The 101,586-nt window shown below is 28.8% G+C and overlaps 7 protein-coding genes and 1 long non-coding RNA gene across 11 annotated transcripts; 3 read left to right on the plus strand and 5 right to left on the minus strand.

Moving 5' to 3' along the window:
• The first annotated feature begins 20,552 nt into the window (after window positions 1–20,552).
• On the plus strand, window positions 20,553–38,876 carry LOC122514372 (serine protease filzig). The gene is made up of 9 exons (XM_043631163.1): window positions 20,553–22,226; window positions 28,963–29,050; window positions 33,327–34,875; window positions 34,951–35,962; window positions 36,547–37,051; window positions 37,476–37,662; window positions 37,750–38,015; window positions 38,108–38,262; window positions 38,611–38,876. The coding sequence occupies exons 2-9, from the start codon at window positions 28,963–28,965 to the stop codon at window positions 38,770–38,772; spliced, it is 3,924 nt and encodes a 1,307-aa protein (XP_043487098.1). The 5' UTR covers window positions 20,553–22,226; the 3' UTR covers window positions 38,773–38,876.
• LOC122514373 lies at window positions 38,031–41,857 on the minus strand. Its single transcript, XR_006303042.1, has 5 exons — window positions 41,326–41,857; window positions 41,139–41,251; window positions 38,912–38,981; window positions 38,711–38,825; window positions 38,031–38,265 (listed from the first exon to the last, which is right to left on the minus strand). It is a non-coding gene; the product is annotated as an uncharacterized LOC122514373 (long non-coding RNA).
• Window positions 41,858–42,021: 164 nt separating this feature from the next.
• LOC122514370 (prohormone-3) lies at window positions 42,022–46,359 on the plus strand. The gene is made up of 6 exons (XM_043631160.1): window positions 42,022–42,163; window positions 43,073–43,304; window positions 44,824–44,959; window positions 45,588–45,737; window positions 45,836–45,924; window positions 46,149–46,359. The coding sequence occupies exons 2-6, from the start codon at window positions 43,137–43,139 to the stop codon at window positions 46,290–46,292; spliced, it is 687 nt and encodes a 228-aa protein (XP_043487095.1). The 5' UTR covers window positions 42,022–42,163; window positions 43,073–43,136; the 3' UTR covers window positions 46,293–46,359.
• Window positions 46,360–49,907: 3,548 nt separating this feature from the next.
• Window positions 49,908–50,989, minus strand: LOC122514371 (signal recognition particle 14 kDa protein). Of its 2 annotated transcripts, XM_043631162.1 has the most exons (5): window positions 50,855–50,989; window positions 50,726–50,772; window positions 50,589–50,661; window positions 50,243–50,355; window positions 49,908–50,159 (listed from the first exon to the last, which is right to left on the minus strand). In XM_043631162.1, exons 2-5 carry the CDS (start codon window positions 50,747–50,749, stop codon window positions 50,043–50,045), a joined length of 327 nt encoding a protein of 108 aa, XP_043487097.1. In that variant the 5' UTR covers window positions 50,750–50,772; window positions 50,855–50,989; the 3' UTR covers window positions 49,908–50,042. The 2 variants fall into 2 exon arrangements, with proteins under 2 accessions (XP_043487097.1, XP_043487096.1); XM_043631161.1 differs by lacking the exon at window positions 50,855–50,989 and having other exon boundaries at window positions 50,726–50,848.
• Window positions 50,990–51,028: 39 nt separating this feature from the next.
• LOC122514369 (dnaJ homolog subfamily C member 10-like) lies at window positions 51,029–55,493 on the plus strand. Its single transcript, XM_043631158.1, has 13 exons — window positions 51,029–51,072; window positions 51,317–51,495; window positions 51,701–51,854; window positions 51,945–52,161; window positions 52,236–52,447; window positions 52,521–52,745; window positions 52,809–53,021; window positions 53,096–53,222; window positions 53,297–53,515; window positions 53,596–53,871; window positions 53,960–54,236; window positions 54,337–54,535; window positions 54,659–55,493. Coding segments are annotated over exons 2-13 (2,352 nt in total). The 5' UTR covers window positions 51,029–51,072; window positions 51,317–51,493; the 3' UTR covers window positions 54,890–55,493.
• A 2,395-nt stretch (window positions 55,494–57,888) lies between these two features.
• On the minus strand, window positions 57,889–63,260 carry LOC122514171 (EH domain-containing protein 3). Of its 3 annotated transcripts, XM_043630835.1 has the most exons (9): window positions 60,990–61,507; window positions 60,831–60,907; window positions 60,057–60,568; window positions 59,657–59,970; window positions 59,475–59,583; window positions 59,072–59,390; window positions 58,506–58,676; window positions 58,129–58,366; window positions 57,889–58,024 (listed from the first exon to the last, which is right to left on the minus strand). In XM_043630835.1, exons 3-8 carry the CDS (start codon window positions 60,540–60,542, stop codon window positions 58,161–58,163), a joined length of 1,605 nt encoding a protein of 534 aa, XP_043486770.1. In that variant the 5' UTR covers window positions 60,543–60,568; window positions 60,831–60,907; window positions 60,990–61,507; the 3' UTR covers window positions 57,889–58,024; window positions 58,129–58,160. The 3 variants fall into 3 exon arrangements, with proteins under 3 accessions (XP_043486770.1, XP_043486772.1, XP_043486769.1); XM_043630837.1 differs by lacking the exons at window positions 60,831–60,907; window positions 60,990–61,507 and adding an exon at window positions 63,103–63,260; XM_043630834.1 differs by having other exon boundaries at window positions 60,831–61,506.
• Window positions 63,261–63,617: 357 nt separating this feature from the next.
• Window positions 63,618–68,018, minus strand: LOC122514111 (prostatic acid phosphatase-like). The gene is made up of 8 exons (XM_043630768.1): window positions 67,556–68,018; window positions 67,145–67,354; window positions 66,195–66,363; window positions 65,685–65,780; window positions 65,148–65,387; window positions 64,543–64,849; window positions 64,162–64,370; window positions 63,618–63,994 (listed from the first exon to the last, which is right to left on the minus strand). The coding sequence occupies exons 2-8, from the start codon at window positions 67,249–67,251 to the stop codon at window positions 63,851–63,853; spliced, it is 1,272 nt and encodes a 423-aa protein (XP_043486703.1). The 5' UTR covers window positions 67,252–67,354; window positions 67,556–68,018; the 3' UTR covers window positions 63,618–63,850.
• Window positions 68,019–68,270: 252 nt separating this feature from the next.
• Window positions 68,271–83,711, minus strand: LOC122514197 (diuretic hormone class 2). The gene is made up of 4 exons (XM_043630857.1): window positions 83,592–83,711; window positions 70,409–70,530; window positions 69,371–69,475; window positions 68,271–69,288 (listed from the first exon to the last, which is right to left on the minus strand). Exons 2-4 carry the CDS (start codon window positions 70,498–70,500, stop codon window positions 69,162–69,164), a joined length of 324 nt encoding a protein of 107 aa, XP_043486792.1. The 5' UTR covers window positions 70,501–70,530; window positions 83,592–83,711; the 3' UTR covers window positions 68,271–69,161.
• Window positions 83,712–101,586: the final 17,875 nt, after the last annotated feature.

Consider the following 101,586-nt stretch of genomic DNA (forward strand, 5'->3'; position numbering starts at 1 on the left):
GAAATGATGACGTAAAACAAGATATATATATCATTGCGTAGAAAAATGCATACCAATGTACATGGAATTTTTTTCTACGCAAATATTCTTTATCCTCGACATTATCGTAATCTTTCGATTATATCATTTGGAAGTCATTTGCTAGAAGAATCTATTAGTATATAGGAAGATTATTTACGTTAGAAAATATTTTTTAATTACCTGAGATTAACGGGACGACGTAGCATCCGTCCGATCTCCAGCACCGACGCCGCGAAAAGAAAGAGGAATGATCAGCAAAGAGCCCTGATTGGCTGATAATTATTGCAAAAGAAAAAGATGACCAATCAGAAATTCCCAATTACCATATAGAAATTTCACGCACACAAGCTTGCCATGTCACATATACGTAACTTGGCTTTCTTCATGACCACGCTAGTCAAGCTAGATATGATAATTTATTTATTAAATAAATAAAAGATTTATTCTATTTTTCTATTTAATGTACACGTATCTTGTTAATATTTAAAAAATAACGAAAAGAATAAAGACAATATGCACTATAAACCTTATCACACTGCACAGAGAAACACACATAATCTATTTATTAAATAAATCAAAAATCCATTTTATCATTAATTATATATAATTATCCAATTTATAATTATTATTATATATATCCAATTAATAATTATTGTTATCTAATTTATTTTTCTATTAGGTGTATACGTTCCTTGCTAATATTAAAAAAATAACGAGTAAAATAAAGACAATATATACTAAAAACTTAATCACATTGCAACGTTCTGATTTAAACATTCCTTCAATTTTTATGTAATCGTTTAAACTAATATACATTTGTTTTAACGTCCCTGTACAATGATGACTTTGGATAATAAAATTTTTATCCAAAAAAATATCACATTAAAATTATTTTATATTCAAAGTATGTTAATAAGTATGTAATGTTTAAACCAGTACATATGTGTTTAAACAATCTGAAATATAAAGAGATTGCATTAGAATATTAAAATAATTGTTAAATAATCGATAGGAATCTATATGTCTATTGTTGTCTAAAAGATCGGAATATATGATCTATGTACCGTCCTCTTCGAAATCCACCGTTGAAATGAGACGTTGTCCTCTATGAAAGTACTTTTATTGAAAGTTGTTTATATGACTTTGCGAACGTTACGCATGTGTATAAAAGGAATAATCCATCTAATCGATAAATTTAAGATTATATCGTTCTCATCTTAGTATTCTTTTAATTTTTATGTAATTATTTTAATGCTCCTGCGCAGTGAGGACTTCGAGGGTAAAATTTAGCTGCAATATAAGAAAAGTGCATTAGTGCATTGAAATAATTGGTAATGTATACGTAATGTACATGTATATGTAAACGAAAAAAGAAAGTACATTTCTCTCAACAAATATACAACCAATATATTAAAACAATTAATAAACAATATACTAATGAAAAATGTGAATTATTGAAGTTTACCATTATGATAGAAGAAAGCTGAGGTGTTTGCTCGTTTCAGTATCATAAAAAAATTGCCTGGATTCATTTTAAAATCTTGTAAACTCTTCTTTTATGTATGTACTTGATACACAAAACAATAAGAAAGCCTAATAGATGCTGTGCTTTTCCAAATCCTAAAATTCTTGCAAATCTGAAAATCATAAGATTGTATTAGTAAAGTATCAAGCAAACTGAAAGAGTCTCTATATGTATTTGTATGATATTTGTATAAGATGTCACTCACTCTCTTTTTCTCCTTCTTATACTTTTTATAACAATCTTCTTTATGTTATAAAAGAAAAGACATAAACTTATCACAACTGACATCAATATAAAAAAGTAAACACAATTAGACTGACAATGAGTATGTGTATTCATGCTGTATTCTACCAATGTTTGGAAACCTAAAAAAAAGTATAAAATAACTTAGCATTGGTATAATATAAAGAAAATTAAATATATAAGTGTTTATTATACGTGTAACACTTTCCTTGTTAATATTTAAAAAATAATGCATAGAATAAAGATAATATACACTAAAAACTTTGTCACATTGCACAGAAAAACACAATTATATAGAAAAGAAACCACGTTGTTGATATTTATAAGACAATTGACATCACATTGCACAGAGAAACATAATCGTATAGATAAGAAACCACGTTATAGAAATCTTGAAAACAAATGACATAAAGCAATATAGCCATCCTTAAAGAATTAAAATAAATTGAAACAAAACAATTGAAATCTCTCATGCCAACTATGAAAGTATAAATTCCCATATTCTGTATTCATATGGAAACATTCATGTTATTTTAATTCTTTAAGGATGGTTACAGTGCTTTATTTCAATTGTTTTAAGAAATATCAACAACATGGTTTCTTTTCTATATAATTGTGTTTTTCTGTACAATGTAACAAAGTTTTTAGTGTATATTGTCTTTATTCTACACGTTATTCTTTAAATATTAACAAGGAACGTGATAAACATATAAACAACACTCATAAATTTAATTTTCTTTATATTATACCAATGCTATACTACTTTATACTTTATTTTAGGTTTCCAAACATTGGTAGAATACAGCATGAATACACATACTCATTGTCAGTCTAATTTTGTTTATTTTTCTATCTAAATAATAATTGTGTTTACTTTTTATATTGATATCAGCTGTGGTAAGTTTATCTTTTTTCTTTTATAACATAAAGAATAGTAATATAAAAAGTATGAGAAGGGGAAAGAAAGAGAGAGAGAGAGTGACATCTTATACAAATATCATACATATACATATATAGACTCGTTCAGTTTGCTTGATACTTTTCTAATAAAATCTTATGATTTTCAGATTTGCAAGTATTTGAAGATTTGGAAAAGCACAGCATCTATTAGGCTTTTTTATTGTTTTGTGTATCAAGTACATACATAAAAGAAAAGTTTACAATATTAGTTAGTATTCATTCAATATTTACAATTATATAACTCTAATTTATATATTGTAATAATTACATCTTTATATTGTAGTTTTTTTTTAGGAAATTAAAAGAACGCTGATTTGGAAAAACACAGCATCAATAAGGCTTTCTTATCGTTTTGTGTATCAAGTACATACATAAAAGAAGAGTTTACAAGATTTTAAAATGAATCCAGGCAATTTTTCTATGGTACTTAAACGAGCAAACACCTCAGCTTTCTTCTATCATAATGGTAAACTTCAATAATTCACATTTTCCATTAGTATATTGTTTATTAATTGTTTGAATATATTGGTTGTATAATTGTTTAGAGAAATGTACTTTCTTTTTTTCATTTATTTATACGTTGTTAAATGTGACAAAAAGAAATTTAATTCTTACATGTTACTCTCTCTATTTGTTAGTATTCATTCAATATTTAAAATTGTGTAACTGTAATTTATATATAATAATGACATCTTTATTCTGTAGTTTTATTTAAGAAATTGTATAAAAGTACATAGACACTAGCATCGAATGCACTAATGCACTTTTCTTATGTTACAGCTAAATTTTATCCTCGAAGTCATCATTGAACAGGAGCATTAAAATAATTAAATAAAAATGAAAAAAGGTCTGAAATCAGAACGTTACAATCTTGATTTCTACTTCAGGTATACGTATCTTGTTAGTATAATAAAGTTTTTAGTCTTTATTATCTTGATTCTACACGTTGTTTTTTAAATGTTAACAAGGAACGTGTAAACCTAATAGAAAAAAATAAATTGGATAATAATAATTATTAATTTGATACATATAATAGTAATTATAAATTGGATAATTATAATTAATAATATAATGGATTTTTGATTTATTTAATAAATAAATTATGTGTTCTTTTCTGTGCGGTGTGATAAGGCTTATAGTGCATATTGTCTTTATTCTTTTCGTTATTTTTTAAATATTAACAAGATGCATGTACATTAAATAGTAAAATAAAATTAATTTTTTATTTAATAAATAAATTATCAAATCTAGCTTGACTAGCGTGGTCATGAAGAAAGGCGAACTACAGCAAGTACGGGGCAAGCTTGTATGCGTGAAATACATTTTTATATGGTAATTGGGAATTTCTGATTGGTCACCTAACTTTTGAAATAATATTATCAGCCAATCAGGGCTCTTTTCTGATTAGTCTTCTTTCTTTTCATGGCGTCGGTGCTGGAGATCGCACGGATACTATGTCGTCCCGTTAATCTCAGGTAATTAAAAAGTATTTTCTAACGTAAATAATTCTCCTATGTACTAAAAGATTCTTCTAGCAAATGACTTCCAAATTATATAATCGAAAGATTACGATAATGTCGAGGATAAAAAGTATTTGCGTAGAAAAAAATTCCGTGTACATTGGTATGCATTTTTCTAGGCAATTATATATATATATATCTTGTTTTACGGCATCATTTTTATAGATATCGATTTATAATGATCAATTTGTATTGTCTGGGTTAATAAAGTATATATTTCGACAATTTTTATGTTCCTATATCCTATTTTTAACTATTCGATATTTTTCTATAATAGATGGAAAAAATGAAAAATCATCAAGCAGCCGTGACGTCATCAGATTACGCTATGTCTTTTTGAGGGTGACTTCCCCGTATACAACTACGTGCATGGACTGTACGTCACAGCGGCGGTCACTGTGACGTAGGCATCGCCATATTTGAAATCTGTCAGCTGTATATGTTCCAGCGTATTGCATCATCCCTTTTAATTCAGGTAATTGAAAAGTATTTTACACCTTTCTATTATATATCAAAAGATAGCTACACATAAGATTTTCTAGTTTTTTCTCACGATATCTGTACATACTACCATCTCTAATAATGCTCTAATTACTTATTTTTTCTAATTATATCTTCAAAGATCGTATTTCGTGTTGAATTCGATTTTTATTACGTACACACACATAGAGGCATATATACATAAGTATAGGTTGCTTGTATACATATAGTCATATGTTTGATTTTATTTATATTATACTAATGTAATATTTTTATTTTACTTTTTTAAGGTTACCGAGCATTGGGAGAATCCAGTACTAATACGCATACCTAACCTTATTGTTGTGTACACTTTTTTATCTTCAAATTCATCGAGGTAAGCGTTATTCTTTTTTTAAGTTTATCTGAGTCTCTCTTTTTATTTCAGATTTTTTAAACACGTATGTACTGGTTTAAACATTGCATACGTATTAACGTACTTTAAATAGAAAATAATTTCAATCTTCTTTATCAAAGATAAGAAGAGCATATTAGATTCGATTTGATTTTAGACAGTTTTCCATACATATTTTTTCTCTACACATTTATTAGAATATGTATTACATTATTATATTACAATGTATTTACATATATACATTTTTATGTATTAATACATTCACAGTATATTCAATACATTCTCATATTAATGTATTTTATTTGTAGTTTATTTTATATATAACATATTTAACGTATTATATATAACGTATTTACTTTTTATGTTTACGTTTATGTGTACTAATGATCAAATACGTTTGAATGTACGCAGAGATAAAGAAAAACATGCGAAAGTGAAGGTCAAAGTCAAACGAGGTAACGAGCATCAGCTATGTATACACATTGTCTCTCGTCGAATAAGCATAGAAAAACATTTCGGTATTACCTTATAAAGTAAATAGGAGGGGAGAGGTGACTCGAACTACGTCATCCCTCATTCAGTTTCCGGACGCCCTCGAGACAACTCTCAACAAGTTTCGCTCCACGTAAGAATTTAATTACTGGATAATTAAATAATATTTCATTATCAAATTTTGTAATCTAATCAAATCTCATTTGATTTACAGGTATATGCAATCATTATCGATGACGTGAATTTATTGAAATTAGGTAAAAAGATTTGTAATTAGAATTATATGATTTTATTTTTTATTTTTCTATGATTTCACAACAATTTTTACCATAATCTGTCATTCTTTTTATGATTTCAGAAAGGCGTATGCAATCATCCCATTGTTTCCATCGTTTCAGAAAGACGTTCACCATCGTTCGTTCCATGGAAATTATACTAATCAATGGTGGTACATACAATTCTGCATACATACGTGCAAGTATATTTCTTTATTTGTTTTTTTTTTAATTTTAGAATGGATCTCCGACGCAGCAACCTCCCCGTGGTGAGATCCGGTAATCGATATTGCTTACGGTGTCCATAAAATTGATATGGTGCAACGTAAGCACTGTCGAGCCAATGGCTGACGTTCGATGCATTAGAAAATTTTAACTTCCCGTTTTGTTAATTAATTCTAATGCAATAATGAAATGATTTATCGAATTAATTATTTAATTACGCGTTGTAATTTTTGTTTAAATTTTATTCTTTTAAATTCATTTTATTTCTTATGGTATATTAAATTCATATAAATAATTCAAGACACGTTCAATCAATTCTAATTAATTTTTTAAATGATTATTTATAAATATTGTATCTTGTTTAGTCTTACATTAATGCTATATCTATTCTTTTCTATAGGTATTAACGCAATTAGCATACTTCTGTAAAAATAACCCTCTCGCGATTAAATTTATTCTTTGAAAGATAGAATGCAACGCGATATTTTCTCGTTTGTATTTTATCTTATATTTTTTTAAGTAGCTTACAAGTTTGTGGTTGCATCTTTTGAATAATATTTTTTATTAATAATTAAAGCATACAAAAAATAGTAGCACGATTCTAGAATTTTTGGAATACGTAGTTTAAATAATTGAATTATAAAATGATTAATATATTTTTTATTAGTAACATAATAAATAAACAGAAGTACGCTACGACTTGCTTTAACTAAACTTTGATTTTCAGAGCTTCAGTTGCGATTGCGGGCAATGCAATCTTAGAATCAGTGTTCGTTTTAAAAAATGTTGCATTTTTTGTATGCAATCGCATAGATTGCTTTAAAAGTAATTCAATCGTAATATTTAAAATCAATGCAAAAATTTGTTAAAATATTCTTGTTAAAAAAACAATTTGTTCGGTACGCGATTAGAATCATTAACACACTTTCGGCCAATTCGGTAGAAGAGGATTTGCGTTTCGATTAAAATATTGTCATGGTCGAAAGTGTGAATTAACATCTTTATTTCTTCTGGATCATCTTTATCAACGAACCTGGGGCTTCGTCTGAATAAATCAATGGTTAGTATTATTTTCTAATCTTAATTATTACTTCTCATACATTCATTTTTTAAATCATGATTGTTTTTATTCATGTTTTTCATTCATGAAAAATCTTTGGAATGATATGAAACATAATTAATTTTATTTTTTATTTTTAATTACAGATTACTCATCAATTCAACGATTCAACGATTGAACGATACATCCAATTTAAATCAACTTCACATCTTTATTTCTTCTGGATCATCTTATCAACGAACTTGGGGCTTCGTCTGGATAAATCAACGGTTAGTATTATTTTCTAATCTTAATTTTTACTTCTCATACATTCATTTTTTAAATCATGATTGTTTTTATTCATGTTTTTCATTCATAAAAAATCTTTTGAATGATATGAAACATAATTAATTTTATTTTGTATTTTTAATTATAGTTTACTCATCAATTCATCGATTCAACAATTCAACGATTCAACGATTCAACGATTCATCAATTCATCGATTCAACAATTCATCGATTTAACAATTCATCCAATTTAAATCAACTTCACGACATCGTTCAACCAACAGCGAGGGGGACGAGTGTTTTGGAGCCATCGCAGAACTTCTACTGCCAATTGTTCAGTTTCATTTTTTATTTTATTTTTATGATAACAATTGGTAACGAGTGAGTGAACAAATTTAAAGTTCCTCCAGTGACCCAATCATGCCGAGGATGAAAGTTCCAATATCGGCACGGGTTCCTGGTTGTATTCGTAGATGTATCTTGTCCAAAACGAGCATAAGCGACCGTGAGTAGAACCTTTGGTTTTGCTCACGAGTGATTCCCAATATATATGTGATTTTTATATATGTGATTTATTTAGATTAGGCCAGGGTCTTCTTGTTTCATCGGTTTCAATTCACTTAATTAACACTGCAATTAATTATTGTACTTATTTTTTTCTCTTTACGTATTTAATCGTGTTAGTAATGGTGAAATCGAGCATTAATTTACTCGATTTCGTGCCAATAAAAAGCATGTAAAAATTGTTTTATATGCATTGCTTCGTAATTAGTTTCTTAATAATGATTAGATTTTCAAATCGTGATTAGTTTTTCAAATCGTGATTTATTTCAATATATCGATACTTCGATATTTTATTATCAATAAATGAGCAAGAAGACAAACGAAATTCGCGAACGGATAGATTCTGGCAATTAAGTGGTGGTTTAAAACCCAGTTCTTTAATTAGAACAGCCATTTAGTGAAAGAGTCGTCCGAGGTTTTTAAGAAATATCCATCTTTTGTCACCGTTAGAATCACTCTACACTGCACTACCTCGAAACAGTATTATATATATAATATAAAACGTTTCTTATGGGGTATTTTTTTTTTTTCATTCACTTGCTTAAGTCATTATTCACCAAATGACTTGTAGAGTCCTTAATCCGTTTAGATGAATTTTTATAAAAATGTTTTTTCATATATATGTATGTTAATTATGTATTTTTAGATCAGGATTTTCAGCCTAATATACTAATTCCCCTTTTCTCCCCCCTATGCACTCTTCGTTCTCATCGATGCGTGTTGCCCAGGTGTTACACGTATGGGTGAGAAAAAGTTTGCATGGGTTATTAGTTAATAAGTTTTCCTTTTTGGCGGCTGTCATTGTGTTAGTGATTGCACGATGTACTTTACACCGGTGTGTGCGTATTAGGTAGTGTGTACTGTACATCGTTTCGTGAAAGTTTTTTATTAATGCATTATTCAATATTCAAATAAATACTTGTACAGTCACGTGTGATATGTACTTGTATTTTTATACTTATATTAAATTGTTCTCATTTTTTTTCCCGAATCGTTTTGAATAGTAGAGTTTTCACATTTATTTGTGGAAATTTAACAATACTTGTATTATATTAGTATGCAGATATATACTAGTATGTACCAGTATTTTTGCATTAGTTATTATTGCAATAATCATTAGCCTTGGCAGACGATTACAGCATTCGGTACGTACTCCCATTAGCATATAAGTTTAGAACGTGGTTGAACTAGGGTGTCGGAGGTGCCCCGGGGCATGCTCTCTAGTTTAGGCTTTTTGCACCCTGGTGGAGTGTGAGTACAGATCCAGCGTGGAATGATTGTGTTGGTGTGTCTGTTTGCACTTTTAAATATAGGTTGATAGGCAGGCAGGTAGCATACTTTCTGAGTGTATGTGAATACTTTAATTTTAAGTAGGTAAGGACCGGGTACGGCACTGGGTTTGCTTCTATACAGGGTGAACATTCCCGCCTCCGGGGTTTCGGCTAAGTGTCAGCAAATTTTTACACTTTCCATTATACCTTTTCTCTCCATTTTTTTGCTGATACTATGCATTTTAAGTTAAGATAATTGTATCAAACAGTTCAAAAATACTTTGCAACCAATGAGAACATTAGATAGATCACCTAATATCTTTTGAACTTAGCAAAGGATTTTGAATTAGTTTTGATACTTAGTTTTTTAAGTATATTAACACTTGCACCTCGCGATCTTTAGTAATATAATTCTTAATGTTAGAAATAACATACACTCTTATTCGAATAAAATGAGATTATTACAATTGTTGTAATTTTTTCTTTTTATCGAAACATTGTCACCTTTAATGTGCAACGTGTTAATCCTAGTTTTTAATAGGTTCATTTATATCTGCTGGAGCATTCGATTAAATGTGCTTGTGTAGTTGCGTACGATCATTGAATTCTTTCGAGTTCATTGATCGTCCACAAGCTAGTATAATTACCTTACGGAATTAATTCAATATTTTTTCAATCTATTACACATTTATTTTTTTTTTATTTTATTTTACAAATAAATAAGTAAATAAAACTTGTGTTAAAAAATCGAGACGCACTCAGGTAGGAACGCAGTTGAGTTTGCGTGTTGGGATTCGTCAGTGGCGTTTGGGATGATGCATTTATGAACTTTGTCATATTTCAGTGGTTATATTATTTAGAATAAATCGATACTGTACGTTGCAAGCTCTTATCTCTCGTTAGATTAAGTAAGAATAAAAACAAAAATAAAAAAAAAAAAAAATAAAAAAAAAATACCAGCGTAAAAACCTGCGGAAATAACAATTACTAATAACTGTGTTGGTTCCTTCCCAATTTTCTTTCAGCTTAGATCAAATGCGTCTCGTACAATAAAATGCGTTTTATTAAACACGAGGATTTGAGTCTTGTCGCGTATGGTGAGAACAGGTCGGGATTAGGTCGGTTTAGCTCAGGGACGATTTCATTCTTTTGATATAATCCACTGAAATGTGCCAATTTTTGTGATGTATCGTTTCAAACGGTAGGGCGTTTTTTGATACGTAATCTTTTCTTGCGTCGCACGTAGGGAATGCTCCATTGCAGTGGTCAGGGCACGAAGCAAAGAAGAGGCAAAATGCCGAAGAGGCCCCCACAAATTGTGGTATCAAGTGGGCAACTATTCGACTACGAGTTATTTTTCAAAGGATATCTTTGATAACCCTTTGATCAATGAGTCGTGGTCATATCAAAATCCCTTTTTCTACCCTTTTATCACGTTGTCACTTATGCTCGTAGTAGTATTAGTTATAAGTTGTTCCTGAATGGAGATGATGGACCATTCCATCTCCCAACGCTATTCCACACTCGCGTTCGTGAAAAATTAAAATCTTTTAAATATTAAAATCTAGATTTTGCTATTTTTTTTTTAATTAATAGAGTCATTGCATTTTTCTTATTTAATTAAAAGTCGAGTCATTGCAGTTTTCTTTTCAGATTATATTAAAAGTCGAGTCATTGCAATTTTCTTATTAAATTAAATTAAAAGTCGAGTCATTGCAATTTTCTTATTAAATTAGATTAAAAGTCGAGTCATTAAAATTTTTTTATTACATTAGATTAAAACTAGAGTCTCATTGCATTTTTCTTATTAAAATAAATTAATAGTCGAGTCATTGCATTTTTTAAGTATATAAATTAGTCTTATCTTAGATATTTTTCATAAAATTAGAGTCACGTTCGTTTAAATTGTGTGGACGTCCATGGATTGCTGCAGCATGCACAAATAGTGCATTTGGATACAACGATGGAAGAAGAGGACATTCTGCATTCATGAATGCAGATAAGGACACAAAATAAAGGTTTCACCATTCAGAATGATTCAAATTGAATTAATAAACACATTAATCAAAGTATAATAATTAAATATTTTAAATATTTCAATATTTCAATTCATTTCTCAATTTAATATATTTCAATTTCTTTCCAAAATATAATAATTTATTGAATATATAATGTAATGTATTTTTTATTGCATCCCAATGGTTACCAGACTCTTATTTTCACTTTGCTTTACATAGTCTTTTATCCTATTTATACATTTCTTTTTTATTGAATATATGATCGTTGATTTTTTTTTTTTTTTTAATAGTAACAAATTAATAAAAAGAAAATTTGAATCATTCTTATTGAATGCACTGAAGAGTGCATATGAAAATCGCAGTAAGTACATGCCTGCACTAAAAAGTGCATATGAAAATCGCAGTAAGTACATGCCTGCACTGAAAAGTGCATATGAAAATCGCAGTAAGTACAAACATACCTGCTTAATGCAGATGGAAATTCCTGCTAAATGCAGATGAACATACAGTAAGAATATACATTTCTCATTCAGAATGATCAAAAATGAATGAATGAATGCACTGATAAAAGTATCTAATAAATAAATATTTTTAATATTTCAATCTTCGTATTATTTTTTTTTAAACACAGAAATTTATCTAACAATAATTAGTAAATTTCATTTCACACATACACACTCTATACATACAATAAATGATTTATATTTAAATAGTGCAAATTAATGAGAAGGTATTTTGAATCATTCTGATTAGAAACGTATATATCTTGCTAAATAAATGAAATAAAACAAATGGCAGTCAGCACTCATAAGTGGATATTAATATGTCCGGAATATACATTTTCATTCCAAAATTATTTATAAATAAATATCAAATGAAAGAGTTAATAAGTACATAAGAGAGAGTGGGAGAAACTATTTTTACTATACACAAATATTTGAAGAAAGATTTTACAAGAGATGTATGGAGGAGAAATAATGAGTAGTATGAAAACACAATTTTAATATATTTTTTTATTTATTATATATAAAAGTAGAGTAATTATTTTTTGGAATAAAAATGTATAGTTTTGGTACATAAATGAAACAATTTAAAAGGCTTGCCTGCACTTTAAAAGTGCATACGAAAATCGCAGTAAATACAAACACACCTGCTAAATGCAGATAAATTAATTGCTAAATGCAATCGAACATATCAAAAATCGCAGTAAGTACAAACATACCTGCTAAATGCAGATAAATATAATTGCTAAATGCAATCGAACATACCTGCTAAATGCAGATGAATATAATTATGCTGGCTGCCAGCACTCATAAGTGCATATTAATATGTCCGGAAATACATTTTCATTCCAAAATTATTTATAAATAAATATCAAGAGAAAGAGTTAATAAGTTCATAAGAGAGAGTGGGAGAAACTATTTTTCTATAAACAAATATTTAAAGAAAGATTTTACAAGAGATATATGGAGGAGAAATAATAAGTAATATGAAAACAATTTTTTTAATATATATGTTTTTATTTATATATAAAAGTAGAATAATTTTTTTGGAATAAAAATGTATAGTTTTGGTACATAAATGAAACAATTTAAAAGGCTTGCCTGCACTGAAAGTGCATACGAAAATCGCAGTAAGTACAAACATATCTGCTATATGCAGATGAACATAACTGCTAAATGCAGTCGAACATACCTGCCAAATGCAGATGAATATAACTGCTAAATGCAGTCGAACATACCTGCTAAATGCAGATGAAAATATGGTAAGAATATACATTTCTCATTCAGAATGATCAAAAATGAATGAATAAGTGCACTGATGAAAGTATTTAATAAATAAATATTTTTAATATTTCAATCTTCATATTATTTTTTTTTAACCAAAGAAATTTATCTAATAATAATTAGAAAATTTCATTTTGTATATAATCTATATATAATAATTAAATAGTGCAAATTAAAATGAAAAGCTATTTTGAATCATTCTGATTAGAAACGTATAAGTCTTGCTAAGCGAATGAAAATACACGAAAGTACAGCCAGCACATGCGAGTGCATATAAATATGTTAAGGGTGTGCATTTTGATTCTAAAATTATTAACAAATAAATATCAACTTTGCATAAGAAATATTTAAAGAAAGTATTTTTAATAAATATGTATAAATAAAAGTTTTTTTAAGAGAAATGAAACCAGAAGAGAAAGGATATAAAAATCATTTAATTATTTTTACACAGATTTATAATAGAAGAAATTATTTGATTGGAATAAAAATGCATAAGTCTTGATATATAAATAAATCTAATTAAAAGGCTGTCCCACACTCTCGAGAGTGTGGATTATATGAATAAGTTAAGAACAGGGAGCCCAGGCTTGTATACGGGATTGTAAATGCACCTGGGTGATTATCAAGCTTGTAGATTTTAACTTGGAATAATCTTTTTTTTTTCTTTTTTTTTTGCTATTTTATTTTTCTATTTTTTTACAATCATTAAGAACGTATGCTTACCTGTCACATTTGGGGCAGAGCTGCGATGTAAGATTGCAGCACTTATTAATATTAAAAATTACTCACATTATTCCGGTTAACAATCTATGAGATTTGATTAGATTAGAATCTGTTAAAGCAAGCACTAGCAATTAATTAATTATCAATATTGTTTCAATGTTCAATTAATATTTTGTATATTGAATTTCAATTTTTTTTTCTTTTAAGATTTATTATTACATTGATGTACTTTAATTCATATTTATTTAAAATATGTGCTTCGAAAATTGTGAAATTGTATTACTATTTTTTGTTTTTTTTATAGTTTACTAAAAATAAAAAAGTGTCTTGTATATATTTAACTGGTGTAATATGTACATCAGACACTCGATGTAATTGCATACTTCGCGTTAATATAAATGTTGTTAAATACAAAATTTATGTAATCTATCGATCAAATGTAGATTTGATCTCGTTATGGTTATAGTTATGGCGATATGCATAATTGCGTATGCATTTTGTAATACGACGCAAGGTACAATATTTTTAATTTTGTTTTCCTTTGAAAGCGAAATTAATTAATTTTCAAATATTGTGAAATATTCACAATTGATTAAGTTTTTGAAGTTATTTATAATGTGTCTTGAATAATTTCCTACGTGTATTTGTAATTGTATTAATCAATTAATAATTTTGTATGAAATTGAAACATTTTTTTATTCATATATTTGAATATTAAAAAAAGCATGCATCAAAGACATACATTTTTTCATATTCACTTTTGTTTAAATATAGAACACATTTTCTAATGCATCGAGAATTCGGTATTTTGTAATGTCCACTTTTTGGTCTTTTAAATTCTTTTTTTTTAAATTTCATTATTTAATAAATAATCCAAGAATAATCTATTGAAAAGTTTTGATCGTGGATTATACATTGAATTTTATTTTCCCACACATGCCCTTTTAATCTAGTTTTTTGTTTCAGAATGTACTGTTTTTCTCAAGCTGTAAGGTTTAATTTGCGAAATATCACTTTATCAATTGATATTTATAACAATTTCTATGCTATATAACTATTCCTTATGGGTTAATCGGGTAACTTTAGAAAGATAGAAAAGATTGTACTTTTCCCACGTAGATCTCAGACATTTCTCATTATGTTCGAAATAATCTTTTTCTTTCTTTCTTTTTTGTTTTTACGATTATCACGTGGAAAAATCTTTGAAAATGTCACAACCGTGACAGACCATGGATGGATGTTACTGGACCGGGTCAAGTGGCTTTGGAGAAAGCCAGCTACCTCCGCCTTTTCCTTATGGAGTCACGAAACTGTTCACAGTAGCTGTTGTAAACTATTGCTGGTCTTCGTCGTCGTCTTTAATGTTATAGCCAATTGAAATTGTTGATGCGAAAATAAGAGGAAACGTCGTTCCGTCGAAAATCATCATATTATGTTTGAACGATTCTGAAAAATTTCATTTTTAAATATAAGATAGCTTCTATTGAAAAATGCATTTATAATGTCAAGGTTGGAAATATTTTTCGTCATCGTTTTACATATAAACTCGCGTTAGCTTTCAGGCGGTGACGAAATCGATTAAAGGAATTTTTACGGATGACTGCGAGGGTTACGGTCTGAACTTGAAAATTCTACGATGACGCGAATACACGTTTCTTGAATGAATGGTCAAAGGGATGAACGAGTTTATTTTTCTTTTTTTTTTTCTATAATTCTAAATTTATCAATTATTTTCAAGTTTTATTAGAAAATTTGTTCGGTTCGATTTTTAATGCGAAATTTATTTGTATCAATGATATATAATATTACAAAATAATTTTAACATATAATATATTGATTACATATTATTATTACTATTATTATTATTATTATTATTATTATTTCAAACGTCTATCATATTAATAGAAACAGAAAAGAATGGAATAATCTTATGGGACTTTATTCGAATGATTTGTACAACGGTAAAGAAAAATGACGGGCGTGACTCGAAGGGGGGGCTACAGATAATTTTGACCCAGTTTGCAATTGATGTCCTGGGTCATGACCATCGATTGTTGTCTTCTTGATTGTTTCTTTTTATAGGATCACGACCCAAATGCATCCAATGTTTCCCTAGGATTAAACTCTTTAGCGATCATCCAACAATTTATGGCATAGTCATGTGACACCTATCCCTATTAGGTATTCCTCTCCGAAGACTTCCGTACGTGTTTCTCGTCTGGGTCACCGACATTCGAATCTAAAGATCTGTTTTACGTTTTTAATGCATTCGAGTTTGCAATAGAAAACAAACGTGTTCTCTTACGATTAAAAATACAAAATATTTATCATAGAAATTTAGATATATTTTTGAATGTGTCTCGATAAAAAAAAAACAAAAAAAGAAACATAATAATAACAATATGAATAATTCTGTCAAAAAATTGTCGTTTAATTTATCGGAAAAAAATGTAATTTGTTCGCGTAACTTGTTTGATTTGAAATTAATTAGATTTGGATTAGTTTGAAAGTTTTAATTTGAGATAACGTGAATTGAAATTAAATAGATAAAGATAAATTGTTGTTTGATCAAAGGAGAAGTAAATGTAAACAAATTCGATTAAGATCAGGTATGACATCATTAGGTACAAACGAATTTAGAAAGTTTCATCGTCGTGGTTCGTATTCTTGTCACGATATAAGGATCGCGGAATCTATAAAAGAAAGCAATATATCCACTTGCCGAAGCGGCGAACGTAGAAAAATTCGTTAGAGGCGGCACAGGTTCTGTCCCACTTATAAAGAGTCACGATCAAGGTCAGCGGCACTTGTACTTGCCAGGTACCATGAGGTATCGTCTTCTTCTCTTCTTCGTGTGTTCATGTTCGAAGGAAAGATGAAATTTTCTTAATGATTTGTGGGAGTGAAAGTTAAAATTATAATAAGAAGAATAATAATAATAATAATAAAAATTTTAATAAAAATATTCATAATAATAATCATTATAAAATATGATTGATTCGTTTTATTATTATCGTTATCATCGTTACAGCTTCTCGATTAATTTGCATTATTTATTGCAAAATGTCGTTAAATAATTTTAATAGTAATTTGATTTTATTTCGCATATTAGTTTGATATCGATTGAAATATTGTAGTTGCGCGAGTTTACTGAACAAATTATTGTATACCTATGTAATATTTAACACGTATATGCATAATATTATATAAATTTATAATTTATTAGAGTATATATGCAGGGGAAAAAGAAAAAATATAATCTCTAAAATATAATATTTCAATAATGAATTATATTATTATATATATTTCACAGATTAGCTTCGTATCGATTAAAGTGCCAGCGAGAGTCTCCCTAACAAATTAATTATACCTATGTTATATCTCGTTGAATCTTCGTATAACTATAAATCATTCTATCGAGAAACTGGGAATTTGTTGACCGACGACACGAAGATTCTCCGTCCGAGTTTTATTAGTCTTCTCTTGTGAACGTTCATGCGATTCTATGCGATTGAAACTTCTCGCTAGTAGGTCAAGTTCTTTGATCGTTAAATTTTGAGAAGATCGTTTCGAGATTGATATTTTCAATCACTTTCACTGGATCATATTTATCATTTATTTTTTGGAACACTTTATAATCTTAAATTTTGAAAATATCTAATATCTAATTTCCTACATTTTCTACATTTTCTCAAAATTTATCCTTCCAAGTGCATCTACTTTATTAAATTTATATCGTATTTATAAGAGAGAGAGAGAGAAAGACTACGAGAACGATTACGACTAGAAATAATATTATTCTCACTTTATATTTGGTCGTAATTTTAACAACATACGAAAAGTTCTTTTATAAAAGAAAAGTAATAAACTCCTAGTTCAGATCTAACATTTTTATTCTTATTTTGCAATTATCTTTCTACTTATCTTTTATAACGAACGACACATTCCATAGATGCATACGTACACACACACATATATACACATACACATAAAGATAACGTATGACCTATATAATATCATTATTGCAACGGAAATGGAAACGTAAAATAAAATCAAAGTTATGAGATGATAATCATAAATCGGCTTCATTTAACCCTAATTTTGCGTTATAAGAAAAACTCTGGACGAAAATGATTATCCAATGGAATTCTCTCTTCTTGGGCAAAAGTCATAAGGTGAACGTAAAGTACCGTAAAAGAAGACAGCATCTTTGGTGCTGACCTACTTCAAGAACAGCATAGCACAGCCTCCGGGCTTTCGTACCTTTGGGACGATCAGGTGACAAGGGTAAACAGGTAACTAAAAGATAAACGGTCAAGATAACAGATGCATTGGAGATAGGGGTATGTTAAAACCTGATCGCATCAGAGATTGTTAAATCAACGGTTTGTACTGGATAACCAATGGCGTAGAAATAAAAGCTGATAATACAGAGTGAACAATAAAAATGCCATCATCGATGAAACGAAACCAGAGAAAGTATCGGTAACGCGTATATCCTCGCGTATATCCGTGATCTTGAACAAAACACGAAGCGTGATCGATTGATTTGACATAAGTTTTTAGAGCGAAGCGTTTATCGTTATAAAGAAAGTTCTATTTTTTGTTACGATTAAATTACAATTTTCTACGATCGTAAGTTGTTTTCCTTTATCCTTTTTGTTTTTTTTTTTTTTTTTATGTTATTTATGGAAAGCACATCTGTGCGTGTTAAATCAAATAATAAATATGTTATTAATATTTTATTTTTTATTTTTAAATAATTTTCTATAGAATATTTAATTACTTTGCGTTTGAAATGAAGAAAAAAATGAATGAGTTGTTATTATAGATAATTCAGGATATACGTAAAATATTAAAAACTTACTTTTCGAATAATTTGAAAGGATTAACTATGAGAAAAACAGAAACAGTATAGAGGACCGTTATCATTATTGCATCGTGAATCTACATTTAAATAATATACGCGAAGATTTCTCTCCTTCTTTTCTGATCATACTTGCTCTCCGGAAATCGTGATTTTCTCAATCGAATGGAGAGAATTATAGAGTACTTTCAGAATTATGTTTATTCGATAGAAAGATAAACTGTGCCGACAAATTATCAACTATCCGATCGAAGAAAAAATAAAACAAACAAACAAACAAACAAACAAGTAAATAAAATCATAAAGCTAAATAAATAAAAAAGAAAAGAAATATATCTTTCTTCGATTTGAAATGAAATACGAGAGAACGTCCTTGCACTATGCAAGGAAAGAAATTTAAAGAAAGAAAAAAGAGGAAATAATCAACATAAATAAAACGGAAACTGCAAAACACGCATAGATCGTTTATTTCCAGGGCGTGGATAAAGCACCTATCGATTTTTTAAAGTTTCATTTTGACCTTTTCTATGACTAAAGGGAATAGCTTCTATAAAAATTCCATAAATATATTTAGACACATTTATATACATATCTAAAAATATACATAATCATTTACTAGTGCGCAGCAAAGTTTTACGTAACATTTTTACTGTATAAAAAACAAATATCATATTCAAAAAAAGTAGATTTCAATTTAAATCGAGTCTTACGTGTTACACATATACGAACCGTAGATCCTAAAAATAGTAGTATGTTTTAAAAATAAAGCGCATTGTATTGAAAAAATTTAACTTATTTTTGTACGATAAATCATCCCGTATATGTGTATCAGGAAGCAGGAGGTACCGTAACACGAACATACGAGCTTAATGTCAAAGGTCCTCTTTATCCTCTTTCTATCTTTCTTTATTTTTCTTTCATTCTTTTCATCTCTCTGTTTCAAATTATCATTGAAAATCGTTGGAGGTAAATTGCTTGACTTTGCGTTGAAAAGTTAATACAGCTTTGTGCCATATGAAACCACTAACACGAGCATATACACACACATATACACACACATGCACGCACATATGCAAACACATATCTATACAATAATATCTATGATGAAATATTAATCTAATGATGCAGCTAATGCACAAAACGTAAAGCCCGTTATCACGAATGCAATTATGCATTCGCAGTTTCTACGAATTAACGTACGATGGATGATTTTATATAATACATGTCATGATGAAGTTAAATCTAGTTCAAAAGAAATCGACACAATGTTCGCTGATGTGACTCCGAAATGAAGAGAAATTTGGTTGCCCGAAATCCAATTAAAATTTCCAACAATGTCTCGGCATTGTTGGAACTCTCACAATATTTTATCATTCGACTCGATTCGTTCCAAATTCCTATTAGGATTTTTTATTCGATAAATTAATTGTATGAAACCATCTATTTCTCTTCTCTCTCTCTCTCTCTCTCTTTTGTTCTTTGACAAAAAAAATATAATTTATGTTAAACTTTCGTTGAAATCACGTAAATTTCAGTTGAAATAGAAAGGTATAACCGCACGTGAATTAGAAAGTATAATATAATAAACGCAACATCTTTATATTATACTTTCTTCAAATTTTGAATCCCCGCTCTGCTATATCAGTTTTCAAACAATTTTCTACCCCCTTACGCATATACGATTAGATCCTACCAAAATTACTTGCTTATTTATTTGTACTAAGTTTTACAAGAACAATATTTCATTATGTAACATTATTTTACTTTATCGCATAGAATGTAGAGAAAAATAATAGAAAGAATGAGTCTTACATGAAATACGATAAAAAAAAAAACATTATGCACGTTAAACTGTAAAAATAAAAAAAACAAAAGAAACTTTTGATAGGATCTAACGCATTAAAATATTTTTTAACGACAATATGTAATCGTTCATTGCGAAGCGAATGGAAACAAAATGAAAAGAACAAAATTTCAAAGGTTGCCACTTGTGTGCGGTTGATACACCGTTCGAATTATAATAGAATTGACGAAGAAGGAATTTCGAGATGGTGTCGAGAGTAGCCGAAAGCGATAAAAGATCGAGAAAGAGAGAAAGAGAGACCGGTGTGTCAGTGTGTTTAACATAAGGACGTTAGTTTAACATAAGCAGCATAGTGAAACGTTTCCTGAATGGCTGGAGACAAGCGGAAGGTGGAGGTTGCGTGGACGTTGCGATGAGTAGGACAGTGTGTCGGTGTCGTGCACGCTGAGCCCCGTTCTTCTCCACGTGACCTGGCCACTGGCCCACTTTGATTTCTCCTGCTCTCTTTCTTTCTCTTTCTCTTTCTCTTTCTCTCTCCTACTCTCTCCCACTTCTCTTTTCTTCTCCTTCCTACCCCCAGTTTACCTGTTTTCTTTCTTCCTCTCCTTTACCTACCTTTCTCCAAGAAAAAGCAATGGTCTTCTCCTTCCTCATATATTTTCTTGAGCGAACCCTACGCCCCCCTACACCCCCCATCTGTCGTTCCCTCTTCTCTTCGTTCACAAACTTAATCCCACCAGTCTCCTCTCCTCTTTTCTCCTCTCTTTACCTTTCCTTTCCTTTCCTTTCCTCTGGGCCTTTTACCACCACCATTACCACCACCATTACCACCACAATCCATCACCATTCCTCCTTGCGACTATCCACCACCATCCTCAGTCGCGTTTTCCAAGGCGCCGCTCGTGACATTGCCACGCGATTCCAGCACATGCCGTGGCACGGGGTACAACGAACAAGTTACCATCCAGTTCACTGCCCGGATGGTCAACAGTGCGCGATAAGCTAATCGGTGCTCTTGTGAACGATCACCCAAAAACCGATTTTAAAGATTGTTTCATTCTTTTGTAAATCTTTCTTTTCTCTCTTTCTATCTCTCCCTTCTTTTTTTCTTTCTTCCCTTTTTCTTTCTTTCTCCTTCTTTCTCTGTCTTCTACTCTGTCAGTTTTTTTGTTTATCATCGCACAGTGTCATAAGTTCATCGATATTTTTTTTCTTTCTCTTTCTGGTTTCCTTACCATCCATTTCCATTTCGGAGAAAGAAAGGAATTGTCGTCGATGACAAATCGAATCGATTTTTGTTCGGATCGGTGCTGGTATCTCGATCGTATTTATAAACGTCATTATTTATTATTATTCGCGTGTAAATCTTCGAGAAACTAATGTAAACGTGACCCATTGTCGAGTAAAGTCAAGGAAAAATAGTTAAAGAAAGAAAGAAAAAGAGAGGATACGGTAGATATAAGAAAAGAAAAAGAAAATTGAGTGAAGAAGTGCCAAAGGTAACCGAGGTGGAGGAGGATAGAGTCCAAGAAGAGTGTCCTTGACAAACTAGGAAAGGAAAATACCAAGAAAGAGGAGCCGTCTGAGATCTTTATCAAGAAGAAGAAACTATTCACGGTTCCTTCGTTCATCTGACCAACCACGATAGGGATTTCTTTACCAGTGACAAGACAGACGTTATGAAACGTTTTTAAAAAGCAGACAGTTGCAAACGTTTATTGCACTGCACGGTAAGTCTAACACGACATATTTTTTCTTAATATTTATTTACCTTAACAATAATATTTAACAAATATTTTACACTATCCTGGAATATTATAATTTAAATAATCATCCGAATGAAATGTAATTCATAATTATTGTTAAATTATAATCGATATTTATGCGAGAAATAGGATTGTTCTTATTGCAATAGATAACGATAAACATTTGTTCGGCATTCAGGATGACGCGTGCCAATCGTTAGATCGATTCGATTGCACGAATGCTCGCTTTTGATGCTCTTTTCAGTTCGCGAGCACCGTAATTACAACGGAGTGAACGTTCCATTAATATATCTTTCCGCTATTACTTCTAATGATCATTCCTAACGTTCCAAAGACGTAATAATACGTTATTGCATTCCAATCTCTAACGTGACTTATTTTTCTAATTCTATTTCTCGCTAAGATTTACAATGATTTATTATTTTATCAAATTTGTTGTCATTCGAAATAATGAACACTTGTAGCGACAGTTATTTTGTTTAAAAATTTGTATTAAAAAAAGAGAAACGAATGTTCGTAGACAATAACATTTATTTTACGTAAACTTAAATAATAATTCGTGTTTCAAATGTGCATGTTAAAAAATAGGTCCAGTACTTAACATTGATGCGTGTGCATTTTTGATTCGATCATTGCTGTAATACTTTAGATCATTAGTTTCTGTGATAATTCAATTGTTCTTCCTCTTCTTTCTTTTTTTCTTTTTTTTTAATTTTTATTCGAATCGAAGATGAGGAAAAAAATGATGGAAGAATCGTCTGGTCGTTTAACGAAACCAGGACGCGATCGGGAATCGATGCGATCATTGGCAGGGGCCAGGCTGATCGTGAAGCCAGGTGAAAGCTACCTTTCCGACTTTGGCCCGTAATAAAACGAGGTGTTCCGATCTAGACATGGAAAAGATCATTCGGCATGCTTCATTACTATCCGTATTATTACTTTTTCTTTTGTGTTCTTCATTTTCTTAATTTTTTGTATTTAAACTTTCTTCATAATCATCGATTATATCTATCCGAACAATTGATTTTCGAGAAAATTGTCTCGATATTCGTTCCTGTCATCTAAGATGATTTTTTAACAACTCTAAAATTTATAATTTAAATTTAAAATAATTGAAATGTTCTTAACTCGTCCGCGTTAAAAATTAACTGTTAACGTAAGAAACCAAATGGGTTTAGTCTCGCAAATTTGTTCTTTTTCTTTTTTATCATCAACAATGGCTATAGAATTATTCAGGTGACTTGTTTGAAATGTCTCATTCGGTAAATGAGAATAAGAAATAAAAAGGATAAATTAACACGGTGGAACGAAATTTCTCACCTATTTTTTCGAGCTCGTGAGAAACGTTAGTTTCTTGAAAGGATCTGTGTACTTAGGTACACCTTTGAGTTTACATAACTCCATTTTAAAACGGCATTACCGTGGACTCTCAGTCTTTGACATCGTTCCGATGTTTCCGTGTAAAATGTTCTTGTCTTTGTGTAAATGTCTTGGAAATATGTTAACTAAAAGATTTTTTAAAACATCCGGATCATGAATATGGTATTAAATTTTTGCAATCTTTTACAATTGTTGATGAAAATTTAATCGATTTTACACTTTGAACTCTTAGTCGATCGTGAATTATACCATAGACAATTATACATAGACATTTGTTTAATCATTTGTTATTTCGTTTTCACGTTAATTAATATTTAATAGTAATGCGATTGATCTAAAATTCCTGTTGTTAAATATGGCATTGATAGTGCAAATGAAATTTTGTAAATAATTAATATTACATGAACCAGTTAAATATTTTTAGAATAATCGGAAAAAAAAAATAATAGCTGATATTCGATATTAATTAAATTAGCAAGAACCTTGTACGCTTGTCTGTCACCTGTGACCTCTTTGACAAGAAAAACATCTTCATTGTATTTTTCTCTTTATTCATATTCTTCTTTTTTATTTTCTTTTTCATTTTCTTTTTCATTTTTTGTATCTTTCCTTTGACCTCGATAAGAAGAAAAAACTTAACATAACTATGGAATAAAAATAACATTTTGTTAAATGTTACAAGAATAATACATAATTCATATGAATAAAACGTTTTAAAAGATAATGTTTATTCCGTGTTAATGAAATTAGTGAAAAATCGTGTATACTTTTCACCTGTGACCTTAGACGACTATAAAATTATTTTTATTATTTTTTTCTTTTTCTATTTTCTTCTTCGTCTTTCTCCTTTGGCCTCGATAAGAAGAGAAAAGGTTTGTTTAGCCTGTATGATCATTCACGTACTATCACTTTCATGACAAGAGAGAAGGTATGCAATCCTTCTCTCTTTCTCTCTCTCTCTCTCTCTTTCTTTCTCGTGCACGTTTCGTTCGGTGCATTCAAGTCGAACAAACTTACGCGAATGCCGATCGGTCTTGCACGAACGATCGAGCTTGTAATGTGTCGTTAAATTTCTCAGTGAAAGCAAAAGAAGAACAAAGTGTCCCTTTCGTGTGAGTGCCGACTCGATATTTTACCATGATTTTATTCTATTATTTTATATTATTTCGAACGAATAATATTTTAGTAATATTTTCAAAATTTCAATTGCAAATTAAATATTAACAAATCATTACGATTATTGAATATTTGTCAATGTGAACATTTTACCAAAGGGTAGATTGACTCGATTAATTATTTTGCTCGTTTTAATACAATTAATTTTTAATATAAAAATTGTAATAAATTGGTTGACAAAAAAATCGATTGGATGAATTTTTATATAATGTAACTGACAACACACACTGACATAAACAATTCGAATTACGCGTAAGACTTTTTTTTTTTTTACAATCATATCCGCTGACGATGAGATTCCTTCATTTCAATGTTTCAACTAAAACAGAATTTGCAAATTGAACGGAAGGAGGATGATTGTGACTCCTTTACGAAGGAAACGAGGTCGACCGATGTACGAAGAACATCGGCTAATGGAACAGCGAGTTTCTCTATGGGCGATCATTCCTTTGCGAAAAAGAATGGAAAAATGAGGGTAGGATGGTTGAAAGAAACGTTAACGACAAGAAGATCGTGTGCTCGGGTACTCCTGGAATGACACGCGTTTTTTTCTTTTTCTCTTTTTTTTTTTTTTTTTTATTATTTTTCTTTTATTCCATAGTATCATCATACCTTTCATTGTAGATTACTTCGTATTTGTGAGAGAAAACTATAGTAGAATTTTTCACATAACCTTTCTTTTCTTTCCTTTCCTCGTTTACGTGATCTTTCATTTTGTAATTTTCGTAGATTCCTTCGTGATACTCTTTCGAAGAAAATATTTCCCGACCCCCCCTCCTCCCCCATCAATTTAGAGATTATTTCTTTCTATTTATTCTTTTTATTAATTTTCCATCTTTCCAATTACGTTCCTACATTTAATTCCATATTATCGTTAAAATTGATGTTTATAAGTTTCATTATTTTATATTTTTTTTTCTTTCCTCTTTCTATTTCCTTATCGATAAGATTTTGGAGTAGAAGTCATCCAGGCTCGATGTTTGACTCGAAAAAAAGACCTCGAGGCTAAACTAATCGGGTCACCCAGATCCAATAATCAAGTGATGCCACCGAACTGAGCTTTCTCCAAGTATTGGAGTGCACTCGCTCGAGTGCAGCTCCATGAGATGCACGCATAGATAAAAATAAAGATAAAAATAAAAAAAAGAATGGAAAAAAGGGAAAGATAAGAAAAGAAAAGAAAAGAAAAGAAAAAGAGAACTAACCTGCGGACAGCGTAAACACACGTGAACGTGTAACGTTTACACGCACCTGTGCACGTTCTCCTCTTACGTTCCTTATTGACGAACGGCCAATGAACGCGGAAGAATTTTCGAATCACCGACACTGTGTCTGTCTCTCTCTCTCTCTCTATCTCTCTCTCATCGATTCCTTTTCTTGACTATGCTGAAAGCGTCCTGACGAAAGGAACAAAATTTATGCTTATTTGCATGCTTCATTGACTTTTCCAAAAAATTCATTCAGTCGATTTAATAAAATTAGACAAATGTTCAATGAATATATTACTTTTTGTTTATAACTGTATCAGATTAGATAAATTCTTAGATATTTCTTGTTTTTATTATGCAACGATTAGCATTGATTTAGTATCTATATTTTGTCATCTTCTTTTGCACTTGGACAATTTAAACTTGGTGCATCTTTCAAATCGTTGTTGTCGGAAAAGAATCGATTTATAAATCAACGCGAATTTTTTTAGTCAATATTATCTTACGTATATATCTTCTCATTAATATCATTATTTTTAATCAAATGACAAATAATTTTTGAATGTAAATATTCATAGAATAGGTAAAAATAAATGAAGGATTTTTTATTAGAATTGATTAGTATGGTGCAATGATCGAATTAACAATTAACAATTTTGTTTCGCTTAGTTGTAATCGATACCAGGAACGTGAAACTAGAGAATGTTGAGTGAAACGGAACACTTTGAAGGAAAGTGACTTCCGTGTACTCACGCGTGAACACTTACGGTGCCTTTGTACACGCTTACAAGGGAGAGAATGAAAGGAAACGAGTGTTTAAAACGTTTAAGATTCTTTTAATTCGATTTAAATACCCGTGTACAACATCTTGTGTCTTCGTACAATAGATTTAATTAGTTTAAATGTATTATTTTATTATTTAGAAATGAGTTGAATTATATTTTAAAGGAGAATTATAAAAATATGAATTATTTTAATTAACTGAAATTTCTTTAATTAAAAATATTTCATACACATTGTAACTCATAATCGTTTGACTATACGTTCCAACGTTTAAAAAATGATTACTTTTGGATCAACTAAATGCAGAAAAAAGTTAATGACGGGTCGATTCACACGCGCGTAAACGTATCGACTTAACGGTTTATATGAAAAATCAGAGCGGCACGTTGAATGTAATTAAATAATAAGAAAAAATTAATTTTTTTCATTAACGTCAGACGGTCACCCAGAAAAGAAATAACGCGTGTTACTTGAGTCCTATTCTCATATGTTCGACATTTCATATTTTATAACAGTAAATGATTCATTGTATGTAAGTATTTGTTTGTGTGCTAGTTCGGATACTTCAATTAAAAGATTTACAAATTTTCAAATATCGAAGATTGATATTAATTAAATTAATTTAAATTAGACAATTAATAGAAAAAAAAAATAGAATTAAATTAAAATAAAATGAATATATCACAATTAAAATACTTGTATGTGTATTTATGTTAGTTCGTGCTATCAAAATAAAGAAGTAAAGCTAGAAAAATATTGAAGAATTATATTAATAAAATTAATCTTCATAAAGGGATATAAAAGATAAAAAGGGAGAGAGAGAAAGAGAGAGAGAGAGAAATGGAAAAAGATAGTGTGAAAGGAATTAGGTCAGCGGTGGTAAAGTCAGGTGGTCAATTAGCATGCCACTCGAATATTTCCATGAATTAGTCAAATTATTCTTGCTAGATTACTAAATTCAATCCTTCTTATGTATTTTCCTCGCTTCTCTTTCAGTCATTCTCATCTTTAAGCATTTACTTATGTATATGTAAACGTAGGACGACTGTAATGAACTGCTCTGCTCGTCCGATGAATATAACGGGATTTTGTACGCGTGTATAAGGACGCATTTATGCGTGTTTATGTATGTGTATACGTGTGCATGTACATACCAACGAACCAATACATTTCTTTTATTTTTTTTTTGCCGAGAAAAGATTCATAAGAAAAAGAAAGAAGAAGAAATGTGGCCCAGACCTCTGAACAAAATCTCGTAGACCTTGGCCAAGTTTCGTTGAACGGGTTTTATCAACATTGATCTTTTGATTTATGGTTCTTTCGGTATTTAATAGATGATTTTCTTTTTTCTTTTTTATAGGAAGAAAATAATCAATAAAAATAATGATAATAGTGTTGTAATATGTGTGCATCGTAATTGTAGTAATAAAAAATGAAAATAGATATATTCAAAATACTGCAGTCTTAGAAAATTTATGAAATAAATAATATATGTATAGAATAAAAACATATATATTTGTGCGGTGTAATGATATTAAATGATCAATTAATTGGATTGATTTGTCTTGGAAATGAAAAGATATAGAGAAAATCAGAAGAATCAATGAATAAGTCAGGTTGTTGTGTTGTCACCTTCCGATTTCCAGTTTCCGTGTCGCATACTGGAGTCGATATTCTTGTACCGTTATTATGGACGAACGAACATGTCTATCTCCGGTAAGCAAAGCCTAAGCGAGAATTAGATCGACGTAGCGGCAATTTCTCACTGCTCACCGATCCACTTGTTGCTTAAATTAACAACTACAAGAACAATAATCACACGGAAAGAAATGAACATAAGTATGAAATAATAAAAAGAAAAAAGAAAAAATATCTATGTGCTTGTTACGTAAGACGGCAGATCACTTTCATAGGATCGTAATAATTTCGATCAACTGGATAGAACATAAACTATGATGGAATTTACGCGAATCTTTTTACATAGAAACACTGTTCTAATACGTTGTCGTGGCCTCCTTCATACGGTTCCGACACGTTCACTCAAATTAATAACAATTAACGAGTTAGTTTCTTTTTTTTTTCATCTTTAAATGTATTTTATAAGAAAGAAAAAGAAGACAAAAAATTCAATCCGACATTTTATCTCTTTACAGATGGCTACTGGAACTAATATTTGTCTACTGTTCGCCTTTCTGGTCTCGACTTCTGCTTTCTCGCTTTCCAATGCACCTCAAAACAAAGGTAATTGTCATCTGTGTGGAATGTTTTATTTTAGGCGAATAAGATATATTATATGTCGTAGATAATTATTTATTTAAATAGGACTAATTTATAATCGTTTGGAATATATTTGGAAAATAATTATTTTTCATATTTAGAGTGCATTACAACGACGATAATTTATTATTGCAATAAATACAGGAAATACTCTCCATCGTCGTTTGATTAATATTTTATGCGTACCGAAAACGTATTGAAATAATTTTTCGTAATGATTTTCTCGAGATTGAATGGGCTATTAATTTAAAAAAAAAAAAAATAACAAATACACTTTTTCGGTTCTTTAAAAGAAATTTATTAGAAATTGATGGTGAGAAATATTATAACTTCATAGAAACGATGCAAATTTCTCGCGAGCATTTAAACAGTTAAAGATGACACCAATTTCTACTTACATATTATTTGTTTTTTTTTTATTATTTTATTTTATTTTATTTATTTTCTCTCGTTGAAGAATTTACTCTCTCAAGTTGGTTTGTACTTCGAGTTACAAAAATATCTTCACTTGTCTCTTTCTCTCTTTCTATTTTTCTTTTTCCTTCTTTCTATTCATCGTTGTTGTCGTCGTCGTCGTCGTCGTCGTCAACACATGACACCAAATTCTACTTCCCGTCTCTTATTCGCCTTCGAAAGTCGAGTATATACCTACGCTTCTTTGCAAGTATTCGCTTATATTCCATTTCGAGAAGCTACTTATGAATTCTTCAGATGTAACGGCCGCTTAAGATCTCATTTTAAAGTGGCACGAATTTAAACTTTTTCTTTTAAAACACGTGTAACAAGAGTTTCGTATTTAATATTCTATTTGCGTAGGTTTGCGTATGTTTGTGTTGGAAGTATTTCATTATATTATACAATTTTCCAAACTTTGTAATTACCTCGTAACGATAAAATCGAATAAAAGTGTAATGCATGTGTTACTTGAAAAGTTCGTGTCGATATATTAATATAAAAATATATATATATATATTTGTAGTAAATAAATTCTATGTATAATTAAAACGTACCGTAGGGATTATAAGAGGAACTGTTTTAACTACATTAATAATTTAATTTAATTACTTTGACTTGTTAATTTGTAATGCAATTACGGTGCGACCTTTTTACCTGGTCTTGTATTTTTTTTAATATTATTATTATTCAAAAAAAATGTGTATAAATATTTACTAGAAATTTTTCGGTTCTTCTTTAGATCTGATATAAAATAAAAAAGAAAAGAAAAACAAACAAATTTTTCTGATAAGTTTACGTATAAAAAAATAATATCGAATTCGTAATTATTTATTTATAAATCGACACGAACTTATCCGGGCAACTTATCCCAATACATACGCAAATACGTATAGAATATTTATTACTGTTTAATTATTAAGGAATTCGAAGTTGTTCAAAGATAAATAAGTATGATATCTTTTATTAACTGTTAAACTGTTAGTTCCTTTTATCGAAAATATCACCTTTCTCCACTTTCACGCGTTGATTCGTGTCACGAGGAACAACGGTATTTGATGATGGTAGTTTGGATGGTAACGTTCAATAAATCATGAATTTGGATAAATTTCTAATAAAAGAGTAAGGAAAATATTTAAATAAAAAAAAAAAAAATAAAAAGAAAATTCACACTTCGTAGAAATTCAACATACATTTTTGTAAGAATAATCATGAACTGTTAGAAATGTTTTTAAAAAAAAATCGTTGCAATAATCATAGCTATCGTTATATTCAATCAATCAATTTACGAAAAACATCTTGATTTACGATCAAGTCAATTAGAAAGATATTTATTCTGAGTATGTGATATACACACAAACACACACACACACACACACACACACGTACGCACACGCAAAAGAAGCAATTGAGTTAGAATTTAACTGCGAGGAAATAATTTAACGAAGCCTCTCTTTCTCTTTCTCTCTTTCGTTATTCTCGACCGCGTTTGAACATGAACGAAACATGAAATTAATAGTAATGAATTTAATACCGGCCGATTCGGTTTTTATGCGGTCAAGTGAAACTCGAAACAGGATCTATCTCTCATCGGGCCGATCGAGCGAATCGAATCGAAAAGAATCAACGATCTACTCGTTATCTTTTCCTTTTTTTTTTTTTATTTTGTTTCCACCTTCACGGGAGTACATCGATCTAATACGTTAATTAATAATAATTACACGTGGAAGAACGCGATTCTTCTGCCTGTGATCGATCGTTAAAATAAAAAATAAATTAATCGGATTTTTGAAACGGTTTATTTTCTATTATAGAAATAATAATGAAACGAAACAACGTGAGAAATGATTTTAAAACAAGAATCACACTTTTTTTTTTTCACACGATTAAATCAACGTCTCCAATTTTTATTAGATTTTTCTTTTTAATAGAACCTTTATTAATTTTTTTTTTTCACACCGACGTAAAGATGCTTGATCCAATGTTTGCATAGATTTAATGAAAATATGACGAGATAACAAGAATAATAATAATTAAAAATAAAGAGATAGAGAGATAGAGAGGGATAGAATAGCAAATAAAAATTTGCTGTATTTTTTTTGAACGTGGTAATATTTTTACGCGTAAATATATATATATATATTTATTGACTTCTCGTTAAAATTGCATACATTTAATTTTTTCGTGGTAAGCATGTTCGATCGCTCGTTCTGGTAAATTAAATAATTACTTTAAAATGAGATAACGCATCGAGGAAAATATTATTTAAATTTTTCTTTTCTTCTTTTTTTGGGGGGGCGGGGGGAGGGAGGGAGGGAATTTTCTATTAAAAGTGCATCAGTTTTTCTCTGATATTTGACGTTTAGTTGGACATTGAATAACGTTGAATTTTCTATTATTTCTCTGTCAGTGTTTTACCAGTGACACGATTCTAAGTCCTACGTAAGATCGTACGAGCACGAACACGAAATAGAAAAAAAATGTAGAACGGTGCAAGGATCCGGACGAGCAATACGAACGATTCGCGGAGTAGGTCATCATATCGGTAGTATGTAGACGTATAAGGCACGTGCGAAGCCTACATGCTTGCTCGTCTATGCCCCTTAGTCATCTAAGCATAACCATCTTACTCAGTTATACAGATACAATGTACCGTATACATTAAATCTGCTAACCTTGAACAATCTATTCTCAAGATCTTCTCAAATCATTTTAACACTCTCATACGTTCAAGATCTTGTTATAAACCTGTCATCTATATCATTGAAATGATGAAATAAATGATAGAAAATTATTGTATTGCTTGCATAAGTTCCTTTTTTATTTTCTAATTTATTTTCTAAATTATTTCTTTACGATATAAATAATATATAGTATATATAATAAATTATAAGATAGAATTTTATTTGAATTTTTTGAATCCGTTATAATAATTACAAATACATTTATTATCTATATATATTAGATGAATAGTTGAAATAATTTAAAAAGATTAGTCTGTACAATGCATATAAATTTTTCGTAGAATGTTTGTATGATGGTTATCTAAAGATCATCATAATAATTGTCGTCTATTAAAAAAATCTAATCGATGGACTGTCTTATTGCTTAAATAAATGATTATATCGGTCAGCATTCATCTGAAGCGTGAAACGACCTGGAATTCATTTTCAATTGCGACCTGCTTATTATACACACACACACATATATAAATATATACATTTCTATCAAGAAACATAATTATCTTACGTCTGATTGGAATAGCTAGGAAAATTGTTAAATAGAAACTTTGTGGTTTTAGTAATTAGAAGACGATAGGAGAACCGCTATTTACCCGTTATGATGTGCAAGGGCATTGAAAGAACGGTTAAATCGTTGCAGCATGCATCGAATTCGTTTCAATCTCGAGAAATCGAATGGTATTGGATTAATGCTGACTCTAATCATTATCTTTCTCTATCTTTCTTGAGGATTCCTAACATTATTTGCATTAATGTATGAAGTTAGAATACAAAGTATACACTTATTTCGAACTTATTTCGTATGTACGATGCACAATATCCTTCGGCAGTGTAATTAATTGCAATGAATGTTTAGAATCTTTCAATTAGATGTAAATGATCGCGCATAATCTGCCAATTATTGGCACCCGTTACCTATTTCTTTTCCTTTTTGTTTAGCAAAACAATCTTGAGCCGAAAATAAATTGAACAAAAATGCGTTAACAATTGATAATGTAGAATCATTTAATTGGTCATATTTAAACAGATAATAATCATGTTAACAGGTCGAAGACTGTTCGGAGGTTACAGGATAGTACCGAAAGTATGCCAGCCAACAATACCTTCACGAACGAAATCAAAGGAGCCAGCAATTTGCATGTTCAATTACGAATGCACACGCCGGAACGGCAAAGTTGTTGGCGCCTGTATGGATGGTTTCCTTTTCGGCGCGTGTTGTCAATTACCATCGAAAAATACAAATGACGAGCATTACGAAAAAATTTCAAGTACGGAGAACGCGTTAAATTTGGAAGAGATCGATCATGTGCCGGATATTCCGATACTTTTAAATCCGGATGGTACGCCAATTGGAATGTCGATAGCACAACAGACTAATAACAACATTAAAACTGGTGGTTCTTCTTCTTCTGGCGTTTCGAATCATCTGAGCGAGGAGGATTCTTCTTACACGAAAATAACGACGTTCGATTCTAATTTATCGACTTTTAAACCAAACAATAAAGATGAATTGGAGAACGGTGAAAAAGTTCAGGTACCACCGTTGCAACCAGGTATAAGTCAATTGGAAGATGATTTTCCTGCGCTACTCGGTCAACAAAGTATTTTGGATAGTTTGCAACTTCCAGGATTACTTTCTCATAAGGATAAAAACAACAATATGCAGAATCATAATAATAATCACAATGACCCAATGGTCGAGAATCCATTAGCAACGTTATTGAGCCCGGATCAAGTGCTTCAAATTGCCGATCCGGTCGATCAACTGCCGGCTTTGTTTTCTCATGGCTTAAGTCATAATAATCACAGTTCAGCCGATACGATACTGCTCAATGAGAATGGTACGATGTTAAATGAGACGCATAATCCGGATGAATTGTTTAAACCAAGCACGGAATCCTCGATAGATGCTTTTACGAATAGTAAAATGACTTCTAGTTGGAATACCGAGGAAAGAACAAAGATAACAACAGTAATGCAAAGTACGCAAACCATGACCGAACGGACGAGAGTGAAGGAAGGTAGTACGGAGTCGACACAATGGGTGAGATTCCCTGATCAATCAACGTCAACGAGTACCGAGATGATGCCAATCACGTTCAGTGATTTGAAATCTACTAGTTTGAATATGGAATCAACTGTTGATAAATCAACTCAACAGCAGACATACACGAACACGCAAAAAGTTTCGAGCGTGACACCTAGCTCAGGGTTGAGTTCAAGCGATATTATCGAGAAGACGAAAACGACAGAAGAGAAAGTAACGATGCAGGATGAAATAGATGCTGATGGTAGCACGGTTAAACGCGTGGCTACCACTCCGATGACTACGACAAATAACGACAAAGGTATGGTGAGAGTTCCCACGATTACTTATGAAGCTCCATCGGGTAATAAGAAGAATGATGTTCTTGACAAAGAAGAAATAGCGATCAATCATATAATTTCTATATTGAACGATACTACACCGGGATCAGAGACTACAGTTAGTATACAAGAACCAATGTCTTCCGTTAATAACTGGGCGAACGTAGAAAAAACTTCGAAACCTTCAGTGATCAAAGTTTCCTCTTGGAAACCTTCCAGTTTGAAACCATCGACGTACAAACCTTCCGTATATCCTTCTACTTTAAAAATCTCAACTTTACAACCATCCACATTAAATCCTACGATAACAACCTTATCTACAGCATCTCCTACCTTCTATAAACCAGTACAACCATCCTCATATTACAATTACGAAACTTTTCCTACCGAAACTAATTATCCTACCTATTCTACATCCAATTCGTATTCATCGAGACCTCCATCAACGCCATTGACTTATGGATCATCCAGTAGCTTCGCATATTCATCAAGGCCAACCACAAATCCACCAGCACCAACCGTCATTGTTCTCGGCCCACTCGGCACAGAATACACTACTCTGACTACACCGAAATCTGTGATAACTAAGAAACCATCTAATGGTTCGAATAAGCCAAGTTTTCCATCGACCAGGCCAACTCCTTCAACGGTTAGACCTGCAATTGCTATAACAAAAAAACCGAGTGTCTCTACTATGATCACTCATAATATCAGCACTGTCATTTCTAACGTCGATACCAATAGTAATCACGTTGTTTCTACTAGTTACATAACTGTTAATCTCAAAGATACTACGAGTACACAATCGCCAGAAAATATGGACTCTACTACTGATGCTTTTGTAACTGAAACGAGTTTGGAGGAAAGAATGACAACTAAAAAACCTACAACTTGGATGACTGCATTAACTTGGTCCAAGAAACCTGGATTTTATTTGAAACCTTCGACCTCTCACATTTTCTCCTCGCAAAATACTCCAGGTGTTACTTTCGTTCTAAAAGCCACAACCCCATCACCACCACCACCCCCGCTAATTGCAGCAGCTTCCGTTCATTGCGACGACGAAACACCTGCACCTAACGATTTCGTCAACTTCCCACCAGTTAGAAATCCAAATTTAAATATTTCGACCCCCTTATCTCAACAAGAAAAACCAACGATAGTCGAGACTTACAATAATACAGGCTATCCGAATATAGAAATAATCAGCGAGAATGATATTCCAACTCCTACCTTCATAGAGGATGCTGTACTCACAAATAAAGTCGATACTTTCGTAAACAAGATCGTCGAGTCTCTCCAGGGTAACTTTCAGGTAATTACAAATGTTTTCAGCTAATTACATTTATCGTTATTTCCCACGTGTATTAAATAAACGATAATAATTAACGAAGTTTCTTCTATCAATTCACATTGTTTCCAAAGTATCGATCAATAATTCAAAGAAATGTTTAATTTCAAACGAAGATGTAACACTCGTTGAATAATTTATTATCAATTATTCAACGAGTGTTTATTAGTGTGTTGAAGTCAACGAGTGTTGAAATTAAACGTAATTAAAAAGAAATAATTATCTAACTTTGAATATAGATAATCACCTAAAGATATTATTGTAATTCTTCGAATGAGAACGAAATAGTCTGACAAGTAAAACTTGTAAAAAATATACTTAACACGGGACAAATTAGAATGGTTAGTTCTATCAGACACAATAGTTACTTTTCATTGAAGAAAACTATACCGTTGGGAACGGAATGGATTTCTTGCAGAATGCAAACTAAATGTAACTTTTAATTAACCCACGCGCGCGCGTGTATTTCAATTAAACTTTAATTGTACACTTCTTCGCGCTCAATCTAAAAGTAGAACTAACTGAAACTGTCGGTGTGAACATTTCAGAATCTCAAAGACATCGTCTACAATCGGACTAACGGATTGTCAACGACGACGACAACGGCAACGACAACGAGTTCGATATCGGTAACGAAAAGACCTATTACCACGGTTTCTGGTAATACCACGAAAAAACCAACTAGAAGACCACCGTCAACTAGCAAACCATCGTCACAAATCACAACTAAAAAACCGGCTACCACGAAAAGACCGAACGTAAGACCGGCTGCAACGTCAAAACCAATTTCCGCTGAAAAACCACGTCCATCAAAACCTACGACTCTGAAACCAAAACCCATTGTAACTACGCCCATACCAACTACGAGGAGACCACCACCAACTCAGGTCACCACGAAACGTCCAAAACCAAACAGAAAGACAAGCACTGTACCTACAACTACGGTCGAGGTTGTTCTCCAAGAGGAGGAAGGGGGGCAGGAGGCTTCGATCGATGCAACGCAAAGCAGCGCTTTGAATGTCGAGACCACCCCAACATCGGATTTTCGTACACGTAAGACACACTATTGTCAAATTTTAATTTAATTTAATTTTTTGTCGTCTTTTTTTTCCTTTCCGTTCCACACCTTTATTCCATAGAAAATTACACGTTTCTTAAGCGTGCATAGTTAATTCAGCATAATTTGTTTTAATAATATATTAACGAGTTCGTGTTTAATTCGTGTTAAATTCGCGTTTATTTCATCGTTTTATCGTTATTAATTTATTTCGATATTTTTATCTGATCGAGAATATTAATTATGTTGGTTAAATGGATAGAAAAATTTCAAATCTTTCGTCGCGTATTTAATTGTATCAGATAATAAATTGATTTGTGTAATATAATCCTATTTGATTATCAAATGAATTCAATATAATTGATTGAAAAGAGGTGAACGCGTGTCAATAATTAATATGTAGCAATCTTTCATCGACAGAGTGCGGGGTGAGACCTTTAATCAAGTCTGGTAGAATAGTTGGTGGAAAGGGTGCACAATTTGGTCAATGGCCGTGGCAGGTATTGGTAAGGGAAGCAACATGGTTGGGATTGTTTACTAAAAATAAATGCGGTGGTGTTCTTATCACGGACAAATACGTCATAACTGCGGCACATTGTCAGCCAGGGTAAATTAAAAATGATATTTCATTTTGAAAAAACGAAAATGTTTTAATAACTTTATTTTATATATTTATTTAAATTTTTCTATGCAGATTTTTAGCATCCCTCGTAGCGGTTTTCGGTGAATTTGACATATCGGGAGAATTGGAATCAAAACGTAGCATAACAAAGAACGTTCGTCGCGTTATAGTTAACAGGGGTTACGATCCGGCAACTTTCGAAAATGATTTGGCACTTCTCGAATTGGAATCACCGGTGCAATTTGACGCCCACATTGTACCAATTTGCATGCCCGACGAGAACGTTGATTTTACTGGCAGAATGGCTACGGTCACTGGTTGGGGTAGATTGAAATACAGTAAGTACATTTGTCTAATCCGTCATTAGTTTATTTTTCCTTGTTAAATCGTCTAAAAAATACATTTCGTTAATAAACAATCCTTGATATAGACGGTGGTGTACCGTCGGTATTGCAAGAGGTCCAAGTGCCAATCATGGAGAATTCCGTATGCCAAGAAATGTTCCAAACGGCAGGACATTCGAAATTAATATTGGAAAGTTTCTTGTGCGCTGGCTACGCCAATGGTCAGAAGGATTCATGCGAGGTACTATTAAATAATAAGTTAGATAGAATATTTGATTTGATCGTGTATATATTCGTTGAATGTAAAGTAAGTTTGCTTGTATATTAACGTCTAGAAGTAATTGGATATATGTCAGTGTATTTAGTATGAAGTATAAATTAATGAAGTAGCAAATGTCAGGTGGTATTGGTGATGGTGATGGTGGTGTTGCTGGTACTGCTACTTATATGAGGTTGCAATTTATGAGAAACATGCTTGTTGCGTGCACGATACAAGGAAGAACGATGAGCAAGCATATTTGAAAATAGATGTAATGAAGGTAAATGTAATCAAGTGATGGATTTAATATGATCGATCGATCATTTGTAGGGTGACAGCGGTGGTCCATTGGTAATGGAACGACCCGATGGCAGATGGATGTTAGTTGGAACCGTATCTCATGGAATAAAGTGTGCCGCACCGTATTTACCTGGCGTTTATATGAGGACCACTTATTTCAAACCATGGCTGCACAGTATCACTGGAGTTTGAGGCCGAGGACGTTTCCTTCATCTCAAGGACACTCTCATATATACCCGTGCCACCTGTATAAATGTACAAAGGAAGTCTAATTTATTACCCGCCCGGCATAGAAAGATCGATATCGATTAAGAAAGCAACCCTTTCCTACCTTTCCCTTTAATCCTAAGCTAACACACCCCCGTCTCCCCTCCTTGCAACTAGTGTGATGCGAAAAATCACTGAAGAACGAAAGAGATTATTTCGTTTTTTATATTATATGTTTTATTTTTGTGTGTGTTTAGTTTTTATCCTTAACACCCGAAACTTCGTTAAGACTTTTCGTTGTCCAACGAAAAATACGTATTTATGCGTTCTTTTTTTCTTTTTTCTTTCGATGATGAAAGATAAAAAATAACGGTATAGTAATTCTTCTTCGAATTGGTGAAATTTTGTCCACGTAATTCACATCGAGTATCGTACGTAGTTTAAGTCTTAAGGTATTTTTTTTTATATATAGAAGGGGACACGTGTAATTGGTTCTCGTGTTCCATGTACATATACGTGTATTTTGTCTCTATACGTATGCATATACGCGTAACATACACACCATTTTATTTTTTAATATTTATATTTATATATAGAGTTATTTAATGAAAAATTAATGCGATGCGAATATTATTTATTTTTCATTTGTTAGATTGTTATTTATTAAACGCATTTTTATACGACAATAATTCAAATTTATTTGTCCGTTCTCTACGCAATAATAACAATTGTTAAATAAATAATTATTTCTTTGATTTTACGTTTAGATTGCGAACAAGGAATGGAAGTCCGGTTGTAAACGTACGAATAATTTGCACAATGTTGATCGATCATCGTGAATGATTTATTAAACTTTGAATTAAACGAAGTAAACTTTTAAACCGCGATTGTGTTATATTATCGAGAAAAATAATGTTTTACTACTCTGTTAGTGATTAAATTCAAAGTTGTTATCTCCGAGTAGGCGACGGAAAAAGACGTAAAAAATTTGCTCGAGGAACACATTATGCAAGTTTATCAACGTGCAGACTAAATAACGCATTGCGTGACCGTTCGCAAAATGATAAAAATCTTCGTCAAGGGTGTACTGTAAATCAACGGGTACGTGTTTTCGGCTTTTTTAATATCGTAAATTAAAACACACCGTTCTAAAAGTTATTTTACTTATAAGAAAAACTTAGTAAAAATATCTCGGTTTAAAATATTATTCGTAAAAATAAGAGAAAAAAAAAAAAAAAAACAAATATACGAACGTATACCAAATCGAATTATAACGTAAAATAATTAGCATTAATCCGATTTAACAATAAAAAAAAATGAGAAAAAGGAAAAGATGAAGAAGAAGGAAAGAAAAGCAATTTATTCAATGGAAATGCGTTGACAGAAAGAAATGATAAAAATAAATGTAACTTTTTAAAAACGCGTCTCAAAATAGAGAAATAATAAATGAAAATTCAAAGGAAAGAGAACACAGGAAGTTGGTAGTCATTTTTCTAATGAAATATAAATATAAATTAAATTAAAATCACGTATAAATATCTTTGCTCGCAATTCGTTCTCTGTTCTTGATCGTTTACTATTATACGTCAAAGAGAAGAACATTGTAAAAAAGTTGAATGGAAAATGTGGATAAAGTGGGATAAAGAAGGATGGACATTTAATTTAGGAACATTTCTATTGTAATCCTTTTCTCTCTCTCTCTCTCTCTCTCTCTCTCTCATAAAATAATATCTTTTCTCTTCACCTCTGGCATACAAGTATTACGTATTTAAGTTAAAACAATGTTGGTGTGTTACTCTAACACACACCCACATGTACACTCATACACACGTATTAGGGGTACCTGTAATACAACAGGGCGGAACCAGAGTGTATACGTGAAAGCAGGAGCTACCTCTTGGCTGGGAACATCAGGATACTTTGGATCAATACGACCAAGAGAGAAGGAGACAATGATAACACGTTCAAACTAAAGAAAGAAGGAATAGAAGAGGTAGATAGATGTAGGTGGTAGTGGTAATAGTGGTACAGGTAGAAAGGGTAAAACAGAGAGAGAAAGAGATAGGGGGGGGGGTGAGTTAGCTCAACACCTACGCGCTAAAACTAAATCCCTGGATGAATTTGATCTGGGCCAAGCAAGGAACATCAGATCTTCTTATGGAAGTAAAGAACAATGCAATTTTTATCTACCCCTATCAACCTTCTATATCTACAATCTTTATTTTATTTTATTTTTTTTATTTTTTTTTTAACAAAACTTTGTTCGACCAGTTATTATGTAATCTCGGTATACGTATATATCTGCGTCAATAATATCTAAATGTGTTCGTAGAATAACAAATTTTACTCACCTTGAGATTATTAAGGTGAATCAAAAGTTCGTGCTTTTGTTAAATTGACATTTCACTTGCATATAAAGTAAATTTTATTGATTTGAAAAAAAAAAAAAGCAAAATTGCATTATCTGAAACAACACATACTTTTGATTGGCCATAATATTAATGGTGAACATTTTTTAGAATCTAAAAGTTAGCACACCTCGATTATCTTGATCGTTGAGTAGTTTGTTTTATATATTTATAATTTTTATTGTTGGTAGAGAATCGTTCGTCTCGTTGGGAAAATATTTGTCATCCATCGTCGTTAACGTTATATTCTCTGATATATTTTTAATTGCGTAATATATAACTCGATAATAATGGGAATTTTAATTGTAATTAAAATAAAAAACAAACAAACAAAAAAAATGAACTTTGCGTACGAGGGGGTAGTAGTAGTAGCAGCAGCAGCAGCAGCAGCAGATATCACGCTCGCGTTGGTTGCGTTAATTTAGAGTGGCGAAAAATGTTTTTTTTTTTCTTTTTTTTTGTTTTCTGTTGTTCTTCCGTATAAAAAGAAGTTGCTTATCGTTTCGTGAACAATACCAACGTCCTATAGGAGGTAGAAAATGCGAATGGATGAAATGTCACGTAGGTGGTGGGCACATAACTAGGGTGGGATAGAAAAAGAAGAAAAAGAAAATGAAGAAAAAGAGGGACAAGAGGAAGAAGAGGAAGAAGAAGGGAAAAAATATGGGGGTAGGGATAGAAAGATAGGGGAAACGCATGCGCAACATTATATATATAGGGTGCGCCTGTATGACGGTTACGGAAAGGCGAATAGTGGTACAAGTATAGATTACCTAAGGTTCCGAGGATTCAGCTCAGTCCTCCAGCAAACATCAAAGAGGACTTGTTGATCTCACCGAGCTGATCAAAAAGTGACTGATCCTCGCCACAATTCACACATCAACTAACTTCTACCGACTCTGATCTCGTCACTTTCCTGCCAGGAGGAAGATTCATTCCCTCAGCTAGCCTGCTTTCAAAAAAAAAAAGTATGTAAAAGGGATCGTTTTTTATTATTATTTCTTTTCTATTTTGTGTACGTAATTTTGATTTTATTTTGGTAAGATTATGATCATCATTTATGGATCAATGTATGATACGTTTAACGCAGTTATTTTAATTTCTAGTTTGTCTAATTGAAAATCGAATATATGTGTTATGTTTGAATAACAATTGAGTTTGAGGAAATTTTTAGGATTTTCTTTTTTTCTATTCTATTATTAGTATTATTATTTTTATTTGGAAATTCGAATTAAATTAAATTTATTTATCGTTTATCATCGTGATTTATCTCCAATCGTTGGGATCGTGGATTAAATAAATTTATGTTTCGTATCGAACGTATTATGATTTTAAATTTGTCGTATACTTTTCTTTTTTGTAGTAAAAAAAAGATGTATTTTCGAAAAAAAATTTGTGTCCTAATTAATAATCGTATTTATGTCGTTATATCGTTATATGTTTATAAATAATTCTATTATTTCATAAGTTGATTACTTTATTATTACGTTTAACGTTTAACTCGTTTCAGTCACGCAAATGCAATGCTAATCTCTACGAAGAAATTGCTACGTTGAAAAATAATGTATGTCAAATCTGTGTGTGATTGTAAAAATATTACATGAAATCGTTTTTCTTTCCTTTCTTTTTTTTTATTTCTTTTTTTTTTTCTTCTCGAAGAATCAAAATCAATTCGACGAATAGATCCTCTCGAGATTAAAAAATATCGATTGAGAATATCAATTCTTAAGATAATGAACGATTAATTCGCGGTAAAAAAATAAAATAAAATAAAAAATCATGCAACAACTTTTCTATCCCAATTTTATACTTCGACTTTTTATTTTTAATAAGTATCTAAATATTGCGGATAAAACTTTGAACGTTTTATCTTATAGAGTTGCCGAGATAACTAAATACTCCTTCAATAAAACAACCAAAAGAAATATAACAAGAAGAAATATGAAGATGCAAGCTAGTATCGCGATTACTATGATAGTCCTGACGAGCACGATGCACTTCGGGGCAAATGCATGGGGTGGCCTTTTCAATCGTTTCAGTCCTGAAATGTTGTCTAATCTCGGTTATGGTGGACATGGTGGTTACTTGAGCAGATCTAGATTATTACAGGTATGTCTACTAATCGTTATCGTCTATTTATTTTATCTTGATTTCTTTTTCTTTCTTTTATCTTATCTACTCCGATGCAATAAAAAAAAAAGAAAAAAAGAAATGTCGAAAATCGAATTTGGACACAAAATTTGGGCACAAATTTGGGCATATTTATTGTATTTTCTGTCGCAATACGCAAAATACCTTCGATCGATAATCCCTTCTCCCCCATCCCCCTCCCCCCTCCCCCCTTTCCCCCCTACAAACCTTTCCACCCATCTTGTTACTGCATAAACTGGATATAGCGTTGCTACGTTAGAATTACGTCAATGGTGTTCTCTCGTTATAAATGATCAACAATTATCTCGAAGCATCGATTATTTTATATTCAATCGGATTCGAAATCAAATCTAATTGCATTAGGTTGTCCCATAAGTTCCTTCCTTTTTTTTTTTTTTTTGATGCGACTTCAATAGACGATATTTATTGTTTAAATTTGATTTATTGTGTTATATATGAACCGTTCTGTTTTATTACCTTCTTACATCTCTTAGGAGGTGTCATTATGCCCTCTTTTCAAAATTTTTGAGACTTACTTGAAAAATATTCATCGAGGTGCGTTTTATTTTCACGGAAATAACTTATGGGACAATCTAATAGTTTTTACGTATATCTATTATTTATTTATTTATTTATTACATTTCTATTCCGTTTTCTTTATTAATTTCGTACAATGAACGATGAATTGTAAAGATTGTGTAGAGCGTAAGATTGTCAGGAATGTAAAACGGTGTAAGAAAATCTCGTTAAATAAGAGACTCAATAAAAGATGAGAAAATGCTAAAAATATTGCGATAGAGGAGGCAACTTAAAAGTTCAAGCTCGTGTCACCGTCATTAACTGTTTGAACTTACTTGCAGCATCGATCGCGACAATGTAGTAGGTTTCCCCTTTGATCTTATCTGCCTTCATTAAAAAAAGAAAAAAGAAAAAGGAAGTATTGTTTGTGTTTTGATGAGATTGTATGATGTAAGCTAAATTGCTCTACGATGTGGAAAAAGTTTCGTGCAAAGTATATTATATATAATATTTGACTAGTAATGTGCAGATATCAACGTTAAGATTTCATTTGAATAATGTTTTAAAACTTATGCATCGGTTTGACCATGAAGAAGAAGTGCATCAACTTAATAAATTGAAAAAATTAAACAAAAAAATTGTTCCGTTTTAAATTGGACCTCTGATATTTGATTAACATTGATTAAAATTGTTTCCTTTTTCTTTTATTTTTTCTTTTTTTAATTTGACCTAGTCAAGATTACAAGAGAAATGAAATATACGAGCGTACTTGATTAAAATGAAAATTTATAATGGAAGGAATAAGACAAATATTGAATTTAACTTTAACAGTCTTTGTTATATTTTAGTTTCGTCGATGTTAATTTTATCGGAAAGTTTGAATATTTCATGTTAACTCTTTAAAATCGATAAGCAATTTCATTCAAATGTAAATTGGATGTTTTGTTTTAAATTAAAGGGACCCCTTTCGGGAGGTTATGGAAATTCTTATGGGGATTCCCTGGAAGAAGAATCCGACGATCCCTGTTACGAGAAGAAATGCACAGCCAATGAACATTGTTGTCCTGGTTCGATCTGCGTCAACGTTGATGGCAGTAAATATTCCATTAATGTTTATTTTATCTTTAAATACACGTATATACCTACGTAATACGTGTATATATATATATATATACTATAATGACTTTTATAAAACTTTTATCGTGATGAAAAAATATCGATCAGGCTTATATACATTAATGTTATAAAACTTATAAAATAATAATAATAGTAATAATAACAGAATCAACGATAAAATGTTAACGTTACAAAAGAATATAAAACGTTATCGGAAAGCTGTCAAGTTTTTAAAAGATTAAAATTTTACATAATTTCAAATAATTCTACGTAATACTACGGTATTGAATATATAAATAAACAGTCCATTTATATTTTTACACTCTACATTATCAACCATAAATTATTAAATTCTGAGAATAAGGAAATTTATAAAATAGTTTGAATTTAACGAGAAAGATTAGTTAACGTAAATTTATGAATAGCTGTAAATAGTAATAGTACGTTTTACATTTGCTATGAATTTTTAATCAACGAATGAGAATATTTTTTCCTAAAGATTATTAAAATATAATTATTAGGAATTGTGTTCTGGGAAAAGTAATTTGTTTTCTTTATTTAAAAGTTTTATTGTTAAATGAAATTTTGTTCTTTGATAAATTACAGTTATCGGAACTTGCCTATTTGCTTACGGACTAAAGCAGGGTGAATTGTGCAGAAGAGATAACGATTGTGAAACAGGTTTGATGTGTGCTGACGTAGCAGGGGGTGAAACTCGATCCTGTCAACCACCTGTCACTTCGAACAAACAATACAGTAAATATCATATCCCTCTCTAATTATTTTAATTTATTTTTTAACAATATTTTTTGTTATCGATAAAATTGTGCATCGTTTCTTTTTTTTTTCCGTAGACGAGGAGTGTAACATGTCCGGTGAATGTGATATTGGTCGTGGATTGTGTTGTCAATTGCAAAGGCGACATCGACAAACTCCAAGAAAGGTACAATCCAAAAATAATTATCAATATTATTTCTTTTAGAAATACTTCGATAAATGTTTTAACATTTCAATTCAACATTTTTGATTTTGACTTTTTTTTGTTTTTTTGTAAATTAATTATACTGACAGATGCTACATATTTTTATATTTTGTAATTGATTTTTCCTTTTACATATAACGAAGAATAAAAATAATATAAAATAAATATCTTGTCGATGTTCTTAGGTTTGCTCGTACTTCAAAGATCCATTGGTATGCATTGGCCAAGTTGCAACGGATCAAATAAAATCAATCGTACAGTACACTTCCGGTGAGAAAAGGATCACTGGACAAGGGAATCGTCTTTTTAAACGAGTACCCTTCGCCTAAACTATTTCTTCCTTGTCATTGGTTACCGAGGAGGAGAATAATTGGGGTAAGATAAATTAAATGAAAAGAGAAAGATGATAAAAAGATGGGAAGGATTAAAAAAAAAAAGAAAAAAACAACAACATAAATTAACATGCAATTCTCCTCCATCAAAGCACAGTAGATTTTTAAATGATGTCGATTTTAATTACGACGATCCCGTTCGTATTCCATGAAGACTCCATTACGAGTTTGATATATATCTCCAACAAGAACGATGTAATTTATTCAAGAAAAAAAAAAAAAAGAAAAAATGACAAAAAAGAAGGAAGAAGGAAATAATTATTTGTAAAAAAAAAGAAAAAAAAACAGGGAAAATATAAACGTTTCTCGAGATAGTTGGGATATATTTAAATCACGTAGTAAGGAGATTCTAGGGTGACGATACGAGACGCCTTCTATGGTGTTTTCTCCTAATATTACGACTGATAAAATACAAATTACATATCATACTGGACCGTCGTTGTCGTTGTCGTCGTCTTCCCAAGTAAGTAAGTTATTAAATACTTACGAATGATCTCTTTTTCGTCGCGAGAAAGAAAGAAAGATAGAAAGAAAGATAAAAAGATAGGCACAAAAAGTATTTAAAATTATCAATTACAAAAATAAGAATAAATAATATAAAATTAATTCAAATGAGAAATATTATTATAACCTTTTGGTATAAAACTACGAGACGCTTTCAAATGATAGAAAAATAAAAGGAACTAATTTTTAATTAACATAAAAAATAGAACATTTTTCCTAAAACGCAAACAATTCTATGACAAAAATTCCGAATTATATGGCAAACCGAAAATATAATAAAACGCGTTACATTGATTAATATTTTTTGTTTTGCTATTTCTCTCTCTCTCTCTCTCGTTCTCTCTCTTTCTATCTTTCTCTCTATCTGTTAAAAACGTGTAAGAGAATTCTAAGTTCGATCGTTAATCGATCGATTTTAATATTTCGCCTTTTCAATCATTGATGATTGAAACGTTTATGATAAGGAATGTATATGAAAATGGGGAGACTATTAACACTGATCGATAGTTAGGAAATCTTACGTAAACGCACACTAATTACATAACAAATATTATTATTATTATTATTATTATTATTATTATTATTATTATTATAATTGTCATTTTCCTTATTATTATCGTTCTGTAATTAAAATCATAAAAACAAGAATGATGATGATGATGATAATGATGATGATGATGATGATGGTAAAATATCGAACGTTCTTGGTATCAGTAGTGGTGAAGGAACTAAACTATTTTAATATGGAAAGAAAACGTGACAATGAAGCGAATATAGTATTTAGCATTTAAAAATCGATGTGTTGATCAAAATAATCGTACACGTGTTGTTTAATATTATAGACGTCTATTAACAAAATTTTCAAAAACTTATCATTCAATTAATCGTTCTGAACATTTGTTAATTAATCGGTGTAATATGGCATAGTTATATATATATATATTTAAAAAAAGAAAAAAATGAAATTAAGACCATACATAAATATATGTGAAAAGTAATGAATGATGACGATGGTAATGATGATGATGATGATATATATAAACTATACCAAATCTTTTTAATTTAAATTTGTCATTATCAAAGATTTATCATTTTTATCTATAAATATATATATATATACATATATATTGCAAAATTTTAAAGTTCAAATTACGAGAGATAACTAATATCGAGATGGAACGATAAAAGAAAATGAATTTTTTTAAAAAATAAATCTTAAATAATATTTATAAATATATATCAAATTGGTTGGAATTATCATTCAACAAGACATATCAAATGTTAATTGTGGTAATAAAAAAAGAAAAATAATATTATAATTATATCGCGTTGTTAATTAAGAGATATAATATATATATAAATATATATGTGACACGCGTCATGGAACTGTAGTAAATTAATTACGCGTTGACAACACATGATTTTAAGATATTTAATTGCTATTACGATATATATATATATATGAAAATTAATAAAAAAATTAATAAACGCGTTCGCGACGTTTAAATAAAGGCAAGAAGGAAAGAATTTCAGCAAAAAAAATATCAAAAAAAAGATAAAAAGAAAAGAAAAGAAAATTAAATTAAATTAAATAAATAAAGAAATGATGAAAGAGGTCATAAACGCGCGCTCGCGGAAACCTTTCTCAAATGCTTAGAGTACCTGTCGCCTTGTCGTACGCGTCTTTCCAAATAAATAAAATGATTCCTCGTTTCTATGCGCTACTGATGAGAGTCGTCGAGAGTCCGAATACATATATAAAATAACTATTATTTTCAATAACACGTACACATACATACCTATATACATATATCTATATATATTTAAAAGTGTTAACGTTTATTATAAATATAAGCGAAAAAAGTCAAAACATATCAATCGAAATGCCTAAAAGCATTATAAAAAATGTTTTAAAATATGAATGTTATATCGAAATTATATTTTTATCTTCGATCAATATGTATAATTAAGCTATACATATACACATACATATATATATTTGCATATAGTATTCATATATTTTCTCGAAGCATATATATATTATATACACATATAGTATATACACGTGGTATTTTTTTTTACATACGTCGTACGCATGCAATACTCGATATGCAATCTTTTAAAACAAAAACTTATATTCTTTTTCATAATTATATTTAACTTTAAGCCTAAACGATTTATCCATTTACACGAATAGAATGATTTTGTAATTATTTTCTTATTTGTTTTTGTTTTTTTTTCTTTTTCAATTTTATCTGACTGATGTTAAAAAAAAATTAGGATGAAAAAGCTGAGCCGCATAAAAATACATATCATAGATGTAAGATAATCTACGATCCTATACGATTGAAAGATCTTTTTAAAAATATATTTAGAATACGTGAATTATTATTCTCGAAAATAATCGAATATTCATACGTACGATGTATCATAGTGTTTAAGGAATTTGGCCGTCTGGCTTTGAGTCAAAAGTACCTCTACTGAATGAATTAATTCCAGAGTAAATTATATATTATGTGTGTGCGACTATCTAATACACAAATAAATGTATATCATTCAAACAATACAATATTAAAGAGCTCAAATAGTTAAATGTGAAGTAATGATGGATAGCAAATAAATTTGAAAACTCCTATCGTATATTTTTCATTTCCCAAAAATATTATATATATATATATATTTTGAATAAGATCAAATTTAAAAAATAAAAATTTAAGGGAGAAAATCACTTTTTCAATTTTTTACAAAAATTCGATTTTCTCATTATCTCAATGCCGGTACAAACAGTTTCCTTTATTACCAACCATTCATAGCAATAGATTTCCTATACTACCGACCGTCGGCAATAGTAGATTTCTTCTTTGTTACCGACTTATCGGTAATAATAGATTCCAGTGTTATCGATCCAGCAATAATAGTGCATTCATATTTTCTGAAATGTCAATAGTAGTAGATAAATAGTTTTTGCATTATTTATAATTGAATAAAGTATAACTCTTAGTAACATTTTATCAGTAAGGCTTTAAATTATGGAAACACTAACATATGTACAACATAAAACGTATTTTATTCCTTGTTCTCCTTAATATTAGTTATACATTAAAAAAGCTTGTACACCTATTGTTAGGAAAATTGTTATAACAGAGTTAATGAATGTATTAAGTCTTTTTTTTATTTATTATTTTAATGAACTTTAGGTTTGGCTGATTTTACTTTTTTTAATTTTTTAAGGCCATTTATATTTGTTTTTAGGAGATTCCAATATGCTTGCTGGAATTTATTAACGTCTTTGGAATGTATCTGAAAACAACAAAAGTTTAGATTACCTTCCTTACAAGAAATTAATTAGCTATATATCTATGTAATTTTAAAATGATACTTACAACGGTTGAGATTTTTTTGCTGCGAAAAGTGGCTCGCACAAGGCAAAGAAATTCACTTGGCGTTGATAACGGTGGTCTTCCTTTTCTAGGTACTGGTTTATTATGTCCATTAACTGCGATTTAAAAATTATAGATTAAACACGGTGTATTCTTTATGCGGTAACAATTATATTATGTTATTCAATCTTGATTAATGCAGTGACTTTAAAATATCATCACATGCAAAAAATTATTTGGATGATAATCAAACCAATCAATTTATTTTCTAGAAGATAAATTATATTGTTATAATAATTCAAAGTAAATAATGATAGATAAAATAAAATGTACCTTTAAAAATACTTACACCTTTTAATAGTTAAAGTTACAGAACCAGATAGTCTTGATTTCTCAAATAGTCTTGTGAGCTCCACTAAGAACTAAAAAATGATAATTTAAGTGTAATGTTTGTAAGAAATGATATACATTTATTTTACAAATTACCATATCATTTTCCAAAAAAACCATTTTGATTTCACAACCATATGCCACTAAAATATGTCAAATCAGAGTTATTATTAATTGGTTATGTTCTGTGTCATTTGTATGCACTGCATACTTCGGTTCACAGACCTGATAGAAACCTCAAATAAGTATATTATAGAGAAGTATTCTTCAATAAAATCTTCGGCGGGGTTTTTAAATCAAAGATCTTTAAAGATTCTTTTTCTATTTTTATTATTTTTTATTATATTCTTGTTAACCTTAATTTAATCTAATAAATAGTACTCGAAAACATTATGAATAAAATAGTTAAATAATTTTATAAATGAAATAATGTGTGCATTAAGGTACTACTTGTAATTAATTTTGTTATAGATAATTATTAATTATAACATTATATTTACTTGACAGTAATTCACTTTAGAAACTAAAAATATATTGATTTATTTCGTTAATAATAATTTTCTGAAAATATTCTTGTATTATCTAATATTTTAGGTTCTGTACTCTTAACACTTTTAGGTTATATTACTTTCTATTGTGTATGTAATATATGTATATATATGTATATATATATTTTGTATGTTACAGCCTCTATAGATCTGCATCATTTTACATTAGTGGGTAGATTATGAGAATTTCCAAATATGGCAATAGGGATATGATTTCGTTTGGCTATCTATTTGCTTAGTTTTATGAAGAAAATTAATATTAATCATATCTTACAACTAACTTTGTCTGGTTATTCAACAAGATATTTCGTTTAAAATGTATGTATATATTTATAGTTTTTTACTTATCCACATATTATCTATATTATATAAAAATATATAGAATTTATCTCTCTCTGTCTCTTAAGTTAAGTCACTCTTACATTAATTGTAATAAATTAGTTATTTAATCTAAATCAATTATCACATTATCTTGTATTTTTATTATTGCAACTACTTTAATTTATAAATATTTCCTTTTTAGGATCAAATATGCGATAATATTTTTAACAATAATTTATTTAACATCAGCTGAAGATTATTATGATCTTCTTGGAGTAAGTAAAAGTGCAGATCAAAGAGAAATTCGTAAAGCTTTCAAAACAATTGCTGTTACTCATCATCCTGATAAAAACAAAGTAATTTATCGAATATTTTATTAAAATATTTCTTTATTATATTACAAGATATATAATAATGTATTATTATTATTATTATTATTATTTTAGGATGACCCAAAAGCGCATGAAAAATTTATTAAATTAACAACGGCTTATGAAGTATTAAAGGATCCAGAATCAAGAAAAAAGTATGATCTCTATGGAGAAGAAGGTTTTGAGAATATCAACAAAAAGCCTAATTATCATTCTTGGAATTATTACAAATATAATTTTGGGATTTACGATGATGATCCACAAGTTGTCACTCTTAACAGAAATGATTATTGTAAGTCGTATAAAATTTATTTGAATTTTATTTATAAATAGTAGACGATTAATTATCTTTTTAATTTTGTACAGTTGAGAATGTATTTAATTCGGAGAAAATGTGGTTGGTGAATTTTTACTCGCCGATGTGTCATTTCTGCCATCATTTAGCACCAATTTGGCGTAAACTAGCAGAAGAGTTTGAAGGAGTTATAAAAGTAGGCGCAGTTAACTGCGAAGATGATTTTCAACTTTGTCAACAAATTGGTATAACAGGGTATCCTGCTTTACTTTATATTGCAAAGGTATTTATTCTTAAATGTTATGTTTAAGTTATTAATAATCTAGTTTTTATATTAAAATATCTAATAATCTTAGAATTCAACAAGTGGGAAACAGTATACTGGAGAGAGAACGCATAATGCAATAAAAGATTTTATATTAAATAAATTAAATATTAATATTCCTGAGATAAGTTTGTCTAATTGGAAACGTCTTATAAAAAATAATGAACTTATTAAAAAACCCATGCTTGTATTTACTTACAAAAATAAGGAAGAATGTTTATCATCCGACGATCTGCTTAAAGTTGCTGCTATTTTTGTAAGTGTATTTAATAGAAAATAATTAATGTGTATATAGTAACATATATTATTATTATTATAGGATAAAACATTAAATATTCAATTACTTCACTGCAAGGAAAATGAATGTGATGATATTTCCGATAACACTTGTGCAATTTTTTTGCCAACGATAAGTGACAAACAAACTTGGGTACCCATATATTTGAAAAATATAGAAAATGTCAAAGATTTAATAGAACAAGTTTTAGAACAATTACCAGAACCAAAGAGTCTTACTGATAATGAATTTGAGGTATTAACATTTGATTTAAATATGATTTTAAAAATGTATATTTTAAGTAATAAATTTTGAATTTTTATTTATAGGAAATAAGAAGAGAGCTTAGAAAAGAGCCAGGGATAGGTTGGCTCGTATGTTTTTATATAGGACATTCAACTGAATTAGATTTAATACTTAAAAAACTACCTAATGTTATTAATACTATTAATCTAGGTATCCCTTATTGTATATCTCAATTTATGTTTCTGTAACTAATTTAAAACTTATATAATATCTATAATTCATAGGTAAAATTAATTGCGGAAGGTACGGATATCTTTGCAATACATTAGACGTGAACAGATATCCAATGTGGGGTGTTCTTAAGCCTGGAGGAGCTTTCGAATTAAGTCATGGAAAAAATACAATTCATGATATTGCTAAGTTTACTACAAGTAGTATTAAAGCTGACAATTTATGGGCCTTATCTGCCGATAAAGTATTATCAATATTACAAAGAAATAGTGGTAAATGATATTTAAAATTAAACAGGAATAATAAAATACATATTTTTATTAATTCTTATATTTTATTTATTTTATTTCAGGTAAAGAAGTATGGTTTCTAGATTGGTATGCACCATGGTGTCCTCCGTGTATGCAGTTTTTACCAGAACTTCGTAAAGCATCTATGCAATTCAATAAATCGGTTGTACATTTTGGTACAATTGATTGCACCGTGCATTCTTCGATTTGTCGAAAATACAATATACGTTCTTATCCAACTGCAATGCTCATTAATGGAACAAAAACATATCAATTTACGGCACACAAAACAGCTACTAATGTAATACAATTTATAAATGACATACGAAACCCGTCAGGTAAAAAATATATTATAAGATATAGTACTTTTAATATATTATATGAAGGAACATTCATATTTTTAATTTGTATATTTTTTGTATTTAGTTATACAATTATCTGCCACGAATTTTAATCAATATCTTGAAAAAGATAAAGATAAAACCATATGGATAGTTGATTATTTTGTTGGTTGGTGCGCACCTTGTCAACATTTAGCACCGGAATGGACTGCTGTTGCTAAAATTTTGAATATTCTACCATTCGTTAAGGTAGCCAATGTTGATTGCGAGGTAGAAAATAATTTATGCAGATTGCAAGAAGTGGGAAGCTATCCTAATATAAGATTGTATCCAAGAGACCGTAAAAATTTGAACAAAGCTATGTAAGTGTAAGCGACATTGTTCTAATGTATCATAATATGTTCATCGTACACTTTTAAAGTTATATTTAAAGAGGATAAATAATAAATATTTTAATTATAGAAAATACGATGGACCACATAAAATGTGGCACATGTTAAAATGGATTTCTACATATTTTCCAACTAAAGTTTACGATTTGGATCCAAACAGTTTACGAAAGAAAGTATTTTCTGGAAAGAATGTGTGGTTGGTTGATTTTTATGCACCTTGGTGTGATCATTGCCAAAAACTTGACCCACACATTTCAATCGCCGCACAGGTATAATTTAGGATTCATGTATCATAACATTTTTGCATATATCATTATATTATATTATTATTTTATAAATTGTATAAATGCGTGGGAAGGTTCATTTTCAAAATGTTTTTTTTTTCTTTCCAGTTATTTAGCAACAAGGTAAATTTCGGAAAATTTAATTGCGAGCTTTATCATACACAGTGTTCGCAAGCAGGAGTTAAAGCATATCCGACATTAATTATTTACGATAGAAAACATGATATAAAAGATGTCGATAAAGGTTTTCAAATTATGGCAACGTCATCTGAAATGATTAAAGAAAAATTATCGAATTATTTAAATTCTAATAAGAAGAATAAACGCGACGAATTATAACGATAAGTAATGTACATAATATGAACAGTGCATAATCGATGAAAGAAACAAAAAATTCAATTACATCACGATAAATGAAAAAAATATTTCATAATTCTTTTTACGAATGATGTAACATTTGAAATCTCAAAATCTTATCTAATTTAGATTTAGTATTTTAAAAAAATACATTTTTATAAGAAAAATTTATATTTTTTTAAATAGTAACAATATTTCCGATCATATTGTAGACCAACGTAAGTAATATATTTAATACGTGCATTTAATAATTGTATGCATGTATTATACGTGTCTATGATTAAATGAGCACTATTTACAGTGCGATTTAACTTCCCTTTTATGAAATACTCAATATTCAGTATATTCAATGATGCATTTATATTTAAATATTCTATATATATCTTTACTGTGATATATGAATAAACTGTTTTTACATCTTAGTATCATTAGCTCTTTTTAAGTAAATATTTCATTGATTTTATTAAATAGGATATCTGAAAGTTTTTTATTTTTGCACATAGAATACGCTGACATAGTTTGACCGGTAAAACCTCGGACATCCTGTATAGAACAATAGACAAAAAATAAATTTTATCAAAATATAGAATAAATTGTTTTTTTTTTTTTTAGACAATTATAATAATAAATAATTAATAATTAATTATATAAATTCATAAGATAAAGGGAAAAAAGAGGAGAGAAGAAAAATAATAAAATATCTTCCAATGAAAATAAACGATAGTTTTGTCTAACATATAAATTTATGAATACATATATGTAGCATACATATACATATATATCTTTAATATTAATTATATTTGGATAATTCACATTATTTTATATATGAGACGTTTACTTATATTTTGTACAGTGCCGTTAATTGCACATTTTAAATACATATACAAGAATAATATTAGGGTAGACACACTACATTTATAAAAGTAAATACTCGAATGAAAAATAAGACACTCTCGGCGGTTTAGCATAACAAATGTTTCTTTTTTAAATCCACATATTTTCTTAAATCGTTGTTTTCATTTTCTAAACTTATGTTAGCAAAGAATTAGCTAATAGAAATCTATTTAAATTCAATCATGCCAGACATAAGATCTATTCTAAACAAAAATAAATTGGACACATGTTTATCTGTGGAATGTATTATAAAAATATTCTATTTTTGATCATTCAATTTTTCAAATTCTCATCAGAGAAATTATATATTTTTTAGTCCGAATCATGTTTATGTGTCCATCATAATAAATCCATTCAATTACTATGTTTTATATTTATATATTACATTAAATTAATTAACGCATAGGCAGTGTAAATATAAGGACATCAACGTATGGTACGCGCGTGTGTGTGTATACATATATATATATATATATATATATACAAGCTTTGATGAATATAAAAATATAAATAGCAGAAAAATAATATTTTTATCTCTCATTTAATTTAAATATATTCGTTTCGAATAACTCAATTAAATTAAAAAATAATATAGATAAATATTTCATGAATAAGTCGTATTTTTTTTTAACTGATTTTTACAGTCTTAAAATCGCATCATCTTTGGTTGGTGTGGTAAAACACAAATTTATGTTTATATATATATAAATAAACGAACGTGTTTATATAGATAAATTGCATTAAAGGTAATTTGGTAATACAATTTTATATAAACTTTTAATTTATTATTAATTTATTTTTGTTCCAAAATTCGTGATTCAATTAGATATAAATAAAGTAAAATTATTGTTTTTGGTAAACGTATATTAAAACTTTCTGGAAACATTAAATTTTAATTTTTTAGCAATTAATAAATGTGCTGTGCAAAATATGAGTTATACATATGGATAAATGCATAAACAGATAAATAATAAGTGAATGGCAATAGCAAGTTATATAGTTTTATAGAGAAAATTCTATCGAAATATTGCTATTATCTGCTACAAGCAGTGACTATATTAACGATTAGATATTTATGTAGTATTCATATACCACATTGTATACATCTATAAATAGTAACTTAAAAAAAGAGAGAGAGAAAGAGAGAGAGAGAGAGGAAATACTTATGTGTTTTTGTAGACTTTCCTAAATATCACGATTTCTTCAAATTTTCTTACGGTTATCTCAATACGTTGTTTGGTCAGTTTGCTTTTTATTTTTAGATTTTATACTGTATATCATATTTCCTTTCCTTCGATTGCTATCTTTTCTACTCGCACGCAAAATGTTTTTAAAATATTTAACTTAAACTTAATTATGCGTATAATACAAATAAATTTTGAATAGACACTTAAAAATTCCATTCATATTTTGTTTTGTATAAATTTAACATTAAAAATAAATATGCAAGTTTTTATTGCTTTCTTAACATTTTAAAAACATTCAGCGTTCTTATTACAGTACTACAAAAATGTTCCAAATATTTGTAACAATAGTGTAGAAATTTTATTTTGTATTGTTTCTTTTTTTTTTTTATAAGCACATGTGCGTGTTATGTATAATAAATATAATTTTACATATAATATAACAATGCATAAAAATATATAAATAAAGTAGCATATTTCACATTAACGTGACAATGCGCTGCTAATATTTCTAAATCATTTGTAATTCATCATAGTACTTTAAATTATTATGCATTTCGATATGATTATATGATTATAAGAAATTATTAAATAGAGCATTTAGAAATGTAGAAGTTTTAAAAATAATATCGTAATATAGTTACATTATTAATGTGATGTATCAAAATTTTGGAATTTTACAATATCGTTTGTAAAAATTAGATATAATTGAACATGTTTCTGTCATTTTTTATGTATATATACATATATATGTGTATGTATGTATATACATTTTACTTTCATTATAATTATTTGATGAAAATTTTCATTTAATTCAATTCATGAGAAATCATTGAAATAATTGCTTTTTTTCGTTTATATTATGCTCATATTTAATTAGAAATAATCTATTATTGTTTCCTATTTTATTATTTTCAATACATACTGACAAATCTCAGTTATCGTCTTGTATATTACCATTTACAGTTAAGCTCTGTATCACATCTTTTTACAAGTATGTAAATATTTTTTATAATCATCGAGAAGCAAGCACAATAATCTGTAATTTATTTATCCGTATAAATATTATAATTTAACAATTTCAACGATAATAATTTATATAGAAATATTTTAACTACAATAAGAAAAAAAGAATGTACATACCAGTAAAGTGCCGTTTATAATTTGATCATAATTTAAATATCTCGTTTAGAAGGTGGTATTAAATGATCAGGAAGTTCCGCTGGAAGGTCGTAACCTTCTAATTTAACGTTAATTAAATGCATTGCCAAAGCAAATTCATCCGAGTCCAAAAGTCCATCTTTATCAATGTCAGATAATTTCCAAATTTTTCCTAACATACTATTCGGTAATTTGGACTTAATCATTTCAGATTTAGCAGCTATAAATAAAGTTTAATATGAGAATAGATATAGAATTATCGTATTGCAATATTATAATAATTGTAATCGAATATAAGTTTATCGCATGTTACGATATGTCAACAAAATAACATCAAAAAAAGATAAAAAGAAAGTTACCTGCTCCTGTTATCTTTCCGTCAGTTGGACCAAGCGTTTCAAAAATACTATCATATTTATATCTGTCTTTATTAACAATCCATTCGGGTTCACCTGCACCTGCATCGATACCTTCACCTCTTTTGTATCCAAATGGACTAATCTGATCTTCCACACCTTCAAATGCACCACCTGTGCAGATAAAATATTCACGTTCTGTGTAACAAATGAGTTCATTTAATTCCAATTTTTTAAATCATAAATATTTCTATCTTGGATTTGAAATAATAATTTTATAATGTAGATAATTAGATTCATAATTTACTTATAAAATTGTATCACAAATATTTAGTTCTTCTCTTATATCTTTATAAATGATTCATGGAAACGAAAATGATATAGATAAGATATAAAATTAAGTAACCTTCTATTTCTAGTATTGATATGATAGATTATATGAGAGCTTCTTTCTTTTAATTTTAATTCAATAATTAAAAACAAAAAATATATAATTTCTATTTAAAATTCCTTCTTTTCTAAATTTTAGTTTAATGTTATAATCAATAAAATATTTCTTTAATGAATACCTTTAATTAATGGTTCTGATGCAGTGGTTACTTCTTCGTGAGGTATCATAGCCATTAATTTAGCAATATCTTCCGCAAGCATTTTATCTACTACTTCCAATAATTTTATTTTTATTGGATTAAATTTACTAAAGTCATGATGCATTAAACATTCCTGCATTTTCTTAAGGTTTGGAAAATCTCCAGGAGAAATTTGTTGTTCTCGTTGAATTTGATCATAAATTTGACCTAAATTTTTTATAAGTTCTTTCTTTTTCGAATCTTTACCAAACATACTTGGCATATCTTTTCTCAATGCACTGATTATGTATGCATGTACCTGTAATTCAAGAAACACGTTGAGTCTAGCACAACAATACTTAAGAAAACTTAGTCTTATTAAATGATTTTAATTATTTTTTACCTTTGCTAATCGTGCTCGTTTGATTAAATCGTTAAGTTTTCTTAATGCAGCATTTCTTGGTAATGATTGCATATCTCTGAATAAATCTTGTTCTTCGTCTTCAAATAATCTGAAAAAAATCACACACTTAAATAAACCTAATAAGATAAAGAAGATCAATAAGATAAAAAGAAAAATCATACCGTCTATTAACGTCATATCTTAATGGTTGATCCCAAAATGAACCAATATAAACCCTAGCAACTTCAGGAGTTTGTAAAACTTTTCCTAAAGACCACATAAGTGCACCATATACTCTCATAAGTTGTTGATGATCTATCATATCTGCTTTATTAAGAACAATTCTAATTTTATCGTCGTGCCCTCTAAGGGCTTCTATAGATCTTCTAAATTCATCTGAAATATCGAGCTTATGTGCATCAAATAATAATATGATTCTGTCTACTCTCTCTGCAAACCATTCTAAAACACCAGTGAAATCGTAACCTCGATCTACCTCTAAATATAAATAAAAGAGAAATAAAAATACAATATACTTTGATTAAAATTAATCAAATATTTCTAATGTAAAAAGATACATACTCGTTGTTTCTCTCCGGAGAGAATTCCAGGCGTATCAACAATAGATATTCCTTTGAGAACCGGAGATGCAACAGTGGAACATTGAAATCTATTGAGGAATGCATTACCGAATTTTGAAAGCGGTCTAAATTGTTTATTCGGATCAACAACTAAAGCATTTCCAGGAATAACACCTTCCTTTTCATCATACATAACAGCAATGAAACGATCCGTTGTTGGTTCTGGACCAATTCTTATTCCAGGAAATTCACGTTCCAGCAAATATTTAATAAAAGTTGTTTTCCCAGTAGAATATTGTCCTACCAAAAGTATCATAGGTTTCGCATCAAAATCTGGATCATCCAATTGAGGCGAATGAAAGTCATGGAATTGATAATGTTGTTCCAAGGGTAACAATTTAGCTCTGTATATCTTTTTAAGACCTTCGGTAACATTCTCAAAGAGATCTTGTTTGCCATTTTCATCTCGACTGAGCCAACTGAACATATTGATGATTGACAATATATATTAATCTAAAAATGAAATAATATTATATCATTTAATGATAATAAATCTGAAATGTGCAAGATTGTGTTATTTAAATATTTTTATGCAGTTTGTGAGAAAAAAAAATTAATAATAAATAAAATAGTAGAAACTACATATGAGAATACCCATGCACGTGAAAGTAAAGATAATAAGAAATTTCCATGAGAAATAATTATGGTTAATGATGAATATACATACATATATATATATAGAAAGAGAGAAAGAGAGAAAGCAATGGGAACTAACCTGTCCTTACGTTTCTCTTAGTTGTATGTACATGAACAAACGACTTTAAAATTAATTGATGCAAACAAATGGTGGTCCTTTTAAATAATCCAAAAATTAAACGAAATAATAATTACAATATTTTATACCTAATGTATTTTATTATCCGAATACACGTACACTTAGCTCCGAATGAATTTCTTTTTAAATATTCGAGGATGTTGCAAAACTGAATAAGAAGTTTTTGATAGATGAAGTAGAGGAAACTATATTGATAATTTCTAAGGCTTATACTATTTTAAAGAGACGTTTAACGTTTAGTAGAACGACGATTACGATTCAGAAACGATGAATAGGCGGGCTTTCTGATAATGACGCGATATACCGAGCTGTTTCCCCGTATTAAAACGTACAAACACAATGGTGAAGTGACGACGTGTCGTTCTCGTATGCACCAGCGCAAAGCCACTACCAAGTGACAAGATCCAAATATATATGTATATATATATCTATATATAGTATATGTATGTGTATATATATATATCCATCTATACAAGGTGTCTCAAAAGTTGTTTCATCGAATTGAATAATTTTTAGCAGATCTCAAAAGTTTCTTCCGTTTAGTTTTTTTTTAATAATTTTTATACGTATATAATACGTTTGTTAACAACATTGTAAAATGCAGATTTTTTATCTTAATATTCCAAACAAATATATCATAATTTTATAAAATAAATTTATATTTTTTTATTATCTCGGTAAAGTGACTTTTTGGACACCCTGTATATGTGTACACATCTGACAAGTTACCACGATGAGATTGTATAGCATATGTAAATGAATAAGAAACGAATGATCTAGTATTGTATGATATTACTTGATTATTACATTTTTTTAAATTTTCGTATATATTATTTTATTCTCGATTAACTAATGATAATAATTATAACTAGTTAACAATGTTGATAGCTGAAGAAAGAAGTGAGTTTCTTTTATGAAAAGTTTTTATAGACGATATCAATGCTGTTCTAGATTGAGTTTCTATTAGAAACATTAAACTCCTCCTTCAAATTAAATTATCCATGCAGTTTATTACTGTATTGTTTATTACAAATATTTATATTGTTTGTAATTTTTATTTTATTACTTTATAATTGTTTATTTTTTTTACTTTTATCTACTTTGCATAATTTCCGCGTTTTTCAAAATTCTTTTTTCAATGCGTATAATTAAACTTTGTTTTGTTTTTATTAATTATTATTTTACTATTTTAGAATTGTTTATAATTTTTAGATATATTTATTTAAAATAGACACGTCTTTGACTTATTTTAAATAATTCGCGCGTTATTAAGATATGGCGCGAAAATGACGCCATTTTCAAAAATAGTTTTAACTTCGATTCTTAATTATATAATTAATAAATTAAAGAAGTTTTTTCTATATATCGATGTTAATGATTTTCTTCTTATTTATGTTTTATATCTTAAAAAGATTATTTTTTGTAACGAGATCAAAGTAAAATACATTAAAACGTCTAGTAGAAATGTTTTCATTTAAAAAAAATCTATATAATGTCAAAGGTCAGTTGATTAATCATAGACATCTTTCTTTAAAAATATTTAATCTCAACAACTTTATCATTAGTGTCTTAAATAAACGTTTTATCTGAGGTCATCGATCAAATTTTCAATATAGTTGTTCTATTTTATGTAGGTAAAAAAAAGATAATTTTTTAATAGTACGATTAGAAAAAATTTAATGTCAGCTAATATAAAAATAATAAAATATTCAAATAAATCTAAAAAATGAATAAATAAGAATTCAATAATAAAATAAATTAAAGATACAAAATGACATTAATTTATTATTGAACTGTTCGAAGTATTTAAGTATTAATTATTATTATTATTAACAATATAATATATTTAAAATATCATTAAAGTATTGATTCATTATTTCATTGATTTATTATTCAAGTAAGAACGTTTGTCCACTGATTTTCAAGTGCTTTTATTAATATCATTTAAAGTTCATTATTAGGCCATTGAAAAAAAGAATTGGTGAATAGTTCTCATCTCTAAAAGGATCCACCGATTAGGCCCTTTTAAGAAAGTTATCTATCTATCTCATATGAGTCAAATCGAGAGAAAGAAAGAAAGGAAGAAAGAAAGAAAGGAAGAAAGAAAGAGAGAGAGAGAGAGAGAGAGACAGATACTTATGATAAAAGAAATCTAATCTAAACTTTTGTTAAATATCCAAACACTGTTCCACTAATGTAAATTAATTTGGACCTTTTAACGTAGTTTCCACAAATAAAAAACAACGATTACTTCATTCCAATGAAATAAATGATCGCGACAGATGTTTCTAAACAATAGACGAATTCTAATTTCTTAGACTAGAAGACAGTAAGTTTGACGAATGGGAGCTCTTGCACTTGCACTATAATCCTTGGTGTTATTACGCAATGATATATGCGAACGATTCAGTGTCATTCGTCGTTGCGTAAGTTAAAGCGGACACATCCTGGTTAAACGATCTTGTGTCAATTTACCGGTTTTAACGAGATTATCTATTAAAGTTGGAGTTATTTTAAGCTTTAGTCAGATTTAAATAATTTATCAATGTTCGTTTTTTGTTTAGTTTTTTATTTCTTTATATTTCTTTTTTTTATTTTCTTATTTTTTATTTTTTTTTTTTTTGACAATAAACGTATCTCAAACAAGATATCAATTTAAAAAAGAGACAATACTTTATACAACATATTGTATAAAATCATTATATGATTATGATTCATATCAAAATAATCGCTTGAATAGATTTATTCGCAATATAGATACTGGTCTTATTATAATGCAATTTAATGCACGAAATTTTAATACTAAGTTCATTTTCCAATAGATTATTTTTAAATCTATCTTATGTTTGTACATATTCTAAATATTACAAATATTGATAATTATGAATTAGCTAGCTATCATTTGATAATTAGCTATGAATGAATTAGCATGAATCTTGTTTCTAATTTTTCGTGAGTATTCACATTAAGCATTCTTCCTCCCAATTTCCAGGAAGTACTTCTTCCCAAATGTTCAATAAATTCGACAACAAACAGGGTTTCTTGCAATTAGGTATTTCCATAGGATGCGGCTTAATCGTTTCTGAATTATTCAAATAAGACACCTATGAAAATAAATATAGGAACATTTTTTATTATTTTATTTCCAAGTATTTTATAAGAAAAATGATATAAAACATATGAAATAGATATAAAGAATATAAGAAAAGAAAGAAAAGATAGGAAACAAAGAAGATAAAGAAAATGAAATAGTGATCGATAGAAAAATCACCTTGACTTCTCGATCTTCGTTATAATACGAATGCAATTCGAAAATTAGGGTGGCACCGTATTCTGGAAGGAACCATTCGTTTGTGAAACCCATTGTTCTTAAAACATTAACCATTGTTATGTCGTGAACGGAATAGAAGTACGCCCTTCTTGAATTTTCTCTTATTATTTTTTCTTGCATCTTATTAACAACTTCTTTCAATAATGGTCCTAGAAACAGAAAAGAAAAATATTCTAAATGATTAAATTAATTAAAATTGTTATTAGAATATTATAAACCAATTCTTATTCGTAGTAGTGAAGCTTATTATTATTATTATTATTATTATTGTTATTAAAAAATAGTTAATGCTATTGATATTTCATTAATAAGAAATATTACCTCCATATAAACGTTTCAATAAAGTGTTGCTCGTGAGCAATGCAATGGAACGTGCAGCAAGGTTTCTCATTTTTTCATTAAAATATCTTTTCGTCCATTGTGGAAGTTCTAATCCATGGTTAGCTTCGATTTCGAGTACGTTGTACAAAAATTCAACATCTAGAATAGTCCTTACCGGTTGTTGAGTATAATTGCTTAATTCGTCATAATAATCAGCCAACATTTCATCGGATCTTTTCGATTCGTTATACCTTGCTTCGTTCAATGCTTTTTCTAAATTTGGGCAATAGGCTTTAACCGTTATCAACTGTAATAATAATAATAATAATAAAAAATTAAAATAACCATTGTAATGTGAAAAGTACACACACACACACACACACACACATGAACATGTTCTATTATTAATATGTTTACGAATTGAATTTTCATTGGAAATGAAAAACAGATGATCGATTATGTAAATACGAATTAACCGGTATTTCTAGGTAAAGCGATTAATTAGTAATGCATGAGATGTAATTAATTCTTTCCCCCCTTTTGACTTCCTTGATCGACCTCAAGATTCATTAACATACTTATTTGATAAGAATTATAAGACATACATCATCCAATTCTCTTGGTGTTGTATGAACTGGTATAGGACGCCATGGCATATTTGGTACAAATATTTCTTCGGCCGTTGGTGGATATAATCCAGCTAACAATGTTTGTGCTGACATGATGCAACGATCGGAATCACTGCTACGAACATATACAATCGAGCTGTTGTATTTAAAACCAACTATGGGACCATAAGTTTTGCGTATCCATTTTCCTACGTTGTAAAGTTGACGCATTCCTTTCTAAAATCAAATCGTCACATTTGAAATGGTAATCTTTTGATAAATCGTTGAATTTTATTGCTCGATGATTAGATAATTATGCGTTTAAAAAAAATAACTATAGCAGATCAGATGTTTCTTACGTAACTTCAATCGTGTATTCGTTCATTTTATATTTGATATCGAAGAATAACGCGAATCGGAATATTTGAATATTGTATGTTCAGCTTTGTTTTTTATACTTTTTTTTTGTTATCTAGAATTTATTTTTATTCTATCGAGATAATTAATATTTAGTAAGTAATTATTTGATTTTACCGTCGTAAGAGCACCCCAACCACCGGGCCATGAATAATTTATATATGGATCCGCAAGATATGTGTGTAATGGTGTTCTATCACCGTGTCGAAAAAGCTGTAATTAAATAGAATTTTTAATTAGTATCAATCTTAAATAAATTATATTTAACATTGGAACAATAATTAATTTTCTTTTTTTTTTTTTAAATATTTTGTTTTATTATTTATTAATTAATTTTGTAAATTAACACCAGAGAGAATTATTAGAATTAATCAGCTAGTTTGTTTTGTTTTCTTTTTTTTCACTTGCATAATATTTTGTATAATATTCCCCTGCGGGTCTGGGGAAAAGAATAAGACCGCAGTAATCCCTGCTTGTCGTAAGAGGCGACTAAAAGGGAAACCATTAGGGATGCCAGTCATTTGACTTGGTAAAAAAATATAGTAAATAGTAATTATCAATAATTCTAATTGTCGTAGTCATGCTCGTATTTGTATGTATTTAAAAAAAAAAAAAACATATACTTACGAATGTCACCTGTTCGATAGTATCGTTCTCGTTAACGGATGATGCCAATGCAGTATATGCGAAAAGTATTGTGCCAATAATTAAACTTAATAATACGAGTGTAACACAAATTCCACGTTGTTGAACATGGCACGATCTTCTATGAAATATTCCCCTTGAATTCATGTTTCTACAAATTAAAAAAAATATACGATCGTAATGTCGAACTTCTCTAGTACTTCTGACGACGAATAAAAATTTTAATATACTGAGTCGATGATTGAGGAAGACGTTTAAATACTCGATGCAAAAGCCTTGACCTTCGCGTTATAAAGTGACCCACGAAAAAAATATAAATGACAACAAAACGATCAAATTCCAACATGATTGATCATTGTTTTGAAAATCTTGGATTAGAAAAATAAAATTTTATAATAAAAATAAATAATTATCTATTTTTATAAGGATTATTTTGTATTTTTTTTTTTATGTAATTTAAATATTTTAATAGTGGTTATTTTATTTTAAAAAATAACATAAATAATTCTATTAATGTAATTTAAAAATTTTAAGAAAGATTATTTATTAAAAAAGAAAGAAAATAATTATGTTTAAATAATTTTAGAGTTTTAGGATTTTTAAATACGATAATACTTATAGTTTTCTTTTTTTTTTTTTAAATATTTCAATTAATATTTACTTTCTTAAAATAATTTTTCTTAGAGAATATAAAAATTTTGATAATATTTATTTACTTTCAATAAATAATTACTTTTATTTAATTTAAAAATTTTTAAATATTTACAATCTTTAAAATGTTTAAAATGTTATAGAGAAGCTTATTATTTTTTAATATTTCAAATAACATATTTAATTATCTTGGTGATTTCATCAGAATGCTGACATTATATTTAAAAATAAGATACTTGAAATTTATGGACTAAATAACTCGATTACAAATTTATACTTACGTAATTTCTTTGAGATTAAAATTCGGTGAAGTCCCTGAAGTTATTTCATCAGTGTACCAATCGCTACTATGCGGTATCGGTTCTTCAGTATTATATGTAAAAGCCATAAGTAGCGATTATAATTGTCTAATAAACAGGATAGATGTCTCTAGCTACACTTCAAAGATGCAATATCTTATCTACGATATTTATTAATTTGTGCACCTGAAACTTAAGAGAGATTTATTTATTTATTTATTTATTTATTTATATATAATAATTATAATTACATATAATTAATTTTCCTTAAATAAAAATTAAAAATATTTGATCATTCTTGTATATATTTAAATGATAATCATTTATTAGCATTCGATGATCATGTTAAAACGGACTAATGAAAGTAGAAAATCATTGACTTGGCAGATTTACCAGGTAAAAACAGATACACGTTAACCTTTGATGACGTGTATGGTGCCAATGATTCTGTTGCAATGCGAACGAAGAATGCTTACGAAAAAAGGAAAATAAAAGGATAGAAATGCAAGCGTATAGTATAAGGCAGGGTATGTTTGGTGCACTAGAATACGATCATGTTACTATACTGAATAAGTTAAGCATTTACTAGATGAAATAACTGACTTATTGGTTTTGTTTGCTTGGCACGTGAATACGGAAATGTCACAAATGTGCGTAGTTACAATGATTTTATAATGAACCCGTTGCCGATAAGTAGACTTTCTACATTATCAATATCTTTTTATTGAATGTGAATCAAAAGTTGTTAGGTGATATTAAAAATTAATTACTTTATTTCCAGAGATACTAAACTCGTAGTTGAGCTTACGATTTTATTTCTTAAACTTGTAGTTTAATAATCTATAAAACAAAAATTAGCTGAGAAAAAGTTTTGGAAAAGAAAAATTAATTTTTTATGTCATGTAAGAACTTTTGGATCACCTTGGTATATGTTAATTTATAATTTTTCTTTTGTTTTAAGAAGTCTCGGAGATTTTTATGATTTTTTAACTTATAAATAATCATTTAAATATATAAAAAGAGATATTTAAAAGACAGTATACACGTATGTGTGTGTGTGCGTGTGTGTATTTTTAAATCGAAGCGAGTGAGATTGAGATTAGAACAGTTTTGAGTTAAAGTAACATTTATTTAGACGATTTAGAGGCGAAAAACATTTCTTTGTTACACATATTACAACAAATATTAAACTTTTGACTTCGTCCTAAATAGAAATTAAAAAAGAGATTTTTTGTACGTGACATTATTAGAAGATAAAATACATAAATTAATATATTATGTTATCTATCTCTCTGTATTGTGTAATACATATATTAGATTTTACAGATTCGTAAAATACATTCTATCGACAAGAGGTAAATACAGTAAATATCTACAAATGGTACATAATATGGCACAATCGTATAGCCATTTTATTTAATCGACGACATCAAGATATTGAAAAATAAATCGCATTTATTCGTGTGTTATTCATTGTATCTAATTCTAAAATGATATGAAAACTAAAAAAAAAGAACAAAATAACTGCATTCTCATTCAAAATAACTGAATTTGCGTTTAATTAAATAATAAAATATGTTTACATGACTAGAGATAGATCATCGGTTTGCATTATTTGGTAAATCTTATTACAACTAATGTAAAAATTAGAATAACGAAAGAAGTATGTGTCAAATATGTTGATAATAAAATTTTATAAGTAGAAGAGGAATAATATTTAAAAAAATTCGAAGATAAGTAGATCATAGAAGCGATCATTGATTAGATGAAAATGAAGTAAAATCTAATGGAACCAATATGGCGGATAGACGATCAAAATGCGAGAGACGCGTCAAATTGAAAAGATAAATCTGACACGTTACGAACAATTACGTTGAGAATAATATTAATATTATTATTATCTTTTATTATTTATTTAAGTTGAGGGGGGGGAAGTTTAATTTTTCAATTCTTCCCGTTTCTCCTTATACTTCTTTTATAACGTCGAATTATTTTATGTTTATTCCGAACGACGCCTTCGTCCAGGACCACCGGCATAATTCGCAGCTGCAAGTCCCATCAAATGTTTCGCTGCTTGAGAACCACTGAATCCGCGGCTCAATCCTAAGTCCAATCCACGTTTATTGCTAAAAAAATCAAATGTATATTTAAATTTTTTCACGGGTTTATTAAATCGTGACAGTTAAATGATTATTGTAATATACGAACTTTTCTAGCTCTTGATTTCGCATGATCGAATGACGAAGACGTGCGAGCATATCAAGAAGAGCCTCGGGATCGTCCTCTTCTAATTGGTTCCAATAATTTTGTTGTCTAGAAACAAAACAAAAATAATACAATGCAAATTATTTGTAAAATAATTAAAAAAGAATATAATTATTTCTTGGATCAGTATTTATAATAATATATCGGGCATCCTATTTGAATAAATAATTATTAAAAAGAAAATAATAATCATCTGCTGAAAATATCGATTAAATTATAACATTACATTCGAGAAATATATTAATAACAAATTTTTTACAAAAATACTGATCAAATAAATAAAAGTGTTGATATAATAAATACATATATTAGTATAATAAAATCTATATATTAATATTAATTGACGAATCACATCCTACATGGATAGATCGACGCGATTTCCTAGAATAATGTAATCTTTTATTTCATAGCAATTGTTGAAAAGAGATGCATCCTAGATGAATTCGATGGTTTAGTAGTATACTTCAATGTTGATAGATTTCAAGCATATTCCTTTAAAATGAATTTACCTAGATTTCTTTTTTTTCTTTCCTTGGCTACTTCATTGGGTGCTTACTTTCAAATCAGAGAACCATTTTCCATCGAGACTCGATGCTTCATGAAACGAAACTAGGTTAAACCATCCGTTGCAACCAGATGCGTCTCTTTTCTCATCGTTTATGGTACAACGATATCAAGTGATAGTCCTGATGGCGACGCAATTGTGATATCCATTAGATGAAATTAATTTGATCGTTAATGTATTCGTTGTTATTCATTGACATTATCTATTTTCCTCCACCACCCCTCTTCTCCTTCCCTCAACAACCACCTTCCACTTTTTTTATTATAATTTGTCACTTATTAAAAATGTAACATCTTTTTGAAATAATTTTGAAAAAACAATTATTATAATACTCTTATCGAGAAATATTTTTAGGATTTCTTATTTCGTTTTAATTTAAAGTTGTATTATTTTTGTTTAAATAAATTTGTACTTACGAAAACGGAGCAGCATCCGCGAAAGTACTTGAAACAGCCATAACGGTTATGGCCATCAGGATCAAACAGGAGATTGCGATTTGTCTCTGCATCTTCGATGAGGAATAAATCGTCCACGTGTTCTAAAATTAAATACCAGATCATGACAATCGTTCAATTAAAAATTATTAAGCTTAATTACTATTGAAAATATCAATTGAATGGTTTTTCTTTTAAACGAATTATTATTAATTCGTAGATACGAAAGTATGTGTTTATCAATTATTTTTTAAATAAGGGTGGGGAGTTGAATGTAACAAAGGTGAAAACCAGAATTTTGCGAGATTACGAGTAAGAACGAGACGATTTATTTTTCATATCACTGACAAGAAAAGTCATTGCAGTGTTCAGGGAACTTTATTAACAAACTATTCAACACTCTGCTACACGTTTCTGAATGTTCTTTCGTACTTTTTTACGTTTTATTCACAATTACGTTTTATGTATATTACGTATATGTATAATACATACACACATATGTATCATAAATTTACTACTTGGACCGAAAAAAAAAAAACATAAAAATAAGGTTTCTAGTTTGTCATCTAAATTAATTAATTACTTTGTTTTTTAGATCAATTCTTCATAAGTTTCCGGGTTTGTTAATGTTACAATTTAAGAATAAAAAAAAATTGATTAATTAATTGATTATATATTATTGATTATTAAATTGAACAATTTGGTAAAACAAATGAACAAATAGTTCATTTTATTTTCTAATTGTTTTATTAAATTGATATTAATATATAATATTTTCTTCCCCTTTTTTATTTTTTTATTTTTTTTTTTTTTTCGGTATATAAAACTAATAAAAGTGGTAGATTATTTTCACAGTGTACATATTTTCAATGTTCGTTCGATTAGCATTTTACTGCAAAGCAATCACGTTGCCTTGAATACGCCGATCGTTCGTTGTAGGAGTAGATAATTGGACTCGTTGTACTCGATAATCGATGTTGATGTATATATCCGTATAGGTGTATGTACGTTTACGTGAATTGGAAAGAAATACATAAAAAAAAAAAAGAAAAAAAATTGTTCACTCCGGTGTTAAATAAAGTGTCTCTTTGGTTTTAATACAATTTTCTTTTATCAAAATATTAAAATATTTAAATAAAAAATAATATGTACTCTCTATCTATTATTTATTATTATATATATATATATATATATACATATGTGTTTTGGTTTCTAACATATTTTTAAAGTACAGTGATAATATTATCTCGTAAGCAAGTATATTGAGGTGCTTTTTCACAAATAAGATAACAGCTTCATTATTAATCGTTCAACGCTGAATGTTGCAATGATAAAGATTGAAAAAGAAAAAAAAACAAGAAAAAAAACAAGAAAAAAAACAAGAAAAAAAAAGAACGGTTCACGAGAAAATAAAAAGAACAAGTATAGGTGGATGCGAGAACGACGTTATTTTTTCATTACCCAACTTATATTCCAGCTAAAGGCAATTCGACGTAATTTGAAAGCGTATTAATTTCACGATCTATACTTTGCGAAATAAAGTGGGGAATTGCGAATTTGTATTGTCCGACGCGTTGCATTTTTATGGGGATAACTATGTTTCTACTTTGCGCGTATGGAAATTATGATGAAAAATTAAAATGCATGGTCTAATTATTTTCTTATTTCTTGTTTTGTTTTGTTTTGTTTTTTACGTTATAACCAGGGAAGCTAAAATTTCTCTTCAAAATGTAAATATACAAAAATATAGTAATTAAAACTATTATACGTATAATCAAATAATTGAATTTTATTATCCTAAGTAATGAATTAAAAGACTATGTATTGATTGTTGATAATATAAATACGATTCTAGATGGAAGACAACATTTATTCAAATTTGATCAAAATGAAAAAATCGAGTTTGAAAAGTATATTTACAATTTGAAGATTAATTCGAATTTAATTACGTGTAAATATTTTATTATTTTATTACGTATTGTGTATTTTTATCATAAATATTTTTTCATTGTTAAGAAACTAACACAAAGCAATAGAGGTTCTCGTTTAAAGATACCACGACACACTGACACACACATAGAAAGCTCGATATAAAAAGAAATAATATCCTCTATATATAATAGAAAAAATTTTAACGATCATTTTCTTTTTTATTTATCGTTTAATAATTCGCAAGACAGAAAATATTATTAGGTAACATTTATATCGATTAAAACATGATATTACAATGTCTCCAACGTTGTTTTACGTGTATAATATTATCACATGTATGTTTCTTGCTTATTTTTTCATAAAGAACACTTTACTTAATCCCGAAGAAAGAAAGAAAGAAAGAAAGAAAGAAAGATAAGAAAAGGAATATGATCTCAAGAATTTGACCGGTGGATAAGGAAAAAAACAGGTGTTATATTTTTTTCTTTTTTTTTTATATTTTCCTTATCCCTTCGATCATAATAACCATCACGAAATAGAATAGAAAAGAGAAAAGAAAAAAAAAGAAAAGGAACGGAAGAAGAAGAGATACCCTTTCTTCGAGAAAATAAAAAAAATAAAAAGAAAAGGGAAGAGAAGATGAAAAGAAAAAAAAAAAATAACCACGAAGTGTAGAAAAAGGGTACGAAAAGTGGATTTATTTTTGTCAATAGGATTTGTTTGAAATACGAGTAATTCGAGATACCGCAAGATAGAGGAATAGGGTTGAAAGATTCAAGGGAAAAAAGGAAAGGAAAGGAAAGGATAGGAAAGAGAAGAAAAGAAAGGAAGAAGAAGATCGAGGGAAATACTTTAAGAGAGGCGTTTTGTAAAAAGGATGATATCAAACAAATTGTAGGGGTTGCGTTGCTAGATGTTGTAAGATGTAATAACGTTTAGATTTAGAATGATGTGTATATTAGTTTGTGTGGGTGTGTGTATGTGTAGGTATATGCGTGGATATGCGTGAGTAAAACAGGATCTTCGTAAAAAAATTAAATTATCGAACGTAGGATTTTTTTTATCGTTGTATGTGTAGTACGTGTTCGTTTTTTATACATCACTTTTCTTTTTACTCCTAATCTTATTTATGAGAACACGATTTTCTCGGGATACGTATTACTTTACAATCGAGTTTTTTTTTTTTATATTTTTTTAATCTTTCAAATTACTAAGAGATGTTTTATACTTACAATTAAATGACACATTTACTTTGAATTTACATTATTCGTAGACTATTAGATTTATGTAAAAGTTAATGAACTATGTATATATAATAGAGAGAGAGAAAGAGAGAATAGATTTTGTTATTTAATATACGACAAAATTTGGGAAAGTTTATTAATATCGTAATTAAGCAACTATTGTTAGTTATATTTTTTTTTCACGTGGTTCGAAAGTTACCGAATAAATTTATAACAAACGATTATTTTGTTCCTTTTTTCAGGATATGTAAAAAAATTTTTAATTAGGTGTCCAATTCGACAATCTGACTAAATGAAACTCACCGAAAGAGTTTTTAAAATATTAATAAATTTGTGCTCGTGGAAAATGGTCAAATCAACGATACTTTTTTTTTTCTCGTTTTACTTTTTACGCGTGGAATTGGATGGTAATATTTTCAGATCAATCATTTATTAAAAAAAAATTAATAAAATAATTATTATGTTTCTTGACAATGATTAATAAATATTATAATATTGATGGAACAATTTCTATCTTTCTTGAAGATCATTAGACGATATTCGTATCAATATTTTACGATCAATAAAATGATTTTGTTATGATATGATTGATAAGATGAGATGTGAAGAATATAAGATGATTTATTTTTTTTTTCTGGGATGAGTGGAGAAGGGGATAGTTAATTAAATCTTTCTTCGATGTATTTCTCTTGTAAATATTAATGACATTAGTTCCGAAATGGAAGATACGGAAACATCGAGGAAAATTATTTTCCTCACGGGGGAGGGAAGGATGACGACAAGGGGTTATAAATTACGATTCTATCTTCGATAACATACTTTCGCATGACCATTGTAATATAAAAAGTTAATGTACCCGAATGATTTAGGGTTTCGGATAATTCTACGAACGGAATTGGTCGTTTGAGTATTAACGAAATGATTTCTTTCTTTGTATACGTGAGTTATGACATTCGAATTAAAAAAAAAAAGAAGAGAAATCTTATGTGGTAAGGAAAGAAATAGGATCATCATTTTTTGATTCCTTTTCTTTATTTTTTGTCATTGTCAAAAAAAAAAATATGATGAAAGATACGTAGGATGATCAATCGAGTAAAGATCGGATTGGTATTAAAATCGAGTAACATAATGGTCATAGCAAAATACTATTAATTTTTCAGACGGTTCTTTAGTTTTTATAGCTTCATGATTCATGCAGTTTCTCATTTGAAAGGTGGAGGATGCTTGAAGAAAATTCGAGGATTTATTGGACTAATATTTTATATAAAAAATTCCACAAATTGTTCTTATTATTTATATCCTTAAGTTATAGGATAAAAAAAAATAAATATTAAAATATAAATATATTTCATAGAATAATATTAATAATACTTTAACTAGAGTAATTCGTATTATTTAGAATTGCAAAGAATGCAATAATCAGATTTTATCTCTCATTCTCTTATAATATTCATTTATAAATATAAGAATAATCTTTAGATTTATAAACAAGGTTGAAATCCTTGCAGGATAGCTGGATTATTCAAATTTCATTCATCGATTTTGATAACCAGAGATATTGGAATATCATCAAATTTGAATTTTCCTCTTAACTTTAATAACAAGTAGAATAAGTATCATTCGAAAATTTTTTAACAGCAACGTATATTTACTATCGATAAAATACAAACAAATTACGATAGACGTTCGAGATGAATTTATCGATTTATGCAAAATTTGTTTAAAAAAGTAAACAAGAGCTACAAAAAAAAAAAAGTTGAATTTAAGAAAAAAAATCTAAAAACTTATTAATTAACACCGTCTCCACTTCTCTCTTCTCATTTCAAACAAAAAATTATTATAAATAAAACGAATTTTTCTTTAAGTACGGTCGATCAATGATTTTTATATATTTTGTTTTGTTTTAATTTTAATTTTTCATTGCATTTATGTATCCTTAAATCGATAAATTTTCTCTGTTAGAAATTTGTGATCGAGTAGCTGTCGAGTGTAAGAAAATCATTAAACCGTGTTTATCGTTCATCAAATTATATTTAAAATTGGAAAGTTGACCGTTTAAGATTAGAATAAAATGTCAGTAATAATATACAAATATTTTCTTCTTCCTTATTTTTCGTTCTATTTTTTTTGTTCTTTTTCAATTTAATTTAATCAACAATTTTGATATTTTATTCTAAAGCGTTATAACTAAACATGAAATTCAGAAAGTTCGAGAAATGTGTTATGAAGTTGGAATAGAAACGAGTTGTCTTGTATGCGTTAGTACAAGGAAAACTTTTCTTACAGTTTTACCAATGACAGGTTTGCCTTTTAAACGGAACGAGTACGAAACAAATGTCACGTTAGACGTAACTTTATTAGGTAGAGATAAAAATATAACGACCACTTTGATAAACCGTTGTTATTTGTAATTATTTATTTCTTTTATTTATTCGCGAGAATACTTCGACGTTCACTTTTATATTGAATTTCTATTATTAATTATATCGAGATGATAATAAATCTAATGTATTTTTTTTTATCGTATTATACAAGATTTTCTTAATAGAAATCGTAGGAACTTTAATAAAAACCGATAGTCTATTTAGTTATTATAATTCATAAATCGTGAGAAATAATAAACTTAATATCTGTTCTTCAAAATATGATTTTCCATTGGTACAAGAAAAAAAAAACCTTAATCGAGTATTCTCAGAGTTAATAAAGTAGTTACCACCTAATTGGCATTATCTAATTATTGCCTATAGAAAGACGTATTGGAAAGCAGCGCAATTAAATCATCTTATTAGTAAAACCAAGGAAAAAAACAAGCCACGATATGAATTATTCACATTGATATTATTTAATCAAAATCATATTACGATCGTAATGTTTATTTCAAATATTCTTATAATATAATCATTACCCCAAAAATGAAATGGTAAATGCATAAAATTATAATAAAAACAATTCATTTTTTAAATTGTTAAGATTGAAGAAACAAAACAAAAATACTTAGATTAAATACGATATAAGAAGTTTTATTATCGAATAGAAATTGAATTTCTGATTTTTCATAGTATCCTAGAAAATATATATATATATATATGTTATTTACGACAATTTTCCATGATATCCATCAGATATCTGATCTCGATGTAATCGTTCCCACGAGACTATAGTTCGTTCCAATTTTATCGAGAATACTTGTAGCGAATAAAAAAAAAAAGCAAAGATACGATTTCTAGATTCTTTTCTACATTTACGTACATATGTGTTTGTCTATTTTCAAATGTGTACATACAGAAATATTACTATTTTTTTGTTATACGCAAATATGTGAATATTTCAAGAAGATAAAGAATCCATCTATATAATTTTTTTCTAGATTTTTCTTGTTTTTCTTATTATTTTAAAAATAAATCAAAATAAATTCGTCCGATTGTTTGGTGCTCGTTGATTTTATTTAAGTATCGAAACAAGTTGCTAATGGTTATGTTAAAGACTAAAAAGAAAAATCTTAAACGATGACAACAATGGCAAATATTAGAACACTAGGTTTTAGAAGTCAAAGGAATACGAAATATGCCATTTACTTTGTTCTCTACACGCATGTTTCACATATTTCACATATTTATTTATCATTCTCTATCCAACTTTAAAACGTTCGAAATTCCATAATGCTTAAGGATTCTCACGTAGATGTAATTTTCGCCACATTTAAACCAACGTTTTCCATCAATGTGGATATTTTTGAGATACTTTTCATACCCTAAACGTATAATCGTGACGTGACGTAAGAAAATGTAACCCGATTAAGTAAACCTGATTTTCTTCTCAAACTACGTTTACTTTACCTTTGGACTTTATTCGTTTGATTTCACCCCCACCCCCTCTCCTCCTCCACCCCCAAAATTGTCTACGGATATTTCTACTTATTCTCTCTATTTATCCGTCTATTTTTCTAACAAACAAACAAACAAGAATCCTATTTTCCTTAAAGTTTATTTTCTTTCTTTTCATTCTATTCAACGAATACATTTCTTTTCGATTTTAAACCACTGTGGTGATGGTGGTGTGGTAATGGTTTTCAGTTTATTTAGTATGTACTTTAAACAAACTAGGATATAGAATGATAGAATGATAGAATGATAAAAAGAAGATAGAAGAATGAGAGAAAGAGAGAGATTGTTAAATCATGAAAGGTTTTACGTTAAAAAAAAAACTGACAAATACTTAGATCCTTATGAGTTTAACCTCGATTTTTCACACTTTTTTTTTCTCAAAAAAGAAATTGTATTTTCCGGTTAGAGTATAAAGAAAAAAAAAACATGTTTATGCATTTTATTTATCGAGTTTGCAAACGCTTTTGAAAGTTTACTTCTTGTGGGGAAAACTTATGGTAAACGTTCGATAATGGTATTCACTTTCGTAGCCACGAAACTATCCTGTTGCATCTAAGTTTATTGAATTCCTCTGATGTAGAGTTATTAAGATGTTTTAACATTATCGAGATTGATTTATCTTCTTTCTCTCTCTCTCTCTATCTCTCACTCACTCACTCTTATTTCTTTTTTTTTATTTCTTTCTTTCTATCACGTTTTTAACAGTAAATCGAAGTTTCTTTTATTTTTCAATTTTACTTACATGCTTTTACGATAAAAACTTTGTTATTTTTTTATATTTAATATTCGATTTTAAATATGTTCTCTATCGTATATTCATATATTTTTAAATGAAATTTTTCTGTTATTTATATTTACGAAAAAAAAGTTTGTGGAATATAGATGAATTATTAAATCGTTAATTGAAATTTATTAGATTGTTTGCAAAGTAATTTTTGTTCTTCTTTTTATTCAATGATAAATAAATAGAGAATTTATTTTCGTATTTTATGGTAATAGATAAATGGTAAATTTTTATTAAAGAAAAATTCGTTCTAATTGCTGTGACAATGTTTCTCATGGGTATTTCAAATGATTATTTAATACTAAATCGATTGGAGAGTTTTGAATTTGATCTTTGTCAGGATCAAGAAATCCTTTAGAATAATACGTTTATCTCGTTATCCTTTAGTCATATCAGAAGGTTAGGTTAGTATTACTCTTATCCTAAAGGATAATGCTTTTCTTATGAAATTGACTTTACGAATTTCCATACATTTACAAAATGAAAAGAAAAGTGATACGTTTTTCCTATTCTTTTTTTCTTTTTTTCCTTACTTCATTTTAACAACGTAAAAGAAATATGATAATGAAAGAACAAAAAAACGAGCTTCCTCTTAAAATATTTCTCACGAGTTTAATCGAATTTACGTTTCATTTTGTTTTCTTCGATGGACGAGAGAGAATTAAAAGAACCGACATTTTCTTCTTTACTTTTTAAAACGTAACGTTATCGTTTCGTTCGCAAAAGTATAAAAAAAAAAAAAAAAAACAAAAAAAAGATACAAAATAAAATGTAATGCCATACTTTGAAAACTCCGAAAACTATTATATTACATTCCGTCTAATATATTATGTATATATATATATATATATATATATGCGTGGGTGTTTGTAAGCACGTGAAAGAAAATGCAATGGCAAGCGCGAGCTTTCAATGTTTTTTATATTCCATTTTTCGTATACATTATACGAAGTTCCTAAGGTTTCATAGAGGTATAAGTACAATAAACAGAAAAAAAGAAAAAAAGGAAAAAACACTTCTCGAGAAAGAGAGAAAGAGAGAGAGAGTTAAAGAAAGAAATAGATAGATAAAGAAAGAAGAAAGTATTTTATAAAAAGGACGTAACAACGTAGTAAAAGGGGAAATAGTGAATGAAAAAGTTGTTACGGTATCTTTTCATTTATAGTCAGGATTGATTTCTATGCCAATAAATCGATGTGTCTAGCAATGGCCTATTTTACACCAAAGGAGCTATTTTACCTATTCGCGATATTTCTAACGCGTTTTAAAAAAGAAAAAATAAACAAAACAAAAAAAAGGACATACATAATTAAATCAAATATAGAAAATCAAAGAAATATGTTTCTTACATAATTATTAATAATAATTGTCAAAATTTGTTCTAACGTTAGATTAAAAAAATACGTGGTTGTTTAATTCGTGCGATAATATTATACGTTTCTACGAATATATCGTTTGAAAATAATTATTATTCATCGTACGCACTACGGATCATAATTACGATCAATCTTATCGAACGCGTGTTTTTTCTTTTTTTTGTTTATCTCCTACAATCGTAATAAACTAACAATTTCGAAACCGATAAAATCGTAAAACGTAATCGAAATTCTAACGACCAATACGTGGAGAGAATTTTTCCACGTGCACAATCACGACGAAACTTTTCTTCGCAATATTTCCCATAAACACTTATTGCTTCCCCTTTTTACCATCACCCTCATCCCTACCCCCCCCTCTCCCGATCCTTTTTTTTTTCTTTTCTACGTATAAAGTAACACGCTCAAATTTCGAACTATTATCAAAACTGACATTAGAGTTAGAAAATAGAAAGAAAAATAAAGAGACGGAGAGAGAAAGGAAAATTTATATTTCGCGATTCGAGTCTCTACCTTAATGTATAAAACATATCTCGTAGAAAAATGAAAAAAAGAAAAAAGAAATAAAAAATATAAAATTTTAAAACATCGCGCGACAAGTTTTAATGTCATTCGATTGAGTTGTCTCCGATTCCGTTATTATGTTATTCCCCCCATACTTTCATTTTTCTTTTTCTTTTACCCTCTCTCTCTCTCTCTTTCTCTCTGACAGAAGTTACTTCTTTTTATTTTTCTTCTCTTTCGAATTCCCAAGACGAGCAGCAGAGACCAGTACGTCCTTCGAAGTAAAATGATATTTTCAGTCGGTAACTTTAAAATATTTCACTTCTTTTTCTTTTCTTTTCCTTTTTCTTTTTTTTTTCTTTTTTCTCGAAATATCGTTCATACACTTTTTACGCGAATAATTGAAATAATTTTGTTAAATAATTTTATTACCTTTCTCGAGATACTTCGAAATTGTTCGTTATTGTTTAACAAATCGAAAAAGTATTTATTCAAATCAAGGACAATGATTCGATAAAACGTCTTTCGAACGAAATGAAATAGGCAGCTCGTAAATTGTTTTTTTTCTTTTTTTGTAACCAATGACAGGATTGATTTCACTTTGATTTAAGGTTTATTTTAAATCACTATTCGTAATCGTTATTCAGTTATTTTCTTTTTTCGAACACGTTGTTTCAATCGTCAGGTAAATAATAGCAAATGTTTGAAAAATTGAGACTCGTCGAAATCCGTGATTATTCTATTTTATGGGTCAAAACTGTCAAAAGCTATTCTACATTTAATCCACATACTATAAGAGTCGTTTATTTTTATGATATTTCCATTGATTCGGAATACCAACACACCGTGGTTAGTTTAAAATGATAACAAATTAATAATATTAAAAATCGATAAATATTTGAAAGATAAAAATGATTAATATTCCAGGAACAATTATTTTATGATATTATAAAGATATTTGTGTAACTATAATTACACGTATCCTTGTAAATTAGAACTCATATCAGTCGAGTATATCTAATCTCTAATTAAACGTTATGTTATTTGCTTAGTATCATAAAGTATAAATGTAATGATAGATACGTTTAAATAATTGTGTAAGAGATATGAGTTTTACTTGTTGATTTTAATAGGAAGATTTGAATATAATAACTTTTAAATTATAGAAATATTGTCTTTCTATCCTCATTAACAATGCATTTAAATTTATTCATAAAAAGGAAAAGATTAAAAAGCTTGGAATATAAAATTATTCTTATCCTTAAAAGTCTTCGAATTGATTGATAGAAAAAGAAAAAAAAAATAATAAATAAATCTAATCAAATAAAAATACAATCAAATAAAAATAATCGTAGAAAAATTGTCGGATTTTCCTTTGAAATGTAACATTTTTCCTATCTTTGTTAGTACAGAGTTTTACTTTTTCTACATTCATTGGATAAAAAAGAAAGAAAGAAAAAAAAAGGAAAAACGAATATTAACGAATACTTTTTCCAAGTTTCGATATTTTTTAATATTCATCTCTCTCTTTCTTTCTTTCTCTTTTCTCAGTGTCACTAGAATTTTATAAAGAGTAAAAAAAGATTCCAATAAAAATATCTCATTAAATTCATTTTCTACTTTGGCAAACGATCTAGTTGGTGTTAAATATCCTATTCAGTTTATGATTTACTTTTTTTCTATGGTACCAGTTAAATTAGAATAACGCGTTTATATATGTTTTGAAAAAGAACAACAAAGAGAAAATGGTGCACGGGACACTATAAGATTTTCTTTTTAATTAATTCAATTAATCTTCAAAGGATGGGTTTAAAACGACGTTCCTCGATAGAACGAATCTTCGTTTTAAAATGAGACGATGATTCGTTGCTGCCACTTTAAGCATTCACATGAAAAGAAAATATTACTTGAAACGTTAATGATTAGATTAGGATATTATAATTTTTTACAGTTAACCGAAATTGAATTAAAATGTCATTCATTATTCTTTTGCTTTTTTTTCTTTTTTTTTTCTATCGATGCTTTGTAATTTTTATTCTTTTTTTATTTATATTTCTTTTTCTGTTTTTAATTAATATTATTTATATCGAAGCTATGAGAGACCACTTCCGCCGTTTCCACTTAATACCACCGGTTGCATGCTGGATTCGCGAAAAGTATTGCATTTAATTTATAATTTTATCGCATTTTATTGTATAGTTAATCATAGAACGTAGTTTGTTCTCGCAATATCGGATAAAAAGATATTATTAATGTTTACAATAAGTATGGATCACGAGACTAATTTCTTTTAATTTTTGAATTTTTTCATTTGACAAATAATAATATTTAAAAATAGATGTTATATCGATTATTTAATACGTAATAAAAATAATACTAAATTAAAGATTAATAAATAATAAAAGTAAGTTAATTTTAACAATAATGGATCGAACAGTTATGGAGTTCAATGAGTTCACATACTCGACATGTAATAGCATTGTTACTAATTATTGTTAGCATAGCCATCGTACCACGTAATATACATACATAGATAGTTAGAAGATACATAGATACGTGTGTATATATAAGTATATATATGTCGTATGCGTTCAATTCAGAGTCTGTCCGTTTACACGCGTTTGTTTCACTTGTCTGACAAAAGCTTGTGTCAACTACTACTAATGATCTTATTCGTATATTCAAAAGATGAAAAATTATCAAAGTTACGATAACAAATTTCTCTGTGCTTTTTATAACACGTTAAAATTTAATAAATTAAAAAATTTACAAATAAACAAATTCTTTCGGGAATATGTTTATCCTCCCGTTTGTTTTTCCCATTCGATGATTATTTCGTATTTCGTATATCAAATACTTTTTTTTATTCTTTTATTTCTTGCGTAGAAATAAAATCACCATAAAAGTTTTCCCGAAGACGAAAATAAAGGTATTCGATTCGTATAAAAGAAAAAAAAAGTATACATAAAGAGATTACTTCATTTTCTAAAAAAAAAAAAAAAAAAGAAAACTAATTTTACCATTACGAAAGAAACGTATATCAAGCTGTTGAATATAAAATAGTTCCTTCGCTGTTCTTTATTCGGCTCGTAACGTACCACGAAGTATCTGCTTATTTTACGATTGTTTCAGTAGTAAGACCGTAACTTTGTCGAGACAACTATCAACTATATATGCGCATAGATATCTACCTAAGAGACGTTTAAAATTTTATTATCTATCTACCTACCCGAAGAATAAGAAGAAGAAAGATAAGATAATAAAAGAAAAGTACATCAACAATTTGCAACGATCAAACGTTCAATAATTTCTTTTAATTTCAAACGAAAGATTTAAGAACAAAACAAAGTACGAGATAGACGAAATAAAGGCAAAGTGTTGTAAATATAAATGATAAGTAAAAAAAGAGAAGAAAAGAGATTTAAAAGTGTATTACGTTACCTTAGTTTTAAAGAAGATCTCGGAAAAGAAACTTCAGATATAAGGGTAACTCAGTAGGGCACGTGATACACTTGTCCTTGTTGTTCCCGGACGGTGGATGCGGTTCTTCTGCGGTAGAGAATTCCGCGTCCCGTTTATATAAGCCGACAACTTAGCGACTCTCACGATCGCCATCCCCACCATTTTACCACCGTCGTCCAATCAAACGTCTACTACCCTTTTCCTCATCCAAGAGCAACCCCCTCTATATGTTAGCCCTCGCAATTGTACATTTCGTAGGAAAAACAAACAGATCGCGAGAATCCGAACTAGGCTACCGGTATTCCTTTGCGTTTTCCTCCTGACACCCATGAATGCACTTATTCTTTAATACCCATGAATGCATTTATTCTTTAACACCCACGCGTCATTTTTCCCTACATATTTTTCTCTTTCTCTGTCTCTCTGTTTCTGTCTGTTTTCCCTTTTTCTCATCAAAGGGGTGAATTTGCGTGTGTGTGTGTGTGTATATGTATATGTATATGCATGTGTGAATATGTGATTAGTGGTTGTCATGGTTTGTCAAATCCATCGAGAAGACGTGCGAAATGATATAGAATGTCTCGAACGTTTATATTTTATTATACTATTTTCTATAGTGTTTTGTTTCTTTCTTTCTTTCTCTTGTTCTTTTTTTTTTATCGATCAACGGTTTCATTCATTTTTTTTAAATTGGTATTATGTTTTCTCGAGATACGGTTTACGACAAAAGTTATTTGTAATATTTATTAGTATAAGATTGAATCTCTCTAATGAATTATTTATATATTGTGTTTTTAATTTGATACAAAATCGAATGAGTTTATTAAAGAAAAAGAAAATAATTGCGATTGGGTCGTTAATCGTTAAGATTAAAGTTGTCTCCTCGACGATATTACGTATTTGCGAAAAGTTTTCAAAAGTTTTTCTTACTTGAATTTTATTAAAATACATACATACTCGATTAAATACGAAAATGGGAAAAATTTGGAAGTAAAATTTAAATTAGAAATTAAGGGCTCCAATATCTTCCGAAATTTATTTTACAATCGTTTAATTTGCACGCCATGCAAAATATACAACAAAAATTAAATATTAAAAGAGAAGAAACAAAAAAAAATAATTAAGCTTTCCCAATAGTGGCAAATATTTTTGATTACATTTTCCCATAGACTATTTAGCAAATTTTTATTAATTGACATGCGATTGGATTTATTTAATAATGCATAACTTTGTTAGTGCTAAAAACGAGTATTAACAACTCTTTTCTTTTTATAAAAATTTCTACGACGCGTTTTGTCACGCGGGGGCGTGTAAACATTTCATTATTAAAGAACGTGTTCCATGGCACAAAACACCGTGAGAGTTTTCAACCACTTATTTTTGTATCTTATTTTAAACTTCTCTCTTTCTTTTTCACCGGAACAGCTTTTTCTTCTACGGGTTTATTAATTTTCTCTTAGCTCCTTCTTTTGTGATTTATTTATCATACTTCCACTGGTTTTTATCTGTTTAATTACGAATCCTCTTAGACTTTATCATTCATTTGTCAAATTCAAAATAACTTAATATGATTTTACTTTGTTGTACCATTTAAATATTCATTTTCATTGCACCATAGACACTTTACTTGTCATCTTGTTTTTATGTAATTTCACGTAGTAGTACTAATGATAAGTTTATTATAATACTTGAAGAAGGAAAACGCGCGTAGTGCACATAACATTTATAAATATTTCTATTCGCTATGAATAATATTGTTGTAATAATATTCGCGTTTTATCAGTATAAATTTAGAATACGTAATTATGCATTCGCGTTTTGTATTTAAATAATTAATATATTATATTTCTGTTAAAGTTTCAACATTTTTCAACATAACCCACGTAATAATATTTTTCCATTTTACATTAAAATAAATGAGAAAAATTGCGTAATAAAATATGATACAAACAATATTCTAAATTCTCTGACGATGAATCATATACGATATACGAAATAAAATAAAATCAATGAATCATAGTATCCAATCCCATTCGGTTCATTTAAATACATTCCAAAACAAAATCTTTCCATTCTTATAAAACAAAAAATGTATTTTAAAATATGTCATCAATTGTATTTAATAAATCATATCAAATGCTTAGTCAGTAGGTTATTTCGTATTCACTTTCAATGTAGATTCTACTGTCTGAAGGGTGTGAAGGAATACAAAACGAAATTTCGGGTCACGCACAGCCTTATAATCTTTCTCTCATATCTCTTTCTCTTTCTTTTTTATTTTGTAACAGGTCGATGGGATGGGAAGGAAAGGGAAGAGAAGGGAAAGGTAACCGTCAAAGTGGTGGAAGATATTGTGAGAGTAAAAAGAAATGTGAACCACCTGCTGCTTTCCTTAGAAATAGATATACCTATGAACTGAACAGACTCTGAACAGTAGTACTACCAACAGTATCACTATTACATTCACACACACACGTACACACGTATGCATATATATCATCAATACCAGTAACAATCCAAGTTACGTACGGAATAATTTACGTTGTGGTATTTTACAAGATACGAGAAAAAGAGATAAGGATGTGAATACGTGTTATAATCAATTATTCCACTCTCTCTCTCTCTTTCTCTCTCTCTCTTTCTCTCTCTCTCTTTTCTGATTAAAGTTTGGTAAAAGTTAGCAACGTTTTTAAATATTAATGTAATATAATGTAATGTTGGTTTTTCGTATTGAGATTATTCTTTTGAGTCTTGTTACATGAAAATTATATATAAGTAACGAAAAATTTATTAAGGATTGAAAAGTTTCGAGCCTTACAAATAGAAGATCGATTTAATAATGAAATTTATTAGGTACTTTAATAAACAAACGAATTAATTTTATTCAATTATTTCATCATTGTTGAATAGAATAGAATAAATTTATGAAAGATAATATAAGAATTTATTTCGTATTATATTTTTGAAATAAATGTGTGTTTCGTGCATGAAAAAAAAATTGATAAAAAGAAGAAGAAAAAGAAGATATCGGTCTTATCGTACAAAACCGTAAAAAAATGTACAATAATCTATCGATCAAATGAAACGAGTCATTGAGAGAAGGAAAGGAAAGGAAAGGAAAGGAAAGGAAAGGGTGTGCGGGTAAATGTAAGAAAAAGAAATGGAAAGGAGAAAAAGTAAAAGAAAAATGAATAGGATTGATAGCATCTATGTGGAAGAAGAAGAAAAAAAAAAATTGATATAAAGAGTACCGACTCACGACTCATTAGTCACGTCCGATCCATTAATTTTTCGAGTTGAATTTCAGTATCGTATTCGTAAATGTTACATCCAAGTTAACGTAAACATTTTTTTTCTATTACTCGTTAAAAAAATATCGACAATTTTACCCTGCTTTTCCATTAGTCTACGTTTTTTGTTTCTAAAATCCCCCCCCTCCCTCCCCAACCACAAATTTTTGATTAACAAATTTGAAGATATCACCATTTTTGTTACAATTAGTTCAATTAAATTAATTATACGGTGGTACATAGGGGATCTTTGCATGTACGATTAGTATAGATAGGGGATGCTCGTACGCAACGTTTGTATGAATAATCCATATATGGGTCACTAGTAACAAAAAGGGTTAATACATTTTGGAATAATTAATTTTATCTATAAATAATATTCTGTGTCATCGTCAACGAAATAATAATTAACTTTATCATTTGACTGTAAGAAAAAAAGGATAATAATAATAATAATAATTAAATTCGACCAATCGATTCGACCAATCATTTATTATATATTCGTCGGAATATTATTTCTTAAAAAAATTATATTTCCATTAATGCAAAAATAAAAATATTCGTATAACGATTTAATTTATTTGAAAAATATATATTTTCCCAATTTATTAGCCAATGAGTAAATGTTGTTACAGCAACGTTGTAAGACTACATTAACCTTTGAAAAAAACGAAAAGGTTTTGCGAAGATTGACTAAGAAGATTGGAAGAGATTTTTACGATTTGACGAGTCTATTTTTTTTTTTTTTTTCTACAGAAGTCAACGTTTTCTCTCTCTCTCTCTGTCTCACTGTCTCACTCCATTTCTAAGGGAAGACATAAAATGCGACATAAAAGAGTAACTAAGACGTCGAAGTGTAACCCTTGGCAAATATTTGACTTGACAAGGAAACAAGAGCACAAAATTCGTTTCCACTTGCTTTAGTATGACGATTCTGAGGGGAAACTGGAAACTGAGGGGTTCTTGGAAAACCTATTGACCTGAAACTTGTCATTTTTTATTATTTTTCTATATTGTTTACTTCATTCACACCCTCATTCGTTGGATCATCATCTCTCTTTCACTTCAGTTACTGCTCATAATCTTTGACGAATTTTGAACAGAAAACGCAAAGTCTACCGAATAAATTATATTATATAATTCGATCATACTCATTATAATATAAAATGTTATATAATTGGCATAGATATTTGTCCTCCCGTGACGTCATATTTTCATGTTACAAAATTGATTTTTCGACAGAAGTTCGACAATTTTTGTGGAAAAATGAGAATTCGTAATAGGATCGCACAATGTGCGAGAAAGTGTGATTAATTAATGATTTTTTATTACGCACAAAAGAAAGAGAGAAAGTGTACGTGCGTGTGTATGTGTGTGTATGTGTGTGTGCGTGTATGAGAAAGAGAAAGAAAAAAAAACTTGTTTTCCTTCTTTTCTTTTCCCAACTCGAATACTCTCCCCCTCTCTTCTCATTTCTTCTTCTTCTTCTTCTTCTGCTTCATAATCTTTCTTTTTCCTCTCTCAACCTAATTTTTTTTCATCTCTCATTCTTGACTTCTTTCCTCGGCGGTAATAAGACGATGGAGTGTGTTATGAACGCTTATCGCGTCGTCCCCCTGTTCTTTTTCGAGGGCGCCGGCGCTTCTTTTAGTATCGTCGCCATGCAAATCGAGTGATAGCCCATTTTAATAATACTCAACGAAATGGCCAACAATGTGCTACGATACGAATGCCCATTGGGAATAAAAATGAATATCATCTATATATATATATCTTATATATTATCTTTCATTCTCAATTCAAACTACTACTAACAAGAGAATACCATTTGTTTAGATGTAAACGTTACTTTACATTTTTTTTTTTTTAATTACACGCTTCTTACTAATTGTAAGATGATTTATTTTATATCTAAAAAAAAAAGAAAAATAAAATAAAAATAAAAAGATAAGAAAAGTGAATTTATATATAAAAAATATATAAAATATATTTAATTTTTTATTATATATATTTTTTTTATATATTTATTTTTGATCTAAAAATGATGATGATTTATTTTATATCTAAAAAAAAAAAAGAAGAAGAAAAATAAGAAGAAAAAGATAAGAAAAGTGAATTTATATATAAAAAATATATAAAATATATTTAATTTTTTATATATATATTTTTATATATTTATTTTTGATCTAAAAATGATGATGATTTATTTTATATCTAAAAAAAAAAAAAAGAAGAAAAATAAGAAGAAAAAGATAAGAAAAGTGAATTTATATATAAAAAATATATAAAATATATTTAATTTTTTATTATACAATAAAAATATTATTATTTATAAATATATAAAAATATATATAATAAAAAAAGAAGAAAACTAAGGATAATAAATGCGTATAAGGTAGTTTAATTGATCGATCTGCCGATGATCGATGAAAAAAGAAAAAGAAATAAATCGTCGTTGGATTCGAAGCGAAATTGAACGGGGATTTGAAATCGAACGCTAAAAGAGAGAACAGTTCGTGGTTGGTTACGGTGTTAACAACGTCCGGTTTGGCAAATTCGTTTAATCGACAACGACAGTAGCTAACTCTACTCTTCTCGAGGAATCAATCGATTTATCCGTTTATTAATTTATTTCTTGTCGGTGGAAGAGGATGGAATGATGGATTCAGAATACGTGACGATTAACTAGGAAGTAAATCTTCCTATGGGGAAATGGTACTACTTCGTTGTCTATGATTAACGTGTCTTTAATAATTAAACGCTATAATAATCGATAATTATTGTAGAATTTTTCATTAGATTTTTTTTCCCGATTAATATCGTTTACAAATTTATATACACGATAATAGTAATGTAAATATAATATTTTATTCGATCTATCCTAGGTATGCAATTAGAAAAGTTGTTTTTTTAAAAGAAGATTTATTCTAAAATATTGAATTATATTTCCTATGATTAATATTGTTTATCAAAATAATTAATAGAGTTTTAACAGAAATATATATAATTAAATTAAGAATTATAATTTGTCCCTGTGTGTGTGCAAAATATGTTTGACATTTTAAAATAAAATCAAATTAAAATTGTCATTATTAATTTTTACAAAACATGTTATATATATTTATAATTTAAACTATTTGATTAATTTGAACGGAAGCGTAAACTAAAACGCGTATGAGACTTATTGAACTAAATTGTGTAAAATGAAGGGAATGGTGGTCATTCATGCGAGAACAGTAGGTCAAATTCTATAACGTATCGTGAAATAATGTAAAATATTCTATAATTTACGATAGAATAGAAAATAAATCTCGCGGGGTCGGGTGCAATTGCTTAAGACAAGTCACATAAATCGACCTTTCCACATAATCGATCGTAAGCAAGAAGAGGGGTTGCATATACGCATGTCAATATATACGTACTTACATGCAAACTACTTCCCATTAATAATACTAAAGAAAACCTTCTCGAGCGAAAATCGTTTGACATCGAACGGATATCGAACGTATTAGCTATTTTTGTTAGTTTTTTATTTATTTTATTTTACATTCTAAATCTTGTGTCTCTTAACGTCAGTTACAGTAAAATGCTATTTTAAATTATTCGATTTAAATCATTAATCTTTCTTACGTTTAAATATACAAGATATTTTTCAATTATTAATTACAGGATTTCTATTAGAATTTAAATACATAAATTAAATATATATATTATTTTATTGTAATATAATATAAATGATTATTTTACTATATATATATATATATATAAATTGGTTGTACAAAATTTTCTAGAGATCAATCTGTTTAATTATTTATAATTTATTATATATTGTACTATATATCAAATGTAACCAATTTAATTGAAGCTTATTCTAAACATTATTTCTTTTATCGAAATCGTAATAAATGAAAATGTACGAAATAGGATATTCCTAGTTTAGCGTGTGTAAAGTTTTACCCAAGTTTGTCCTTAATTATGAACTTTTAGTTCGCATATTCCGAGTATAACGTACTCGTACATGATTGGTTCGAAGGAACTTTGCGTTAGGACTTACTTCAATTCAATATATTACTCGTGGGACATTCGAATGTAAGTACGTACATACATTTTACAAGGATACGCATAAACGTGAATATATAAACGTTTGGAAACGCGATGTAATTATTTTCTAAAATTTTATAATCAATTTCTTTGAATAACAACAAATCCAATTAAAAAGAAAAAATAATATCAAAAAAGATATTAATAAGTTTACAAATGTATATCAACGTTCTCAGATCATTAATACGTTGCACGAATTTAAACACGTGTCGAATTTTTCATGAGATAATAAAAGAAATATCATTTACCCTTGTACGTTTAAAACTCGAAATCAAAATAGAATTTTTTGATATTTTAAACCTAAATCGAATAGGGTGTTTCGTAAGGTATTTTAAAAGGATTATCGGTTATATTCTAACAAACTATCAGATACGTCATTGCTTTTATAGCTTTTTTATCGAGACATAAAAGAGAAATCAATCCAATACTGAGAGATGGAAGAAGATCAGTCAACTGATACACACAAAACATACGTTTATATTATGGAATAATATTTTAATAAATTATTGATTTTATGATTATCAATTTATCTTTTATAATAATGTTCTGAGCGTTTTAATTAGATAAATGAATATCGTTGAAAGTGTCTTTGTGTTTTTTTTTTTTAATCATTATTATATTCTTTATAATTATTATTATATTCTTTATAATCATTATTATATTCTTTATAAATTACGATTGATACGAAAGTAATAAAATCTACGGTACAAGCTGACAAAATTGTTATCCAATTTTCGTAACATTTTACGATTTACAAAAAGAAAAAATATATATATAATATAATAATTAATTAGCAAAATATATCGAAATATAAATTTAATTATTTTATCATTGCGAAATTGATCGAACGTTTATACGTATGTCATGGAAATGGTAACTCCCTTATAAATTACTTTACAGATATCCTTAACAGTTTGACCGACATTTAACGATTGATTGGTTTCGAGTTGGCAGAAAATTTTCCTATCGAGTTTTACAACAAATTAGTAAGATTATTTTCTTTGATACGTTCGATTCTCTCAATCGTACTTTTCGGTGAACAAATTTTTCTATCAAATTTCACGCTTAAGTGAAACACCTATACCACCACATTTGTACGAGCTTTGCGATGAAGCTTACAGAGAGAAATCTGGAATCTTGAGTTGAATTCAAGAGCTTAACGAGACACGACCTGTGGAAGTACAACATCGTTCTATCTCTCTCTCTCTCTCTCTGTCACTCTCTCGTACGTGTACTCTCTGTCTCATTAAATTCATGAGAGGCCAAAGTAGAAGGAGAACAGAGATGGTCAAGTACTTCGTAATTCCTGATTGTTGTTGCAACAGAAACAGTAGGAAAGAGAAAGAGAGAGAGAGAGAGATAGAAAAAAGTCAAAACTCACATACATCAATTGGATTAATCTCTGATTTATTATGTTACATGTTTCGTATCTACTCATTAGTCCGTAATTCCAATCAATTTTTGGAAGAACCGAATAAATTGAGAAGTTAAAGAGAAAATTAAATAAACGAGTAATTTTAATATCAAAATAATTGTTAAGTGTGTTACTCTTGGAAATTATGGTTCTGTAAGATGATCTCAAAATTATTATAGTGATTTGAATTCGAATAATATGATCGTATATGTACGTTAATAGTTAGAGATACTTTGTGTTCAGTGATTTTGTATGCAGTTTAATTATAAAACAGTTTGAATTGAAAGCAAAGGTAGATCATTGATGGCACGACCGACAGTCAACGTGTTAACTCGGAAGGTTTTGTACAAAATTGGTTAGCAAGAGAAAAGTTTTGTATTCCTTGGAACAACATTTCAAGGAATCTCATTCTTAGTTAACGTTGACATTACTTAAATTGCGTAAATCTCATGCGAAAATCGTTAAAAGTATGGGTTCTTAGTCAGAACAAGCTGGTATAGAAACTTCTCGTTCTATCGTGAAAAATGTAATTAAATTAAGTATCAAGAAGGAGTCACGTTAAATGATATTTTTCTTGACAAAATGAATCGATTAGAATTATAATAAAAAAAGAGAAATATAACAAGTTGTCACGAAAATTATTTCGCAAAATGAATCTCGCAATCGAGATCGACCGATTGATTTATTTTCTTAAAACAAATATCGAAGCAACAAAAAAAATTGTCTTTCAATCATATCTCGTACGATTGGCAATCTCGTACTCGTTCCAAAAGAATAATTAACGATCGATATAAAAATCGAAAGAAATTTGATATGCCCATGAGTTGCGGTACGTGACTATTGATTTGTGAATACATAAAATATTAACGTTATATCCAAACCTCGATTGCTTTTATTACAGGAAAAAAAAGAACCAAACATATTTTATTTTAACAAATTTTCCAACTACGTAACGTCTATATTTAATTTATTTTAGTACCCATTGATAAATTTTATTTACTATTTTTTCATAGACATTTTTTTACCCAATTAAACCCATATCTTTAATGATTTCTCAAATAATTTTATTTATTTATTTATTTATTTGTTTGTTTATTATCATTTTATATTTACGCGAATTTTTACGATTTTTATTTTGTTCGATTAATATTATTCGAATATACTTCTCGATGTACACTTAATTTTTTTTATTTTTTCCGTTAGTTATTTTAATACTTTTATTAAATGCGATTATAAAATAAGAATTGTAAAATGCGAGAAAATGCTCGAGAGTAAGCACACTCGTAACCGACGGATCTTGTTTCTTTCGTCTTCTAGTCGACGTTAAAGGGTTTGAAGTACCATCGTGCGAAACAAACGGACGTAACCGAGATCGTTTCTTTCTTTCCTCGGGTTATAGCTTAAAACTGTGAAATCGATTCGATGAACTAAGTAAGAACGTCTAGAGAATCCTTTCGAATCCTTCAAGTCGTGACGGGTTACGATGAGGAGAGGATAAGTGATCCGGATTTTCGAACTTTCATTCAGCAATAAATTCATCCCCATCTCATCTATCATCATTATCATCTTTTCTTACCTACTTAAAAGTTTTTCTACAAACGTTTGCTAATTGCAACGATTTTCTTTATTTTTTTTTCTGTTTTCTTCTTTATTTTTTTCTTTTTAAGAATACCATACATTTTAAGAAAAAAAATTAAAAACGATTAAACGATAATAAATGTATTCAATATTCTTTTGGTTGTTAAGACAAGAACTGAAAAACAAAAAATAATCTATTTTTTGTATGCAATAATATAGTATAGTCGTTTTTTACAATCACAAAACACCCAAGGACAAAAAGTAAATGGTTGTGCTATTTAAAGTAAGCTGTTAGCTTTGACTGATACCATCTTTTTATTTGATTTTTATTCAAGTGCTTTTTATTTCATTGCCTGACTTTTCCAGGTATTGCTAGTATTGCCTAACTCGGTACCAGCAAATAGCTAGCGATTAAATGCACTTACTCGTTTTTTTCCGCTGTTGAGATTCTATGCCAATTTTTTAATGCTGTCAGGAACCTTAATATAAATACTTAAACTTTAACATTTCACTCAAACATGAATGAATATGGAGACGATTATTTAATTCAAACGGTAAAAAAGTAAGCTACTCGAATGAGCCACTATAGTGGCCATGGACCTGGAAAAAATAATCGCAAAAGCCACTTTAGTGGCAGGCCCGCTAAGGGCGATATCGGTAATTGCAGTGCACTACCTTTATCCATCGACCGTCGGTAACTCCACCGTCGGTAACTCTACCGTCGGTAACTCCACCGTCGGTAACTTTGCAAAAAAAATATTGACCGATTTTAATGACAGTTTGTACTTTAATAATATTGACCGTCAGAAACCTAAATACAAAATATTACTGACGTAGAGTAAAAAGAATTTTAAGTCTACTATTACCGACAGTTACCGACGGTGGAGTTACCGACGGTAGAGTTACCGACGGTGGAGTTACCGACGGTCGATGGATAAAGGTAGTGCACTGCAATTACCGATATCGCCCTTAGCGGGCCTGCCACTAAAGTGGCTTTTGCGATTATTTTTTCCAGGTCCATGGCCACTATAGTGGCTCATTCGAGTAGCTTACTTTTTTACCGTTTGAATTAAATAATCCTCTCCATAGTCATTCATATTTAATTGAAATGGTAAAGTTTATAGATAATCTTATATATCTTATAGATAAAACGCAGCTCTATCATTATGGAAGAAAAACCTATGTCGATAAAGAGGAATTACCGAGTAAATGCGATTATCAAATTGTTACCGACTGCAGTCGTATAGTTTAAGCGATCATTCGAGAGATAGTAGCTCTAGTATCGTTTCACGTTTAATTAAATATATATATATATATATATACATATATATTATTTTAATAATGATTATACATAACAAATACGTAATAATTCATGCAACGAATAGCATAATGAGGATAATGACATTTTTATGAAACTATAAATAACAGCCTGTTATAAAATAAAGCTATAATTTTCTATAGAGAAATAATATAGCCAGTAGGTAAATTGAATTGATTACAAGCTTGATACGATTTCATTTCCCGCGCTGGATGATGATCTACCGGAAGATATTTTATGGCGCGTAGTTTGAAAGAACTGAAAGATGCCGTAGGAAATCGTTAAATTACGGTAAACGAGGAAGCTTAATGGAATATGCGAATCGGGATCAGAATCGTTGTGCCTCGAGGCTTTCATTGTACCACCATGAATATTCATACTTCCTGGTTGTTCTCTCTCTCTCTTTCACTCTCTCTCTCTCTCTCTCTTTCTCTTTTTCGATAACGCCCTTTAAATTGGCCCTTCGCGTCACGGATCGCTCCGCGACCATGGAACCCATTCATGGGCTCGTATACACACATACACACACACAAATATACAAATATTATACACATAGGTGTATATGGCCCGGAAGTGCATCGAGTCAATTCGTGAAATGGCACATTTTTATCGAGGAAACGCGTAATGAAAGCAACCATCCGAAAGGGTTCTGTTTCGTGACGTGCGTCATGCTTCGATTCATGAAAAATTGATCGATATGCGAGAAGTATTTGTTTCCTTTTTCTTTTTATTCTCTTTTTTATTTTCTATACCTTCCGTTTCCTGCATCGTAGTCGACGGGTTGTATTTTATATTATATATCTCGTTAGTTAGGTCAATGATTTTCAAAAGGGGTAGATTTATAACGTTCAATATTATAATCTAAGAATTTACACGTTTTTTCTTTTCTTTTCTTTTTTTTATATATATTAATTGAAATAAAAGATAAATAAAATAATAAACAGGAAAAAAGTGTGACAGGAGACAATTTTATGCACGAAGTGAAGTTTTTTTCGCGAGATGTTAAAAAAAAAAAATGTTGAGAGGAAGTAAAGGAAGACGTTTTCCTTTCTTGTTCTTTATTTTTTTGTATTATTTTTTTTTTGTTTATCATGGCTCTCACGGTTCTCGAACACCGAGTATTTTTTCGTCTCGTGGCTCGTGAACGAAAAGAGGAAAAAAAAAAAAAAAAAAAAAAAAAAAGAAAAAAGAAAAAACGAAAATGAAGAAGGAAAAGGAAGAGAAAGAGAAAGAGAAAGAAAGAAACGTTTTACAATTGCGAACGTAATCGGAAGCGAACACTTACCGTGACGTCCCGTAAAAGAGCGAAGGGTGAAAGAGATCTCGAACAAGGTGGGCCCTAAGTCCCGTTAACGGTCTTCAGAAACGTAATCCCACGTCACAGAGCTTGTACGTATCGAATACGAGTCTCACGAATCGCGCCGGATGTCGACATTTGCCAAAATTTTTCTCCATCACACAAATATCGAATTATTATTTTCTTTATGCAACAATAATAAATAATAATCATTTGTAAATAATGAGAGAGAGAGAGAATTTAATGTAATAAATATAATATAATAAATATAATAAATAAATATAATGAATATTATTATAATCTACGAATTAATCGATTAGAAACAATTCGATATTTAATTCAATTAATTGCAATATATATATTTTAACGAGATCTTGAAATATAATAAAATTATAACGTATACATATATATATTAATTATCAATAATACTACTATTATAGAACTATTATACTTTTATTTATTATTTACTATTTTCTTTTACATTTATCTACTTACTGTGCGTTACTACTAATATAATGATAAGTTTAATAATAATTACATAATTTTCATTTTTGTTTTGTTTTATCTATACATTACATTGTACTATGCTGTAATTAATAGCCTTTAGGGAGCCTAGGCTCTAGGGTCAATAAAATATAAATAAATAAATAAATAAATAAATAAATACGATTTTAAATAAATTAATATTGTACAATAAATAATATATATAATAATAATAATAATTTTCACGAATTTTCACGAACAATAATAATAATAATAATAATAATCAATCGATCGTGATAGATCGTTAAGGTTAAAAGGATTCATACGAAAAAAAAGAAGAAAAAAAAAAAGATATTCTTGATGATGATGATGATAACGATGATACATGTGAAACAAAATTATGATTATAGGTAAAGTGGCACACGTGTTTCTCTCTATGAACCTTAGAAGAGTCATCGTTATATTACTCATTCTTTAAGAATTTATAATGGAATGCGTTCGTTGAATTTGTTCAACGCATTCCTGGTATTACGGTGGCGCGACCGATCTATCAAGGAGAATAAATCTGCGTAGATGACGACGACACTCGCGTTATTTCATTGTCAGATAAAAAAAAAATAATACGGTAATAATAAGAAGAAGAAGGATAAGAAGAAGAAGAAGATGATGATGATGGAAAAGAACAATGAAAAAGAAATAATCAAATATCGTAAATTTTGAATGAGATCATAAGACAAACTCATATACGAACCGATGATTATGAAAATAGCATAAGAGAGATAATCGATTATTATCATACATGTATTACTTATTTATATTTCGATTGAAATTCATTTCGTATTTAAGTATATTGTAAAGATATTTTTTATTTTGTTTTTTTTTGAAGACTAATAAAATTATTATACAAACTTACAATTAGAAACTATTCAAAATTTCTCGGATAATTCTACATAAATTCAAATCAATACAAATTATATTATACTTCGTTCGATAAAAGATTTGTTTGGAAACGATACTTTTCTTTTAGAAAAAAAAATAAAAAATCAAATAACTCAACGTAGAAAACGAAAAAGTTCGAGAAAATGGAGTTGAAACGAAATCCTATCAGCGTTCTGTTAGCGCACGTGCGATGAAATCGTTCTTTGGATTTAAGATAGAAGTTAAGAAATAAAAAGAAAGATTGAGTAAAAAAGAAGAAGAAAAAGAAGAAGAAAAAGAAGAAGAAAAAGAAGAAGAAGAAGAAGAAGGAGAACAAAAAAGAAAAAAAACTAAGAAAATAAATAAAAAGGTAGAAAGAAAGATGAGATAGCTTTTCACGGCTTATTTGATTTTCGGCTAGCATCAAAGTCACGTATGTTACCTGGAATCGACGGGCTACCTTTCGAGAACTTTATTTTTGGTAATTTTTTACTTCGTATACAACACCAGACGCATATATTTACGTATTTATACACGCGTGTATCGTGTATATATCATTTTCAACGATAATGTTACCAGAAAAACAAAAAATGATCGATTTTAATTCACATTACTAAATATTACAATATAATATTGCATATAGTGTATCATAAATATTTTTTTTCAAAATATATACTGCATTAATTTAATATAAAAATTAGTATAATGTGTGTGTATCATCTTTATTACATAATATTTACTATAAAATATACTACGATTACATATACGTGTCAAGTAATATTTGAAAGTTGCCAAAAAAATATCTTTTCCAAATTCAACTTAGATAAAATAAAATAAAAAAAAAAACACACACACACAAAATAAATCGAATAAATTATATTCAAACTTTAAATATATTACGACTACAAAATATAAAACTATAAAATATATTACGACTACATATACGTGTCAAGAAATATTTGAAAGTTGCCAAAAAAATATCTTTTCCAAATTCAACTTAGATAAAATAAAATTAAAAAAAACACACACACACAAAATAAATCGAATAAATTATATTCAAACTTTAAATATATTACGACTACAAAATATAAAAATATAAAAAACCAAATATAAAACTATAAAATATATTACGACTACATATACGTGTCAAGAAATATTTGAAAGTTGCCAAAAAAATATCTTTTCCAAATTCAACTTAGATAAAATAAAATAAAAAAAAAAACACACACAAAATAAATCGAATAAATTATATTCAAACTTTAAATATATTACGACTACAAAATATAAAATTATAAAAAACAAAATATAAAACTATAAATATATTACGACTACATATACGTGTCAAGTAATATTTAAAAAATATCAAAAAAATATCTTTTCCAAATTCAACTTAGATAAATAAAATAAAAAAAAACACACACACAAAATAAATCGAATAAATTATATTCGAACTTTAAATATATTACGACTACAAAATATAAAAATATAAAAAACAAAATATAAAACTATAAAATATATTACGATTACATATACGTGTCAAGTAATATTTAAAAAATATCAAAAAAATATCTTTTCCAAATTCAACTTAGATAAAATAAAATAAAATAAAAAAACACACACACACACAAAATCAATCGAATAAATTATATTCAAACTAAAGTATAATTAAATAATAAAAATATACGTTCCCAAGTGTGTGAAACTTTGTAGAACAAATGAGATGTTTTAATTTCATCTTTTCTCGTAAAAAAAAAATAAAAGAAAAGAAACAAATAATAATATGAGGGAAAAAATAAAATGGTATGGTAGTAGGTGGGGTAACGCGTCGTAAGTAACGTAAACTAAAAGGACGAGGAAACACGAAAGGACACGATACAACACGAAAGGACATGCCATGAAACGACATGAAACGACATGAAACGAGGTGGAAACGACGAAGAAACGATGACCCACGCGTCTCTCTTATTACGCCTTGTGCATTCGGAAGCGAACTTTTCTCGATTAGTATGTCCCACGCGAAACACACACACACACACACACACGTAAATATACAGAGACAGACATGTATACGTATTAACATTTTTTGTATCTTTTATTTTTGAAAGACTCTTTTTCGAGTCCTCGCACAAACTTCGTTCGGCCACGCGACGAAAGGGCGGCGGACCTGGATTTTAAAATCTATTACGAATTTATTATACTGAGAGAAAGAGAAAGAGAGAGAGAGAAAGAGAGGGAGAGACTCTCTTGGCACACCTCTCTCTCTTCCTTTTTTTCTTTTTTTTTTTTTCCTTTGTAGATACTTTGTTACTTACTTCCTTGCCACGTTGCTTCTCGTCGTGTGTACGTAACGTGATAAGCATAATTTCCAATTGAAAAATATAATACATTAATCATTAGCGGTTACCTGCTATAAAAGAATCGATTTGAAATGTGTACACGAGAATAAAAATAATATGTTATTATTATTATTGATAATATTTTGTTAATCGTAATATTGAATATCACAAACTTTTCGTTGTATAGATTAACACTAATCAATTAACGTTATTGTGTCATTATTTAATTTGATAAATAAACGTAATTAAAGTTAACAAATTGTAAAAGTGAATACGATAATATTAATTATTGTAATCGCGAAGTAAAACTTTGTCTTAGATTCGAGTATACTTTAATAATTAACAAATGTATATAAGTGTAACGTGTCGAAATTTTGCAAAAGCGTATAAAATCAAAATGAGTAAAGAAAAGTAATAAAAGATAATACAAATAATTATACTTTTAACATAAATGACGTAAGAAAAAATGAGTATTTGACTAGTAACAATCAGTCCACTTTCGTAATTACCAAACACACTCGTGTGTTTAATGTACAATATGTGTCTGTGTGTGTGTGTGTGTGTGTGTCGAGAAAGTTACGATTCGAGGAATTAGTGTGTGAATTCTGAAGGAGAAGATCCCAAGGATTTAGGTTTAACACAGGTATATAGGAAGAAACATGGCCTTTACTTTGGCGCGAGTTAGAGAGAGGACTGATTGTGAGTCATTCGCGTGACTCACGAGCCCTCCTCAAAGTGTTAGCCTAAGCGGAATAACGTCGGAGTTTGTTGGTGTAATCTCGCTTCCTTGGCGTCGATGTCTCTTTCGACTAATTTCCCCGTATCCTCGATAATTAGTCGTTTAATCGTGTCCCCGGAATCTATCGAAGAAACTTGTTGCTATGTATCCTAACTTAATACACTTTCTCACCACCCTCTCTATACTAATTTCGCAATTTCATGATCATTAAACATTTTCTTTTTTATATATTATAATATTATAATTTAATTAATCGACAAATTTATTGTTTTTCCAAACGATCCATCAAATGAAATTATACGTATTTTTAAAATGTTCCATTCTTGTTGTGTCACGATTTAATTTATTCTTAAATAATTATTATATTATTATATATATATAAATTATATATATATAATTATTATTATATTATTATAAATATTACTATATTTATTTAATTTATTCTTAAATAATTATTATATTATTATATATATATATATAATTATTATTATATTATTATA

Source organism: Polistes fuscatus, unplaced genomic scaffold, assembly GCF_010416935.1.
Source record: "Polistes fuscatus isolate 324 unplaced genomic scaffold, CU_Pfus_HIC Scaffold14, whole genome shotgun sequence".
Classification (NCBI taxonomy): domain Eukaryota; kingdom Metazoa; phylum Arthropoda; class Insecta; order Hymenoptera; family Vespidae; genus Polistes; species Polistes fuscatus.

Bases quoted from the DNA above. Each gene is read 5' to 3' on its own strand.
- LOC122514372 (XM_043631163.1), top strand. From the start codon at position 28,963: ATGGCTACTGGAACTAATATTTGTCTACTGTTCGCCTTTCTGGTCTCG. The intron at 29,051-33,326 runs GTAATTGTCATC...TCATGTTAACAG, and splicing joins CAATGCACCTCAAAACAAAG to GTCGAAGACTGTTCGGAGGT. The intron at 37,663-37,749 runs GTAAATTAAAAA...TTTTCTATGCAG, and splicing joins GCGGCACATTGTCAGCCAGG to ATTTTTAGCATCCCTCGTAG.
- LOC122514370 (XM_043631160.1), top strand. From the start codon at position 43,137: ATGAAGATGCAAGCTAGTATCGCGATTACTATGATAGTCCTGACGAGC. The intron at 43,305-44,823 runs GTATGTCTACTA...TTTAAATTAAAG, and splicing joins GCAGATCTAGATTATTACAG to GGACCCCTTTCGGGAGGTTA. The intron at 45,738-45,835 runs GTAAATATCATA...TTTTTTCCGTAG, and splicing joins CACTTCGAACAAACAATACA to ACGAGGAGTGTAACATGTCC.
- LOC122514371 (XM_043631162.1), bottom strand. From the start codon at position 50,749: ATGGTTTTTTTGGAAAATGATATG. The intron at 50,662-50,725 runs GTAATTTGTAAA...ATCATTTTTTAG, and splicing joins TTTTTTTGGAAAATGATATG to TTCTTAGTGGAGCTCACAAG. The intron at 50,160-50,242 runs GTAAGTATCATT...TGTTGTTTTCAG, and splicing joins GCAAAAAAATCTCAACCGTT to ATACATTCCAAAGACGTTAA.
- LOC122514369 (XM_043631158.1), top strand. The intron at 53,223-53,296 runs GTATCCCTTATT...TATAATTCATAG, and splicing joins TATTAATACTATTAATCTAG to GTAAAATTAATTGCGGAAGG. The intron at 54,536-54,658 runs GTATAATTTAGG...TTTTCTTTCCAG, and splicing joins ACATTTCAATCGCCGCACAG to TTATTTAGCAACAAGGTAAA.
- LOC122514171 (XM_043630837.1), bottom strand. From the start codon at position 60,542: ATGTTCAGTTGGCTCAGTCGAGATGAAAATGGCAAACAAGATCTCTTT. The intron at 58,677-59,071 runs GTATTCATTAAA...TTATCTGCACAG, and splicing joins ATCAGAACCATTAATTAAAG to GTGGTGCATTTGAAGGTGTG. The intron at 58,367-58,505 runs GTAACTTTCTTT...CTTTATTTATAG, and splicing joins CGGAAAGATAACAGGAGCAG to CTGCTAAATCTGAAATGATT.
- LOC122514111 (XM_043630768.1), bottom strand. From the start codon at position 67,251: ATGGCTTTTACATATAATACTGAAGAACCGATACCGCATAGTAGCGAT. The intron at 65,781-66,194 runs GTAAGTATATGT...ATTTAATTACAG, and splicing joins CTATCGAACAGGTGACATTC to CTTTTTCGACACGGTGATAG. The intron at 63,995-64,161 runs GTGATTTTTCTA...TTATTTTCATAG, and splicing joins ACGAAGATCGAGAAGTCAAG to GTGTCTTATTTGAATAATTC.
- LOC122514197 (XM_043630857.1), bottom strand. From the start codon at position 70,500: ATGCAGAGACAAATCGCAATCTCCTGTTTGATCCTGATGGCCATAACC. The intron at 69,476-70,408 runs GTAAGTACAAAT...TTTTGTTTCTAG, and splicing joins GCGGATGCTGCTCCGTTTTC to ACAACAAAATTATTGGAACC. The intron at 69,289-69,370 runs GTTCGTATATTA...TGATTTTTTTAG, and splicing joins CGAAATCAAGAGCTAGAAAA to CAATAAACGTGGATTGGACT.